Here is a 144,179-nt window from a genome sequence, read left to right as displayed (position 1 = left end):
CAGATGAATTGTCTTGGCCCCGAGATGTATTTTCACATCAGAACTCAGACAAGTGTGACAGTTTCTTCTTATAGGCTCCTCTTTTGAATAGTTTAGCATGACCCACGCCTTTACCACCTTCCCTCACCTTCAGGGTATTCTTCTCCAAGGCAATTTGCCATTAATAAACACCATCTCCTCACAGGACAGGGAGCAGCCTGCTGGCCTGGAAAAGGGAGGTGGTTTAACTTGGAAGAGCAAGCAACACACTCGGGAAAGCCGAATTCTCGTTCCAGTGCTATTCCTAATTTAACCATAAGGCCAAAGCCTACCCTCCCCCCAATTCCTCTCTAAGGAAAAGGAGAGGCTATCACCTCCTAAAAACCTCACTGTAATTTAACCAATCAAATCCCAAGGGAATAAACATTATGAAAATTTAAACAGAGGAAAATTATTTTGGTACTTCAGGAATTAAATCACTTTGGTTGGGATCTAAGACTAATCCAATTTATACTATATTCTACTTTAACTTATTAGTGTTAAAGTCAAGTTATTGAATTTAGGATTTATTTGACATAGTATTGGCTGATGCATTTGTTATGTTGCTTTGAGAATATAATATAGACTTATTTTTGTCAGCTTTGTACTTCCCCTAAATCTCAACTTCACTTGCTCACCAAGTTCACTAATTTGCTGTTTTTAAATTCATGCCTCACCCTAGGCCCAAACTGTTCTACCTGATCTCTAGTGACATTTGAACAGGGTAACTGGAGTAATTCTGTTGTGAGGAACAGTTCATGTATATAGTAGGATGCTTAGCAGCACCCCTGGTCTCTACCCACTAGATCAGCGGTTCTCAACCAGTGGGTCGCGACCCCGGCAGGGGTCGAACGACCAAAACACAGGGGTCGCCTAAAGCCATCAGAAAATACATATTGTAAGCCCAAGCACAAGATATTCTGAACATTATCTAAAGAAGATTCAGTTCCTTAAAAGCTTTATTTTTTCCTGAAAATACTGAACTAGGTATGCTTAAATAGATTTTGAGGTAGGGCTTAGAGATGAGGTATAGCTAAAAATCAAAACTGACTAGAAACATCCTCCACAACTCAAAGTGAATCTCGCCAAAATTCTTTTAGAAAACAAACAGGAAAAAGGAAACCAAGTTGTATAACCTTTTCAGAAACCATCACTCACTTCAAATTGTCTTAATCCAATTTCAGTGAAAATTAAAGAGCACAGAAATACTGCTTGTGTGTCAGATCCTATATCATAACCCTCTTGAACTTTTCTAGCAAAAAAAAAAAAAATGGATTCTTTATATAAACCATTCCCAACTCAGTGTGGCAAACTTGTCTAATTTCAGCCTGACTGGAAATATTTTCCACACACTTTCTTCCTGACCCCATCACCAGCTTCGTAAATCTCAGATGGTCCTTCAGAGACTACAATGCGATTTAAAATATTGGAAAACTTGAGATTTCAGGAAACTGATGTAACCTGTTTAATATTTACCCCTCACTTTCAAATCTCCCAGACTGTCTAATGAGCTTTTCAGGGTGTTGCTTCCCATTGATTGCCAAGGTAAATATGGCACATATGAGGGAGGGAAAGAGGAGACAGGTATTTCTATAATTCTGGGTACTTTCCACGTCAGCCACCTGATTAGGCCTGCAAAGGGAGAAATACCCATTTGGAGGAATATAAGGTAAATCTCTTAGTTTCAAATACCATTACTATATGATGTGAGGAAGTATAGTTTTTATTATACAAAAAATAAATTTTATAAATTCTTGTCATTAAGTAGCCATTGTGCTTTCCAAGGAAAGATGTAAGCAGACAAAAGTCCAGGAGCTAAAGTTTCAATTCTTTGGTCTCAACTACCTATCACAAGGCATTAGCGAACAGGAGCTGAAACTGTGTGCTTAAGCCCAGACATGTATTGTTAAATGTGACATGCTCAATTTATCATTAGTTATGAAGTGAAAACGGATGAATACACATTCAATTTAGTTCAGCTGCTTTCTTCATTTATCACACTCTTTCATCATCCATCATCTTCCCCCACCCTTTTGATTTAACAAATAACACACTTTCATAAGTTTAATCTAATTAATCATAATTGTAAGGTAATGTTCCCTTAATGAACCATACATCTGATTTTATAAAGTTTGTTGCAATTTTAATAAAATGTGTTCCAGATAGAATCTAAAAATGTTCTCTTTGAAGCCCAACCACCTAATCATTCCTCGGCCTAACTCACGTTTCTCAACTCCGCAAGGATGCGTGAGCACACACACACACACAACACACACGAGCACACTCTTCTTTCCAGGGTCGATGAAGATATAACAATACTGAGAGGCATTGGAGCATGCTGGTCTTCTATGGAACAACTGTTTCAGTAAATTGGAAAGTGTTCCTTGTTTTATGAGATGAGATAGAAAGTTAAGAAAATTAATTGCAGAGTAGAGAAAAAAGTAATGAGGAATAAAAAGGATTCCTCCTCCATTATTACTATTATGAATATGAAGTCAGACCTTGATGGTAACTACTAAGACCAGGAAAGAAATATAAAGAATAGTCATTTGTGGATATTAAATTATGTGACTAATCCCAGATCATCTCTTTCTCATATAACTCCAGAAGGAATCGCATAGGAGAGATGAGAGTCTAAACACTGTCATAATCACACATTATTGCCCATATTTGAGCAGGGGGAATAAGATAAGTTTCCAGTCTGAATCTGCACAAGCTTTGGTTTAGGTGGCAAAGTGTCACAGAACACTTAAAGCCAGAAGAAACATTAAAGCCATTTTGTTCAAATCCCTTGCCTTAAAATTGAGGCAACTGAAGCCATAAAAGGTTAACGGACCTGCCCTGGGTTATAATGGCAGGTGGCAGTAGAAAAGACTACAACACAAGCCCAATGACTGGCATTCCAGCATCTGTTCCCAGCTGGTCTTGCATTACCTCCCACATCACAGGAAATTCACAGGCCTCTTCCCTGTTTAATACCATTTGCTTTCTCTTTTGTATGGAAAAAAAAAATGGGCACATTTTAGGGGGAAAGCTCTTTAGAGCCTATACCATAATAACAATGTAAAGTAGCAATCTCATGGCACTTTCTAAGCCAAGTGTCACACGGAGGATGCTATCAGAGGGAACAAAACCCTCCCACTGCATCTCTCACTTTCCTTTTGCAAAAGATGAGGCCCCTGGTTTCATGTGGGAGTGTTGCCTTGAGCCACAATGCTTTGATTTTCTGCTGGCAAAAAGCTTTTCTTGACTAACTGCTCTTTGCAGTCCTTCTCACGGTTCCATGGTCTGCTTCTCCTCTGCAGTCTCATCAGTGGCACTGGCTCTCTCCCTGTGTTCCTAACATTCTAGTCCAGCACAGTTCTTAAATGCCCTTTCTCCTCAGGACAGTGAGACAATAGGCACACTCAAGAACCAATTAACACTAATATAAAAAATAAGACCTATAGTCATTTCCTCACTTGATGTTTTAAGGGCTGAAACCATCTAATAATGGTCCTGACATCCACCTTGGCAAAATGCTTCTCTCCCCTCACACTGATTACAAATTTCATTTATTATCTACGTTGAAGCCGATCTCATCAGTGATCAATGACAAGAAATGATCACACATTCATAAACAAAAACATGCAGTTAATTTGTTTTTAAATTTTAAAAATGCTTATAATAATCTTCTTATACATTGCTAGTAAAAGTATAAACAAGCAGGTATCAGGCAGAGTGAGAGGTAACACAATCATACTCATTTTTTTAAAAAAAATTAAAAAGCTTTAAATTTTTGCTGACCCACTGACAGAAAAACTCCAATCCCATGATTTATTCTAAGTAAATCAAGAATGCATTGCTGTTTGAAAGTTTTGAACATATTTAAAACAAAATAACAGTGGCTATTTAAAATGATATTATAGAATAATGTTAAAATGCCTAATAAAATATGCACAAAGTATTTTAGACAAAAAGGCCGATTTTTAAAAAAAGTTTTGCTGTATTACCTCATTTTTAAATTTTATATGGGTACATTGCTTATACAAATAGATTGGATAATCATATACTAAAATGTTAGATTTAACTATCTTCATGTATAAAGGTTATGAAAATGACAATTCATTAACTGACTGTGTAAGTTATAATCATCTGTTTAATTTCCCTCTCCTGTTAGGGCAGCACTTGGCCTATCTTATTTACTGCTCTATTCCCAATGAATTGCGTGTAGCTGGATAGTCATAACAGTTCAACAGTTATTTTTTAAGTGAATAAAAGTAAATTTCATTTTCTTGTTTATGCTTATTTATATGTTCTCAACTTTCTGTAGTGAGAATATATGCCTCTACAATGAGAAAACAAACAGCACGTGTATTTTTACTGTTGTTCTTGTTGTTCCCAATGCTTGTCCCTTCCAAAGCCTTAACTCTGGAATGCTTTCCTACGAAGCAGTCACAGTGATGTCCCAAGGAAACAAGTGAAAGCTAGAAAGCCAATGGAAATTAAATATAAAACTTACATATTGGCAAATCAGATATCAGCACCGATAAGCATGCTTTAAGGTGTCTTTCTTTCAATCAATAGTTAATTGAACAGCTACTGTGTACCAGTCATTCTAACAGTCCTCGGGATGGAGAGGAGATGAACACAGTGAAGAACAGAGTGAAAAACAACCTCCCCATCTCCAAGGAAATTACAAATTTTATTGAAAAAACTGAGCCTATAAGCATGTAATTCCATATAAGACAGAATGAAATGTGATACAACAGAGCTATAAATTAAATTGAAAGAAGAGAAAGGGGGGATTAAATGCAATTGTGTGGTGCAGAGGTCAGAGAAGGCTTCAAAGGGGGGCTGACACCCTTAAAAGATCCACAGTTAAATTTTGATAAATGGAGAAGAGGGAGGTCTTTTCTCCATTTAACCTTGAATTAGAATAAAACTAATTCCCAATAGCCTGGCATTTAATCACTGCAGAATCAGAAGGCCAAGCAGACTCACTAAACATTCAGGGACAGGTTTTTTTCTAACCCAGAGGGCATGCAGCAGCAACAACGAATTACAGACTTTGCCCCCGTGTTGGATGCTTGTCCAGCCCGCACCTGCCCAGCCTGCAGTGGAGCACAGACAGGTTCTGGGCATTTCATTTCTTTTTTTCCAAAGTATTTATCACCACCAGATTAGCATATTTTTATGTGCTTGTTGTTTGCCTCTCCCCACTAGAATGAAAGTTCCAAAAAGACAGGGATTTTTGTCTACTTTGCTCACCACTGTATCCCCAGCACCTAGAAAAGTGCCTAGGATATGGCAGGCGTTCAATAAATATCTGTTAAATCAATGACTGCCCTGTGGTGCGGTGTGGCACATGCAAAGTATGCTGCACGCTGGAGGAGCACAATCTGCATTATCACTATCACACCCAGTTGAAAGACAATTAGGATCCTGAATTCAAGATGTGTGAACCCTGTAAGTATGTGAATTTGGGTTCTCCCAAGTTTATTACCCTTGAAAAGACCTTGAAGAGCCCGGTTCATATCACTCAGAAAGCCTGTCATATTCATTCATTCCTCCATGCTTTCATTTAAGAAGCATTTACTGATTTTTGTTCTGCATACTGTTATAACAAAAATTTGTCTTTGTCCCATGTTCCTGGAAGAGAGTTTCTAAACTCTTGGAATTTCCCAGGTGTCTTTGTTAGGTGATCCTTGTATCACACCTGGGTTTATACTAAAGAAATGACTCAGGATGGAGATGGTCAGGCCAGGAAGATCAACCATGTGACTAGATTCTGGTTTGGGGCTTTGAGCTAGGTGACATAAGCCTAACCTCTACAGAGAAAAGAAGTGTTAGAAATTGAGTTCAACCACATGGCTAATAAGTTAATCAATGGAACTCCAATCAAAACCGTGGACCTTAAAGCTTGTATGAGCTTCCTGGTAATGAACATATCAATTGATTCCATGTCCCAAGGATATGCAAGCTCTGTGTTTGAAACCCTCCTAGACTTCATCCTTTATAATAAAACTGTAATCATAAGTATAGCACTTTCCTGAGTTCTGTGAGTTATTCTAGGGAATTATCAAAACTGAAGGGGTCACAAGAACCCCCCAAATATATAGTCAGTTGGTCAGAAGTGCAGGTGACCTGGAGACACCCCCCCAAACTTGTAACTGCCATCTTAAGTGATACAGTTTTGCTCTGTTCTGTGCCCTTAACCTCTAACCTTTGACCTAACTCAGACTTAAAGAGGTTAAGGTATTCCCTCTTTATCACCATTAAAAACCCAGGATAAAAGTAGAACTTGGTAATCAATTAGTTGTATTACAAAGTATGAGGATACCCCCTAGTAGAAGCATGCTTTCCCTTCCTGACATCACCATGGCAATAAGAGGACAGAGGCACCAGGAAGCCACTCCAAATTCACCCAAAGGCCAGCAACCCTAGATTTAGCTGCGAGCTGCAGCTCCAGCATTCCACTATATGTGTGTCTGCCTGCATGTGTGTACCTGCGTACGTATGTGTGTTTCATGAGATATAATTACACTGTAATTTTCTACAGAAGAACTGGTTATTGGAATTCTAAGGGAAATTCTAGAAACAGGTTTTCTCATTTCTAACTGAACTGTTTCTTCCCAACAAAATTTTCAAGTACTTTCTTCTAAGAAAAAACAGAAATGCTCTCAGAAAATCATATCTGACAATGAAGTCAGTGCAATATATCAAGCCCAGAAATTGATATGCTTATCTTAAACAATGATACATATAGTGTTGTAGATTATGAGATAAGAGAAGAATTCCAACATTAATATTCTAGATGAAACATTCGTTGCTTAAACTTTAGGAGCCCTAGTTTTCTTATCTGTACAATGAGGATGACAACCCATGTCCCACATGCTGTAAAAGATTGTTGTAAAAGGAGAGGAAGCTATTTGAAAAGTATGCTCACTGTCAGTTATGGGTTGTTACTATAATGTAGCCCAAGGACACCCCACCAACACCACCACCATCACCACCACCACCCCTAAAAAATATAGCTCAAGGAACTACTGAACTTGACTTTGCTGTTTTTTTAAAAAGTTATTGCATGCATACCTTATCCACTTATAAGCCATTTCTACTACATGATCAAAATTTATAATACATATTAAAGGTCAACAGAGAACATTGGAATTACATTTTTTAGAAACCTTAGCAAAAAGATATTTGGAAGATTTGAGATAGAAACAATTGAGTCCTTGAGCACTTGTCTTCTTTGCGAGAATATTTTGATAAAATTTTCAAGAAAAACTGGAAATGGGATTAATAACAAGAATATACTATATAATGAACAATTTAATATTAATCCTGTGTACTCATATAATACATCACTGTTGAGTTTCACACTGATTAATCTCTCTTCAGCCTTCTAACAATGCTATAAGGCTTTTAAAATATAATGCTGTAGACCCAGAAACACTAATAATATGCCCAAAGTCACAGAGATAGCAAGTAACTGATATCACCTGAAAGTAACTGACATTAGATGAAAATAGCTCATATTTACTGAGTGCTTATTATGATCAGACACTACTCTATGTGTTTCCCAGCATTTAACTTGTTTAATCTTCCCCAAAGCCTATAAGGTAATACTGCTGTGTAACTATGGAACTTGAGAGAGAGCTTGGAAACTTCTTCACAGTCACACAGCTAATAAAAGATAGAATTAGGATTCAAAGTCAGAAACCCCTATATCAACTATCCTCCAAAATGGGGACATCCATAAAGGAGACCCTTGTTTCATTTCTAGATCTTCAATAAGAGGAGATAGGTTTCTAGACATATTTTCCCCCACATAATCATTATAATTCATAATCATTAATTACTCTTTGTTTTATTATTTAGTATAAACTACATTGTCTTACACATATGTTAGGCTGAACCATATAAAAATGCCATTTTATAGGGCAAAAATTGTAAAACGTTAGCAATTTCATGTGGTTCAGCCTAATACATGTAGATTTTTGTAGTCTAGGTTGTTGGCCATATATAATATCATCTATGTAGTTCCAAACATTAATATAAAAAATAATTTCTGAAAAATATTTCTATATTAACTTGTAAAATACTTCAGAGTAGTCACAGTGTTTTATTCATCTTTGTACCCCTCACAGCACTTACCATAATACCTTACACATTGAGCTTCTGAATAAATGTCTGTTAAATAAAAGGAAAATGTGGTTATTTACTTATAAATATACCTTGTTCCTCAAAGGTTATAAGGTGTCAATTTAGAGACTAGCTTCACTCTAATAAGGACTAATACTCAAAAATTGTACACAAAAATTTCAAAAGAAATATTTAAAAGGGAGAGATTGACATGGGACTAGACCATTTAGAAAGATTTTAACATAATCAGTTCAAAATTCCAAGCTATCTTATCTACACAGAATGACCTGTTAAACACTTCTATTTGCTTAAGTGTCCCAAGTTTTGGGATAACCAAATCAGGTTGATATTCCCTTGTCTGTTCCTCTAGGGTTGGGGCCAACCTGGACCAGCCCAAGTCTGAGAAGTGGAAGACAAATAGATGGAAGGTATCATTCACCCAGACTGAATTAATTCACAGAGATGTTACAAAACAGTGAAAGACGGGCGGTAAATTCTAAGATGCACAGATAGTTAAAAGGATGGATGAATGGGTGGGTAGACAGACAGATGAATTATATGCTCAGTGATCAGAAAGATGAAGAACAGGAAAATATGGTATCTGTATCTTGTTTTCTACATCCTATTTTTTTTTTTTTTTTGTATTTTTCTGAAGCTGGAAATGGGGAGAGAGACAGTCAGACAGACTCCTGCATGCGCCCGACCAGGATCCACCCGGCACGCCCACCAGGGGCCATGCTCTGCCCACCAGGGGGCGATGCTCTGCCCCTCCGGGGCGTCGCTCTGCCGCGACCAGAGCCACTCTAGCGCCTGGGGCAGAGGCCAAGGAGCCATCCCCAGCGCCCGGGCCATCTTTGCTCCAATGGAGCCTTGGCTGCGGGAGGGGAAGAGAGAGACACAGAGGAAGGAGGGGGGGTGGAGAAGCAAATGGGCGCTTCTCCTATGTGCCCTGGCCGGGAATTGAACCCAGGTCCCCCGCACACCAGGCCGACGCTCTACCGCTGAGCCAACCGGCCAGGGCCTCTACATCCTATGTATATACATTGTTGTCTCTAACCTGCACAGAGATTTTAAAAAAATAATAATAATATTAATCATTATAATACTAGCTACTATGTGTGGTATCCATTTACCCATATAAAGTACCAAAATTAAAGCATCCTCACCTTAGTAAACTCCAATTTTGCTGAGCACATTCTCCTGCTAAGGAACAGGCTGAACACTGATGATTACTAAATAAGAACATAATTAATTATTTCTTCAACTGAATAGTCCTGAATTCTACCACAAATCAATCAGTTCTTCTAGCCTAAGAAGCTCTGACTCTATTTTAGCTCAATGAAAACAAAATCAATAAAGGCCAATTATAGCCCATCTCGTTAGAGTATGCAAATGGTATGCCATACAAATGCACAGCCATTGCCCTAGGAGTCTCAGAGAGGCTGTGGGAGCTAACTATGGGCTGCTGCTGTCCCCTAGCTGTTCAGCCTGTCGAGTTTGGCCACTGCTGAAATCTGCAAGTGAGAGATCAAGGGTAAACTTCTTTCATTCATTCCTTTAACAAATATGTATTCAGAGGCTCCTATACAAAGACATCATGTTAGGTCATCATGGTGCAGGGAGCAAGTCTAGGCAGATACTTGATGTTCAAAGGTATTGCTCTACATTCTAGTGTAACAACATTCTGAATCTGAAAGCTAGTTGCCTTATAATTCAAAAGTTTGCATCCTGATTATGTAATGTTCATAAATTTCCAAGCAAGGATAACATATTATGTCAAAGAGGGCCAGACAAGCCCTGTGTCAGAGACTGACACAGAGTTGATAAGCACACAACACTGTAAAAGGAGGTGTAAAATCAAGTTCACCTGCTCTCCAGGATTCCCTGGCACCCACCACAACCCAGCCACAGGGCTAAAATTTCTACTACAGCTATCACTCTTGGAGGCTAAGAATGTGCATCACTAGAGAGTTCCTAGTAAAATACAGAAACATCAGATCGAACGAGTAGGTCACCAAGCTACTGTTTCGGAAACCTCAGGTATTTGCACACCAAATCTCCATTATTTTCCATATCAGATTTACCATGTTTCATTGAATCTAAAATGCTCTGATTGTTGAACCTTCTTGATTTGACTACAAGTGTCAACTGCAGGTTTACACCACTGTGAGCGCACTGCCTGAGCTAGCCCATGGGCATCATACGGTGACACCAACTACATGATGCATGATTTCAGAGAAGTTAAAATACTGGGGGGAAAGGAAATCTTTAGAATCTTTGAAATAGAGTAATATTTTTCTCTTTCAACTCACTTTTTTTTACTTAATAAATTTCTCTTTAAAATAAAACTTCTTCAACACTGCCTTAGAAACTAGTGTCACTGACATAAATAAGAGGGCACTCTGTGTGCAATGAGAATTAAAAAATTAATTTTAAATTCTAGCTAATATAATTAATCAAGGAATATATTTTTTTTTATTTTTGTCCCTTTCTAGTGTATATATTCCAATACAAAAAAAGTCTAAGAAATAATTCTGTCTCCCAAGGCTTCAGCCTATACTTGCTTTGTTTAGGACATCAGCAATTGTTGAAGGGTTAAAGTCATGCTAAGCACCAAAATGAAACTTTCTCCTTGTCTTAATAAGAAAGATTTAAGAAACTGAAAGGGGGTAAATTTCCATTTATGTAATTCAATGTTATGTAACGCCACACTTATATGCCATGTAAAATATTCTCCCTCATACCACTAGTCAGTCTCACACTGCTATTCACTAAAAAACACTGAAAAACCATTAACCCCATTAGAAAGAGTTATCAGAATTCATAAACTGTCAATGTGGAAAGCCAAATAAAGAATGCCAGATGATGGGACAGAGAAAAGGCATTTTGACAAGTATGCAGAAAGAAGACCAAGACTGTCACAGAGGAAACAGTCCAAGGGAAAATATCAAAGTGAGGAAGGAGGAGGGCACTGAACTGCCAGGGAGAGGCAACATAAATGCTCTAAGTATCTGGGAAGATGTCCTGGGTGTGGCCATGGAAAAGGGAGACAACTAGAAATAATAAGAAAAAAATCTTGCCCATTTAGCAATTCCAGCATCCAACTGAAATAGGCACTTGTTTATCATTGACTCTTGTCTAAACATTGCTTCTCCACTGAATCAAGGAACAGAGGACTCTCGGACAATAAGACAGCAAGTTCAGTCAGCCCTTCACGTCTACGGATTCAACTAACCTTGGATTAAAGGCAGTATTTTCCATCCTCTATTGGGAATCCGATTTGGGAAACCACCATTGGGAATGCAAAAATACTGTTTTCATTCCTTGGTTGGATGAATCTGCAGATGCAAAAGCCAAGAATACAAAGAGCCCACTATGCAGCTGACCCTTGTCGAGCGCAGGTTGGAACTATGCAGGTCCACTAAACCCATAAATTTTTCATCTTGTAAACAGAGAATGTAAACTTATGGTATTGATAAATACCATGTAGTACTAGAAATGTATTTTCTCTTCCTTTTGATTTTGTTTTCTTTTCTCTAGCTTACTTTACTGTAAGAACACAGTATATAATATACAAAATACGTGTTAATTGACTGTTCATGTTGTTGGAAATGCTTTCGGTCAATGGTAAGCTATCAGTAGCTAAGTTTTGGGGAGTCAAAAAAGTTATATGTAGATTTTCAACTGTACAAGTTCAGTACCCCTAATACCTGAGTTGTTTGAGAGTCAAGTGTAAACACTTGAGTCTAGATTATTATGCTAAGTATTTGTGGGAAATTAAGCCCTTCATTTTGGTAATTAATCACTGTTATTTACTTCCTTTTTGGTCTAACTCTCTTAATACCAATAAATAACAACTCCCAAACCCCGTCATGTTCTTCTCTAGAAATCATGAAGAACAATGAGCCAGAATGGATTTCACAATAGGCCTTCTTATGCACTATTTTCTAAATAAAGCAACCCACTTCCTTTAAGTCAGTGAAATCTGAAAATTCGTATGCCTAACCAAACTGACATAACTTTTTACTCCCATCTTTAGTCATTCTCACTCATTTTTATCCCATTCATCATTTTGTGCTTCTTTCCTTAAACCTACTCTTTTAAATACAGTGATCAAAATTGGTAATTATATTCTAAATAATGGTGGATCAATGCCAAATGTATTCTTGCCCTTTTCATGTCATATCCCTGTTAATACAACTCTCAATCATGTTCTCTTTTTTAAAATAATTGCATTACAAATTGCTGACTCATATTTAATTTATGGTCCACAATACTTCAGCCAATTCTTTTAATACCCTTGGATGAAAATCACTAGGGTCTGCACATTTAGATACAAATCTCACTTATTTAAATTATCTTCCTGCAAGTCTTCTTTTCCCTTTCCATTCCTTTAAAGTATGCATTACCTTTTTCCAGAGCTTCATTCATTTGATCATGCAGAAATTTTTTTTTAAAAAAAGACAATAAATGCCCTGTGGCCTTTCTATGTCATCACTGAGTCTTTCTTTCCTATCTAATTAAAGGACAACACTCTGCCTTAGTCTTTTCTTGCTCCTGATAGAGTAAAAAAAGGATGTCCTATTTCAACTTTGAAAGTTGCATCTCATTTCCTGCTTTAGTAATTCTGACCTTACTTCTGTGAACTTTTCTGCAGATATTTATCCTTGAAGCATCAACTTTCTCTAGAATTTTTCTATTTCAGAAGCTTATGTGATTCTTTGATAAATCAGTTATATATTTTTCTGTCTTACCAACACTTTTAGACATGTGAATCTGTTTTCCCTCTTGCCCTTTACAAAGTTCTAATAATGCACTTTATGAAATCTAATCTCAACTTAAGTAATTAGTTGAAAAACGAGATGAAAGGAAGGAGTCCAAGTGAGTAGAAAGTTTCTTAAAAGAATGTAACATGGCCCTGGCCGGTTGGCTCAGCGGTAGAGCGTCGGCCTGGTGTGCGGGGGACCCGGGTTCGATTCCCGGCCAGGGCACATAGGAGAAGCGCCCATTTGCTTCTCCACCCCTCCCTCCTTCCTCTCTGTCTCTCTCTTCCCCTCCCGCAGCCAAGGCTCCATTGGAGCAAAGATGGCCCGGGCACTGGGGATGGCTCCTTGGCCTCTGCCCCAGGCGCTAGAGTGGCTCTTGTCGTGGCAGAGCGACACCCCAGAGGGGCAGAGCATTGCCCTCTGGTGGGCAGAGCGTCTGCCCCTGGTGGGCGTGCCAGGTGGATCCCGGTCGGGCGCATGCGGGAGTCTGTCTGACTGTCTCTCCTCGTTTCCAGCTTCAGAAAAAATACAAAAAAAAAAAAAAAAAAAAAAGAATGTAACATGTGTTGTTGGGATTTTTTTCAACACTGAGGATTATTTGGTCACTTTTATTTGGAACATTTTCTTCCATTCAATGCTTAATACTTCCCTCTTCTAAATTATCCCGGAGAAAGATATTCCACATTATGTCCATCTACCCAATCCAAAATTTGTCCTTGCCACTCTCTACTCTACACTTAAACTAAATTCTCTACTTGTCAACTGAGGCCATTTCCTCCTGTCATGTCCTCAAGCAGAGTAGGAATAAAAACTAGACTGTTACTATTCTTAATATAACCCCAAATTTTATTCGGTCCAAGCCACCTGGATAACTATAATAGCCCCCAATTGTTGGCTTGCTACCCTCCTTACTCCACCCGGAATCTATTCTCCATATAGTAACAGAGTGATCTTTAGAAAATATAAATGGCATCATGTTGATTCTTTACTCTTAGTCTTCAGTTGGCTTCCCTTCACACCCAAAATAAAATTCAAACTCTTTATCATGGTCTACAAGGCCTTCCATTATCTGACCCCTGCCCATCCACCTTCCTGCCCACTTCAATACTTGGACCTTTGGTACTTTCCTTTCACACACTATCTGCTTAATTATCTATACTCATTACATGCATCTTGACCTGCTTTATTTTTTCTTCATTCCCATGTCCACAACCTGGCTATCATATTTGCTATACTATGTGCATTTGTTTAACATGTCTTCTTACTAGAAGCTAAGTTCTGTGAAGGCAGGGATTTTGTCTGTTCTGTTCTCTGTTGTATTTCCAGCAACTGAGACAGTGCCTGGCATACAGAAAGTACTCAAAATATAATTATGAAATGGTTAAATGATGACATAATCCCTGATCTTTTTACCACATAATTTACTATATTTTTTTCAGGGACACAAATTAAAAACCATGATAAAAAAAATAAAATAAATAAAAAGACAGCTTGGAACTCATGTCTTTGCTCTATCAGAAGTCCTATAGAAAGAAAAGAATTTGACTTTATAATGATATTGCAGCTTGGAAATATCTGTTGTGAAACACTATTCTGAGTCTTTCATTGTAAACTCACGGAAAAAATAATTTGTAGATTATCTACATAAGAAAATTTGCTTTGCCCACTGTTCCTTGCAAAGGTCACAAAGGACAGCACTGATCAAAGTTCAAGAGGGGTAATAAATTCTGAGTAAATAGTCATTCTAGATTGAATTCTGAAATCTAGGAAAAAGCACGAGAGCATGCTAAATACTGAAAAGAAGACTAGAGCAAGGATGCTACTGGGAGAATGTGTTTCTTCTCTGTGTCCACAGCTATATCTTCTAGGGAATGAAAAACCCAAATTATAGTCACAATGTGAATTTCATTTGATATTGGGTTTGGTCTGGAATAAAAACCTGAGAGAGAAAAAATTGTCTATGACATCCATGGACTGCTTTCATAAACATTCTTGTTAAAAAATAAAAAGAGAAAACTTCAACTGTGAAATCAAAAATACTTTTTAATTTAATTTTTATTTAGAAAATTAAATTTAACAGGGTGACATTGATCAGTAAGAGTACATAAGTTTCAGGATAAATATTACTATAGCATTTGAACTGTTGATTATGCTATATACCCATCACCAAAAGTCAAATCATTTCCCATCCTTATATTTGTCCCTCTTTACACCCTTACCCCCTCCGCACATCTTCCTCCCCCAACCACTTCACTTTTATCTATGGCCATGAGTCTCTGGTGCTCTTGTTAAAAAGAGACGTGATTATGATCCAAGCATCCAGGAGCAGCTAAAAGATCTAAAATAGAGAAACAATTTGGACACTTACTTGACTATGACCACTGGAGAAGTGATGGTTTTCTAAGTGTATTACAAAGTAAACAGTTCCATTAAATTCATTGTTAATAAATATATTTCTCTATGCTTGTCTATGTCTAATTATTTGGACTCCAAATAATGCAAGTTCTGTGTTAGGGTTCATTGAAAATGGTCAGAGGATCACAATAAGGTGAATGTGTGGTTATGCTTACAAACACACATTTATTCCTTCCATAAACATACAAAAGCAAGCTTAACAGAGAAGAGAAAACTGAAGCATTCCCACTTTTACTACGTAAACCACTGCAGTAGTAATAGATGGTTTAACTCAACATTCACTCCAACTTCATGCACGGCAGAAGCTGGAAACATTGAAAAAAGTAAAAAAAAAATTTTTAATCTTGACTCCTTTGAAGATGTGCATGAGCAAGATCCAGATTAAACTTGTCAAATGAGGAGAGAGACATTTGTTTCGCTGGTACACACAGCCGGCAGATCATGACTCCAGAGCCTATTTTGGACGAGCTTCCTGATTTCCAGATTTTGGCCCAGGTGGTGTGCTTCTGAACCGACAGTGGAGGCAGTGCCTTCCTGATCCAGACTCACAATGAAGGGAATGTGCCTCTGGAATTAACAATAAGCCCAATGGCCTCCTGATTCCCCACTTCTTGATTATGCTGAAGTTCCAATTTCTTTGATAGGTGGGTTTGTCCTTCTGGCAGTAGTCCCTAGAGGGCTAGCTGGGGCCTGTTCCTCCAATCCTTCCAAAAATTTTATGAGCACACACCTGCCTTAAATCTCCTCTGCTTAAATTAGCTAAAGTGGATTCTCTTACATGGAGCCCAGTCCTGAAAGAAAGAACCCTGAACCACAACTTGACCCAGGAGGTAAATCATCAAAACCAGTAGCCTCTGCAGAAAACATTCTCTGAGTCTTATCTAAACACTACTTTGTGTGGTATTTTAAGGTTCTTATTTTTTTTTTACACTACTTTAATGACTCCTAAAAAAGGAACATAAAATTCCTTTTATGTCTCCTTGTCCTCTCTCCTCCTCCATTTTTAGTCAGCCTCCATTTCCTGGGTCATGGTAAGCTCCTTGAAGTAGATCTGTTAATGCAAGGGTCATAAAAACAAGACGTGCCTTGAAAACATTGTAAGGGTCCTGGGTGGAGCAGGTTGGATTCCAGAAATTCCACTTTTGCTTTATTAAAAATTATTTTGTTAGAAAACTTTGCATCTGAGAAACATCAAAATCTAGGATTCCATACTTAGAGTTAAGACAGAACACTTACAATAATATAGTCAGGCCTTCCAAAGATGGTTCAGAGAATGAGTCAGTTAGTTCTTTGCAATTTTTAATTCAACCACCATCTTTCACTATATGGAGCAAAATCATCATTGTCATCATAATAGCACCTACCTACTGAAAGCTTATGCTATGGAAAACTATATGCTAGATCAACAATTATTTCCAAACCTCACATCACCCCTGAAACATCATTTCCTTTCTCTGGATGACAAAATGGAGGCACAGAGAAAGTAAATTGCCCAGGGTTTTAACTCTGTTTAACACTAAATACAATCATCCCTCCAGTACATATATTCAATCCATCATTTAGTAAAACTTTTTTGAGCACTAACAAGGGGCCACGCTCCCCAGTGGGCCACGCAGCCCCTGAGCCCTGAGGTAACACAGAAGAGTAACAGTGAACAGGTTGGATACAGCTCCACAGCAAACTCCCTTCTCCAAACAGAAAAGGCGGCCCTGCCCACTGCCATCGCCCCGGAAATGTGACACAATCATTTCTGTTAAAGCACACCTTGCTCTGCTTCTGACCTTTTCATTGCTGCTTTTCATGCCTAAGATTGCAACCCAGCACCGCCTCTTATATGTAACCATGAGCAAGTGATTTAAATTCTCTAAGCCTCATTTCCCTCTTCCTTAAAATGAACATAATAAAACCACTTACCCAGTGGGGAGTATTATAAGGACTGAACATAAAACTGTAAACAGAACACTGCAGAAAGAGCTGGAAAACGCTGGAAGCTGCTAGTCACTCTGAAGAGGCAGACCGGCTGGTCTCAAGGACTGAGGGCGGCTCCCTGGATAAACTCACCCGGAAGTGAAAGGAAGCGAAAGCCCAGATATTGTGGCGAAGGCGCGGGCCATGGCAGCCGTGGAATTGGTGGTGTCCGCTCTCAAGATGGGATCCAAAATAGCCTTCTCACCTAGCCCGCTCGCACAGCCACCTTGTAGCAGAGGTTCAGCAGAAGATTGGCTTCTCAGATGACCGGGAAAAACTTTTACAGAAAGATGGCCGGTTCCAGATCCAAAGGAAAATGCATAATACCAGAGAAGTCGGCAAGCTGCTGAGCATGGCGCCCCAGGAGCCCTGCCAGGTGGCTGATGCTAGGGGAAGCTCACTTTGAAGCCAAGTTCCCCTGTTGCCTTCCGACCCCCCCCCCAAATTGGAATGGTGAGCCCAGAGCTGTAACTCACTAAAACCAGATGTCACAGCGAAAGTCCATGGCACCACTCTGTACGCCTGTGCTGAAATGAGGATCAGTGTCGTCAGTAACCATCAGGTAAAACAGATGGCCAAACAAATTTATGCCACCTTGATGAAGAGGATGACTAGTAGCTTCCATTCCTACCAAACAGATGAAATTCACAACCTCGCTTTCTCCACTGCCCGGTGGGGGCTGAACAGTCCCAAGCTTTCCATGTCCGAATCCCTCTCACCTAAGTGGTTCAGAATGAAGCATACACATACACAGAGAGGTGGATTAAGGTCGGTTCAGGCCCTGGGCGCAGAAGAAAATATTAGGCCACTTAAAAAGAGAGAGACAAAGAAAACAAAAATACATGTTAGACATATTACTAAATAAATAAAAAATTATTAATGTTAAAATTGCACATATGAAACCAAACTTAGTGTCATTAGAAAAAAGTGTAAAGTTGGGGTTTTGCAGGGCCCTTCAGAAGTCGTGGCCCTTCAGCGCACACCTGGTGTGCTGCCCTTAAATCCGCCTCTGCATACACAGTTCCTGCTTTCCCCTCCTCTGTCCAAACAAAAGCTTTACCAACATGTCCAGGACAAGGAGGAGCCCCCCAAAGAGCTGCTTCCTGCTGCCCCTGTCCTCAGCCCTTTGGAAGCACTAAGATGACAGTGCGTGCCCGAGTCACAGAAGAGGACATTGTTAAGCTTTTCTGTATGTGTTATGTGTGGGGCCCTGAAGTGAACTCAGCTGGTCCATCCTCTGGGGCACAGAGGTGGTCTTTGTGAAGAAGGACAATGCCATCACTGTATATAAGAAATATAACAACTGGTATCATCATGGGCATCCGCTGAAATGCAACCTTCACACAAATGGGAACGTTATCACCTCAGACCAGCCCATCCAGGTACAGATATGTGATAGCCCCTCAGTCAAAAGGAGAGTGAGCTACTTCTCAGGGTGAATTCTGCTACCTCATCTAACCCTCTTCCTGAAGTGAACCTTGACACCATCCCGAAGGGGCTCTCTGAGCCCTTAGAAGCCTCTTTGACCACATGGACCACAGCATTCAAAACCAAACTTTGGAGAGTGAGGCAGCCATAATGAGGGGCAGAGGAGGATGTCTCTCTTTCCCAATGCAAAGCTTGTGACCACTGGGCCATTAGACTGGAGGCCCCAAACATGGGAAGGGTGGCAGAAGAAGACAGCTTTTCTACTGTGTTCTACTGTGTGCTCTTCTGTTTGTCAACATTTTCTGCAGTGTGTTTCCCTCTACTTCATCACCAAAGAAGTAGAAGAAGAAAAGAAGAAGGAGAAGAAGAAGAACGCTGGCACGTAATAACAGTCAATATGTTAGTTATGGTTGTTATTACCATTGCTGCTATTATTACTTATCATCACACATAAGTACACAGAGTAATTACTCAAGAATGAGAAATCTCAAGGTATGCTATTCACAGTAAGGAAAGGCCACAGAAATGGCTCATTTGTTTTCATCTGTCTTGGTTAAAACTTTATTTTAAAGACACAAGTCAGTTCCTGACTCCCAGATTTGAGGTACTCTAGTTTGTTTTGATAATCCACACTGATTTCTATCTCCCCAAACTAGACATACTTCAGTACATTCCACTGGTCTTTCCAGAAGCAAGTCCTTTTGTAATAGAGGGCTTCTTTACGTCTACTGTGCCACTCAAATCCCAACTTCAGTACTGAAAGATTTAGTCCCTTACTGTTGCCCTCCAGGAACCTTCAGCTCTCAGCCCTTGGGACTTGCCCACAGCTGGATGAAGACAACCACCTCAACTGAAGTCTTACCTTTGTCCCAGTTCACCCTGCTTTCAGTGACTGGTTGATGCAGGGACATGAAAATCCAGCTTCCAAGACCTAACTGAGGACAACTCCAAAGGGTCATTCCTGCTGCAAGCTCCCCATGGGGTCAGCTACTCACAGTCCAGTTCTTCCACTGCTAACGCCTCTCTAGCAGGCATTAATCCCAGGAGCATGACCTAACAAGCTCCTTGCATGCTCATCTTTGATTTAGAGTCAACTCCCAAGAATCCCACCTGCAAAACCAAGTTGCTACATGTTGTAGATATAAACTCCCAGTTTGCTACATGTCAAAACAACACTCTTTACAGATACCAATCCCAACTCAATATTGTGGGCACCTCCCCAGCTTCTGTTTCTCCAACAGTAGTGTGGTCCTACTGGGTCCTATGCCTCAGGAGCCCTATCCTCTTCTATTTTATCATTGAAGGATTTCTAAAACAGTCTCACAAACTTGGTGTAAGAACTTGAGTACTGTCACTATGTCAGCTCCTTCCTTATTTCCCATTACTCAACCACAGGCTTGAGGTAGAACAGGTTCAAATAAAGTTCCTCCCAAAACCTTACCCTGGGCTCTTCTAAGGATTGGGCTTATGAAACCTGATTTCTACCTCACTTGGAGCGAGTCCTTCCTATGAGGCTCCTCAGCACTTTATGCAGATAGACCTCTGTGAGGCTCACAGAATCTCAGCTACCAACACAGCAGATGCTCAGATGGCTTGCCCAATCCCTGCATTTACCATTAACTGTTAATGTTGTTTTCTGGTAGGAGGGGAGCATAAATATTTGCCTTCTAAACAGAGAATAGTCAAATTCGCCCAGTTTGTAGCTGTGATTTTTAAGAGACTGAATGATTTCTAGTTCCCTTTGAATCCCAAAGAATCATCTCAGCAGCAGAATTCACCCATGTGAAGATTAATTCAGGCCTATGTACAGTTTCCAGCTTCCCAATAAGGAAGGCATGGCATAAATTTGCTTCACTATCCAGGGCAGGTACGACAAACATGTCTCTCTCCTCCTTGCACACACACACACCTGGCTTTAGTTGTGTCTGCTTCCTGCTCTCATCTCCGCCAGAAAACTTGAGGAAGATTAATCCACAACACTAGGATGACTTCCCCTCATTCAGAAAGTCAGTGGAACTGCCACCTGGAGAGGAGAAAAGCAGAACAAATCGGGCAGGGTGGGTTTGTATGGACAAGGTTGGTTTACGTTTCAGCTGTTTCCATGGTCAGTCACTTCCTTGCCGTGCTGACAGCCATCCGCAGGGCCCCCACTGGAGTAAGCAGGTCCTTCTACCTTCTATCGTGGTTCTCAGCCTAGGAGAGCAGGCATCGCATGGAGGAGAGTCTGAACCACATGCCAGGAAACTCCAGGCTCTCTCCCAGGAAGAAACTTATTACTTCTAAAGAAATCTTCCATCATATTTTTTTTTAAACATTGGTCAAATTTTAATTTAAAGGAATTTATCAAATGGATATTTTATGCTTTTAATAAGTGTATCAGCTAGAAAATGGTTCTCATAATTATAGTACATATCAATAAAAGATGGTTTTAGTTCAGAAAAAAAAGAAGATAAATTGACAAGAGAAAGAACTACCATGTATTAATGTATTTTAACAAATGAGTTAAATGGCTATCCTATTTTTTTTTCAGAGACAGAGAGAGAGTCAGAGAGAGAAATAGACAGGGACAGACAGACAGGAACAGAGAGATGAGAAGCACCAATCATTAGTTTTTCGTTGCGCATTGCGACACCTTAGTTGTTCATTGATTGCTTTCTCATATGTGCCTTGACCATGGGCCTTCAGCAAACCAAGTAACCCCTTGCTCGAGCCAGTGACCTTGGGTCCAAGCTGGTGAGCTTTTTGCTCAAACCAGATGAGCCCGCGCTCAAGCTGGCGACCTCGAGGTCTTGAACCTGGGTCCTTCAGCATCCCAGTCCAATGCTCTATCCACTGCGCCACCATCTGGTCAGGTCGCTATCCTATTATTAACAATGATAATAGTCATAGCTACTATTTATTGAGTACTATGTACCAGGGATTGTGCTAAATTGCTTACATGACCTTATTTAATCCTAATAACTAAACTAATGAAGGTGTTGTATGCCGGTTTATAGAAAAGGAAATGGAGCTTGTGGGGATGAAGTAGACTGCCCCAGTTTACACAGCTAGAAAGTAGTAGGAAAGGGTTCCAGTAAAAGATTGTCTGACTCTGCCTTTAACCTCCCTCCTTGGCCATTGGTTGCTTTTCACACCTTTGTGACAAAAAAACAAGATAGGCATCCTGCTCTCAGCCATGTTTTCTCCTTCCTCTGTCATTAACCATAATCTGTGCTAAGGCCTCCCAATCTCAGAACAGGGACTACTTGGCTCAATTCCCAAGGCCTCATCTGAAGACTCTCACCCTATGAGCCTGGCTTCTCCACAGGTAAGGCGCTGAGCTGGTCAAACGCACAGTTCCTTTTTCTTGCATTCAAGGCCTCTTCAACCTGGACACACTTCTCAGATGTTACAGGCCTAACAATAGTTTACAATAAAGCCCAATGCAGCTTTCAATAGAGCTGAGACCATCTTAAATTGAGGACAAACTCTAACTGAAGGGCTTACTTAAATGTTTTTATCTTCTTAGATACACAGTAAACACTGAGTGATTTGCACAGCATTTCTGAACAACTGCAGGTATTTTGCTCTTAATTGGAAAAGGACTGTCTAAGCACAGATCACCTCCATTCGGAAGTGACCGTTCCTTTCTTGTACCTCTGGTACAGGAGCTTGGCTCACCAGCTTCCCCAGGTAGAAAGCAAATTGAGAATAGATTTGCTTTGTTAATATTCTGTCCAGGCCCTGGCCGGTTGGCTCAGCAGTAGAACGTCGGCCTGGCGTGCAGGGGACTCGGGTTCGATTCCCGGCCAGGGCACATAGGAGAAGCGCCCATTTGCTTCTCCACCCCCCCCCCCCTCCTTCCTCTCTGTTTCTCTCTTCCCCTCCCGCAGCCAAGGCTCCATTGAAGCAAAGATGGCCCAGGCGTTGGGGATGGCTCCTTGGCCTCTGCCCCAGGCGCTAGAGTGGCTCTGGTCTCAGCAGAGTGACGCCCCGGAGGGGCAGAGCGTCGCCCCCTGGTGGGCAGAGCTTAGCCCCTGGTGGGCGTGCCGGGTGGATCCCAGTCCGGCGCATGCGGGAGTCTGTCTGACTATCTCCCCGTTTCCAGCTTCAGAAAAAAAAAAAAAAAAAAAAAAAAAATTCTGTCCAAGGAAGCCCTTTATACATAGGAAGTTCTCTAAAAAAAAATTGAGTTGGATTTTAGCTTTTTCTCATATGGAAATAAAGTATGGACAAAAACCTTCCTTCTAGAGTGACTTCCTTCAAGTCACCCTGGCTTGCCAGAGACTTTCGTGGTTTGGGCACTGAAAGTCTCATGTGTTTGGAACTCCCTCAGTTTGAAGTAAATCTGAACAGTTAGTCACCCTATCATCCTCTCTGGCACATGTACACCTACTTTAAGGGCAGCCCTCCACATCAGTCTGAGGGATTACTCTGAGGGAAAAAACAAGATTATCATCCATACACATTTGGACTTTTCCAAAACAGGAAATGGAATCTAACATGACAGGTATAGAAACATAATTAGCTACAAAATAAATTTGAAAAGATTTTTAGCCCAAAAGATATTTCTCTTCTTTTTCTTTTTTAAAGAGCCTGATTGTTAGATCAACACTACTGAAAGGTACAATGGGTGGGCTGAAATGATGGCATAGAGAAGTGAGGTCCTCCACATGTACTGTCGCCCCTTAGAACACCAATGTATGTGAACTACACTGCACCTGTGTCATTTTAGCAGCATACTGTGCACATGTTTAAAAAAAATCAATTTTTCTTAAGAGCCAAAGGGTTAAGGAGAGGTCGCAGGCACAATTGGAGAGCCTAAAAGCCAGATGTTATTTTTGAGAGACTATAATAGCCTGGTGATCAGTTCAAGAAAATCACAGTCATTCAAGATGATGTCTTACATGTACTAGCTTCTCTGTAAAATGAATTTACCTTTTCATTATTATTTACTGAGTGAGCCAGTATTTCATTTGTATGGATTTTATCCAGCAACTAGGGAGAAAAAAACACAGGGAATCTAATAAAAAGATGAAGCTGCTCTACAATATTTTGAGTCTGTATCCTGCCTTTTGAGGTCACGTTTCTGTCTTTTTTTATGATGTTCATTTTAGAAAATGAAAAAAATGTACACATATGGAGAGTTATGCATTCTATGTATTCCAATTGACAGCAAATTCAACCTGACAAGTATGGAGACGCACCTGCCAGGAATGACAGCGACAGAAGAGTGGCAAGAATGAAATCACAACCTCACCACACATTGGTTTCTTTGGTTTATTGTTTGGGTGATAATATAGAATCTTGTCTGCTTGGTACAAACATTTCGGTTCTAACATTTCAGGATGGTTGGTGGGAACATAATACCGTTAGATTTGACGTGTTGTGCCATTTTTGATGTGAAAAGCTGAAACTTTAGAAAGTATGTATATAATCATTAACAAGTCCACTCTTCTTGAAAGAGGCTTTCACTATACTCCTAACCTTTCCATTTCTCATTTTTCACTGTTAAGTCCTGGGATGTAGGGAGCTTCATAATTAAACATCTTCTTTATAATATCATTGCATTGTGCTGCCATCCAGGTCAGAGTTTGTTAAAAAGTCTTTAAAAGTTAAAATTTCTAATTCAATGATTTTTTTCAACCTGCGTGCCCCAACTGGTTACAGAGCCACTACAAAAGGTCTGTCAGTCTATTTTGGATTTTCCTAATTAATAAATACAAAAAAAAAAATCTAGTTATTGAAAGCAGCCCAAGTGTCTATTAGCAGGTGAATAGATAAGCAAAATGTGGTTTATACATTCAATGGAATATTATCCTGTCTTGAAAAGGAAAGAAATTCTGACACATGCTACAACATGAATAGACCTTGAGAACATTATACTAAGTGAAAGTGAAGTAAACCAATCACAAAATATGAATACCGTATGATTCCACAAAATGAGGTAATTAGAATAGTGAAATCCATAAAGACAAAAAGTAGAATGTTGGTTGTCAGAGACTAAGAGGAGGGAAAATAAGGAGTTTTGTTTTATGAGTATAGAGTTTTCTTTTTACAAGATGAAAAAAGTTATGGAGATGGATGATGGTTGCATTTATTATGACTATTTGAAAACACTGAATTGTACACTTAAAATGGTTAAGATGGTACATTTTATGTTATGTGTATTTCACTACAATTTAAAAACTGGAAGGAAAAAAATATATATAGCTACTACAATATAAGGGTTCTTAAATTTTTCAACACAAAAACAGAGTCCTCATATTCAAAAGTTTGGGAACCACCAATCTAGTGGGAAAAGTGTGGGTGGGAAATGTAGCACCTGGGGTTTTATCCCATCTCAGGCACTACTTATAGAAGCTTAAACAAATCATTTGTCTTCTCAGTGTCTCAGTCTCGACATCAAATAAATGAGGACAAGTGAAGGGAAGCTCACTAAGAGTTTAAAAGTAGCCTTCAAAGGAAACAGTTATGACTTATCCAGCTTCCTAATCCATGGCTACTAACCATGACCAAAGGTATCAAATTAACAATATTCTTTTGCTCAAATAAATACCAACTCCACCTAAAACCATAATTATGAATCCCAGATTCACTGATTAGGATTAGTTCTTTCAGTCCTATCTCTGATTGTCAATACTTGACACATTGTGGTTCCCTAATTCTTCAGCTGTTTTGTGAGCAGCGGAAAGCTTACTTGTCAAATGACATTGCTTACTGCATCCAAATACATGAAACGGTCTTCCTTTGTAATCCATGAACTATCTGAGCGTCTGTCTCACCCACATCTAGAGCCATGGAGGCAGTCCTGAACCTTATGGGTCCGTCAGGAAAAAGCCCACAACCAGTCAGCACTCGCAACCTGCTGCAGTAGAGATGAAATCTGGGTCATATGTCACTGGGGTGGGGAGATGGGACAGGTGTTGGCTTCTTTTCCAAACCAGCTATTACAAAATACCCAGGCTCATACACTTGTTTCTGATTTCCCCTAATTTTGAAAACACGGGGTGAATCCTAAATCTTAGCTTGAGCTAAAACTCAAAATTCAAACTAAAATCAATAGTAAAACCTGCAGTAATTCTGAACAATAGCAGTCTTTGCAGCAACATAGCACCTGTCTACTTTAATTTAAAGATAAGCTTCAGAAATTCAATACTAAAAACCTATTTGAAACCACAGTTCTGTGGCCCATCTTGATGGATATAAAATAACATTATTGTTTGTATGAAATAAAATTAAAGAGAAAAAATGGAATAGAAAGTTATATTTTTAAGACAAAGTGATTGATTATAACTACAAGGAATGCTTATATGCACACTAGTAAAGATAAATTATTTTAAATAAAAAATGGTGTAATATTATTTTGATAAATTTGTTTAAGTTTGGAAGGAAATTAGAATGGAAGAAAAGAGGTGCAGAAAGAGTCAATACAACTTAAATGGAACCAGTTTTAATCAAGGGACCTGGGACAGTGGCCTATAAAAAGCTCCCTTAGAAACCTCTGACATGCAGAAAAGGAAAAAAAGAAAGAAACCACTGACATCCTCAGGGTCAAATGTTCCTAATTCAGTGCCATCTCATTCTCTGAATCCAGTGGGTGCCATTCTAGTCCATGCTCCACCATCATCTTTATCTTTACTATTCCTCACTCTGACCAGATCAGAAGCTGCAAGTTTTTGGAGAAGTAAATGTGCATCTCCACTGGAACTCGATAACCCTCCCCTCACAAATGTTTGTACCAACAGTATTATCTATCAGAGACAGAGGGGCACAAAGCCAATCAAGACAGAAGGATCTCGGCTATATGGTAATGCTGACCTTCTTGGAGCAACGTGCTCTCTTTAGCTTCTACACATGTCTAATCACTAGGGAGTTGTCTAGCTACACGAATTTTTCACATTTGTCAGCTAAATCAGCTCTCCAAATGCACAATGCAGCACTTAGAAACATTATGTGAATTTATTAAATTCTCTGGAGGACTTTGGGTCCATAAAGCAGTAAATTGATTACAGGGAACCGAGGCCATAATATTTTCATCAGCAACAAAAGCAGTCATGCTCCCATATTGTCCATGGCATGTGAAGAGAAACTGTTTCTCACTTCACTTCAGCGGGCAGGCTGAGAATCACACAGCAGAAGAGGAGGGAGCTCTGGAACGCGCTAACGTAACCCATTGTTTAATCAGTTTCTTGCAGAATGCCAGCTTTCCAATGCACCAATTATAAGGAAACATGTGAAAATTATAAATGTCCTCTTTCTACTCTGGATTTGTCTATGAATGCTTCCAGAATTAACCTGTGAGGTCATCTGCTCACTGACTTTACCATGAAATTGCCTGTTGACACTGCTATCTAAATGAGGAGCATTAGTAGCAAGCCAAGAGGAGAGGATGGGCTGATGTGGATGACATGATTTTGAAACTAAAAATTGTTATTTATGATCTGTGACCATGTGACTGACTACTGATACCCCCTCCAAAGAAAGAAAGGACAAACATATTCTAGGGTGGCCAATATGCCAGGAATTAGGGGCTTTCCCATAAGTTATTCTACAATATTTCAAGCATCACAACAACCATATGAGCTAGGGATTTTAATTCCTGTTTTTAAGTGAGAAAACCAAAGCTTAAGGTAGTTTAAACAAATTACCTCAAATCACAGAGATAATACGCAGTTCATTTGGGATCTAAATCAGGACTGTATTTCCAAAGATACTCTTGTTCTGTGACTCCACTTCGAAATACTTGCTGCTCATTTCTTCTAAAAGCTTTGATGCTTGCACAAGGTAACTGGACATCTTTTCGCTGCTGCACCGGGCAACTTTCACCACCATCTTGAATTTTTCTGGATGATGAGGAGAGGGTGTACCTGGGGGTCAGTCTTGTTAGTGTCTCCGCACCAGAGGTGTTGTTTTAGAGCCTCCTCCTAGACTATGGCTTTGACATTTCTCTGTGTCTTTGAAACTTCTGCAGGCACCCTGGGAAAGAATGCAATTATAAAATTCAGGTATGATGGGTAGTAATATCTTTTAAATCCATCACTATATTTTAATAAACATCTAAAATGACTGTACTTCTTTCTTCTGTGTTAAAGGGTGGTAGTACAAGGGGCATAATCAGTGAGTCAGCAATTCTTACTTTTCTGTAGCCTCCAGACCGGACACGGTCTATGTAAGAGGGCAGCAGGGACCTTGCTGCAGAGCGAAACATGGATTTATAGAGTATTGACTCCTCCCTTCTCACCACAGCCCTTGCACCAAGACCCGTAGCTGTGATGGAGAAGTATCGGGGACTTCATGAGGCCTGAAAACAGCTGGGTTAAAGGTTAACATAGAAGGAAGCATTCTGTTTTATTCCCATGCTTGGCAGGCTGCCTGGTACACAGTAGACCCCAATAACTGTTTATTAAATTCAAATAAAATATTAAGACAGCTCAGCAGTTTGTCAAGTTATATGAATCAGAATATTAAAAGAATACCCTGGCTGGTTGGCTTAGCCATAGAGCATCGGCCCAGTGTGTGAAAATCCTGGATTCAATTCCCCGTCAGGGCACACAAGAGAAACACCTATCTGCTTCTCCACCCTTCCCCCTCTCTCTAGCCCCCTTCCTGTAACCATGGCTCATTAGAACAACTTGGCCCTGGGGGCTGAGGAAGGCACCATGGCCTCACCTTAGGTGCTGAAAATAGCTCGGTTGCCAAGCAATGGAGCAACCACCCCAGATGGGTAGAGCATCGTCCCATAGGGGGCTTGCCGGGTATATGCTAGTTGGGGCTCAGGTGGGAGTCTGTCTCTCTGCCTCCCTGCTTCTCACTTATTTAAAAAAATATATTTAATAAAAAAAGAATTACCCTATGAGTTATTTTTAATTGCAGTAATTTTCAAGCATAATTATATTTTATAGGTGGCAACTCACAAAGCTAAATCCAGCACTTCCCAGTTCATCAAGCAACTCTTGATCCTGCAGCAAAAACAAACAAACAAACAAAAAAAAAACTATCCATTTTTATCCCACTTTTTCTGAGATGTGCCCATCCAGAATAGTCTTTTAAAAATGGAATTATCTAGACCAAACCAGGGCATATAATCAAAAACGATTAGCCATTGGGGGTTTTTTTTTGTGTATTTCTTCCCCATACTATTGAGTGCAGTTGTCTGAATTGGAAAAATTGTATCTCCCTCTGACATTTTTACTTATGGGAAGGGGAAGAGTGGCTTATTTTTTCCCTATTGCTTCTCTGATGCTTAAAAAAAAAAAAATCCTATTAATTGTTCAGAAACTAATCTAATTCATTTCAAGATTAGTTTGTCTTCCTTTACACAGTTCCAACCCAAAAGCCTCAATTGCTATGTGAAATAGCACCATCTACTGGCAGAATTTTCACATTTCACCCTCATGTTTTCAGCCCTGAAATCCATTTAAAATTGCTGAACTCGCTCCCTTTGGGAAACTTTGACAAATAACCTCATAAGAGAACCAATTAGAAAAGACTTCAAACAATAAAGTTCTTACTCTATCTTATCCTTATGGAAACTACTACCTGCTCACAATATTTGTCTTTTAAAAAAAGGAAAATATCAGATCTCTACCTTATTCTTGGACCATAAAATTATAAAAGACGGAAGTTTCCTTCAAGTGCTTCACCGATATCAGATGGATGCAAACCAAGCATTTCATGTCTTTGTGTTAAATGAGTTCACAGTCCTAGTCCATGTGTAGTAAATTTATTTCTTACAAAACACCAAAACTAGCTTTAATGATAATTATGTTGTTGGGGGGGGGGTTTCACTGTAAAGTTTTACTTATTTCTGATCAAAGCAGTCATTCAACAAATATTTACTGATCACCTAGACACTTGGGGATACCACAGTGAACAACATGGATCTTGTTTCTGCCCACATAAAGATCATAGCCTAAAGGAAGGAGTAGACAACTCGCACATCATAAATTTTATAACGGGGAAAATTGGGGATTGTCCCACTACAGAGCAAGGGACCGTAACATAGTGAAGAAGGGTTCAAGGACAACCTTATAGCATGCACTGTTGTTGGTACTCAACCCAGATCTCTCAATCCACGCTGAAAGTCACTTGCAGCTTCAATAGATAGTTTCTAGTCACACTGATGGTTTTCCACATCAAGTACCTGTGTCTCCACAAAACAGGCCAGCTGGGAGTGCCTGGGAATTAACACCCTTAAAGCAACACTCAACCAGTGAGGGAAGAGAGTTGGTGGACAAATACCCCAGCTTCCTAGCCCCTCAATAGATCATTCTGAAGCCTATTCCACCCGGGCTCTTAAGAGGTCCCAATGGAACATATGTAATTAATATGTTGATAGCACTGTTGGGATTTCAATAGGTTCAATAAATAAATCCATCTTTCCCAAAAACGCTGTATGATATTAAGAAATAAGACCAAAGAATAAGACTAATATCAGATTGTTTATATTGAAGTATGTGGCTCATATCTTGAGGTAAATGGATTCTGTTATGCTCCATTTAAGAATTAAACTATAGTAGCCTCTCCCACCCCCATCCAGTTTCACTTTCTGTAGTTTTCAGTTACCAGGGTCAACCTTAGTCTAAAGATAATAAATGGAAAATCCCCAAAATAAACAATCCTGAAGTTTTAAATTGCACACCATTCTGAGTAGTATGATGAAATCTCATAGTCCTGATCCTTCCCACCCAAGACATGAACCATCCCTTAGTCTGATATATCCACACTGTACACCCACTCCTAAGTCATTTAAAAGCCATCTCTGTTATCAGATCAGTTATTAGAGACCACACTCACATAACTTTTTATTATACTATATTTGTTATAACTTCTATTTTACTATTATTACTTATTATATATACATATTATTATAATATGTATTATTATTTATTATTGTTAATCTCTTATTGTGTTTAATTTAGAAATTAAACTTTATCATAGGTATATATAGAAAAAAACATAATATATCTGTGTACTATCTGTGGTTTCAGACATTCACTGGGGGGTCTTGGAACATATCCTTAATGAATAAGGGGGGACTACTGTACTTATCTTCTGAGTCACAAGCACCACCAGAAGGGGGCAAACCTCTGAGAGACAGAGCCTGTCCCAGCTATCTTTATGGCAAGGAGGAGCAGAATAGAATGCAAGCTTCCTGCAGACAGCCTCATTCCCAAGAAAAAAGGGGAAAAGCTGAATCATATAGGAGCAGTTACTCCTTTCACATTTACCAATCAAATAAGTGACTTCTCCTTTGGAAAGAAACAAAAATGGCCAAAAGTATACTAGCAGAGCTCCCTTCTCATAGAACGAAACACCAACAAAGGGAAGAAGTGTCCCCACCACAACCACCAATGGTCCATCTCTTGTCAACAACACTTGAACATAGTTTAGCTCGTTCAGCGATTCCCCCACATCTCCGCTCAATACAGTAATAAAAACAAAAATCTGTTGGGTGGGAGGTAGAAGACAGTAAAGCAGGAATAAATGGTGATGGAAGGAGACTTGACTTGGGGTGGCAAACACACAGTGCAATGTACAGATGATGCGTTATAGAACTCCACAACTGAAACCTATATAATTACATTAACCAATGTCCCTCCAATAAATCCTATTTTTAAAAATCTTTTAATTTTCACACTTTCAGTACTCTTTTCAAGTGATTTAGGTCCCCAATTAAGGCCACAGTGACCAATTATATGAATAAACAATGATCACTAAATCAATGGTCTCCAAGAATTAATAAATGGATTTCAGTGAGGGGAGTACTAGTATTATCCCCACTACTCAGATCAAGAAACTGAGACTTGGGTTAAAATTTTTTCTGAAGGTCACATAGCTAGTAAGAGTGGAGCTAGGATTCAAACTTTGGTCAGTCTTATGAAAGAACCCATGCTCTTAAGCACTACCCTATGCTTCCCCCAAAATCATTAAGCTAACTGTATGTCTCAAATTAAGTCATTCACAGCCTGACTAGGCGGTGGTGCAGTGGATAGAGCGTCGGACTGGGATGCGGAGGACTCAGGTTCAAGACCCTGAGGTCGCCAGCTTGAACGTGGGCTCATCTGGCTTGAGCAAAAAGCTCACCAGCTTGGACCAAGGCCGCTGGCTCAAGCAAGGGGTTACTCGGTCTGCTGAAGGCCCGCGGTCAAGGCACATACAAACAAACTCATAGACATAACCAATAGTGTTGGTTACCAGAGGGTAGGGGCATGGAGGGAGGTTGTAGAGGGTAAAGGGGTGAAATATATGGTGATGGAAGGGAATTTGACTTTGGGTGTTAAGCACACAATGCATTATACAGATGATATATTATAAAATTGTACACTTGAAATTTAAATGATCTTATTAACCAACATCACCTCAATAAATTTAATAAAACAAAAAACATAGAAAAAATGTCATTCAATTAACTTTAAAATAGAAATGCCAACAGGGCAATGAGATCTGAAACTAATTGATGAATAATGTAAATCGATTCTACTTTCATTTTTTAGACAAACTATTGCCAAGTATCTTCCAATCTGAAATTAATCCCAGTAATACCTCTGACATTTTGAGGTTCTATTTATCTGACATTTTGAGGCTCTGTTATCAATGAGATTCTCTTATTTAAGCAGTTTTGATTCTCTATAAACACCACTTGTGTTTATAGAGAATCAAACTATATATAATTCAGGAAAATGCTACAAATGGAACATATACAAAATTCACACTGCAATTACAGCTCTTTTGTACTGAATGCTGTAATTATTTTTTTATGTCTTTAAGTTCAAAGACGTCAATAATACTATATTCCCAGCACCTAAAATAACTGAACTAGGGGTTCAAATAAGTGTTTATTTGAATGAATGAATGTCTCTGAAGTGTTTGACTTACTGAAATAAGTTTCTCACGGGATTTTTCTCTTTGGGATATTTTCAAAGTTATATGAAGTGAACCCAAAGTTGATCCACTCAAGCTAACTGACTTTCTTGTCAAGCTCTTTTTCTTAATGGAAACAGATTGTTGGACCAAGAGTAGCTCTAGCACCATATCTGAACCTATGAGGAACGTACATTATCCAGAACCCTTAAGCTTGATGTTTAATTCAACAACTCAGTGTGCCTTTGAGTTGTTTCTTCTTGAGGAGGGCTGGGGTCTGTACTGTTGCACTGTACTCAGAAACAAAATATTTTGGTACTTTCAGAATTACACACATGTGAAAAGGGTATGGATAAATGCTTGTGTCCAAGTGGTAGGATATAGTAGATTGTGGTTGTTCTTCTAGTTTGCTCATTTGCCCTACCAGCATTCCTACATGACCTGTCGCTAAGGTAACGTATCCATGTCACTAAGGTTTCTTCTCCTCTGCCCCTCAACCACAGGGAATGATCACTATAGTCAAACTGGCTGATCATGTGCCTCATTCCTCGTCTCAGCTGATTGGTGCAAGGATAGGCATGGCACCCACATCAGGCCAGTCCTCCATTGAGGTCTGACTTCTGGCAATGATCTTTCTTTAAACAAGAGAGAATAAAACCAAATGGAAATGAGAAAGACAGAAAGCAGGTCCTGGCAACGCTGGGTCCTGGAACTAGCTTCCACAGCCTTGGTTCTTACAGCAACTCCTCCAGTTCTGTGACATAATCCCTTTTCTTGCTTAAGCTACAGGGGGTCCTCAGGTTAAGACATAGTTCCATTCCTACAATGGTGACATAACCCAAATTTTGATGTAAGTCAAAACACACCCTACCCTAAGTCACTTACCTATCCTAACGTAATTGTAAAATCATAATCTAGACATAAAAACACAACTAAGCCACAGAAAAAGAAAAGGAACATAAATATACTGTACTGTAGTAACAGACAAAATGACAAAAAATTAGTGTAAAAAAATCCTTACTTTTATTCCTGTGGTTGGCTTGCACACTAGAAGGGGCATTGCAAGGTGGGAGAGAGTGACCTATTGGGAGGAAGCTGGAGAGGCAGGAGAACCCGCAGAAGGTGCTGGAGACACTGGGTCAGGGGAATCAGGATTGCCTAAGGATCATACAGGAGACACTGGAGATGATTCTACCTGTACTACAGGTGTTTTACCCAAGGAACAGCTGATGTAGAGGGTACAGGATCTGTAACAGGCCTCTCTACCTTCTTAAAGAATTATTCCAGGCTAGTCTGGAAGGTTGATGACTTCTTCTTTTCCAGAATCTGCCTATAGCATTGCAAGGCATTCATAACAGCTCTGTAGACCTTACAGAATCTGTCGTTGCTGGGGTCCTCAGCCTGAAATTTTGTCAACTCATCTTCTACCATAGAAAAACCTCTGCCAAAACCTTGGTAGTAAATCTCTTGAATTCTGGGGTTTCTAACTCTTCCTCTTCAACCAGCTTCTTCTCCAACTGAATGAGGTCCTCAGCAGACAGCTCCTTGCCAAACAAAATACTAGTGCTAGTATTCAAACAGAATACTAGCACTTTTAACAGTCCAAATGGCATAGAGGACGCCAATTCCCACACTTATATGTTGAGTTACTGCTCATTCTTCCACCGTGCGCAGCCAAACTAGTTTGCCCACATAGTTCATAAGTATGATGCTAATGGCATAAGCCAAAACAGTCATGTCTCAGTTTTTTAAGTTTTTATGGAAATGACTATCGTATACTTGAACTGTCATATGTCGAGATTGTCGTAACCCAAGGACTGACCCCCTGTACTTTGAAATAGGTTTCTGTTACCTGAGGCTAAAAGAGACCTAATGAACATACCAGGGCTTTGCCCTGGCCATATAAGGTAACCTCCCTTTATGACACTGATTCTATGGGGAAACATTTTCAAATCCAAACAGCCCAAAAAGCCCTCATAAAGTTTTTAAACACAATCTTTCTGACAAGTTGAAGATGAGTTGAACTCAATACATTCATAATGCTGACCACAAGATGGCACCTAAAGCATTCTTTCAAAGACTTCTCAACAAGACACTTGAGATCATTTTCAAATTCTAATGTCTTATTTGCACCCCACATAGATCCTGTTAGGTCGCAAAATTGTTCTCTTCTAGTGGTTCTGTATATGTTCTGGAAGTTACAGAGTGCCTCAAAGAGCATCTTGTACTTAATGATCTTCAGCAGAAATCAAATCACTAAAATGTTAGACAAATATTAAAATGTAAGGTTTGGTCATTTCTTTCAGAATAACATATCTCTGTGCAATGTGGTCAGAGAGTTTAGTCATATCAACATGCTATATGACCACTGAGACCACCAAACTCCTATTATCCTCCCATGATATTAGCCTGATTATCTGCCCTTTCTTCGTGGCCAAACACAGCTTTATATTATTTTTAAACTACTTTCCTTGTTGGCCACTTAGAATATGTTCCTGTCTTTTTTTTTTTTTTTTTTTTTTTTTTTTGTATTTTTTCTGAAACTGGAAACGGGGAGGCAGTCAGACAGACTCCCGCATGCGCCCAACCGGGATCCACCCGGCACGCCCACCAGGGGGCGATGCTCTGCCCATCCCGGGGTCACGACCAGAGCCACTCTAGCGCCTGGGGCAGAGGTCAAGGAGCCATCCCCAGCGCCCAGGCCATCTTTTGCTCCAATGGAGCCTCGGCTGCGGGAGGGGAAGAGAGAGACAGAGAGGAAGGAGAGGGGGAGGGGTGGAGAAGCAGATGGGCGCCTCTCCTGTGTGCCCTGGCTGGGAATTGAACCCGGGACTTCCGCACACCAGGCCGACGCTCTACTGCTGAGCCAACCGGCCAAGGCCTATGTTCCTGTCTTTAAACCAGATTTATGTGTGCCAATTGGTCCAAGAAGTCTTAAAGCCTGCCTTCAGTTTTCAGTTACAGCCTACTACACATAGGTCAACACAAAGATATACTACATCTTACAGATTCTATCTTTGAGTTGTGTTTTAATATGAGTTCATGAAAATGCAGGGACGAAGCCTCTTGAATAAAATACAAGCATTCTACCGCTAGAATAAATGTTTGCAAACCCTCTTTAGGGTGAAAAGTCCTTCTACATTGCCCCTCTTTTGACAGTGAAACAACACTGTAGTGTGCTATATCTTGATCACAGCTTCTAATTTTCCTTTTTAACACTTAGCACAATTTGTAATTATATATTTCTATTTAACTATTCGCTTAATATTTTTCTCTCTCTGTCTACAATTACTATCTCCAGGAGGAAGGACCATATCTGTTTTGCACCATTATGTATTTAGCACTTATAAGAATGACTAACACTCAATAAATATTTATTGAACGAATAAAGAAATGAGAGTGTCACAATTCTAAGTCAATTTCCTGAATACAGAGAGTTACTAAAAAACAGATGCAACTCTTTATCAGAATACGATTTATGTCCTGATAAACAATGGCAGGTACACAGTACAGTACAGTTCCAGAGTCCAACCCAATCCAAGCTGGGAGGAAAGCTCACTCAGGAAGCTGAGGATCTGACCGGTCAGTGGTATCCCACCCCTTTCCAGCACACACTCTCCTCTAGCTGAGGAAGAGGCTAAGTTTCTGGATCTGTCTCTGTCCCAGAGTTCTCCTTAAACTCTCTTGGTCATTGCTGGAACACATTTAACCTGATCCCCAGCCTTCCATAAAGCTCTTCATAAATTAACATCTTTCTAATCATCCTTTCTTTCCTGATTTTTTTCTCCTAGTAATCACTATTTTCAGTTGATCTGAGTAAGATTTCCTAAACTTTTATTAACTGTTTATCCTCACTCCAGCTTGTCTCCCAGCTAAAATGAACTTTTTCTTTACAAATATGCAGATGTGCAGAAGTATTTATATAGAATATGAAGACCGCCCACAAAAAAGGGAATACTGACAAAGGCCAGTACTGTCTCTATACCCGTTAGAGATATTCAGTTTTAGGCAGCAAAAATGAACTCTGGCTAACTTAAACTAGAAAGCAACGTATTAGAAGGACATGTGATAACTCAGAAATCAAAAGTAAAAGTGGCCTGACCTGTTGTGGCGCAGTGGATAAAGTATCAACCTGGAATGCTGAGGTCGCTGGTTTGGAGCCCTGGGTTTCCCCAGTCAAGGCACATATGAAAGTTGATGATTCCTGCTCCTCCCCCTTCTCCCTCCCTCTCTCTCTCTCTCTCTCTCTCTCTCTCTCTTTCTAATGAATAAATAAAATCTTTTTAAAAAAGTAAAAGTGTAGAATCAGTCCTCAAGGAGAAAATAGAGCAGATTTGAGGATCTGGGTAGCAGGAAATAAAAGGTTGTTGTCAAGATGCTTCAGTCAAAGTGAACCAGTCCAGTTCATGTTCAGTTCTTGGGGACTCCACTCCAGCTTCCAATTCCAAAGAGAGCATCTGATTGGCCTAGAGAGGGTCATGTGACCAACACTGATTCAGAGATGGGCACCTTGGTTGACAAGCCCATGGAGAACCCATTCATGGGAAATGCTTCAGCTACTAAAAAAAAAAATAAATAAGGAAATAGATTATGTCCAGATGTCCATCAGAGCCTCTAAACATAGTATACATCCCGCTGGGTATTAAAGTGCCATGTACCCTTGAGGAAAGTAAAGAAAATAGACTGTTCTTCCCCTGAAGTCTCCACAGTGGTGGGCTGGAGCGCTGCTCCTGAAGGTGTTCCTCCCAGGACATTTGGACCAAGTATAGGTAATTGATGATGTCAGAGGATATCAGAAGGAAAGTGGGAATTAAAATGGGTACAAGTCAAATATCCAAAGCCAGATGCAGGCAAACCCTGAAGCAAGTCACTCTCATTCATTCATGCCTTTGTTGAGGCACAATGGTTTGCCTTTTTTTTCTTTCTGTTTTAATTGTTTTTCTCTCTAGAATGATCTCCTTTCTCAGCCTGCTCTGATACACACACACACACTCACACACACACACACACACACACACACACCTAGGCACTGCCTTTTCCTGCTTAAAATAGTGAAAAGAGCTTCAATTGAGAAATCTTAGTCTCTCACCTATAACAGTCTAATTTACATGGATCAATTAAGATATATATGTAAAGTTGTTTAGTAAATTGCTACACACATAAAAAAATAAGATAGTGTGTTTATTGTTAATAAAGTGTTGCTTGTAAACCATTTCCCCCTTTCAGAGCTCTCTTCCCATCTCCACTCTCCCTCCCTCAAGTTCAGCAGCCTGATGACTAAAGGGCTTTTTGTGTATGTGTGTGACAGAGACAGAGAGAGGGACAGACAGGAAGGGAGAGAGATGAGAAGCATCAATTCTTCATTGTGTCACCTTAGTTGTTCATTGATTGCTTTCTCATACATGCCTTGACTGGGGGGCTACAGCAGACTGAGTGATCCTGTGCTCCAGCCAGCGACCTTGGACTCAAGCTGGAGAGCTTTGCTCAAACCAGATGAGCCCACGCTCAAGCTGGCAACCTCAGGGTCTCAAACCTGGGTTCTCCACATCCCAGTCTGATGCTCTATCTACTGCGCCACCACCTGGTCAGGCAACTAAAGGACTTTTTAATGATAGAACAGGGAGCCTGATGACCCAAATCCTGAGAGGAAGTTACAGGCTGAAAAGAGCTTACTATGTTAAACTTTTCTCAGGTGTTGGGAGACTAGCCTTCAATGCGTCTACCTGCCATTATTGAATCTTTGATGGGGTCCAAACACCCCTCTTCTCTGCCTGACCTCTGAATGAAGCCAAAAGTGAGATAAGTGAGACAGCAAACAGAGCCAAAATACTATCTTCATTCAGAAAGTCTGGGTTGATGAACGAGACCTACTGTGAGAGTCAAATGGGTTTTTTAAACCCAAAGTCTGGATCTCAGAACCTCATCTGAGGGAAAGATGAGTTGCGAAGTTGTCACACTCACAAACTGAGGTCACTGCCCAGTCAGGAAAGGGCAAAATGGCCAACCCCCATTTTCCAGACTTTTAGTCAGTTAGTTCCCACCACTCAGAAGTATGTCTGCCATACACTTGGCATCTTTATTTTCACTAACCACTAACTTAACTGTTTCCTTCCATTCAAAATATAAGCAACATAGAGGTTCCCTCTTTGCCACAACTACTTCAAGGATGAAGACCAGTCTCAGCAATGGTCTGAGAAAATGTGGACGTCACTCTGAAGAAATGCATAGTTATTGTTCCCCAGAGGCACACTGCGGAGGGACTTCAATCACATCAATGTAGAACTCTGTCCTCAGAAAGAAAAAGAAGAGGCTGCGGTTGACAAGAGGTGGGGAAATAGAAAGGAACTGGCCACCGTTCGCACTGTCCGCAGTCCTGTACAGAACATACTCAAGGGTGTTGCACTGGGCTTCTGTTACAGGATGCGGTCTCTGCATGCTCACTTCCCCATCAATGTCGTTATTCAGGAGAGTAGTTCCCTTGTTGAAGTCAGAAATTTCTTGGGTAAAAAATACATCCTCAGGGTTTGGATGAGGTCAGGGGTTACTTGTTCAGTGTCTCAAGGCCAGAAAGATGAGCTAATTCTTGAAGGAAATGACATTGAATGCATATCAAATTCAGCTGCTTTGATTCAGCAAGCCATAACAGTTAAAAAAAAATTTTTTTTTGGATGGTGTCTGAGTTTCTAAAAATAGAACCATTCAGGAAGACAAGATGGTGCTGGAGTAGGTGGACGTACCAACTCCCACCTCCCAGAACCAAAGTGGATTACAAACAAATTTTAAGAACTCTCATCTGGAAAAACCAACTTTGGACTAAACTAAGAGGACTCCTCAACCAAGGAACACTGAAGAAGCCACACCAAGACTGGTAGGAAAAGTAGAAAAAAGGAGAGGGCTGCCCAGCTCCCCGGAGCGAACAGCAGCTGGGAGAGACTCGCGTGGCAGGAAGTGAGTTTAGCAGAGAGGGGAGGGTCCTGAGTCCCAAGAACAAAGCCCCAGCCTGCAGCCCCAGAGCCTAGAAGAGGTATATGGACAGTATTTAGCTGGAAACAAGACAGGATACTGTTTGTGAGAAAAAGACTGATTTCTCAGACCCAGGATTCTTCTTAAAGGGACCACGCAGAACACCTCTCTCACAACCACTCACCTGGGGCTCCAAGGGATGGGGAGAGAGGAGAGGACTGGAGTAACAGGAAGAGAATGTAATCTAGGAGGCACAGGGAGAAACATTTTGGGAGACAGCCACCCTAACCCCTGGAACGAGTCACTCCCCAAATCTGAAGTGAATATTTCCCCTGGAAACAGCAATACCAGCAAAGGGAAGCAGGACACCAGCCAAACAAGGTCTCCCGCGGCACTCAGAGCAGAGTTGCTTAGAAGGAGGGAGCTTTTGGGGCTACAGTAGTGAGTCTTAGGGTCTGAGCTGCAGCGCCCCCACCCACACGGCTGAGGGCTCACCTCAGGGCAGGCAGCAGCGGGACGCGGAAGCGTGGTTCTCTCGGCAAGGGCGAAAGCTGGCTGGCCACCACTGAGGCCCAGGTGTGAGCTCAGTCTTGCCTGGCTGGGGAGGAGGGGGCATGCAAAAGCGGTCAAGCCCAGCTGTGGGCTGCCTGTAATCCAGCCTGTGGGGGAAGGGCAGGAACCCCGGAAGGGGTGAAGATCAGCCCTTGAGCAAGGGCACAGGAGCACAGCCTTGCCCTGCCCACCGAACCAAAGCTTGTGGCCTGACTTGGGAGCCGGCTCCTCCAGCGGGGGTGGAGCCAAAAGCCCAGAACAGGTGAGTCCCGCTACTGAGTGCGGGCACGCAGTCCCGCCTGGCCTGTGGAGCCAAGGCTTGCAGCCCTCCCATGAGCGGGCTCCTCCTGCAAGGGTGAGGCGGAAGCCCGGAAACAGGCAGAGACCTGCAACTGAGCAAAGGTGCTACCACTGATGTCAGGGCCCAGCATAACGCCACCCACGGGGGTGGGGCAACAGCCAAGGCCACCAAGGCTTGTACACCTGAGCACGTGATCACAGCCACCCCGTGAAGGAAAGGCAGAAACCACAGCAACAGCCCCAGTGGGCAGGCACCGGCAACATCCATACCCAAATGCCCTATGCAGCAACAGCAGAGGGGGTGGCAGGCCTGCAGACAGACCATACCTAGGGAACAGAGGCCACACCCAGTGGACTCCAGTGGCCAAGACCTTCTTTTACACAGAGAAGATGAGAAGGCAGAGAAATGCAACACAAATGAGTCAGGAGAAATCCCCAGAAAAGGACCTGAATGAAACAGATATAACCAAATTACCAAATGCAGAGTTTAAAATAACAATTATTAGGATGCTCAAAGATATTAGAACAACAATAGATGGTCATTACAAACACCTAAATAATGAGATAGCAGATATAAAAATGGACATTGAAATAATAAAAAAGAATCAGTCAGAAATGACAAATACAATATCAGAAATGAAGAATACAATGGAAAGAATTAAAAGCAGGATGGATGAAAATGAGAATCAAATGGCTTCCTGAAGAAGAAGAGAAAGAACAAGGGATAGAGACTTTGTTCAATCATATCATAGCTGAAAACTTCCCTCAATTAAGGCAGGAAAACATCTCACATGTTCAGAAAGCACAGAGAACTCCATTAAAGAGAAACCCAAAGAAATCAACATCAAGACACATCATAATTAAAATACCAAAGCTAAGCAATAAAGAGAAAATATTAAAAGCTGCTAGAGAAAAAAAGACTATCACCTACAAAGGAGCTCCCATAAGAATGACTTCCGACCTCTCAACAGAAACATTTGAGGCCAGAAGGGAATGGCAAGAAATATTCAAAGTAATGCAGAACAAGAGCCTACAACCAAGACTACTTTATCCAGCAAGGCTATCATTTAAAATTGAAAGAGAAATAAAAAGCTTTACAGACAAAAAAAAACTCAAGGAATTCACTACAACCAAACCAAGGCTGCAAGAAATGCTAAGGGGCCTGTTGTAAACTGATCAAAGGAAAAAAAGAATATAGCAAAAGAGGAATACAATTTTAAAGAATAAAATGGCAATAAATAATTACATGTCAATAATAACCTTAAATGTAAATGGATTAAATGATCTGATCAAAAGACATAGGGTAGCTGCGTGGATAAGAAAACAGGACCCATATATATGCTGTCTTCAAGAGACACACCTTAAAAAAAAGATGCACATAGACTGAAGATAAATGGATGGAAAAAAATATTTTATGCAAATGGAAATGAAAAAAGCTGGGGTAGCAATACTTATATCAGACAAATTGGACTTTAAAACAAAGACTATAGTAAGAGATAAAGAAGGTCATTACATGATGATAAAGGGAGCAATCTAACAGGAAAATATAACTATTATAAATATCTACGCACCTGATATATGAGCACCTAAATATATAAAGCAGACTTTGTTGGATTTAAAGGGCGAGATCAACAGCAATACTATAATAGTAGGGGATTTCAAGACCCCACTACCATCACTAGATAGATCCTCAAGAAAGAAAATTAACAAAGAAACAGCAGACTTAAAGGACATACTAGATCAACTCGATTTAATAGATATCTTCAGAACCTTTCACACTAAAGAAGCAGAATATACATTCCTTTCAAGTGCTCATAGTACATTCTCTAGAATAGACCACATGTTAGAGCACAAAAGCAGTCTCAACAAATTTAAGAAGATTGAAATCATATTGAGCACTTTCTCTGATCACAATGTTTATGGCAGCATTGTTAACAATAGCGAAGATCTGGAAACAACCCAAGTGTCCGTCAGAGGATAGTGGATTAAAAAGCTGTGGTACATATATACTATGGAATACTACTCAGCCATAAGAAATGATGACATTGGATCATTTACAACAACATGGATGAACCTTAATAACATTATACTGAGCGAAATAAGTAAATCAGAAAAAACTAAGAACTATATGATTCCATACATAGGTGGGACATAAAAATGAGACTCAGAGACATGGACAAGAGGGTGGGGGTTACAGGGTGGGAGGGAGGAGAGGGAGGGGGATGGGGGAGGGGAGGGGCACAAAGAAAACCAGTTAGAAGGTGACGAAAGACAATTGGACTTTGGGTGATGGGAATGCAGCATAAGCAAATGTCAAAATAACCTAGAGCTGTTTTCTCTGAACATATGTACCCTGATTTATCAATGTCACCCCATTTAAATTAATTTAAAAAAGAAAAAGAAAAAAAAGTCAGGGCAGGGTGATTCTTTAATTCTTGGATTTTTGTATCATGAAATTCCATCTCAATGTAATTAAACATATCATATTAAAATCTGTCCTAAGAATAATAATAGAACTTTCCAGAATTGGGAAAAAGCATGAGCAAAGATGACAAAAGATGTGTGTATATATACACACACTCACACACATATACATGTATATATAAATATACATTTATATACATATACATTTATATATACATACATATGTGTATATATATTGATACATATATTTAGTGGCAATGCTTAACATGTGAAACATTGAGTATGAAATTAAACCTGGCTAATAAATGAAAAAAAAAATAGAACCATTCAGTAAGCTGATGAGTAAGATCTAAGTTGCCCAGCTATAGAAAGAGCAAGATGCTGGATGATTCCTCAGGCTTATTTGCATATTTTTAAAATGTAATAAAAGTCATATATGGCAGGGAAGGAAGAATATAAGCAAAAAACCACATAGTGTTAGCAGTAATCTGTGACTTAGTCAACTAATCAATATCACAAATATTTTCAATACACTTTACAGTTGTTGCAGATATCATGAAGTATTATACTATATAAACTCATCACTACTTTCAAATTTACAGTAGTTATTAGGCCAACTTACAAATCTACTAAAGATGTGCATGTATTATAATAAACTATTTTAGGCTGGTGATCTCTTGGGGATTTGAACCTGGGTTCTTTGTTATCACAGTCAGACACTTTATCCATTGTGTCACCACTGGCCCTGCTATAATAAACTATTTTAATAACTATTTCAATATAACTAGTTTTCTTTGTGATCCTATTTATTTTATGCATTGAAAAATATTTTTCTGAGTTTTTATCAAAAAAGCATATGTTAAGAATCCCTGTCCTAATGGGAGCCAATATAAGATTTGTAAGTCAAATGACATAATCAGATTTGTCTTTCATTAAAAACAAACAAACAAAAAAACACCTCTGGAAACCTTTATAGAATGATCTAGGGTTAGGGGAAATGAACATATCAAAGAGAGTCCTTTAAAATCTGGCATTCCTGCCCTACCCAGCCTCTTGTCCTGCCTTTCTGCCACATCCATCTGACTTTCTGCAAACCTGATTTTTTACTACCTCCCACACATTCCATGCTCCTTACTTCTCTGGGACTCTTGACGAGTTCCCTCTCTTCTGCAAGACTGCTAATCTCTTTTCCACATCACAAGCACGTACAAATTCTTTACAAGCCAGTTCACATTGCCCTTCACCTCGGAGCCACCCTCTGTTGTATTCCCAAAGCCACAGTACCCTGGACATAATGTAGCATAATACATAACACATGGCATTCCTAGTAACCATGTCTACCTGTCTGCCAGACTAAGCTGTAACATCTAGTATCCTGGTTTCTGCAGGAATGCTGTTGGCCAGCCCTTCCTGTCTCCTCTCATCTTGGTTTTGTTGCTTACATAGTTCATCTTGTCTGTGGCCCCCACTGAAGCATGTAGAAGTGTCTTGTGCATCCTTTCTTCCCTTTGGCCACCATGCCCAAGCAAGTCTTCCCTGGTCCTTCTCATTCTCACTCCAAGGGCTCTTCAAGTTCCTAGCTGCCTCCCAGTTGATCCAGTCCCCTTTGGTGACTGTTCTGTGCAACTGCATGCGTGCGTGTGGGTGAGCAGGGGGCTGAGGGCTGTGGACTCATGCAGCCTCCACTTCTGCTCTTCTTCAGCTGCACCGCGTTAGCATGGTGGTTGGGCAGGTCCTCTCTGCCCTGACACCTTCTAAAACTTATTGAAAGTGCTGTCTTTTGTCATCCTCCACCTCCCCACATGGCTCTATGTAGGAGTCCCCTCTCTGACACTCACCAACATCAAAGCCTCGGTCATATTTCCTCTCGGTCTTGGCTTCCCACCAGTCACACAGACTTCAATGCTTGTCGCATGGGGAACTACTCCCACACCATTGTGTATCTTTTCCAGACTACAGTTAGAAAACAAACTCAGTGCCTAAGGACTCTTTTGCTCTCCCTAAAATCTGACCCTTCCCTGGTTTTCAATATAATAATGACTGCTGTCATGTATTTGCTCAGTCGATTCAGAATCTCATTTTCTACATTTCTCAAGGCCAAACTATTGAATGCTGCCAACAGGCAGAAGCCTAAGAGGCAATAAGAAAACTGCAAGGAAGAAAAGTATTTGCAACTTTATCTTGCCACACTAATCTGTGTGTTACATGAAGACAAAAAATAGACAATAAAGGCATTTGGACTTGGTTTTATCAAGTCAAATAATGAGTTGAACTGTGTCAGCAGAAGTCCTAGGAACTCAGTCTAGCAGCAGTGAATGTCAGAGTCAGAAAGACCTGAAGAATTCTTTTTCTAATCCCCTCACTACAAAGATAAGGCGCTGAAGCTTTGAGAAGGGAGAAATGGGGGAATTAAATGGGTCACCTAAAAACACAGAGACCTACATTATCTTTTTACTTTTAACTCACATCGACTCAATACTTGCTCTCTGCCAAGCACTCTCTGCCATCACTACATAGTTGTCTCATTTACTCTTCCAACATCCCTACAAACTGGTGTAATTAGGCTCATTTTACAAAGGAGGAACTGGGGCTTACAGAGGTGGATATACTTGCCCAATGTCATAGAGCTACTAAGTGGAGGAGCAGTTAGTAGCTGCCATGAGGTTTGACCTCAACCCCATGATATTTGAGGTCAAAGCCCAGGCTGCTAACCAGGACCTACTTAGTGCCCACTTTCCCCATATGAGTAGTAGAAGACCACCTCCTCTCTCAAGAAAGAACTCTCATCTGCTTTGGAGAGATAACGCATTTGTCATTACCATAAATTTACTTGGAAGAACAACTGGGCTTTACACGGGCCATCTGGAGAAGACAAATGTTTCATGTAAGCATGTGGGAAATTTTACCGACAACATATGTAGCTAAATGAGCTGTCTCCCACACTGCCACAAGGAGAAAATTCCATTACACACAAGGAAGGTATTTCAACAATCACTTCAAAATAAATACACATCAATCTCTTGATTTAACTGAAACATATGTAAGGTGTGGCTATGCTTCTTCTCAATGTATTGACAGCTGAATATACAGCCTCTGCAGAGAAATGTCCTGGGTTCAGCTCCACAAGGACAGCCTTGAGGTTACTGCATTCATCCCTCTGCTCATGTTTGCCTGCAACCTCCCCTGCTCTGTACCCCCTCCACTCCTTTTGACGTGATGTCGTGGAAGAGAATGAGACAGGAAATCAAAAGTTCTTGTCCTACCCCTACACCAACTCATGGAACGACCTCACACAAGTCACCCCTTTGTTTTATTTTTATCTCCTCTAAAATGAGAAAATAATTTTTTTCTTATACATATCTCAGAGTTTTTGTGAAAAAAACTACTAATGCTCCACGTTAGAATATTTTATAGTGCAATGTGTTTCAAACTGATTGTTTTATTCAATCATAATTTTATCCCCTTGTTATAGATCAGAATATGTATACTGTATAAGGGGAAACTTAGAGCCATAATAAACCCCAAAAAGTCGGGAACTTAACCCAGCAATAATCCCCAATAATAGTGTAGGTGTTCCTGGTGTCTGAGTGGCTTTCCTGCTTGAGGTGACTGAAGAGCTCAGTCTCCTTCTGCCTGCGACTCCACCAGTCCCTAAGACCTAGTGTCCCCTAGCGTCCCCTAGCATTCTTCGTCTTCAGCTGGCAGACAGGCAAAAAGAGATTGGAGAAAGCACGCCTACTTCTTAGCCACCTTATCTTAGCAGTGACCCCAATGACTTCCATTTACATATCATTGGTGAGAACCAGTTAATGGCTTCACCTAGATGCAAGGGGAAATGTAATCCCTGGCTAGCCAGCCACTTCATAGTGATAATGTTCTTCTGTGGAAGAGAAAGCATAACTTTATGGTGACCAAGTTAATCATTTCTGCCACAGCACAGTGGTTTTGTAATACCTTAATGTTACACAACTACTAGATAACTGTATCGCTTTCTATTTCTGTATAACATACTACCACAAACTCTTAAAGCAACGCATAATTGTTTTCACACAATTAATCTGAGTCCGGGGTCTGAACTGTATATATGGTCTCTGCTTCAGAGTAGCACAGCACTGCAGTAGAGGTGTTGACTGGGCAGAGGTCTCATCTGAAGGCTCAACTACTTTCCCACTTCCCTGGCTTATGGCAGCATTTGGTTCCTTACAGCTGTAGTATTGATGGAAGCTTCCTTCCTCAAAGCCAGTGATGGAGAGAAAAAGACTCTACAGAGAGTAAGCTAACAAAACAGTGAATATACAATGCAATGTAATTATGAGAGTAACAACTTATAACCTTTGTTATATTCTACTGGTTAGAAGCAAGTCACAGGTCTACATACACTCAAGGGGAAAGGATTACACAAAAATATAAATACCAGAAAATGGATCATAAGGCCACATCTAAAGTTTGTTTATCATAATAAGAAACTCAAACTCAGCTTTTCTGACTACAAATTCAGTGTTTCTTCGATTTAATCATTTTCCAGCCGTGGACTTTATAGTTCTTATCTGTAATATGGGGATAATACAGTATTTGCATATAATATACTCAATTGTTACATGGAGAACAGATGAAATAGTGGATATAAATGCACTCTATAAGCTGTAAGGTGCAATATAAATTTAATGGGGATTATTATTATTGTATCCCCTTGCTTCTGGTGTTTCTTTACTTTTCTTGCCCATCTAAATCTTTCTCTTTCACCAAGAATCCTTTTATTGTTACCTCCTCCATGAAGCATATATATCAGTTGGGATTAGGTTCAGCTTCATATAATAAGAAAACAAAATGATAGTTTAAATAATATTGAAGGTAAAGCTGATAAGATAGGTCCACAAGGTCACTGGGACCCAGACTCCTTCCAGACCTCTGGTCTGCCTTGCCTAGAGTGTGGTCCTTGTCCTCAAGGTTCAAGATGGCTATTGGACCTCCAGCCATCAAACTGCCAAACCACCATCTTCAAAGAAAAAAAAAATTTATAGATACTTCCCAGAAGTCCCACACAATATTTGGATTCATGTCCTTTTGACAAGAACCTAGTTCCATAGCTCTACCTGGTTGCAACAGGACCTGGGGGATGTGTTTTTCAACTGAGTATGCTAATAGCTTGAATAAACGTGGGGTTCTGTTACTAAGAAGGAGGAAGAGCCTGACCATGTGATGGCACAGTGGATAGAGCATCGGACTGGGGTGCCGAGGACCCAGGTTCGAGACCCCGAGGTCGCCAGCTTGAGCGCGGGCTCATCTGGTTTGAGCAAAAGCTCACCAGCTTGGACACAAGGTCGCTGATTCCAGTAAGGGGTTACTCGGTCTTCCGAAGGCCCACAGTCAAGGCACATATGAAAGAGCAATCAATGAACAACTAAGGTGTCGCAATGCGCAACAAAAAACTAATAATTGATGCTTCTCATCTCTCTCCATTCCTGTCTGTCTGTCTCTGTCTATCTCTCTCTCTCTGTCTCTGTAAAAAAAAAAAAAAGGAGGAAGAGAATAAATGTAAGAACAATAATAGTTTCTGTCATAGGATGTTTTGAAAGCATTAAGTATATACATCTACTTAGAAGAAAGGGGATAAATAGGAATTTCAGTAATCTAGAACCAGACTGTGGAATGCCTAGAATTCCAAGCAAAGGAGTTGAACTTTATTTGGTATCTAATAAGGAACTATTATATGATGAAAGGGGTATTCTATGAAGCTCAATCTAATGGTAGCTTCAGACTTGGAGAATGTTAGTTCTAAACAAGAGATTTACAAACCTGGATTCTGATTGAATAGTGATGACAGAGAAGAAAATGAGAGAGATATTTTAAAGGAAGATTCCAGTTATGTGGAGAAAGATCAACACTAGTGGACAAGCAAAGAACTCCTAGTAAAATCAGAGTTCTTGAAATGACAACCACCATTACTAGTCAGATACAAATCTGCCGATACAGCAGTTACTACATGCAGCCCCTCCAAAAGAAGCACATCAGCCAACATCAGGACCCAGAACTTTGAAGCCTAACTCACCAGGAATGGTCCTTTCACCTCAAGAAGCTGTGGACACCTAGCTCAAGATGAAAGAAAGATTTGTAGTAACCTTTGGTCTTGCCCTGAGGTCACAGCAACAGACCACCTGAGGTTGCCCAAGACGAGTGACCAAACAGGAGAGGTACCCAACATGGAAAAATAAGGTTTGTCCCTGCCTAGCCAGAAGGTTGTTAAGAAAGGTTCTATTTCAGTAACCAATGAATGAATGAATGAATGAATGAATGAATGTCTCTAAAGTTTCTGCTCAAAAGTTGAGCTCTAGAACAGTTGATTAATCAGCAAAGTATTCTAAATTGATGCCAGCAGATCCACTTGCTTAATTTTATTCATAAATATGACATGACACTAGCAGAACAAAATAACCTGAATTGGAATTTATTCAGAAGTTTAGAGAGAAAGGAAAAGTTTAAACCCTCTAGCCACATAGCAATTTACCACTATAAAAAAAAGGAAAACGAAAAAGAGAGCTGCTAATATGACATTACTTACTTTCTTAGTAGAAGATAAAGTTGAACTTTTGGTCTCAGATTTTGACTTATGTCTATGAATTTTCTTTTAACGATGTAAGCAATTATTTGATGAGACCACTTTAGAAGGAAATGAGATCAGTACTAGGAAATAAATGTTTCTTGCTACAAAGCAAATAAATCTCTAAAGAATTCACATATCCACTTAGAAATGCTTTTATAAAAACTGAACATTTAAAAAAATCTGATTTGGTCATCACTTCAGTGATTACTATGCCTTTGTTAGCTGAATGACTTGTGCTGCCAATACACATGATTCTGTTCCAAAACTACCTCAAGAACGTGCTAAAAATAGCAAACCAAAAATGAACTGAGCACAGGCAACCAAAACCAGCCCGGTGCTGAGAGTCACACTATAAATAGAAGAAAAGAGAAAATAGAGAGAAAACAAGGTAAAAAAAAATCAAAATGTTTTCTTTAATAGAGACTAAGATTCCCAGGGCATGGTTAGAAAGTGGGTTACTTCTTACATTGTTCTGGTGAAAGCTGCGTGGTTTATTCATTCTGAAAGTCTGAGAGTTGTTATTCTGGGAAGCGGCATTCTCTCCAAAGGACAGGGTGTGTTTACAGAAGAAACGCACTACTACCTGTCTTCTCCTGCTCCCCCCAGAAGTGAAACCACAGCATTGTGGAACCTCTAATTCCTTATTGAGAGTCTGTCAAATTATGTCTTTTAGGTCTAGGTGTTAGAAATGTGTGTTCTATGCTGAAATTGACCACTCTGCAGAGTTACACAAGTTTGTGTGTTTAGTCTTGTGTACGCAGACTTGCCGTGGACTGCAGAAGATAGAATCAAGCATAGATGAACAATGAGAGATATTCAGGGCCTCAAATGCTTTTTTTCTCCAGCTCGCCCCAAAATGGGGTGGAGACTTCTGGAAAGTCTCCCTCCAGGTCCCATGAGTCTGCCATAACTCTGTCCTGCTTCAGACTGCCTGGCTATCTGTCCTGGCACTGACCAGAGATTTTGTGCTCTACAGCTGTGGAAAAATTCATGTCTCTGCCAGCCCCATTGTCTGGGGCAACACCCCACACTGGCTTGTCTGCCTCAGAGAGGAGTTCTGCACCAGGTAGGGAGCTTCCAGAAGCTCCTGGGTACAATTACCTGTCTCAGCTAGACTCAGGTTTAATTATTATACATAAATATAAATTAAGTTTAATGGTTGATGCTGTCCAAAAACTTACTTGCTCTGTGTGACACACTGGATTCTTTAAACATTCAATAAGGTCTGTTGTAGATATTTTGTATTTAAACCATTAATATTAGATCTTAACAATTGAGGGAAAGGAAATTCCTTAAAATCGCATATTCTTTGCTGTAAGGATGTGCTTTAACTTTTGTCTTGCATTGCTTCTTGGACTTTTGGCTAAAATCAAGTGTGATTTTTGTCTTGCAGAGACTTAGGGTTCCATGGATTGTCTTAGGGAATATCCTCAGAGACAAAGGGAGGTCAAGTGAGTGGAGCTCTGACCTTCAGAACCGCATCCCTAGTTCAATATCATGCTTTATGTACAATGCTTTAGAGTTCTAGAGAAATTTTCATTTGGAACAGAAAATGTTACTGAGCTTAAAAAAAAGTGCTTATGTATATGTGCATGATGTATACATATATATAGTATATATACTGTACACACATATTTATAAAACCATTTGTTTTAGGATGGTTTCATCTGCAACACTGTATAAGCTGTAAACTTAATTTACTCTAAATGCAAACCCATTATAGCTTAAGTGGGAGGATTTTATGACTATTGTATCTAGAAAGTCAAAGGAGGGTTTTCTAATTTTAGGCATGGGTGAATGAAAAGTATCAAACTATATTATAAGATGGTTCTCAGCTCTGGTGGGTTTGCTCAGTGGATAGAGCATAATCTCGGCATATGGACTCCCACATTCTTTTTTTTTTTTTTTTTTTTTTTTTGTATTTTTCTGAAGCTGGAAACGGGGAGAGACAGTCAGACAGACTCCCGCATGCGCCCGACCAGGATCCACCCACCAGGGGCGAAGCTCTGCCCACCAGGGGGCAATGCTCTGCCCCTCCAGGGCGTCGCTCTGCCGCGACCAGAGCCACTCTAGCGCCTGGGGCAAGGCCAAGGAGCCATCCCCAGCGCCTAGGCCATCTTTGCTCCAATGGAGCCTTGGCTGCAGGAGGGGAAGAGAGAGACAGAAAGGAAGGAGGGTAGGGGTGGAGAAGCAAATGGGCGCTTCTCCTATGTGCCCTGGCCGAGAATCGAACCCGGTCCCCCGCACACCAGGCCGACGCTCTACCACTGAGCAAACCGGCCAGGGCTGGACTCCCACATTCAATTCCTGGTCAGGGCACACAAGAGAAGCAACTATCTGCTTATCTCCCGCTTCCTCTCTCCCTTCTCTCTCTCTTCCCCTCTCTCAGCCAGTGGCTTGATTGGTTCGAGTGTCAGCCCAGGGCACTGAGGATAGCTTGGGGTTGGTCCAAGCGTGTCAGCCTCACATGCTAAAAAATGGTTCGGTTGTTCTGAGCATCAGCCCCAGATGGGGGTTACTGGGTGGATCCTGGCCAGAGTGCATGTGGGACTCTGTCTTATTATCTCTCCTCCTCTCACTTTAAAAAGAGAAATGGGCCCCTCTTTTCCTCTTTGCTTTCCTCTGTTCTCACTTCCTTCTCAGAAGGTACTTTCCATGTAGCAGCAAAGATGACCCTCAGGATATTTAGAGTCCTTTCTATATCAGGAAAAATAAGAACCTCTTTCTTCTCTGTGACTCTGTCGTCCTTTCAAAAAGACTACTTGACATTCCTAGGTCATGTGTCCACCACTGGACCAGAAGTCCCCTAACTAGTCAGCATGTGGCAGAACTCACTTGGTCAAAACTAGATCGTGACAATAAAAATAAAGATTATGGGAATAAGGAAAGATAAATATTTACTCCCTTCATCAGAGTAATAGCAGATCTTAATTTGTTTTATAGTAGTATCAGTAATATAGCAATATCAAAATGAAACTTGAAAACATAGGCCTAAAATATTTTAATATTCTTCATTTATTAAAGCTAAATTAGAATTTATCCTAGAAAGTGACCTGGTTCTCAAAAACCTATATCTTAAATATGTATACAGTCATTCCTCAGCGTCCATGGGGGATTCCTCTGAGGACCCCCATGGCTACCAAAATCCAAGGATGCTCAAGTCCTTTAGTTGATCCTTCATATCCATGAGTTCCACATCTGCAGATCCAACCAACCTACAGCCCAGTGTATTTTCCATCCAAAGTTGGTTCATCTGAAGATGTAGAACCCACAGGTACAAGGAAGGGCCAACTGTACTTATCTATATGTAATATAAATGTAAAATTTGAAAAAAAGGATATAATCTGCAACCACTAAAAAAAAATAAAAAATAAAAAATAAATTTTAAAAAAAGGAATAGCTCTTCCCCTTTCTCTTCCTCCTCTCCTTCTCCCTTCCTACACAATTCAGTTCTAAAGCCACAGGTGGGGGGTGCGGCAGAGTAATCTGGGCCTCGACACTGGTGGTGGGAAGTCTGTAGAGGACCAGAACGGGAGGGAGTCTGAGCCTGCGTAGGGTGAGCCTGCATGGAAGACGGCTGCCCAGTGCAGGGCATTGGAGTCCTAGTAGAATGAGGTGACAGAGCCTGTGCAGGGTCATGAGTACTTCCATATTGAGAAGGGACAGTCTGGCGTGGGAAGTCAAGTCTCACAAGGTGAAGGGGCATCCACGTTATGGAGTGGCCCCACCTGAGCAGATTGAGAAAAGTATTGGTAGGAGGGGATGGTCCAGTATGAGCTGACAGAAACTGACTGGAAAGAGAAAGCACTCATGTGAGAGAGTGATGACAAAGGCAATGAGAGATTGTTTCCAAATAAGGAAATATATCAAAGATAGGGAGCCAGATTTCTCACTGTCTAAGAAGGGACTTTTAACAAATATAGGAAGGGAGAAAACTAAAATGAACCCTGTGGCATTGGATGGAAACAGAGGTATTGGAGAGAATTCAGTTTTTTAGATAGATGACAATGATGGTGATGGTGATAATAATGATGATATATAGACAGACAAAAACAAATAAAGATGTGTGTGTGTGTGTGTGTGTGTGTGTGTGTGTGTGCATACATATATTCTCCAGCTCTGTCCACTGGGAAGACCTGGGAGCTGCAGTACCCCAGGAATAGTATGCACAGCTAGCACCCAGATCTTGGCTTCTAAATACCATTCTCCACTGAAAGAAACCAGGACTCCCCTGAGGAATGTTAATTTTAGGGCTAGGGCAGGGAAAGTAAAAGATGAGTCTGGAACATCTTGTGCTAAAAGCAAGGACCTAAAATGATAAGGATATGTAAAAAGAACATGGTAGCCAGCCAGAGGGGTTCCCACGGACCAGATCTGGAATGAATTCACAATCAAAATAAATAACAACAGTAATAGATTTTAATTCATTAAATGAAATGGGAAACCATGAGTCCATACTATTATAAATAAACAAATGAATAAAAGTTTGATGAGCAATGGGATACCTAGATAGTTTCAAAGTATCTTCCTCCAAATGACTCATTAACCAACAGAGGAGAAAGAGTAAAGTTACAGTGGAAAAGCCTGGGAGACACCATCTGTTATGAGCTGAATTGTGTCCTCTCAAAATTTGTGTGTTGAAGTCCTAACACCCAGTACTTCAAAATGAGACTGTACTTGGAGATAGGGCTCTTACAGAGGTGATTAAGGTAAAATGAAGTTATCTGGGTCCTTGTAAGGCTGGTGTTCTTATAAGAAGAGATTAGAACACAGAAAACAGACAGAGAGACAACAATGTGAGGACACGGAAGATGGCCATCTGAAAGCCAAGGAGAGAGGCCTCAGAAGAAACCAATCCTGCCGACACCTTCAGTTTGGACTTCTAGCTTCCAGTGCTGTGAGGGAATAAATTTCTGTAGTTTCAGCAGCACCATCAATGGGATTTTGTTATAGCACCCCTCATATAGCAATAATATATACCACCTTAAGTCCCCAACTGAAGACCCTTTGTGGCAGGAGAAATCAAAAGAATGTGCCACCTAATAGGATGCAATGGAAGGGGCACAGCACATCATGTCTTATTCCTGCTAAAAATGCAGAACCTGGACCTAATCATGAAAAAACATCAGACCCATCCACACCCCAATTAAGTGGCCTGTAATTTTCAAAATTGTCAATGTCAGCGCCTGACCTTTGGTGGCACAGTGGATAAAGCGTCGACCTGGAAATGCTGAGGTCGCTGGTTCAAAACCCTGGGTTTGCCTGGTCAAGGCACATATGGGAGTTGATGCTTCTAGCTCCTCCCCCTTCTCTCTCTCTGTCTCTCTCTCCTCTCTCTCTCTGTCTCTCTTTCCTCTCTAAAATGAATAAATAAAAAAAATTGTCAATGTCATGAACATCAAGAAAGAATTGAGGAATGATCAAAAATTTACCCATTCATTTGGCATATATTAATCAAGTTTATGGTGGGGTGGAGAGTGAATAAAACAAAAAAGTATATAACGTTTGGAAATAACTGCTAATAAAAAAAAGTACGGTAACAAGGTTGCTGTGCTAGCTAGGCTATCCAAGGAAAGCTTTAAAGGAGGGGGTATTTGAGCCAACAGAAGAAATGGGAAGGGAATCTCACAAATATCTAGATCATTCTAAGCTTAAGTAACAAATGTCAGGGCTCTGCAGCAGGAATATTCTTGCTGGTTTCGAAAAAGAACAAAAAAGGCCAGAGTGTTAGCAGTGGTTGAGGAAAGGAAGAAATGAAAGAAATTAGGCTAAAGGAGTGAGCAAGTAGCTAGATCCTAGCAAGGCCTTGCACATCAAGGTAAGGAAGGATTAGGATTTAATTCTCAGTGTGATGGAGAATTTTGAAGGTGGAAGCGACATGATTTAATTATGATTTAAAATAATCACAGAGGCAGAAAGAACAGTTTGAAGATTCTGACAGTAGCCCATGTAAGCGATGATGATGGCTTGGGCTTAGGTAGTAATGGCAGAAAAAAGAGTCAAGGGCTAAGAAAATAAGAACAGGGAAATTTCAGAAGCAAATATTTCTGTGATAATAAACAACCCTCTCTTGTTTGAGTTTCTGTTGTTTACTTTGGGGTGGGGGCGAGGGTTTCGGGAGTGGGGGCTGGTGCAGGTACAAGGAATTCATTCGCCTGCATCCATCCTCCACAGTTCATTCAAATGTGCTGCCTTCCACACACCCTTCCACCCCCAGCATTAATCGCTTCTCCAGACTCCCACAGCACATTGATCCTGGGTGCAAAAACAAAACAAAACAAAAAAAAACCCTTGCTACTTCCTCTTGTGGTTAATGGTGTCCATTTCACTTCCAGATCCTAAGCTCCTACAGTGCTGAATGGGCAGCATAGAGCCTCAGAACCATCATAAGCATTTCATAAAATGTGTTAAATGGGCCCTGACCAGTTGGCTCAGTGGTAGGGCGTGGGCCCCAGCGTGTGGAAGTCCCAGGTTAGATTCCCCAACAGGGGACACATGAGAAGCGCTCATCTGCTTCTTCCCCTTTGCCCCTCCCCCCTCTTTTCTCTCTATCTCTCTCTTCTCCTCCCACAGCCAGGGCTCCATTGGAGTGAAATTGGCCCGGGCGCTGAGGACGGTTCCATAGCCTCCGCCTCAGGCGCTAGAATAGCTCCCATTGCAAAGGAGCAATGCCCTAAGTAGTCAGAGCATCGCCCCCTAGTGGGCATGCCGGGTGGATCCTGGTCAGCCCATGCTCCCGGAGTCTGTCTCTCTGCCTCCCAGCTTCTCACTTCAGAAAAATCTAAAAAAAATAAATTTAATAGATTAACCATTGGTTAATGAAATTACTATAGAAACTGTTGAATAGAAATTCATTCCTCTGTCCCATCCCAAATGAAATTATGGCTTTTCAGAACAATTTCAGAACCTGCCTTACAAACAACCAGCATTGAAAATTTTTTCCAGTTAAGAAATTTGGAGCCCTTTCACTTGTGCCTGATTTAGCAACAACCAGACATCAGGGCTGCCTGTATCAAAAGGCGGTTGCTATAATAAACTGGCCTAACCAAGGTCAAACCCTCGGGCAACTCAGCAATAAACAAGGTCAGGTGTGCATTCCGCGGGGCTTGGAGCCTCCCTTCTCCCAATCACAGAGCTCAATTCCATTGCAAGCGGAGTGAGCTTCCCTGTAAACTCTTCTCTAAAGAATGGGTAAGTATTTACTACCCCAGGCTTTATGAAAAAATTAAAGGCCATTCTGAATCCCTTGCGATGGTTCTGTCCTAACATAGTTCTTGATTTTTTTTTCCCCACCTGCTTCAGAGGGTTTCCATTAGTGCAGCTGCTGTGTCATTTCCATGTCCCCAGATTCGGAACAGTAATGGACACATAGCAGTCACCGAATATATACATTTGGCTTCATAAACCTAGAGAAACAGTACTTTGAAAACGTACCCAGCTCTAACCTGTATTCTCAAGTGGTGTTTATAATTGGTGAGATGTGTTTTAATTGTGTTAAAGGATACAATTTTCAAAACTTCTCAAAGAAATTAAATTTACTTATTTTTTTTAAATACATATTTCACTTTGAGAAGAGATTGATTCTTTGGTCCCTCTTTTCTAGGCACCCCCACTCCCTAATTATAGCTTAGAGCTCAAAAGTATCCAAAATATTTTAGTTCCCCAAGACAGAGCATACGTACTGTTTCAAAGCTATCCTGGGCATCTTTTCCAGAAATAAAACCAAGAGGCCAGCAAGTAGTCAGAATTGCTGCATGCTTCTTACAGCTGCACGAGGTACCCATCGCAGGGACTTTGGATCCCCATGAAGCACCATCAGAAGCCTTAAAGGGACTTCAGCCCAGGGTAACACAAGGGCAGTCGGAGGACTTGCTGCTTTCGTACCATGTGAGTACGACTGACCTTGCAGCTGCCTTCAACGGCCCTCCCTCCGCTAGGTCATTGTATTCTGTACGGACACCAAGAATTTCATAGCTTTTCCAGAGTCAGCAGATATCTTCCTGTATATCACTTTTCTTATTAAAAAAAAAAATTCAGCAGGGTATTTGGTTTGCAAATTAACACTTATGATTCTAAGAGAGTTTTTGCTCTTTGCATTAAAATGGCTCAGAGAAACCTTATTTAAACATAAAGTTGTTTAAACAACCCTCCCCCCTCTTTTTTTTAGTGAGAGAGACAGTAAGGGAGAGAGATGAGAAGCATCAACTCATAGCTATGTCACTTTTTAGTTACTTATTGGTTGCCTTGACCAGGGGGCTCAAGCCAACCAGTGACCCCCTAGCTCAAGTCAGCGACCTTGAGCTCAAGCTGGTGAGCCCATGCTCAAGCTGGCGACCTTGGGGGTTTCAAACCTGGAACCTGAGTCCCAGGTTGACACCCTCTTTCTACCTGATGAAAAAATATTATTTTGAATGCTTCCATTTAATAGCAAGGAGGTTATGACTATTCAGACCAGACCGAGGGAGGCTAGGTTATCCTGGAGATATGAGCAGAGGCCAGCTATGGGCTTTCACCTTGAGGGCACTGGTTGAACCAAATTTGAGCAGTTTCCAGAGCCTCAGGGGCCAGTAGATAAAGTTAAAGGCTGAACCAAGGTGGGAAGTCTAACTACCAAATCTTCCATTGAAGGTGAGATCACAAAGGGAAACATCTTCTTTAGGAGAAAGTGGGAATCATTCATCCCCCACTCCCAGATACAAGCCTGGTAAATTGTCTGTGTATTACCTTAAAAAGTGAAAGGTAAAAACAACTTTCCCTTAAGGACTTAAAATCACTAGGCAATTTAAAGGAAGAAACTACTTATAAACACAACATTGATAAATTTCAAAAACATTATGCAGAGAATTCAGAACTATAAGATGGCCTTCATTGGGGTTTACAAGCTAAATTCTATATTTACATGGTTCAATAAACCTCAAGTCAATAAATTAATTTAAAGTGGTTCTAGATAGACAGTGCCCTAGAGCAGTGGTCCCCAACCTTTTTTGGGCCACGGACCGGTTTAATGTCGGAAAATATTTTCATGGATGGGCCTTTAGGTGGGATGGATAAATGTATCACATGACCGAGACAAACATCAAGAGTGAGTCTTAAGACGGATGTAACAGAGGGAATCTGGTCATTTTTTAAAAATAAAACATCGTTCAGACTTAAATATAAATAAAATGGAAATAATGTAAGTTATTTATTCTTTCTCTGTGGACCAGTACCAAATGGCCCACGGACCGGTACCAGTCCATGGCCCCGGGGGTTGGGGACCACTGCCCTAGAGCAAAGGTAGGCAAACTATTTTGGGTGAAAGGTCAGAGTAAACATTTTAGGGTCTGTGGGCATCCAGTCATTGTTAAAACTACTCAGCCATGCTGCTGTGATTCAAAACCAAACAGACCATGTACAACAAAGCCATCTGGCTGTCTTCCAACACAGTTTTACTCACAAAAACAGGCAGAGGATAGGAGTCAGTTTGCTGATTTCTGATCTAAAGGCATGGATAAAGATAAAATTCTTTGGAAGACAGATTATTATGAAAATTCTCTAACATGCAAGGAAATAAGACTCCATCAATGAAGAAGCCACAGAAAAAAAGAGGCTGAGGCCCTCAAAAGATGTAAGATTTTGGAACTGATGGTAAAAAATACAGCATCAATAAGCATAAGATAGTTCAAAACTTATTTAAGAGTAAGCACATTTAAAAAGGAATCAAATGTAACTCATATAAATGAGAAATATAAAATTGAAATTGAAAACTCAATAGAGGTGTAACAGCATATTAAGTAGAACTAAAGAGAGAAACAGTGAAACAATAAAACTGAAGCTTATCTAGAAAGAAGTCTAGAGAAGCAAAGAAATGGAAAAGATAGAGGTTAAGAGACATGTAAAACAGAGTGAGAAAGTCTAATAGTTGTTTAATCAGACTTCTAAAGACAGGAAAAAATGGGGCAAACATATTATCTAAAGAAATATCAGAACTTTCAACAATTGAATCTACAGATAAGAAGCAAACAAGTAACAAGCAAGATAAATAAAAAGAAATCCACACCTAGATGCAGCATATTGAAGTGATAAAAAGACAAAAACAAAGAAATGATCTTAAATACACTTGAAACATTACTTTCAGAGAAGTACTAATTTGGCTAGAAGCTGACTTCTCAATACCAGCTGTAGAACAATCTTTAATGTGCTTACAGAAAAGTTAACTATTGATCTGAGCATAAACTTCTATATTGAGTAAAAACTTTATAAGAATTAGTACAAAATATACTTTCAGAGAAAACCGGAATTTGCCACAGGCAGATTCTCAGTAAGGAAAGTGACCTCAGATGGAAGAATCAGAGCAAAGAGGTGAGGAATTATAAAGTCGTAGAAGTGTGAGTAAACATTGACTGTATAAACAAGGATGATGATGATGATTTGTGGGATTATATTATTAAAATACATAACATCATATAAACTGGTGAGAGGGATGAATAACTGGAATTCAAGTTCTCGGGTCCTTATACTATTCAGGAGTGTAAGCGTAGTGATCAGTTTTGTACTTTCATATGTGTACAAGTTGAAACTTATAAGGTGACCACAGAATAAAAATAACACCGTAAACCTCCAATTTGATAAAATGGATTAATATAAAGTAGTAAATCCAGAAGAAGGCAAGAAGAGAGAAGCTTTAAAAATGGAAGAGAAAGCATAAAATAAGATTAAAAATAAATCCAAATATGTTATTACACTAAATATAAATGTTGTTCTCATACATTGCAGATGAGTTGTGTAAAATGAAACAATCTTTTTGAAAAGTTGGATCATTTCTACACTAAAGCTGAATATGCTCACACCCTACCTGGAGCAATCCTAATTCCTACTAAATGTACCAACCAGAGAAACTCCTGAGCACGTATATCAAGAGACCTATACCAGCATGTTTACAATAAAGCTGAAAATACCCCTACTGTTCATTGATTGTAATGGAATAACAATTTGCATTTTCCATACCTTCCAGGATATGGATATAGTCATGTTCTATTCATTAGCCTGGGTGACAAACAAGTATGCAGGTATCTGCTTTTATCATTGCCCTTAAAGTGTATCTACACAACTTCATACACAATTGTGTGCATTCTATAACTTTACAATAAACAAAAAGACAAGTAAGAACCAGAGAAGTAAACTGTCAAAGCCTATGAGTGCTAGAGCCACAATAAGAAAATGTCTTCAGGCCCTAACCAGTTGGTTCAGTGATAGAGCGTCAGCCCGGTGTGTAGATATTCCAGGTTCAATTCCCAGTCAGGGCACATAGGAGAAGCGCCCATCTTCTTCTCCACCCCTCCCCCTCTCGCTTCTCTCTCTCTCTCTCTCTCCCCTTCCTGCAGCCATGGCTTGACTGGAGCGAGTTGGCCCTGAGCGCTGCCTCAGGTGCTAAGAAGAACTCAGTTGTTGAGCAATGAAGCAATGCCCAGATAGGCAGAGCATCACCCCCTAGTGGGTAATGGGCTTGCTGGGTAGAACCCGTTCAAGGCACATGCAGGAGTCTGTCTCTGCCTCCCCTCCTCTCACTGAATAAAAAAAAAATGTCTTTGACTCTTTATCCCTCATATTAACCATTATTCAAAAAAAAATATCACCAAATAGTATCAATCCTAGAAACCAGTGTTCAAAAACAAAAAAGCACAGTTTTTGTCAAGATGCTTACTTACTAGGGCCTCTAGTTTTTAGAACCAATCCAGATCCCAGCCTCACCCCACCTCCCAGCACAACCTGCTTAGACCTCACAGGAAACCATTTAGGTCAGTAATACTACATTTGAGATAAGTGACTGAGAGTTGCTCTAGTCATGACCTCATGACCACAACATATTATGTGTAGTCATGAGAAACCAACAGTCAGAAACAGCATTCTGTGGTTTAAGATATCAACCGAGTGACCAAAGTACATGTGCACTGAAGGGAAAATGGCAGATCACCAAGTTGAATATGCTTTGGCAGTCTGCTTAGAGGGGAAAACTTTCAAGACTGTTCTTTGCACCAGACTACGATCCAGAAATATTTCCCTAAGTGCTGAGTATATTTACTGTTTCATATAGGACTATTCATCTGCTCTCAGAATGGGCCAGGGATATTTCAGAAGTCCTGGAAATCCCTAAAACCAGATGTCTGTAAACAGCACCAGGACAAAGAACTGAAATTTTAAAAGGGCAACCTCAAGGCTCAATAAATGTATCTGTGCAAAGGGTTGGATGAAAGGTCTTATCTAATGGGATTTTTCTACCAAATTCTGCCTTCCCTTGACATCCCATTACAGTTACAAAAGGCTCAGGAATACCAAATTCTAGGTACAATATTTCTAAAGTGGGTATAAAATAATATTAGGAAGAGTAAATTTAAAAAAAAATGTTCTAGGAAGCATAGGCTAAATCTGAGCAGTATTTATTTTCTAAAAACATGTTCTCAGTAACATGGCAATTCTTCAAACTTGAAAATCAGCTGTGTAAGTCAAAGATCTACAAAAGTCCTGATCGAAATAGCATGAGATTTTCTATACATGACAGCATTACTGCCTTCACAATGCTTTTGGGAAGATCCATTTTATCGGTGTCCAAACAAAATAGCTGTTAGTCTTTCGATCTGCTTTCTTGAAAGTGGGTTAATTAATAAAATGGATTTATTAATTCAATCTGTATTGAATATGAAAACTAAAAAGAAAAAGGAAATATTCTTTCTGGAAAAAAAAAAAAAAAGACAGCCTGACCTGGTGGTGGCACAGTGGATAGAGCGTCGGACTGGGATGCGGAAGGACCCAGGTTCGAGACCCCGAGGTCGCCAGCTTGAGTGCGGGCTCATCTGGTTTGAGCGAGGCTCACCAGCTTGGACCCAAGGTCGCTGGCTCCAGCAAGGGGTTGCTCAGCCTGCTGAAGGCCCACGGTCAAGGCACATGTGAGAAAGCAATCAATGAACAACTAAGGTGTTGCAACGCGTAATGAAAAACTAATGATTGATGCTTCTCATCTCTCTCTGTTACTGTCTGTCTGTCCCTGTCTATCCTTCTCTCTGACTCACTCTCTGTCTCTGTAAAAAATTAATTAATTAATTAATTAATAATTAAAAAAAAAAGACAAAGTGTTATTACCCCACAATACATTTTTGGATTTGCTAATTTTTAGTCAAGATTATCCCAAGTACAGTTTGGAAGGCAAAACTTACAAGAAGAAAGGGAAAGATGGGGATGAGAACAGCAGCATAACTAACCAGGAAGAAAACCGCTTTGCATATTTTCCTTTCCGATGGGATCCATCTAAGTATAAGAATCTATACTGACTGAGCTATGCCGAGCCAACCTAGAGTCAATCAAGAGACAGCTAGCTGCCTGAGTTCACCTGTGAAATAACTGAAGCCTGTGACTCCGCTCAAGGCAGAGTCTGATGTTCAGAGTCCAGAAAACTGGAATAAAAATAAAAAAGAAAACAACATAAAACCAGAAGTCTATGCTCTCATTTCCAAGATGTTCCAGTCCAATAAAATCTATGTCCTTGAAATGAAAAACAATCACTGTGTAATAAAAAAGAAATACGCCTGACCAGGCAGTGGTGCAGTGGATAGAGAATCGAACTGCAACGCCGAGGACCCAGGTTTGAAACCCCAAAGTCGTCAGCTTGAGTGCAGGCTCACCAGCTTGAGTGCAGGATTGCTGGCTTGAGTGTGGGATCATAGACATGACCCCCTGGTCACTGGCTTGAGCAAGGGGTCACTCACTCTGCTGGAGCACCCACAACCAAGGCACATGAGAAAGCAATCAATGAACAACTAAGGAGCCACAACGAAGACTTGATGCTTCTCATCTCTCCCTTCCTGTCTGTCTGTCCCAATTTGTCCCTCTCTCTGTTGCAAAAAAAAGAAATTAACTTACTCCTTACCAAAACATAGTAGAGGTAAAGGGAAAATATGCAAAAACACATTTAGAAATATAGAATTTATTTATATTCACCGTGAGATAGTTTCACATTCTGTACATGGTTACCAGAAGAGATACAATACTCTCAGAGTTTAAGATGGCATTATATTGCTATCCAACATTGCTTATGCTGTGTGAGTCGGAAAACATTTTCCCCTGTAAAAAATTTAAGGCTCAGTTTCCAAAAGGTAATTTTACCACTTATTTTTCTGCTTAAGAAACCGGAAAAATTCTGAAATAAACTACAAAGCGGTGGAGGGTGAAAGGCAGTGTCACACACATCAATCATTCATACTCCCGCTGAAGACACAAAATGTGATATTTTTTCATTGTTGTTGTAAAAGGCTCTTCCTATCTGAAATGTGTTTGGTTACAGTAGAGGGGAGAGGCACTAGATACAGATCTTTAGCATATAAAGAAGGAAAACTAAAAGTTCTACCAGTTGCTGGCTAAATATTTATTCACAACTTGCCTACATATAAATAAATGCACTTACAAGTACCTTGGACTCACTTCTTTTTGGTAAAGCTCACTAAATGGCATTTCTCTCCTAACACACTAGTACAAACTATTAACATTTACTTTCAGCTTTCGGATCAGATGGCCACAAAGTCCTTTCTCCTAAACACTGTCCTCCATTTCTCAGCTTTGTAGGAGAACATAACCGCGATGGTCACCTCATTCCACTGTTTAAGTGACTGAAGGGGAGGAAAGGTCATAAAAAGTTTCTCACGATAAAAAGAGTTTGGGGTATTCTTTGAGAATTACCATATCAATTATTCCAAACACAAAGAGTTCCAAAAGTGTTTCAATGCACTTTTTCCTGTACAAATATTTCATTCAATCAACAATGGCATAATCATCTTACAAAAGGCAGAACCTGTTTCAACTCAGTCAACTACCTTGCAATTAAGGAGGCTAATACTCCAACAACAACGAAAGGGCACCAATGGATTCTGCCTCTGGTTTATAAAGAGGTAGAGACAATCATCCTGTAGAAAAGATTAACAATAAAAAAACCAAAGAATAAAATAAAACACACACTCACACACTCACACACACACACACACACACACACACACACTCCATTTCTAAGAGCTAGTTCTGGGAAGCCAAGCTTTATCTCCATGGTGGCAATCAGTCTGATTCCGAGTTGAGAGCTCCATTGCCAACGATCATCTTGCTGTAGTTCTTCTGCTGTTCTTCCTTAAAAGTGTTCTTCACCATTGCTCTCTTCAGCCCACCATCCCTGCGAATAAAAGGCAAATAATTAAAAGATACTCCTAGCAAGGATTTCAAAGAGCTACCACATGCTTCATGGTGCCACTATGCTTCAGCAGCTGGTCAGTAATGGGAATAAAAAACTGGAAGGTGAAAGCAGAATGACCCAGATTCCAATCTCTGCTCTACCACTTACAGAGCCATGTCACTGTGAAGAAGGAACAATCACTTTGAGGCGTGATTAAACTAAAGAACAATGTCTCTGCACAATCTCTTCTTTAGGGCTGCTGTATTGACTGCATAGACTCTACATTAAAACTAGAATTTATTTACCTATCTTTCCCCCCAAGGAGAGAAAAATATCATTGGGGCTCTCTATTTATTTAATTGACCTCTCTCTTAACTAGAAAACCAGATAATCAATTTAAACACATAAGAAATGGCGAGTGTACTGAACTTGCATGAGTAAGTTTCCTTAATGAAAAACGGGTTAATCATTACTCAAATCTAATCCTACATCTACCAAGCTGTATCTTCACTCACAGCACTACATTTTAAGTATTTATAATCTCAATATTCCAAAACAGCTTCAGGATAAAACAAAAAAAAAACAATAATAAGTTGCATTCAACTTGTAGTTAGTGCCTTTGTAAGCAGCATTCCCTAACTCAGAGACTGTGAGTCTTTGAACTATCTCCGGGGTGGTAAAAATGCAGGCCTGCCTGGGATATAAGGACACTGGACATAACTCTCCTTCTTTGGAGAACACAAAGAAACAACAGATTGTAAGAGCTGAGAGGAGACTGGACTACCAGGGGCCACTCTCTCTCCTAATCAAATGTTTTTCATTTTAACTCCTGAGAGAGTGTCAACTGAGAACTTGCTTACTTTATACCATGCCTGTTTAATTTTAACCCAATTAAGCATGAATGCTTATCAAGCGCTCTCTGGTAATGATGAAGAAATCACAAGTTAGCCAGTGAACTCAATGCCATGAGTACACTGAGAATCTGACCTACAAAAGATGTTTATCTGTGTCCACTACAATGTTCTAACCACTGGAGTCAAACCTAAGACAGTACACCAGTAAGTCCTCAACTAAAAGATATACAATGGCCCACAAATCTTCCAGGGGGTCAGTTGTAGAAAATCTCCATGAAATAATGCTATATCATGTCTTCAGGTCTCCACAGTTGTCTACAAAAGTCTCTTTTATCCAAATGAGCTACCTCGAACCATAGCATTTATGTGAATTCTGAATAGTAAGAGCTAAGGAAGGAAAGAACAGAAAGAAGAAAGGCCATTCCTTCTTTCCTCAGGTGCAGATCAAAAGTGGCAAAAAAATAAATAAAATTAGCAGTGTTTGTGCTGGCATTATTTTATGCAATTCTCCTTCCCAAGCAAACAGTAAACCTCACACTGCTCTAAGCACCCCAGCTGTGACTTGCCAACCTATAAAGTTCTACCCAGTTCCCCTTTGCAGTGGCAGCCAACCTTAGTTCTCAAGGCAGGCGACAGCCATATAAAAAAGCCAGTTTAAGATGACATAATTAAGTTTTCATTTAACTTAAGAGAAAACTGATCCAGACGTGTAAATTCAGACCTAACAGGTAAATGACAAATACATCCAGAAAGGTGGTGAATCTATTTTCTTTTTACAAAAAAGGCTAGGTAATTAAAAGTAACCTTTTATTATAAAATGGCATATGACCTGATAAAAGGAAATAGAAAAATTCTGAGAATCATGTATAATAGATTATGTTCAAGTCAATTTGTTTGAAGTCTGGTCTGCTGCTGACTCCCCGGGCTGTTTCTGTCTCTCAGAGCTTTCTTTCTTCCCTCCCTTTCGAAGGCTACAGAGCCAAAGCTCCAAGTTTATCACAATGGTTTCAAGAGAGAAGCAGGGCTGGAATGTCAGGTAAGAGGAAAGAACTAATGCAGGGGTCGAGAACTTTTGGCTGAGAGAGCCATGAACGCCACATATTTTAAAATGTAATTCCATGAGAGCCATACAATGACCCGTGTACTTTAGGCATTATCCAATAAAAATTTGTTGTTGTCCCGGAGGACAGCTGTGATTGGCTCCAGCCACCGCAACCATGAACATGAGCGGTAGGAAATGAATGAATTGTAATACATGAGAATGTTTTATATTTTTAGCGTTATTATTTTTTTTTATTAAAGATTTGTCTGCGTACCAGATGCAGCCATAAAAAGAGCCACATCTGGCTCGTGAGCCATAGGTTCCCAACCCCTGAACTAAAGCATAGAAAACAACGAACAAGGAAGAGGAAGCCAGTTATACAATGAACATGAACCACTGGGGCATTTGTAAAGTAGGCATTGTAAATTACTAGGACAGTGGGAAGCCTGTCATTTCATGATGTGTCATATATTCTAGCTTAGATAGTACAATACAAGTGTTAGTCTTAACCTGTCTTAACCTAGTCTTGACCTTCAGGCCAGTCAGTTGCCTTTAATCAAAAATGCATACTCTGTGGCCTGACCAGGCGGTGGCACAGTGGATGGAGCGTCGGACTGGGATGCAGAGGACCCGGGTTCAAGACCCCGAGGTCGCCAGCTTGAGTGCGGGCTCATCTGGTTTGAGGAAAAGCCCACCAGCGTGGACCCAAGGTCGCTGGCTCAAGCAAGGGGTTACTCGGTCTGCTGAAGGCCCACGGTCAAGGCACATATGAGAGAGCAATCAATGAACAACTAAGGTGTTGCAATGTGCAATGAAAAACTAATGATTGATGCTTCTCATCTCTCCGTTCCTGTCTATCTGTCCCTGTCTATCCCTCTCTCTGACTCACTCTCTGTCTCTATTAAAAAAAAAAAAAAATGCATACTCTGTGGAGGTCAGCCTGACATTTAATCAGAAGCCACCATAAGACTTCAGCTGTCTTGATCTCCCATTAATATCCCAAACTGTTAATTAGCATAATGGGTTTTCACTGTAGAAATTAGTGGCTTGTTAATTAGCATAATTAGTGGCATGTCCAACTTCTAGTCTGTGCCCTTAAGGACATGGATGTGTCCTTCTTGCTTTAACTCTTCCCTTCTAGCCATCTGCTGAACACACTGAGTAGAATTGAGGCAGCCAACTCAGACCATAAAGACAAGTTCACTGAGGATGGGAGAACCATACAGAATGAGCTGTTACACCAACCTGGACTGCCTATGTTTAAGGAAAAGGGTTTATCTTATTTAAGCCATCGTTATGTTGGATAAACCCCTGTCATTGTCAGCTAAACCTCCAGCTAACTAGCATAATAAATAACATCATTAAAAGTTTATTTTTTTTTAATCAAAAGAGCGATAGTACGATAGTACTTCTGAAAAATTTCTTACCAGGAAAGCTCAGTCAATCCTCCTTGTCTAGCAATAGCAGACTTAACCCTATTAGCAAACTGGACTGCATCTTCTCCTTCCTGGGGAAAAAAAATGGTAAGTATATCCTGAGTACAGAGTTTTCAAATAAGGCCTTAAACATCTAAAAATCACTGAGTTTTATTTTAAAATAGAGGATTCACATTTTAGCTCAAACATGTTTGTGTTTCATAAATGATAGCAAATATCACTTATTCTACAAAAAAAATGCAGTGCTGTGTTGTTTCATATTTTTTAACCAGGTGTACATATTTATTATGCTTTCTGTTAGTCTTATCCAAAATAAAACATTCCAAAATATCTGTAGCCCTAATAAACTAACAGCAATTATAAAATTATGGAAAAGAGTGTCTGACTATAAAATGGCCTAATTTGAAGAGAATTACATTTTTTTTAAAATGACTCATTTGCTGAGAAAGCAGAAAGGAAGTTCAGCTCTAGGTGATGTGAGGAAAGGAGACAGCGAGGTTTTCAGGTAGGGATTTTCTCGCCTTTATCTGATTAAAGCCCCAAAGACCAGCTATGATTATCTACGGCATACCTCTCTCGTCATAGGAGGCATGTACCACACATCACAGACAATGGCCCAGCTGGTCATCATTCGAAGCAGGTAGCTCACCATGTTGTATTTACTACTGTTCCAAAATGCATCACCAAACTGAGGGTTATACTGAAAAAAGAGAAAGAAAATAGATCCCAGTTATGAATTATGTGGTGATTTCTCTTATCCAAGTCAATGTTTAAAAGGTGGCTGGCCAAACCTCCCTCTCGGACCCCAAGAAAAGAGAAGCTTCCTCACTTAACAAAAATGATCAAAAAAGTAAACCAGTCCAACAAACTCCTGGTTACAGCCCCAGAGCACTGCAACAATGGGCTGACTTACATGATTCTTTCTGGGGTTTTAAAAAAATTTTTATACAAGTTTCTGTGAGCCAGACTGGTGACATAAGTCCATGACTCATAAATGTCTGTCTCCCCATATAACTGGAAGGCAGGTGAAGTTAGGAACAGTATCTGTTTTGCTCATCATTGATTGTGTCCTCAGTACTCAGGCTTTGACTGGCTGGAGTGCCCTGGTATGCAGCCATATACACATCAATAGAGAGAATGACCAAGCAGATGGACAAAATGTAAACAACTGGTGAATCTGAGTACAGTATATACAACTGCCCTTTAGCCTCACACACTTTTTACTTGAAAGTATTGTATATCAGAATAAAATTACCAACTAACTGCCATTTTCTGAGGGGCAGAGGGGGACTTGTTTTACCTTAATTGCAACTGGATATATTGTTCCTCCAATTTCAAAGCTTCCCTTTTTAAACATCATGACTGAAGTATTGTTGATGCAAGTTCCTGGCAGGGAAATGGGAGTTGGGGAGAGGGGCGAATAATTTTAATAGCAGTCATTTTAAAACAAAGTTTTAAGTTATTTTGATATATAAAATAATTTAAATTATTCAAATCATGTCAAAATACAAACATGATTTCACATGTTTTCACAAATCAGTTTCTAATTAAGTAATAATTTGACAGTTCTAAACAGGTTTAATAACAAACTTTTATTTTATTATTGAATATTCTAGAGATGTAATTCTTCAAAACATGTAATAATTTCAATATACTTAAAATAAGAAAAGAATACTTAAAATACAGGCCTTGAACACTTTATGGACAATACTTTTGTAAGTTCATGACCCAGAAATAAGAAAGTAGGGAAGTACTGGTTCCAAAGGCCATCCCATTCTCATGAGACAGAGGACGTGGGCTAAAAATGCCAATTTCTCATATATTTTTGGTGCTTGTTAACTATATTTTGGTACGCAGTATCCCTCTTACCTTCTGGAAAGATTAATATAGGTAATTTTTTCTTATCAGCAATGTGTTCTTTTAGTCTGTGAAGAAAAGTAAAGGATCAAAATTCTACCTTAAAAAGAAATGAAATTTGCCCTGGCCGGTTGGCTCAATGGTAGAGCATCGGCCTGGCGTGTAGGAGTCCATGGTTCGATTCCCGGCCAGGGCACACAGGAAAAGCACCCATCTGCTTCTCCACCCCTCCCCCTCTCCTTCCTCTCTGTCTCTCTCTTCCCCTCCCACAGCCAAACCTCCACTGGAGCAAAGTTGGCCCGGGCGCTGAGGATGGCTCTGTGGCCTCTGCTTCAGGCGCTAGAATGGCTCTGGTTGCAACAGAGCAACGCCCCAGATGGGCAGAGCATTGGCCCCTGGTGGGCGTGCCAGGTGGATCCCGGTTGGGCGCATGCGGGAGTCTGTCTGACTGCCTAACCATTTCCAACTTCAGAAAAATACAAAAAAAAAAAAAAAAAAGAAAGAAAGAAAAAGAAATGGGAATCTTCTTTGGTATTCTTTACACTCTACTAACACAAATATAAAGGTAAAGCAATAAGAGAAAAGAAAGAAGATATAAGTAAAGGAAAGAAGCTCAAGTGGGTCCCTTTCTTAAAATGTGTAAGGATAGTACTGGACAGTTGGCTCTGAGGTAGAGTGTCAGCCCTGCATGTGAAAGTCTCAAGTTCGATTCCCAGGAGAAGCACCCATCTGCTTCTACACCCCTTCCCCTTCTCGCTTTTCTCTCTCTCTCTCTCTCTATTTCCCTCCTGCAGTCATGGCTTGATTGGAGCAAGTTGGCTCTGGGTTTTGAGAATGGCTCCATGGCCTCTGCCTTAGGCACTAAAAAATGGCTCCAGTTGCAACGAAGCAAGGGCCCCAGATGGGCAGAGCATCGCCCCCTAGTTGGCTTGCCAGGTGGATCCTGGTGGGAGCACATGTAGAAGTCTGTCTCTGTCTCCCCTCCTCTCACTGAATAGGAAAAAAAAATATATATATATATATGTGTGTGTGTGTGTGTGTGTGTGTGTAAAGTGTAAGGACTGCTGCTGCACTATTTTAATTTGGTCTCAGAATAAGTGATTTTCAGTGCCTTTTCTTTCTTTTTTTTTGCAAGAAAGAGCAAAAAAGAGAGGAAGGGAGAGAGATGAAAAGTATCACTTCACAGTTGCATCACTTTAATTGTTCATTGATTGTTTCTCATCTGACCCTGTTATTCAAGCTGGTGATTTTGGACTTCAAGCCAGTGATTAAGGTATCATTTCAATGGTCCCATGCTCAAGCCATTGACCCATGCTTAAGCTGGAGACCCTACACTCAAACTGGTGAGCCTGAGCTCAAGCCAGATGAGCCTGCATTCAAGCTGGAGACCTTGGGGTTTTGAACCTGGGGTCTCAGCATCTCAGGTCAACACTTGATCCACTGTGCCACCTGATCAGTCAGGTGCCATTTGCCCACTCTTTCAAAAAGAATGCTAGGCAGTCATGTGACAGGAGCTCTGGAACCCCAGTGTCATGAGCTTTCTGCTTTTCCTCCTGTGCCTTTATTACCCATCCAAAAACTGAGAATATTGATTGTTGGACTCGTCTGCCTATGGCCATTAGTGTAAGACTCCTTAAATGGGTCAGGCTGAACATTCCTAGGAAATATGCACCATAATGTAAATTCCAGGCTTACGTCTTCTCCTCCCTGCATCCAGCCCCATATTCCTAACTGCTTACCAAGCTGGTAAGGCTAAGACAGAGATATTACAGCTGCCAGAGTGTCTCATTGCTAAATAACCTCAAAATGAGGGATAGTTTTCTAATCCTCAACAGACATCAACAAGTACTTCTTATTTTACTCTTAAGAGCACGGCTCACTTTCATGCTTATAGAATCAATGACCAGCCTGACCTGTGGTGGCGCAGTGGATAACGCGTTGACCTGGAACACTGGGGTTGCCAATTCAAACCCCTGGGCTTGCCTGGTCAAGGCACATATGGGAAGCAATTATTACAAGTTGATGCTTCCCACTCGCCTCTCCTCCTCGCTTCTTTCTCTCTCTCTCTCTCTCTCTCTCTCTCTCTCTCTTTCCTCCCTCTAAAATCAATAAATAAAATCTTTAAAAAAATTTTTTTAAATAAAAAAACTTCTTAGAAGCAATGACCAGAGTGCCTTCAGGTAAAGGCCTCAGGCAAAAAGGCAGTTCCCTGCTCAGGTTTCTGGTAGGTCATCTCTATCCCAAGTCCCAGAGGTTCCGTATTCTGTTTCATCAAGCACTCAGCTATCTGTCTCTAGATAGATTTTAAGTGAGCACAGTCTTTCAGCACTCTACCAATTAACTGAATGATTGATATAAGCTATTAATTCACCAGTTATAAACTATTTAATTTTCTAGGTAGTAATTTTTTACATTGAAAATTCAGTAACTGGATTGTACCTAAATCATCACAAGATAAACTGATGGGCCTTTTAATCTCATCATATATCCCACTATTAGTAGAGTTAAAACTTTTAAAGCTCTAGCTAAGAGAGGTGATATACCAGAAAGAGCCTACCACAAATAGAACTCCATGTTTTAGCTTTAATCCTTAGCATTGCTCTGTCCTCCTGGGCAGGAAAGCCAAGATTCATCAAATTTTATGCTACGCTGATGGATACTGAGTAATGTCACTGCTTACCTCTTAGTAACCAGGTGTCGATCTTTCATTTCTGAGCGTTCAAACCAGACGTGTGGACAAGCCTTGACCATAGCTCTCTGAATAATTCCCATCAATCCACCATGAACTTGGCCAACCTAGAAATGCCATCAGAAAAAGAGGAAAATGTAAAGGCACAACTGTCCAAAGAAAGCTTTCGTGTGTGTGTGTGTGTGTGTGTGTGTGTGTGTGTGTGTGCGCGTGTGTGTATGTTTATTACATGCTCAGAAAAAAGATCAACCTTCTACTGACTAAAGTTTGTCTATACAAAGGACATGGTGGCTAAATATAGCAAAAGGTATTCTTTAGTAGCACCTTTGAATTTTAAGCTAATTTACTATAGTAGTTATAATTCTAGCTTTAAAAAGTAATCAAAATAAGAGAAATTCATATTAAAACAACTGAAATACCATTCCTCACCTATCAAGACTGAAAAAAAATCCAAGATATTTATAAAGACAGCATTTGACACACACACACACAAAATTGGACCACACACCCTTCATCTTGGGGGCGGGGGTACCAAGAAAAACTGAAAAATACTTGAATTTTTCTTAACTTTTTTTTTAGCAAGAGAGAGACAGATAGACAGACAGGAAGGGAGACAGATGAGAAGCATCAACTCATAGTTCTTTACTTTAGTTGTTCACTGGTTGCTTCTCACATGTCCCTTGACTAGCTTCAGTTGAGCTAGTGACCCCTTGCTCAAGCTAGCAACCCTATGTTCAAGCCAGTGACCATGGGATCACGTTGATGATCCGACACTCAAGCCGATGACCCCGCACTTAAGCCGGATAACCCCATGCTCAATCCAGCAATCTCAGGGTTTTGAAACTGGAATCTTAGCATCCCAGATTGATGCTCTATACACTGTGCCACCACCTGTCAAGGCCTTACATTTATATATTCATTTTATTGCTTCATATTCATTTTGAAATATCTTCTAATTCTTATGAGCAGTATATTTTTTGAAATAAAATACGTGAAGCAATTCTGAAACAATTTTGGATGTATGACAGAATTGAGAACATGAGTTGATATTGTTGGGAAACAGGATATTCACTCTGAACAAAGGAAGATACAAATATGGATCGGGGGAAAGCAAGAAAGAACCTTATGAATTGGATAAATTTTTATGAACTCAGATTTCCAATATCATATTAATATTAGAAATGTTAAATATAAATACATTAAAATATAAATATTTTAATGCATTTTTATGCAGAGAGACAGAGAAAGCCAGCATATGAGAATACAAACAATAAAGTAAATGAGGCCAAACGTTACCAATAGGTAAATGTGGATAAAGGGCACGTGGATGCTCTAATGTAACATTCTTATAATTCCAACTTCCTTTAGAGTTAGACAATACTTCTAAATTAAAAAAAAAAAAATGGGAGAGCCCTGGATGGGTAGCTCAGTTGGTTAAGTTGGTTAGAGTGTCATCCTGATATGCCAAGGTTGCAGGTTTGATACCCGGTCAGGGCAAAGACAAGAATCAACCAATAAAAGCATAAATAAGTGGAACAATAAATCGATGGTTTTTTTTCTTTCTTTCTTTCTCTCTCACTTTTTCTCCCTCTAAAATCAATAAGTTTGAAATTTATTGTTTAGAAGAGAAAAAAAGCTTTGAAAAGCCACTGAGATGGAATCTTGAACATTCAGATATATAGTTTATATTTAGCCCAAAGAGGCCAAATGTGACCTCTGGAGGGTAGCAGTACAGTTTTCTCCCACTTCTGTCCTCCTGCCTCTGATTTAAATCCAAATAGCTTTAGGTTTCTATCATTCAACCCATTGGAGAGGCGCTATGCATTTCTAAACCTTGGCTAATACTGTAATTGCAATTATATATGATCAAAAGGAATAGACAATGCCAACATAATCCTGAGGCCCTCAGTCACACATGAGTTATGCTCAACTCTTTGTTGACCAGGACACTGAATGGATATGGTCTCAGAAACACAAAACCATGAGTAGGTAAGCTGGTTAAAAACGGCTGATCCTCTGTCTGCTCTCTCATCTATAACGAAATCTCAGCCGTAACTTCACTGAATTACGAAGAAGGTCAAATATAATGGATGTGAAAGTCCTTGTCCACATAAATGCAAGGAATTATTATACACACCCAGAACTACGCTCAGGGGTCTAGCAAGGGTTGTTAAAATGAGGAAACTTAGAAGGGACTTCTGGAGAAGAATAAATATCTGGAAATTAGATATAAAATTGTGTTTGCATGATGAACATGTTGTTGTGGTGATGAACATGTGTTGTTTGTTTTCTTAAAACTAAAAGAAAAAGGGTATGTAACCATTAACAGATTCTTAACTAGAAAGGTTAAGAAGTACCAATTCCCAAAACTCTGCATCTCTGTTCATTAAAGCTTCCTTAGATTCAGAAAGAGCTCAACAACTTAAGAGAAATTTAACAATTTGTTAAAATATGTTGTATCAAATATATCTGAATTTATGTTTTAGACAGATGAAATACCTGGCAATGAGTTAGGAGTTTTTAAAAAAGCTTTCCAAACCCCCTCAGTGATTGTATAACCCGTGGATGGGCAAATACTTGCACATGTGCCAAAACTCCCTACTCTCCTACCTATGGCAGACACTTAATAATGGCTCCTTCGAATGCCTCCCTAGAAAAACACCAACCATGACTATCAATCACTGGAGCTGACGAAAAAAAATCCACCTGTTCTCCGTGAAGCCCAAGCCACCACCATGAGATATGAGAAGAAGCTTCTCCAGGACCCCTCTCCCTTTACTCCATTCCACACTCCAGCTCAGGGCACACCCACCACTATGCAGGAAAGGACATCTGATGTTAGCCTCCGAACTTTATCTGACACAGATACAAAGGAAATGAAGGAAACTCTGACAAGTTCGTAACAGCTATTGAAAACACATATCTGAAAAAGTGCCAGGATGTGCTTTGCCCCATGAAAAGGTCTTTTGAGGTGTTTGATTTCACTGTGGGCCTTGTAGTTTGTTATAGGGGTGTGTTTTCTTTTTCTTTTTCCTGTTGGGGCTATAGACAAGAAGTGAGAAAGGCAATGTGGTATAAATATTTGCCCTTCTTGTTTGATCTTCATTAAAGGGCTAGTTTGTTTGTTTTTTAATTGCATATGACTCCCTGAAGGAAGACAGAACTAACTGGCTGGGAAGGGGTTTTCACAGCTTTAAGGAGGAAGGCTTTAATCTCTGAAAGGATTTTTAAACATCGCAGGCATTTTAGAAGCAAGATGGAATCAATTTTATAAAGTCCTATCAAGCTCAAATATGTCTGCATTTCAATAAGTTAAATTTTTATTGCCTTAAATATAATGGCTATTTTCTTTCTTTTTCTTGCATTATATATTCCTCCTATAAATATATATATATATATATATATATATATATATATATATATATATATATATATATATTTTTTTTTTTTTTTTTAAATTAAGTGAGAGGTGGGGAGGCAGAGACAGACTCCCACATACATTCTAACTGGGATCCACCTGGCAAACTCCTACCAGGCGATACTCTGCTCAGCTGGGCCACAGCTCCATTGCTCAGCAACCAAGCTATTTTAGCACCTGTGGCTGAGGCCATGGAGCTATCCTCAGTGCCCGGGCCAACTCTGCTCAGTCATGGCTTCAAGAGGGGAAGTGGGGGAGTGGAGAAACAGATGGTCACTTCTCCTGTGTGCCCTGACCAGGAATCAAACCCAGGGCTTCCACACGCCAGCTGACGCTCTACCACTGAGCCAATCAGCCAGGTCCCTATAAATATATTATATAACATATAGCTATAGTCATATAACCCAGTCACTTTATAATATAAAACAAACTTTCTAATTTGTGCCAAAATAAATTTAAAATTTGAGCAAGCCACAAAACATGTAACTACTTGAAATCTCATACGCCCTTACCATAGCATAGCATCCATCCGTTGTCAGGATCAAAACATCTATCGGGGAGGTATGATTGGCAACACAAATGCCTCCCTTCTGGGGTCTGTACTCCCTGAAATTACAAACCATGGTAAATACTAAACCTTGAAAAATGGCCACTATTTTGAAAAGTGTAAAAAATCCATCCTATTTTGTTTTTAAAAGTCCATTAAAAAAATCAAGTTCGAAGTATATGGGCCCATCTTAAAAGGTTATCTATAGGCTATCATGATGAGATTGTGATAAGTGTATAAGAGAAGAGGCCTTTGACTTCCTCTTTACATGTATTTTTGTGGGTTTTTTTTTGTAATGACCACACTTTCTTTTTATGATGAAAAATGGCTTTAAAATATTAGACTGAATTATAATGATTCCAGAACTTTAATAAATTTTGTTTCATTTATTTTATCATAACATTTTCTTATTACAATTATCATAAATATCACTTTGAGAAGCTACATGGTGATCCATAGAGTAAGTCTACTATTATTCCTCCCTCCCTCCTAACCTCCTAGAGCAGAAATTGGCAAACTTTTTCTATCATAGGCTAAACAGTAAATACTTTAAGCTTTGTAAGCCAATCCCTGTCAAAACTACAGGACTTTGCTATTTTGGCACAAAGGCAGCCACAGATAATATATGTAAATAGATGAGCATGGCTGTGTTCCAATAAAACTTTATTTACAGAAAACAGATGGCAGGCCACATTTGATCTACGGGCCCATAGTTGAGTTTGCTGACCTCTGTCCTGAAGTTCAACCAGTAATGGACACTAACGAAGCCAAGTAGTTTTCTTTGGGTCTATACAGACATAGAGAGGAGCCAAATGCATAACAACTTTAGCATGTTTTCCTTAATTAGAAGCAACTCTATAAAAAGTTATGAACTCTTCTCTATGCAATTAAAGCACCTGTTCTGTAGAAGGTATCTCCTCTACTCACACATCTCCCAAAGCATTTTCTTTTACTCCTCACCCCAAAACGTGTAGCCCAATCACAAAATCATACAATTTTATAAATTTAAGAGGCCTTTTAATTTGATGCAGTATTTTGGTATTTATTTGGTAAATGTTTCCCTTCTACAAGCGAAACAGAAAGATCCAGTAAGTAAAGAACTAGAGGCTTATCCTAGAACTTTTAAAAATAATGATGCTAAATGTAAGAAAAAATAAGATTGAGTTAACAGAAAAGTTAATAATCATTTAGTTACTTTCATTTAGTTCATAACTTCACTTAGCTGTCTTTACCCTCTATGACTAGGAGTAAGGGGAACAGAATGCCATGTTCTGTTTTAAGGCTCGATTATGGAATTTTAGAAGTGGCAGGACTGAGAACAGAAACTAAACCTCCAAACCTCAAGTCTAGTCCTCGTTTTACCACACTACAGGCCTGTCACCTTCCTCACTGCTTAAATCAGACAGACTTTGTTCAAAATCTGACTGCCGCTTACTCTGTGACCCTGGAGACAACCAATCCCAGAGCCTCCTTTCCCTCACCTGCAGAACAGGGTAACAACGCCTGTCATAGGGATGAGCTATGGGAAGCACAGGTCTGGCCTGCACACCACAAGTGCTCGATGACCAAGTATCATTACCTGTTTATTAGCTTGTTCCTGCTGCAAACAGACTGCTTTTTAAAAGTGTTTTTGTGTACTGTTATGTCTGTGACACTGGAAGAAGTAGGGCTGACACACAGGAAGTGCTCTCCTTTCACCTGTCAAGTGCACACTGACCTGAGGGAGAGAAAGGCAGGCAAGAAGCCAGCAGACACTCACTTGTTATGATAGTGAATGGTACCAGAGAGGGCTCGCACACAGATCCGGCAGCAAGTCAGGTGGACCAGTTCACTCAGCCTGTTCTTGAAGCTGAAGGAAAGAAAAAAACACTTGATTGTGCAGGTCTGGGCATTCCTCAGAAACAATACAATAGAAGCTTTAATGGGCTCCTTCAGAGCAGCATCCTGGGCCCTGATACACAAGCACAGTTCCATTCGTACAGTCCCAGTGAGGCATTTAAGACAAAACTCCCAAGGGAAAACAGCTCCCACCCGCTCGGCTCTCATGATCAATTCCTGATCAAGACAAGCTGAAGCGTCTTTGGTCTCAGTCTGAGGAGTGTAACACTACTATAGAACTCTCTTGTTTTCTTTAAGTTCCTCAGTCCTTTTCTTCCTTTTCCTTTGGAAAAAAAAAAAAAAAAAAAACCCAGCTTCTTACGACTTACATGAAAGTAGAATGGAAAATCAAATCAAGACTATGAATATGAAGTAAGCAGGATTTTAACCGGGGTGTTACACCATAAATTTGATGCAGAATATAGGAATTCAATAAATATTCTCTTTGTGGACGTAGCTAAGAAAGGGACAATCCTATTTACGGCTGAGTGGAAGGAAATCTGTCACCTGCTGTCTGGCAGCTGCCCAACCAGTGTAGTTCCAATAACCAACAAACTGATCCCAATGAAAGCCAAGGTGACCCTGGAAAAAAAGGTAATGCACAAGCTTAGTTGAATAGTAAGGGTAAAGGAAAATAACCTGAAAGTTCACAAATATTGAAATTATACATAAGCTGTGGGGCATCTGCGCTGTGGCACATGGTGCAGCCAGTAAGAGAACCGGATGAATCTGCAGCTTCGACCCGGAAGAATGGCCTTTGGTACATTTTGAGCCAGAAAGCAAAACTTCAAAATAATATACAAAGAATGATGCCATTTTCCATTTAACAGCAGGCATACAGTCTACAGACGAATGGAGAAGGCTGGAAGTCAAGTCACAGACCGACAAGTTCGATCTACATCATCATGAGAGGATTAAGTGGGCTCGTGAAGGGACTAAATTAAAAGTCTTGCCCTCTGCTTTTCTGATTTGTTTTATTTTTTCAGTTATTCTGATTTATTATAAATAAATACATATTAAGTTCTATAAGAAACAGGTTTTATAAAAAAAAGTTTTTTTAAAAAAAAAAGAATAAAAAGGTTTTATGTTGTATAAAGGAGTCATTTCAGGTTGAAAGGAACCATCGTTTCTCATTCGAGACACTTTGATATGGTATAATATGGTTGTAAAAAAATATCTCGCAGCCCTGGCCGGTTGGCTCGGTGGTAGAGCGTCGGCCTGGCGTGCAGGAGTCCCGGGTTCAATTCCCGCCCAGGGCACACAGGAGAAGCACCCATCTGCTTCTCCACCCCACCCCCTCTCCTTCCTCTCTCTCTCTCTCTCTCTCTTCCCCTCCCGCAGCCAAGGCTCCACTGGAGCAAAGTTGGCCTGGGCACTGAGGATGGCTCTGTGGCCTCTGCCTCAGGCGCTAGAATGGCTCTGGTTGCAACAAAGCGACGCCCCAGACAGGCAGAGCATCGCCCCCTGGTGGGCATGCCAGGTGGATCCCAGTTCGGCGCATGTGGGAGTCTGTCTGTCTCCCCATTTCCAACTTCAGAAAAATAAAAAATAAAATAAAAAATAAAATCTCGCAATGTTCTAAAAATAACTTGTTTTTCCTGTGTTTTTTAATGACAAGGGAGCAAAACAGTACAATTCAAATTTTTCTTAAAGGAATTTAAAATGTACAGCAAAGAGCAAAAGAGTTCAACTTAAAGTCTCTTTCATAATAAGAACTCCAAATTGTATTCCTCAATGCAAACATAACTGTTGTTCCTTTGTATGGCTCAAGATATATCGGAAATTAGTAAACAAGATGACTGACAATACCTCTAATCTACCCATAGATACTTTCTTATTTTTGAAAAGTGCTTTTAATATGTTTCAATAACTTCAAAAAGAAACATTTTTAACAATGTAAACAGAATTACTCAAAAAGAAAAAGTTGAGATTTATAATTTTTCAAAATAAATGGGGTTTGATTATAAACACCTAATTAAGGTAGTAAAGTCTTGGTTTAACACTTTTTGACATAGCAATCTGAAGGTCAAATTTAGTTTTATTTAACTGTCATATTTTCTTATCAGTCACTGACGCTATAACTAAATCACTGTTTTAATCTCATCCATCAATTATGCAAAAGTTATAAAATGTTTTGCCATTTTGCCCTAATGAGAATCTCTTGTTCCTACACACTAAATCAGGAGTGACATTTTAACATACTTAACAATTATGTCCACAACTATTGAAAGATTTTTGTTTGCTGGATTAACAAGCCAGAAAATTTTGTTTTCCACTTTAAGTGAGCAAACAGGAGATTCTCTTAGATAACACAAGGTTTCAGTCACAATCTTCCTTTTTTTTAAGAGCTACCATTTTCTTTCTACCGAGCTACCATTCACATATCATAAAATTCACCCATTTAACATGTACAAATCAATGGTTTTTGGCATATTCACAGAGTTGTGCAACCACCAACACAATCATTTTTAGCACAATCTGTTTTTTTAAATCCTTACCATGTAGCAACCTCCTTTCTTATTTTTTGTTAACTCCTTCAAACACCATTTACAAAGCAATTCTTTAATAATGAAGCGTATTTACTAAGAGTAGAAATTTTAAGTCTGTCCTTTCTTCTTGTTCGTGGGTGTTTACATTACAGGATTATGTTAAATCTGGTTTATTTGCAAGAATCTTTTGCCACTTATCTAGTTTGTGAGCACTATTTTAGTTTAAACTAGAAATAAAATCTTAACACCATTTGCTGGACACCCACAGCAGGTGAAAGCTGACCAGCAAGTGAAGGCGTCTCAAGTACTCTGTTATAAAACCCTCGCTGTTCCCTCGGGTTGCCGTGGACACGGTGCCTGACTCACGCACCAAGGGAAGATGGAAGAGCTAATCCATATACACAGCTTCACTGAGGTTTCATATTTTACTTTGATTTTTATTGATTTTAAAGAGAGAAAAGGAGAGAGCAAGAGAGAGAGAGAGAGAGAGGAATATTAGCTGTTCCCGTATGTGCCCTGACCAGGGCCCAAACCGGCAACCTCTGCACTCCAGGACAATGCTCGGACCACCCAACCCACTTGACCAGGGCTCATTTCTTTCTTTTTTTTAAATAAAAACAATACATGTAAATTTTAATTATAATAAACTAGAAACTTCTAATAAATAAAGCTCAAATGTTTCCTTCCTGCCTGCCAGTGGGGGGTCTTGGGCACCCCAAGGGTACAGGAACCCACCTTGGGAACACTGGCTTAAGGTTCAAGCAAAAGTGTATGTGAAACCTTGAATTTCACTTTGTTATCACAGCTGAAATGATTCCCAAAAGACGCACCCTGCCCCAATATCTAGACACTGTCAACAAGAGCACGAGAAAAGAGTTTCTTAGAAATGCGCCTTTGCTTATATTTAAGTAATCTCTTCCCCTGTGCTACATCTGAATGAGGCAAGCATAGGCCACCCTAGGGACAGTAAAGTGCTTTCATTCATGTACCAATTTTGTTGGCTGGTAGCAACTACCTGGAAAGCCCTATTGAGAGGATGCCAAGTCCATGACCAAGAGAAATGAAGCAAGACAATCAACAGCAATGCTGTAACTGACTACACACATGCTTATTACCTGCCCCCCCCCCATGCTAAACAAACCTTGGTCACTTGTGCCTCATCCCAATGCCCAGTGTTAGCTCTTCTACTCCTATGCTCCACACTGTGGTTCCAGTCAACTGGACTTAAGGGCACCTCCTCATCGGGTGCCGCTAAAACTTACAACCAGAAGGAGACCCAGGTATGGGACTTTTAATAAGAAAAGTGAGTGACCATACATGGGTGTGGATGGAACAAATTCACTCTTCTGAATGGCTCTCTCCCATGCGGTAGCCACTCACAGGAATTTCTTCTTTCCAGCGAAGAAAGACAGTTACAGTTGGTTGACACACAGCGAGTGTGAAACTGTAAATCCTCTTCTTTTTTCTTCCTTCCCTTTCTATCCACCAAGCTATTTATGAGTGAAAGAGTAATGTCAGTCCAAGACTGATATATACTGGATTCTGAATACACACCTCCACTTGGGAGGAAAAATGTGAAAGGAGAATAGATACTTAATACATTCCTGTGGGGGTCACATTTGGTGTGACGAGTGAGACTAGTACCATAATACTCACATGTGACCATGGCATACACCATTTTAAAAGAAAGATGAACCAATTATACCATCAAATACTGCACAGGAGACATACCTCAGGGGCAGTAGGAAACAGTAGCGTATTATGACGCCCAGCACCCACACCATGGTGAGTCGCAGACTGATGTACTGGAAATTGATATTGGTCCTTGTGAGGAGATTCCATGACACTAGCTCCTCTGAGGAGAACCTCTGGGTCACTTCATCTTCCACGATGGCTTCCAATCCCTTCTTGGTGAAATAAAACGCGTCAGACAGCTCAAATTCCCTTCCTCGAAGGCCAGAGAGCCCTTTTTCCATGGGTGACTCATCTCTTTGGATAATACCTTAAAGGAAAGCATCAGGACATGAATAAATGCCATAGGACATAAGAGCAACTGACCAAAGGGCCAACTGTGCATATGACAAGTACATTTAATGGGTAACATGACGGATTTCAGAAATAAAAGACAAGTCACTTCTGTGGAAAAGAGGTGAAATCACTGCATCTGTATGAAATGGCCTTTATCCAAGAATTTCAATTCAGCACAGAGGAATTTGAGGCCCCAATAACCCTCTTGCTTGCATTTCCTTCCTTCCTAACATTAGTAAAAGAACTTGGAGAAACAAACTCCCAAGTACAGATCTAGACTGTGTAAAAATTAAGACTTCTCCCCAACAGAAAGCATAAAGCAAAAAAAAAAAAAAAAAGGCAAAATGGCAAAAGGTATTTACCACAAATGGCACAAGGTTGATATATTTAATATATAAAAATTATTTTATTTTATAAGAAAAACACAGGTACCTGACCAGGCAGTGGTGCAGTGGATAAAGCATCAGACTGGGATGTGGAGGACCCAGGTTTGAGACCCCGAGGTCGCCAGCTTGAGCTCAGGCTCAACTGGTTTGAGCAAAGCTCACCTCACCAGCTTGAGCCCAAGGTTGCTATCTTGAGTAAAGGGTCACTCGGTCTGCTGTAGCCGCGGTCAAGGCACATATGAGAAATCAATCAATGAACAACTAAGGAACCTCAACAAAAAATTGATATTTCTCATCTCTCTCTGTTCCTGTCTGTCTGTCCCTATCTATCCCTCTCTCTGACTCTCTCTGTCTCTGCCACACAAAAAAAAAAGAAAAAAAAAGGAAATAACACAGGCTTCTACAGAAAAGTAAGCAAAGTTCATGAACTAAAGTCACAGAAACAACACACATAGTTAAATACATAAAAACCTTTTTACTAGTAATCAAAGAAATGGGAACTAGACAGATGGGCCTATTTATATGATCAAATCAGCAACACTTTTAGTGATAAATTTCAATGACAGAAATAATACAGCTACTCTCATATTCAATTTGTATGAATATGGAAATGGTAGCAACTTTTGTCAAAATCTGTTTGGCATGAAGACACTAAAAACAGTTTTGTTGATGATTCAATAATTACAATTCTAGGAACTTTTCATAAGAAAACGATCAGAATTATAGGCAAAAGTGTTTGCTGTAGCATTTGCCATTATAATTGATCCAGATAATAAGATATAATGCATCCATTAATAAATTAATGTTAAGTGGAACAAGGCAGGATCTAAAACTACAGTTTAACTCTATGAAATATATAAACATTGAAAAAATGTCAAGAAGGACACATGAAGTAATTACCTCTGGACAATAAGTTAGATTTTTCCTCTTTCTACTGTTACTGCATTTTTCATAAAGAAAATAATTCAAAGATTTTTCAAGTAGCAAAAGTTTGTAAATTAGAAAATGACAACTACCACCCAGTTCTGATTACTAAAAAAAGAAAAATTGTTGAGGTCTTTGAAGAATAAGGAGTAGCTGTATATACAGTGCTGGGACTATCCATTTGTCCCTGTGAAGTGTGTCAAAGAAAAAAAGTGTATTTCCCACAGTAGAAAAGTCTTTTCTTTTAAATGAGGTGTTAAATTCCCTGAAAGATACCCCTCCTTTGATCTCACGTTCCAGTTCTTAAAGAAATCAATGAGGAAAGTGGAGGGCACTATATTATCTATCCTCTGGAGAACTTATATATAGATCAATAGAAGGAGCTGGCATATACCAGGGTTTTGACGAATAGCAGCATAACGCACTGGAAGAGAAAGGAATGAGTACCTATAGTTGAAAGTCAAGTGCTGTTTAGGATAATGACCAGCTCTGTGACTGTGAGTGATAGGTAAGTCGCCTAACTTGGTACATTCCTTTATAAACTGGGGGCAGGGCAAGGGCATAGAGTGGGAGAGTAAGGTGGAAATTTTTAGTTTCCTTACAGAGTTAAAGTTTTATGATTTTCATTTTGGGGTTTATTTTGGTGGATTTTGTTTTTGTCCACATGTAAAGCTAATACCTTCACCTTAAGAATTAGCACAACAAACTAGGTTCTTAAATGATTATTAGATCCTCTTTTTTTTTTCAGCAGTCAAATCTAAGTGGTTTAACCTTTCTCCACCACCTCTGAAAATTAGTATTAGAGGATAAACCAAGATAGTGTCCCTACTGAATTACCCTTTTGCTCTCAGGCACTGCAATACAAAGCAGTTTACTCAATCCCACTACTGGCCAAAATTTAGTAGCTCAAGAGTCTCGTTATTTGGCAATATATAGATTTTTAAAGAACAAGTTATACAGCAAATCTCTGAATGAAATACACTAGAGACAATAAACAACCCTTCTAAAAATAACCTTTTTCTTTTTTTTCTTTTCTTTTTTTACAGAGACAGAGAGAGAGTCAGAGAGAGGGATAGATAGAGACAGACAGACAAGAATGGAGAGAGATGAGAAGCATCAATCATCAGTTTTTTGTTGCGACCCCTTAGTTGTTCATTGATTGCTTTCTCATATGTGCCTTGACCGTGGGCCTTCAGCAGACCAAATAACCCCTTGCTCGAACCAGCAACTTTGGGTCCAAGCTAGTGAGCCTCGCTCAAATCAGATGAGCCCGCACTCAAGCTGGCGACCTCGGGGCTCTCAAACCTGGGTCCGCTGCATCCTAGTCCGACACTCTATCCACTGTGCCGCTGCCTGGTCAGGCTAAAAATAACCTTTTTCAAAGGGACCAGAGATAAGAATGCAAGTTCAGGGTGCCTCATATTGTGTGGCTGAGCCAGGAAAGAAAACCTGTAAACAGAAGCGAGGCCTCTAGCCCCTACATCCCTAATGTACAATATCTTCTCTGCCCCCTGACGTACTTTATTCTGTCTAAATCAAAATTAACTCAATTTTCTATTTTCATTAAGTCTCTTTCAAAAGTATGTGAATAACTGTAATGTACCTTATTGATAAAGAATTAATTTCTAAAATATACAGGTGGGGGCAAAAGGTTTACAGTTGTCAGTATGGAGAATAATACAATTAATAAATAATACCAAAGTAAATTCTCTGTTCTGTGTACTCACAACTGTAAACCTGCTTTTACACCACCCTGTATTAAGACATACAAAAAATTAATAAGAAAAATCAAAGAACAAAAAAAAATTAGCTAATATGGCAAGTAAGTCACAAAAAGAGTAAGCCTTAATGACTAAACATTTAAAAGATGTTCAACTTTGCCTGACCAGGCAGTGGCACAGTAGATAGAGCATCAGCCTGGGATACTGAAGACCCAGATTAAAAACCCTGAGGTCACAAGTTTGAGCATGGGATTACAGACATGACCTCATGGTCACTGGTTTGATCAAGGGGTCACTGGCTCAGCTGGAGCCCCCTTACCCTGTCAAGGCACATATGAGAAAGCAACCAATGAACAACTAAAGTGCCACAACCGTGAGTTGATGCTTGTCATCTTTATCTGTCTGTCTTTTTCTCTCATTAAATAAATAAATAAGCAAACAAACAAACTTAAAGGGCCTTGGCATGTTGGCTCAGCACTGGAGCATCAACCCAGCATGTGGAAGTCCCAGGTTTGATTACCAGTCAGGACACACAGGAGAGGCAACCATCTGCTTCTCCCCTCTCCCCTTCCTCCTTCTCTCTCTCTCTCTCAATTCTCCTCCCACAGCCATGAAGTGCATCAGCCCTGGGCACCGAGGATGGCTCCATGGAGCCTCCACCTCCAGCGCTATTATAGCTTAGTTGCAAGCAGCCCCAGATTGGCCTGGATGGGGGTTGCCAGGTGGATCCCGGTTGGGGTGCATACAGGAGTCTGTCTCTCTCCCCTACTCTTACATACATACATACATACATACATACATACATACATACATTCATACATACATACATACATAAAGTGAGATGTGTTCAACTTCACGATAATTAGAGAAATGCAAACTAAAACAATTTCATGCCCATAAAGACTGATAACAAATATTAAATTGAATAATAGCAAGTGTTGGTGAAGACTTGGCACAATGGGAATATAATTAGCCCAACCACATTGAAAAATGATTTAGCATTGTCTGGTAAATATAAAGATATATATGCCCAGGTATACTTCAGTAAAATTTTTGTTTAATAATTTCAAATATACAGAAGAGTTATAACAATAGTTTACTTCACCCAGAATTACTAATCACCAACATTTTGACACATTTACCTTATTGTTCTATCTCTATAAGTATAAAAAGATACTGTTTTCTGAATGATTTGAGGATAAACTGCTCAAAAGTGGAGCAACAATCTTCAAAACACAAATACATATCGAATTTAACAAGCACAGATACAATTTTGATATTGGTTTTTACTATCATTAAAGAAATCCAACAGTTCTTAAACTGGTAAAACCCTGAGTCTAGGAAATATTTCCTTCTGTTTCACAAGTCAGCTTGAAAAAAAGTAAAACTATAAACATTTGAACTTTGTCCTCATACCAAATGCTTTGGCCAAGGTCCATGCCTGGATGGAAATAAAATTAGAACAACTATCTCTATCTAATGCAAGAGATTAATTGCACAAGTTGCCCTGTGCCCCTGTGCCTTCACCAAGCCACTGGTACATAAATAATACCAGCTGTGAAAGTCCTCTTAGAAGAAATGGAGGCTGAAGTTAAAATCATCTCAAATATAATTAACTCTAAATTAGCTGAGTGGACTCCTAGAATAACTGCCCATTTATAAATCATACTAGTTTTTTCATCCTCCATAGTTGTACACCAGGCTCTCTAGGTTAGCAATTAGGGAAAATCAGACCAAAAGTGGATATAAGAGGCTTATATACGGAAATTGATCCTTAAGTTACCAATGGGCTATATTCCAAAAGTCCAAAGCTCAGAGTTCAAAACACACTCTCTTGTGGAAACTACTTAAGTCAGTCTGTTTGAGCTAGAATCCTACCCACTCATAAGCCTAAGTAACCCAAAAACAGGTGATTATATTGTAGCAGTACTGTGAACTTGAAATCTCCTTCAGCACTGTTTCTATAAAGAATTTTTAAATTAAATCTAATTTGGAATTAGCAAAAATATACTTCCTCATCCTGCATTGACTTACAGGGGCCTTAGGAAACTTTTTGGGGTACTGGTATTTTCTACTTCTTGATTTAGATAAGAAGTCCATGAGTACTTTGGGAAATTAATCTGGTTATAGTCATAATTGTATACTCTTATCTATCTCTATTATGCCTCAAAAGGAAAAACGTTTTTCAAGTTTTATTTGAGATCTCTTGTACAATGTTACCCACAGCTGACAATACTGTAGTGTGGGTAGAATTCATGTTAAGTGTTATTAAAAAAATTATTGTTTGATTTTAGAGAGAGAGGAAAGGAGAGACAGAAACATCGATCTGTTCTTACATGTGTCCTGACAGGGGATGACTCTCTAACCAACCACACTATCCAGCCAGAGCATGTTAAATGTTCTTACCATGGTTTTTTAAAAAACAATTGAAGTAGGTCTCACCAGCAGTGCCGGGGACATGAGTGACGCACACTGTGCCCGCCCATCGGCCTGTCCTTAACCCTGCCCCAGTAAAAAGCTGCCGAAACTGGATGGTCATGGGGGAGTCTGGTAAAAGTTCAGTCTGTTGATGCAGAGACCCAACAGCTGCTGAAGACAGCACTCCAAGATCCAGATGCCATGGACTTGGAGGAAATGGTCAATGTGATTGTGGACCAGGCTCTGCAGGACTGTGTCTTCAACAAGGAAGCAGGATGCATATACCATGCCATTACTCAAGCAGAGAGCAAGTAAGCAGGCCAGAGGGTCTTCCAGCGTGGACTTCTCAGCAGGCTGCAGCAGGAGTACCAGGCTTGGAAACAGCTACAAGCCTACTCCCTGCAGAGCTGGGTCTGCCATGTCACCTTTATCTGCAACATCTTTGACTACTTAAGGGTGTACAACATGCCCATGGTGGCCCTGGTGAGCCCCGTCTATGACTGCCTCTTGTGGCTGGCCTAGCGCAACCGTCTAGGCCAGGAGGAGCAGGCCGGCCGGCCGCACTGCCTCAGGGAGGGGAGCAGCTCCACTGGAGAAGATGAACAGGCAGTGCGTGGATGAGCTCTGTCCTAACCGGGAATGTCTTCCTGCTCCCCACCAGCCTCAGCCCACTGGCCCAGCTGCTGCTGCAGATCATTGAGTTCCGCAAGCTGGCTGCAAGGTGACATTCGCTGCCCACAAGAATTACCGTAGCGAGGTCTCTGACTAGGCCTCCAGGCCTGGCTTCCTCACCAGCAACACTGGCCTTTCTTCTACCCACCTCCCACCCTGCCAAGGCAGCCTTTGCCCCTCCCAAAGACATCTCCCTTCCAGAACTTCCAACAGTTCCTGAGAGGTTTCCTACTTACTGCCTACCCTGATCACCTTCCCTCCTCCTTTAGAGATTGAGGAAGACACCATACAGACTTCTCCCATTCACTCAGTCTCTCTCCCATCACCTTCCACCTGGGCCGAGCAGGAAGGGCAACTCTTAACTACTGTGTAACCACTGGTATAACAGCTTCTTGGTGCCTCAGCTTCCCACCTTTAAAATGGGTACCCATAGCCATTATTGGGATGTTTTGGAATGTCAAGGGGCAGAGATGCGGACCACAAGTCACACCAGATACGGCTTTTTATACATTTTGTACAAGGACAAAAAGAAATGGAAGTAGGCATTATCTGTGAATCCTATTTCAGTGATTTACTCATTACAGGATTTAATAACTACTACAGTGTGTTCGTAAAGTCATGGTGCACTTTTGACCAGTCACAGGAAAGCAACAAAAGATGACAGAAATTGGAAATCTGCACTAAATAAAAGGAAAACTCTCCCAGTTTCACCCCTATTCAGTGCTGTTCGATGTGGGCTCACGCACAGAATTTTTAGGGCTCCTTAGGTAGCTATCCCGTATAGCCTCTACAGACTCGTCACTGACTGATGGCCTACCAGAACGGGGTTTCTCCACCAAACTGCCGGTTTCCTTCAACTGCTTATCCCACAGAGTAATGTTATTCCTATGTGGTGGCACTTCGTTATAAACGCGCCGATATTCACATTGCACTTTGGTCACAGATTTGAATTTAGCGAGCCACAGAATACATTGAACTTTCCTCTGTACCGTCCACATCTCGACTGGCATGGCCGTGGGCTGCTGTGTTGTATACACTGTTATGTCATCATCTGTGCATGCGCACATGCTGCCACATCATCCTACAGAAACTGGGAGGGTTTTCCTTTTATTTGGTGCAGATTTCACATTTCTATCGTCCTTTGTTGCTTTCCTGTGACTGGTCAAAAGTGCACCATGACTTTACGGACACACTGTATTTCTCCTTTTTAACAAAAGTTTACATTATATCCCTTACCCAATTATTAAGCAATTGATCAGGGAGGAAGTCACCTGTCCCAGAACCTATGATTGGTACCAGGTCCCCTTCCTGCCATGAGGAGCTCTTGCGAGGGACTCTGGTCCTGGACAAGGAAGCCAGGCCCACATTCTCCTCCACCAGGCCCCGGTTGCCTTTCTAATTCACAAATGTGATTGGCCAGATGAAAGAAGAGAAAGGCTGTCAAGATGACTTTTATACGGTTGGAGTTGGGGAGTGAAACATACCAGTGCTGCTGGGATGAAAGAACAGAGATATTCAACGCCAGACTCTGGAGAGACAAGACCCATATTTAAGTAATCACTTAGATGTAGTTAAAGATCAAAAGGTTTTCATGCAGTTCTAACAACAGATCCCTAAGACATAACACCAATCCCTGTCCTCACTCTTCTCCAGTTCATTAATCACCACACACGTTAATATATTAATCAGTACATCAACTACAATAGTCACCTACTACAGAGGGGTCTAGTCTACTTTTTGCTACCTTTTTTCTCCAATAAGTTAGCTGTAACACTGCAAGGCTAAACTCTAGATACACCCTGTCCAAAAACTTTCCTGGGCCATTAGTCAAGTTACAATTTCCAGCACATATATTAGGCAACTTGACTATACTTATCTCATGCTGAATCCTTTGTGTTCTTGACAACCACTGTTTTCTCTCCTAAGTACATTTTTTAAAACCCATTGTATTGTTAGTAACATAGTTAAGTGTGATAATGCATCAGAGTTATGTTTTGTTGTTGTTTTTAGAAAGATTAGAGGGAAAGACAGAGGGAGAAGAGAGATAAAAAGCACCAACTCATAGTTGTTTTACTTTAGTTGTTCATTGATTGCTTCTTATACGTGCCTTGATGGGGGTGGGGGGGCTCGATCTAAGTCAGTGACCCCTTGCTCAGCCAGCAACCTTGGCTCAAGCTGGCAATCTTGGGGTTTTGAACCAGAAACCTCAGTGCTCCAGGTCGATGTTCTATCCACTGTACCACCACTAGTTATGCAGGGTTATGCTTTTTTAAAAAGTCCAATTTTTAGCCCTGGCCGGTTAACTCAATTGGTTAGAGCAGGGGTCGTGAACCTATGGCTTATGAGTCAGATGTGGCTCTTTTGATGGCTGCATCTGGCTCGCAGACAAATCTTTAATAAAAATAATAGTAACATTAAAAATATAAAACATTCTTGCCTGACTAGGTGGTGGCGCAGTGGATAGAGCGTTGGACTGGGATGCGGAAGACGCAGGTTCAAGACCCCAAGGTTGCCAGCTTGAGTGTAAGCTCATCTGGTTTGAGCAAAAAAAGCTCACCAGCTTGGACCCAAGGTCGCTGGCTCAAGTGAGGGGTTACTCGGTCTGCTGAAAGCCCGCGGTCAAGACACATGTGAGAGAGCAATCAATGAACAACTAAGGTGTCACAATGAAAAACTGATGATTGATGCTTCTCATCTCTCTCTGTTCCTGTCTGTCTGTCCCTATCTATCCCTCTCTTTGACTCTGTCTCTGAAAAACAAACAAAAAAAAAAAACACTTCACCTTCAAAATACTTCCACAGCCTGATCTGTGGTGGCGCAGTGGATAAAGCGTCGACCTGGAAATGCTGAGGTTGCTGGTTCGAAACCCTGGGCTTGCCTGGTCAAGGCACATATGGGAGTTGATGCTTCCAGCTCCTCCCCACCTTCTCTCTTTGTCTCTCTCTCCTCTCTCTCTCCCTCTCTGTCTCTCTCTCTCCTCTCTAAAATGAATAAATAAAATTAAAAACAAAACAAAACAAAAAAGAAAAAAAATACTTCCACAAACTGACTGATAAAAAGAACGCATGAAGCTAATTCTTGTTGAATTAGGATGACAGGTATAAGGGGATTAATTGTACTATTCTCTTTACTTTTTAAAAATCATTCCTATTTCTTAAAAATCCCTTCAAGAAATCCATTTGAAAAGTTCATTTAGCTGGGAATCAATTTCCTCATCTAAATCAAAACCTTTCATTCAGTCATTGAGTCCATCAGTCACTCAGTCACCGGGCCAGGCACTAAAGTAGGGAGAGGGGAGAAAAGGGGTTGAAATCCTCAGCAGTTCTCAAGTATGGCTGCATATCTTTAGAATCTATGAAAATACAGGTCAGGGCCCAACTACTAAACTAAAATATCAACTACATTTTAAAATGTGTATATAAGAAAGGGGAAAATACATCACATGGATTATTTTTAGTTTTCTTCTTTATACTTCTGCAAAGCCTAATTTTTCAATCAAGTATATGCATTATATTATATAGCAAGAAAATAGTGAATGAGATACTACTACTTACCCACCAGAATGGCTAAAATTAAAAATGCCAAAAACAGCACGTGTTGAAAAGCCTACAGAGCGACTGGAGGGAACTCGCATACTTTGCTCTGTGAGTGTGCAACCATTTTGGAATAATATTATTTAGCACGGTCTAATAAAGTATACTTGCTTAGCCTATAACCTGGCAATTCCACCCAAAGGTATGGACCGCAGAAAAACAAGCAAGTAGAGGTTTACAAGAATCTGTTCAACAATGGCCATAGCAGCTTTACTCTTAATGGCTAAAAACTAAAAATAACCCAAAAGTCAATCAATATAATAATGGATAAACAAATTATGATGTATTTATAAAAGTAGTATTCCAGCAATTTTTAAAAACTTATTGATTCATTTAACAGCATGGAGGAATCTCATAAACATTATACTGAGTGGGGGGGAAAAAAACAGATACAAAAGAGCGCATATTGTATGATTTCATTGGTGTAAATGTCAAAAATAGGAAAAATTGATCATGACAGAAATCAGACAAGAAGTTATAATGGACTGAGGGATGCATGATATATACTGGGCAGGGGCTTGAAGGCACTTTGAGATCTTGGATATGTTCACATAGGTCTAAAAATATGCAACAACTCATCTAGCTGGACACTTGATATCTGTGCATCTTAATGGATGTAAATTATGCCTCCATTTTTTTAATCAGAAAAATGATTTTTTCAGCGTCCCCAATTTCTAGTTAAAAATCTCAATTAGAGGGTCTAGCTAATCATACCTATCCTTCCATGAATATTTTTAAGTCTTCATTCCTAAACCAGAAGGTAGATGACATTTACTGAATGTTTCCTAATGCCAGACTATGTGCTAAGCCCTTGACAAATATGCTTATATAATCCCCATTATCATGAGGTATTAGTTATTCTCCCATTGTACAGATAAGCAAGCTGACGCACAGAGGAGCTGAGTAATTTGTCTGGGGCCACAAAGGGAATAAACAACAGAGCCAGGATTTGAAACCAAGTCTGTCTGTGACTCCAAAATTAAATTCTTCCTCATGCAAGCTCCATGGTACTATGTCTAACTCTTGCCCTTGACAGACTCCAAATATGCTGCTCACAAAGATTAAGGGATATTTCAAAATAAATATGAAGCTATAAAATACCCTCCAGTTTTTGTGAGCAGTATGTAAGATCTTTCCCATTAAATACACATCAGCCCCCATTCTTCCTTGCAAAACGGAAAACCCTGCCTAGTAGTTCTTTCTAGTATTTCTCCTACTTTTGAGGGAAAAACCAGAACTTCAATTGATACAGGACAATCTATAAGTAGCCTCTATCTATCATTTATCTGAGTATGTAACTCAAGTCATTTTATATATATTTAAACTGGGGCAGGAATCTTTTTCTCCCCAGTTTTATTGAGATATAATTGACACATCAAATACTGTATTAGTTTCAGGTGTACAGCATGATTTGATATATGTACATATATACTGCCAAATGATCAGCACAGTAACATTAGTTAACAACCATCACCTCACATTTCTCTTGCGTTAAGAACTTTTAAGATCTACTTGCTTAGCAACTTCCATATATACAAAACAGTATAGTTAACTGTAATCATCATGCTGTATAGCAGTGATCCCCAACCCTTTTTAGGGCCACGAACTGGTTTAATGTCAGAAAATATTTTCACGGACCGGCCTTTAGGGTGGGACGGATAAATGTATCACGTGACCAAGACAAGCATCAAGAGTGAGTCTTAGACGGATGTAACAAAGGGAATCTGGTCATTTTTAAAAAATAAAACATCGTTCAGACTTAAATATAAATAAAACAGAAATAATGTAAGTTATTTATTCTTTTTCTGCGGATCAGTACCAAATGGCCCATGGACCGGTACCGGTCCGCGGCCTGAGGGTTGGGGACCACTGCTGTACAGGACTTATTTATAACTGGAAGTTTGTATCTCTTAATCACCTGCGCCCGTTTCTCCCACCCCACCCCCATCCCCAGCCTCTGGCAATCACCAATCTCTTTTCTGTTTCTATGATTTGGCTTTTTTTAGAGTCTACATAGTATAATAAAATCATATAACATTTGTCTTTCTTTCTTTATTTATTTATTTTTTTGTATTTTTCCGAAGCTGGAAACTGGGAGAGACAGTCAGACAGACTCCCGCATGTGCCCGACCGGGATCCACCCGGCACGCCCACCAGGGGCGATGCTCTGCCCACCAGGGGGCGATGCTCTGCTCCTCTGGGGCGTCACTCTGTCACGACCAGAGCCACTCTAGTGCCTGGGGCAGAGGCCAAGGAGCCATCCCCAGCGCCCGGGCCATCTTTGCTCCAATGGAGCCTTGGCTGCGGGAGGGGAAGAGAGAGACAGAGAGGAAGGAGAGGGGGAGGGGTGGAGAAGCAGATGGGCGCTTCTCCTGTGTGCCCTGGCCGGGAATCGAACCCAGGACCCCATTGCACGCCAGGCCAACGCTCTACCACTGAGCCAACTGGCCAGGGCCAACATTTGTCTTTCTCTACCTGACTTATTTCACTTAATATAATGTGGGGCAGAAATCTCCTTTTTCAGCCAAAACACATCTGATTTCTATTTGGTTAGATCTCTGGGTCTTCTCATGATAAGCTCAACAAAAAACAGCCCCTGGGCAAGTGGTCCACTTCATGCTCCCCCAGTTCCGTATTTCAGCCACATTCAAGGTGTCCAAAGATGCTGTTCTGTCCAATTTATGATGCTATAACCTCATGACACACACAGATGTTCTGCCAGTACCCTTACTCTCCACATGCTCTCCAAGACATAAGCAGCTTCTTCATGCATCTTGCAGGTTAGTTAAGGTTTAGAAAGAATAATCACCTTGATGCTTTGCTGTGATTACTGTTCAGATATATTCTAAAACCTTTCATTCATTTTCATTTACCTGGACCTTCAACCAGCCAAGGTTTGTAGAAAACAGAGCTTATTTCTTTTGGACCTAACAGCTGAATAACCCTGCTACATCCTCACCATGACCCTAGGTTGACTGTTAAGCTAATAAGGTTAAGTAAGCTTCGGTCTCCTCACCAGCATAAGCATAGTTCCTTCTTCCAAGGTCCTGCACTAATTTCGTGTATTCTTTCTCTTAAAGAGAGCCACCAAGTTGTTTAAACTTCAGGCTCCCACAATACCTGGATTTGCCCCCATTGAGATAAGCAGGTTACTCCCTGGGCTCAGCTAGCCAGAAGCCAGGACTTGCTTAATTGCCCCTAGTGCCTTCTCTACTGCTTAGGACAAACAGACCATCAGCGACCAGACTGAAGGACACTGCTATCTACCAGATTTACTTCAGGGGGTTAGGGTCTTTCCCTTCACACATGCATGCGTGCTAGCAAGAAAGACTGTCCCTTTGGTAACTTTCCTTCTTTTAAATGCTAAAAAAGAGACCCCTGGGTGGAAACTTGACATGCTAAATGAGACATGCCACCCATGAAGAAGCTCAAGTGCCCCCAAAAAACCCCACCTCTACATAGACGTCATTTTTCTCACTAAGCCTTTTTGAAATTTTCCCCAGCCTTTCTTGGAAAAGTAGCCACTTCCTTTCCCTTCACAATGCTGGTTTCCTTGTGCACAAGCTTAAATAAATCTTCTCTGTATAGGCTTTGGGTGATCTCACTTGATTTCTATCCTGGGAGATCACAAGAACCCAGGGGCCAGTAACACCACCTCTGAATCACATTAACATCTGTTGCTACAAGGAACAGATCTATGTTAAACCATTCACCTTACAAATTAAAATGATTTTGAAGGAGAAATAGGATGTTATTACCATAAGTATTAGAACACTGGGAGTTCACAGACACCATTAACACCTCTCTGCTTAATTTCACGTACCATTAATAATATTTTATCTATTCCATGGCCAAATTAGCAATGTACTTGTAAAGTAGGTTATTTATGGTTAGGTTGTTTTTGTTGTTGTTTTAAGGTTTCAAGTTTCTCTGTTGTTGGAAGTGGAGGAATTGAAGACAATGAAAAACAAAAAATGTGAGCACAATGAAAAATTTAAAAACTCACTACATAAAAGTTTCATGAGTGTCCCTGTAGCAGCAAAACTGCTTAAGAAGAACTAGATTTTTATATATCATATAACAGGTTCATGAAAGGAAAAGGGCAAAACCAGCACAATGATCATGACCTGTGTATGAGTGAACTGTGCTCAAAATAAACACTGACTTAGCTCTCCCTTGGTTTTCCTAAGAGCTGCTCCATCGTGATTGCCTAGTTTTTAAAGAAGCACTAGAGTTATGAAACTGCTCCTGCTTCCCACCTCACCAGTAATACTTCCCCATTTGGGACATTTTAAGAGTTACAATCAACCTTTTAATTTTTTTTCCAGAAAAAGGGTAAAGTTTACTTTAAACACCTATATACCCCACTAGAGTTGACCCCCCATATCAGCTGTTCCTTATCTACATATTCAACCAACCTCGGATCAAAAATATTTGGGAGAAAAATATATTACATTATTGCTGACATATACTATGCAGTTAGGTCTACAATGTTCCTTCTATGGAACATGTACTGACTTTTTCCTTGTCATTATTCCCTAAATAATACAGTACAACAACTATTTATATTGTGTTAAGTATTATAAGTATTCTAGAGGATTTAAAGTATATAGGAGTATGGGCAAATACTATGCCATTTTATGTAAGGAACTTGAACATCTGAGGATTTTAGTATCTGTGGGAGTTTCTGGAACCCATCCCCCAGGGATAATGAGAGGTTACTTAATCCAATTAAGAAAATAAGGGCAGGCCCTGGCCGGTTGGCTCAGTGGTAGAGCGTTGGCCTGGCGTGCAGAAGTCCTGGGTTCAATTCCCGGCCAGGGCACACAGGAGAAGCGCCCATCTGCTTCTCCACCCCTCCCCCTCTCCTTCCTCTCTGTCTCTCTCTTCCCCTCCCGCAGCCGAGGCTTCATTGGAGCAAAGGTGGCCCAGGCGCTGGGGATGGCTCCTTGGCCTCTGCCCCAGGCACTAGAGTGGCTCTGGTCGCAACAGAGCGACGCCCCAGAGGGGCAGAGCATCGCCCCCTAGTGGGCAGAGCATCGCCCCTGGTGGGTGTGCCGGGTGGATCCCGGTTGGGTGCATGCGGGAGTCTGTCTGACTGTCTCTCCCCGTTTCCAGCTTCAGAAAAATACAAAAAAAAATAAAAAAATAAAAAAAATAAAAAATAAGGGCAGTGAGCCACATATAATATACATAAGAATTTATAGTGAGAAATGAGCAGTGGTAATTAATTTTGGAAAGTATTTGGAGTTATTATAATATATAAATTATAATATATTATTAAACTTCCATGTACCTGCCTTGAAGAATGAATAAATGTTAACATGTGAAATTTAGAATTTACAAAAAAGAAATAACATATATAGAAAATTATAAAAATCATCTAAGAAACAAGTTTGGCCCTGGCCAGTTGGCTCAGTGGTAGAGCGTCAGTCTGGCATATGGATGTCCTGGGTTCAATTCCTGGCCAGAGCACACAGGAAAAGTAACCATCTGCTTCTCCACTCTTCCCCCTCTCACTTCTCTCTCTCTGTCTCTCTGTCTCTTTCTCTCTCTCTTCTCCTTCCCCTCCTGCAGCCATGGCTTGATTGGAGCAAGTTGGCCCTGGGCACTGAGGATGGCTCCATGGCCTCTGCCTCAGGAGCTAAAGAATGGCTCCAGTTGCAGGGGAGCAAAGGCCCCAGATGGGCAGAGCATCACCCCCTAGTGGGTTTGCTGGGTGGATCCTGGTCCGGGATCCAGGAGTCTGTCTCTGCCTCCCCTACTCTCACTTTAAAAAAAAAGAAGAAACAAGTTGTGCAAAGTCCTGCACAAATAAATTTAATGAGGAAAATAGTTTTCTACTAAAATAATTTTACTAATACTGTCACCAAGACATGATGCTATAAAGAGATACATTTGCACAAATGAAGTAATGTTGTGGAGAATAAAAAAATTTACCCACCCCAAAAAAGCACCAGACTCAGACTAATTTACAAGGAACTCCACCAAACTTTTAAGTCTGAGAACAAGGAAAGAAAGGGAAGGAGGGAAGAAAGTAGGTAGTTGGGTAAAATACACTAATCTCAAGTAAAAGCATCAATTAGAAAAATTCTAACTCCAATTTTGGCAAACAGTTTCCAGCCCTATATTACAACCAGCTAATGTTTAGTCTGTAAATGCAGAGATGACTCAAAGAGCAAGTGCTTTATGTACTTGACCATAATGTGCCTAAAAGGAAAATATATATTCACTTCCAAAGATGCTGAAAAAAATTCAATATTCATTCTTGGTTTAAAATAACAAAACAAGGAGCAATAATTATTTAATATATGATGGAGTCCTAGAGCAACATAAACATGATGCTTACTGGGAAGAGAGTTAGGGCACCATAGTCTGTCCCCAACGGAAATGACAACTAACATCAACACTGAACCAGGGTAGCAGTCAAAGCAATTAAACAAGTGAGAGACATAAAGTACAAACTAGAAAAGAAATAAAATACATACAAAAATTGAATAAGAAGTGGTAAGACTGGGCCCTGGCTGGATGGCTCAGTGGGTTAGAGCATCATCTCGAAACGCAGAGGCTGCCAGTTCAATTCCAGTCAGAGCACATATAGGAACAGGCTGAAGTTCCTATGTCTCTCTCTCTAAAATCAATAAACATTTTTTAAAATGGTAAAACTATCACTATTTGAAATACAGAAACTGCATACCTGAAAAAACCAAGCATATCTGAACACATACATGCAGTATGAGAATTCTTAATTTTTTATCCTTCTACCATACAAAAATCAAGAGCTTTCCAATATATAAACAACAATCAGCTGGATGATATGATGGAAGAAGCCACTCCATTTATAATAGAAACCAGAAATACAAACTTAAAAGGAAGTGAACAAAACCTATCTGAGGAAAAGTCTGAAACATCTTTAGAGGTTACAAAAGAACAATTAAACAATAGAAAGAGAGAGTGACCTTGAAGAGAAAGACTCAACAGAAATAATGTCAAGGCTTCTGTAATATGTTTACAAATTTAATACAACTCCTATAAAAATAGATAGTTCTATTTCTTTTGGATCATAAACAAGCTGAATCTCATGATCACACAGAAAAATAATCAAGCGAGAATAAATGAGAATATTCTGTAAAAAAAAAAAAAAAGAACTATCCCTACCAGATAGAAAAACAATGTATTAAAATATTATAGAAAGTTCAGAAATAAAGCCAAACACACACCAGAATTCATAAGTGGTTAAAGATGCATCTCAAATAAGTCTGGTGGAGATGGACATTTTAATAGAGAGTGTTGCGTTATCTGGATAGCTGGACGTGTACACCAGAATAAACGAATAAAGACTTAAATATAAAACATGCGACCATAAAAGTAAGCAAAGAAAACACTGGCAAATTCTCTTAAAACTTGGTAGAAGGGAAATCTTTCCACTAAAAAACTCAAAACCCCCCGGGGTTCGATTCCCGGCCAGGGCACACAGGAGAAGCGCCCATTTGCTTCTCCACCCCTCCGCCGCGCTTTCCTCTCTGTCTCTCTCTTCCCCTCCCGCAGCCAAGGCTCCATTGGAGCAAAGATGGCCCGGGCGCTGGGGATGGCTCTGTGGCCTCTGCCTCAGGCGCTAGAGTGGCTCTGGTCGCAACAGGGCGACGCCCAGGATGGGCAGAGCATCGCCCCCTGGTGGGCAGAGCGTCCCTGGTGGGCGTGCCGGGTGGATCCCGGTCGGGCGCATGCGGGAATCTGTCTGACTGTCTCTCCGTTTCCAGCTTCAGAAAAATGAAAAAAAAAAACAAACCTCAAAACCCGGAAGCTATAAAAAGAAAATATTGACATATTTGACAACACAAAAAAAGAAAGATATCTGCATAGTAAGAAGCATGACAAGCAAAGGAAAACATACAAATCACAAACTAAAAGAAGTATTTGTATCTCAGTACAGACGAAAGCTAATTAATTTAATGTAGAAAAAAGTCTTAGACAAGAGAGTGGTGGTTACCAGGGGTGGGGGGAGGGAGGACGCAGGAGGGAGGGAGGGAGAGAGTTAGGGGGAGGGGGAGGGGCACAGAGAAAACTAGACAGAGGGTGACGGAGGACAATCTGACTCTGGGTGAGGGGTATGCAACATAATTTAATGACAAGATAACCTAGACATGTTTTCTTTGAATATATGTACCCTGAATTATTAATGTCATCCCATTAACATTAATTAAAATTTATAAAAAAAAAAAAAGAAAAAAAAAGAAAAAAGTCTTAGAAATCAAAGAAAAATACAAAAATGGTCAAAAAACATAAGTAGACAATTCCTAAAGGAGAAAAATACAAATGGCCCTTAAACATTAAATGTATACAAAGTCCCACTCTTTTTAAGAAAACATAAATTAGGACTAAACTGAGTTTCCATGTCTCACCTTTCAGAAAGACTGGTACAAATCCAAAGGTTAGATATATATATATTTACACCATTGGTGGAGCTGTGGGAACTTGCAAACTCTGCTAATGGAAGTACAAACAGTACAACCATTAATGAAGGGCCATTTGGCAACATCAACCAAATTATAAATGGTCTTTTGACAGAGTGATCCCAGGTTCACGGTACATGTAAACCACGTTACAGGTATATACATTACAGTTTTATTTTTAATAGCAAAAGATTGAGAATTACAGGTAAAAAGAACCATTTGCATTTAGATAATGAAATTTCTTATTAGCTGTTAAGAAAGAAGAAACTTTCTGAGTAATTAATTTGGAAAGAACTATAGGCTAAAAAGTGAAAACCGCAAAGCTCAGATTAGTGTTAATCATCTTTGGTTAACACAAAAAAAATAATAAACATTTGCATTATAATAGCGTGGTTGTGATAGAGAAACACTGGAAAAAATCCATGAGCAACTAACATGTGAAGAGGTGGACAGTAACAGGAGTGAAAGCTATACTTGTCAAAGCCTTTGTTTTTCTTGTTTTTTTGGGGGGGGAGGGATTTTATCTATTGAATTTTAGGGAGAGTAGAGAGAGAGAAAGACAGAGTGTGGAAAAGTGGAAAGCATCAACTCATAGTAGTTGCTTCCTGCAGGTGCCTTGACGGGCAAGCCCAGGGTTTTGAACTGGTGACCTCAGCGTTCCAGGTTGACGCTTTATCCGCGGCACAACCACAGGTCAGGCAAAGCCTATGTTTTTACATTACTATAATTTTTGAATCATGTAAATTCAGCACTTACGCAAAAATATATATATATATTTTAAAAGATGTGTGAACCCAAATTTAAAATGTTTACACAAAAACTTTCACACACTTTTTTTGTGTGTTCATCTGCTGGTTCTCCCAGAATCACATCAATCTGATGGCTCAGTATGTCCTCAGAATTATAAAGATGAAACAAGGTAACATTCCACATCACCAGCATTTCAAATCTTACTTGCATTTCAAATCTTACTCAAAATATTTAATTTTGGGGTTAGCTTTAGAAGTCCCCCAAAATCCCTACTAACACATGTATTGCAAAAGCACAGTTTACAGATAAGACATTCAATGTTTTTATTTCTTTTTAAAATTTTTTTTACGAGAGTCAGAGAGAGGGATAGATAGGAACAGACAGGGACGGAGAGAGATGAGAAGCATCAATCATCAGTTTTTTGTTGCGACACCTTAGTTGTTCATTGATTGCTTTCTCATATGTGCCTTGATCGCGGGCCTTCAGCAGACCGAGTAACCCCTTGCTCGAGCCAGCGACCTTGGGTCCAAGCTGGTGAGCTTTGCTCAAACCAGATGAGCCCGCGTTCAAGCTGGCGACCTTGGGGTCTCGAACATGGGTCTTCCACATCCCAGTCTGATGCTCTATCCACTGCACCACTGCCTGGTCAGGCAACATCTATTATTCTTGGGAGAAAAAAAATGTAGCACAAAAGAATATCATCGTGCAGAGGAATAAGGGGAAAGAATATAAAGTTAGAATTCTCTGCACTCTTCGTCTCCATTCCCTCTGCTCTTGTTCTCTTTCCTGGCTGACCTTTGCCTGGTTCACTTATCTCTTCCTGCCTCTTTAATCTGTTGTCTTTTCTCTAGGCTTTCACTCTTTGTGAGTTCACTAAACCCACCATTTCAACTTTCACCTTCTACAAATAACTCCCAAACGTGCACTTACTGCCCTGATTTCTTCCCCAAGGCTCACATTTTTATGTGACTGCCTGGACATTCCACCTGTTCACCCACCCCAGTGCTCTGGTTCAAGGCCCCATTCCCTTCCAGGATGGCTTCCTGTCTACCATCTCTCCTTTTTCCATCCCCTTACCCTTTCTGATCAATCCCATTTCCACAAAGCTACCAGATTTGTCTTCCCAAAACTTTGAGATCCCTTGATCTTAAGAAACTATTTCTTAGCCTGTTTTTTGTTTGTTTGTTTTTTACAGAGACAGAGCAAGAGTCAGAGAGAGGGATAGATAGGGACAGACAGACAGGAACAGAGAGAGATGAGAAGCATCAATCATCAGTTTTTCGTTGTGGCACTTTAGTTGTTCATTGATTGCTTTCTCATATGTGCCTTGACCGTGGGGCTACAGCAGACCGAGTAACCCACTGCTCAAGCCAGCGACCTTGGGTCCAAGCTGCTGAGCTTTGCTCAAACCAGATGAGCCCACGCTCAAGCTGGCGACCTCAGGGTCTCAAACCTGGGTCCTCCGCATCGCAGTCCGATGCTCTATCCACAGCGCCACCGCCCAGTCAGGCCAAGGCCTTTTAGGATTTGACTGAAGACTAAATACTTCATCTCTACTCCTTCCAACTCCAATTCAGCTCCACTCATCCCAGCTCCAGCCACACTAAATCAGTTCTTGGGTCCCTAACACCTCCTAGGCTCTTCTACCCTCCTGCTTTTGCTTACAGTTTCTTCCACTTGATATCCCTTTTCCTGAAATCCTTCACAATTTTTCACATCAGCAAAACTCCATGATTTCTTGTTTTGTTTTCCTTCAGCCCATGAACTACCAACTCCATTCATTATATGGTAAAAGGGTTGTCTTAATGAATTATAAGCATAGATCAAAGAAAGACCGGCCCTGGCCAGTTGGCTCAGCGGTAGAGCATCAGCCTGGCGTGCGGGGGACCCGGTTCGATTTCCGGCCAGGGCACATAGGGGAGGTGCCCATTTGCTTCTCCGCCCCCCCCCCTTCCTCTCTGTCTCTCTCTTCCCCTCCCGCAGCCAAGGCTCCATTGAAGCAAAGTTGACCCCGGCGCTGGGGATGGCTCCTTGGCCTCTGCCCCAGGCGCTGGAGTGGCTCTGGTCCTGGCAGAGCATCGCCCCTGGTGGGCGTGCCGGGTGGATCCCGGAAGGGCGCATGCGGGAGTCTGTCTGACTGTCTCTCCCCGTTTCCAGCTTCAGGAAAAAAAAAAAAAAAAGAAAGAAAGACCAAGTTACATCAAACTTACGATATTCTAAGTTGCTAAAATTAATCACACTTGTACTAAAGGGCACAATGGGTGGCTTTCCCTAAAAAGGAAAAAGGGGACTCATGAATGTTAGTTCTTTTGTTGATTAAAAAATGTCTTGCTTTCTCTCTTATTCTTGCATACATACAAATGCTTAATTGATTAGCACATCCTTGGGCACATGCTTATCATTTAGAATGTAGGATAAACATCAAGGCTGGACACTAGCACATACCGGGATTTCACAATGCCTGTGACATCTCACAGTTGGTATCTGTTGTGGAGGAGTCATGGGGTTACCCAATGACTGGCAGGTAAAGTTCATTTAAACACATGAGTCATTGAAAATGAGGATGTTTATTTATTTGACTACATTTGTGTCAACGTCATTGCAGAAGCAGAAAGAGGAAGGGATATGTCTGCATGGTACACCACAGAAACCAACTTAAACCAAAAGCTTACCACACATGGAAGAATGAAACATACTCTTACCCTGTGCAAAGACTTTAAGTACTTTACATAGTCTACCAAGCAGGTAAATGTTATTAATTACACATAACCGGAGGGATGGTCTCTGGAATTCATTATAAGTTTTTCCCCTGCTCAAGACAAGAAAAATGCTACTGGCTGCAAAGTGGTACCACCCAGAATCCACCTTTTTCTAAATTGAAGAAAGGTGTTATTTCTAAGTATATGCACTGTCTCCAAAGTACTTAAACTTTTTGAAAAGACCTGGAGCAAATGTTTCTCCAAGTTGCTATCTTCTGCATACAGTACATTTCCGAAGAGAATCAAAGGTAAAAGGGTGAAATTATCCCACCCACAAAGGATACAATGTTCTGGCATCCTCCGTCTCTAGGGTCCAAGCTTACTTCCCAGGTGAAACGGGCAATGGGCAGGTGCGGGCTGCCCAGCTCACAGCACCCCAAACATGGAGACAGGGCCAATCAACCCAGAGAGAAACGTCGAGGCCAGACAGGGCGAAGACTCTAACAGAAGAGCACGCCACGTCCCATTCTTTCCTCTTGGTCACGAGGTGTCCCCCAGAAGTTACAGGAGCTTTATGCGATCTATGTGTTCTGCTCCCTGAGCAACTTTCAGAAAACTACAGGATTTCTTAGGGAATTAAAGTTCTTCTCTAGCCAAGCAACACTTCAGGGAAAACAGAGCTTTGAGGGAGAGAAACAAGGAAGCCAAATCCTGACCTAGAAAAGTTAGTGCAGGGGTCCAGAGTAGAGCTTCCATCTTCCCAGCTCTGAGGTTGGCACACAAAGGGCTAAGTCCCTGCCTAAGGGTCTTGCCCACTCTCAGGGCATCCAGACACCACTAGCTTCTTCCCACCCCAACCCACGAAAAGGACTCTAATCACAAGTCCTATTTTCACCAAACAGAACCACCACTATCTGCCCTCATCGCCCAGCCTTCTGTGTAGAAAGCACACTTTGGTGTCCGGGCCCCTCACCTTCTTGTTCTTCGGAAAACAGGCTGCCCTGACAGCATCAGCAAGACTAGGGAGAAAATTGGGAAATGCCATTACAAAACTTCTCAAAGAAAGGAGAAACCGTAAAGAGGCCTTGAAAGTTGTTGTCACTTGCTGGCAGAATAAAAAAAAACTAATGAGCAAAAGAGCATTCTTGCTTTGTCTGCCCACAGAGCCACTAGCCTGCTACATAAAGACAGATTAAACACTAACACAGACAGAGTTTTTATAGGGAATTTATCACAATCAAGATGACAAGGTACTGCTAAAAATGAAAAGAACTATTGTATGATCCATACCTCTCCCAAAATTCTCACCTGTCTATCCTTTTTGTAAAAACTCTCTATGTAATGTACCTACAAGCCTGGTCTGGTTTTTGGATCAGTTTTGCTAACAAGTTCTTTCTTACATACAACTTAATTCTTTTACTTCAGTTTAAGCCAATCTTTTTTGTCCCATCTTTTATAGATATGGAGGAAAAACTTTCTTCTTCTAATAACTAACCAGCTTCAATATGAGTCATCCTTTGGTATTTTTCTAAATTCAATAATTAACTTTCTCAGATCTATTTATCACTATATTAACCCTTTTTGCAGGCTTCACAATTACAGTAAAGACATTGGGCTTACTGTAGATGAGCCCTGCTCACTGCTTCACTTTTGAGGCCTAATCTTGCCTTCTTAGTCAACCTCATGTCCGTGTTTTATCCCCTCTATAAACTAAGCCCATTGCTAATTAAGCTATCCCCTCACTTTCTGTTTAAAAACCAGTCACCAGAGTTAATCCCATCTAACTCCACCAGGCCGGCAAAACACTAACACATCCACAAAAAGCCCTATCTGATGTCCTCCATCTAAAAAGATCTCCTCTCATACTACACTGCTGAATTTTCTTTCCAAATTAATTAAATGTATATGTTTGTGGAATCCAAAAACATTAACACTGTCTACTTTTTATTTCCTTAAGTGAGAGGCAGAAAAGTAGGGAGGCAGAGACAGACTCTTGCATGCACCCCAACTGAGATCCACAGAAAAGCCCTTTACAGGGCGATGCTCTGCCTATCTGGGGATGCTGCTTCGTTGCTCGCCAACCGAGCTATTTCAACACCTGAGGCAAGGCCATGGAGCCATCCTAAATGTCCAGCGCCAAACCACTCGAACCATTCAAGCCATGGCTGTGGGAGGAGGGGCGGGGAGAGAGAGAGAGAGAGAGGGGTAGGAGATGGAGAAGCAAATGGTTGCTTCTTCTGCGTGCCCTGACTGGGAATCAAACCTGGGACTTCCACACACCTGGCCAGTGGTTCTCAAACATTTGAAGTCAGGGTGCATTTAAAATCCTACAAATAATTGTATATACAAATTTCTGAGAAATATGTTATAATAATTAAGTTAAATATTAAAGAAGAAAATATAAAGTTCAAGCGCGCTTTTATGGTAATTAAACAAAATAAATACGACAAAATTAAATTTATTCTGACATTAAAAAACATTTTTTGCCTAACCAGGTGGTGGCGCAGTGGATAGAACATTGGAATGGGATGTGGAGAACACAGGTTCGAGACCCTGAGGTCGCCAGCTTGAGCACAGGCTCATCTGGTCTGAGCAAGGCTCACTAGCTTGAGCACAAGGTTGCTGGCTCGAGCAAGGGGTCACTCGGTCTGCTGTAGCCCACCGGTCAAGGCACATATGAGAAATCAATCAATGAACAACTAAGGAGCCACAACAAAGAATTGATGTTTCTCATCTCTCTCCCTTCCTGTCTGTCTGTCACTCTCTCTGACTCTCTGTCTCTGTCACAAAAAACAAACAAACAAAAAAAAAACAACCCAAACATTTTTATGTTACATTTTTTGAGTTAGGCTTTTTAGAAGTCATAAAAAAAGAGGGGTTAAAAAATAAAAAAAATGACAAAAAAAGTTATCTTTTTATATATAGAGATACATTCTTAGTAAGATTTAGTAAATTCAGCAGGTCCTGGCATGAATGTGTTAAGTTTTTTCATTCTTGTGTTTATGAGAAACATGAGTCTGATGTGTCCTAGCGATTTCTTCAATGTTTGGGCATAAATTTGAAAGGCAAACTCTCATTTCCTCATCAATACATTGAAGAATTCTTCTCTCTTTACTCTTAATTGTGTTGAGGGTAGAAAACCTTAAATCACATAAACCTACTGTTGAAAATTGTAGTAAAATGTTCAAAGCTTTTTTAGATATTGCCACATATTCTTCTGGTTTTATTTTTTTTGTTGTTTTTTGTTTTGGTTTTTTTTGTATTTTTCTGAAGCTGGAAATGGGGAGAGACAGTCAGACAGACTCCCGCATGCGCCCAACCGGGATCCACCCGGCACGCCCACCAGGGGCGACGCTCTGCCCACCAGGGGGTGATGCTCTGCCCATCAGGGGCGTCGCTCTGTTGCGACCAGAGCCACTCTAGCGCATGGGGCAGAGGCCAAAGAGCCATCCCCAGCACCCGGGCCATCTTTGCTCCAATGGAGCCTCGGCTGCGGGAGGAGGAGAGACAGAGAGGAAGGAGAGGGGGAGGGGTGGAGAAGCAGATGGAGGCCACTCCTGTGTGCCCTGGCCAGGAATCGAACCCGGTACTTCTGCACGCCAGGCCAACGCTCTACCACTGAGCCAACCGGCCAGGGCCTGTTGTTGTTTTTTACAGAGACAGAGAGAGAGTCAGAGAGAGGGATAGATAGGGACAGACAAACAGGAACAGAGAGAGATGAGAAGCATCAATTATCATTTTTTTGTTGCGACACCTTAGTTGTTCATTGATTGCTTTCTCATATGTGCCGTGACCATGGGCCTTCAGCAGACCAAGTGATCCCTTGCTTAAGCCAGTGACCTTGGGTCAAAGCTGGTGAGCTTTGCTCAAACCAGATGAGCCCGCGCTCAAGCTGGCAACCTCGGGGTCTCGAACCTGGGTCCTCTGCATCCCAGTCCGATGCTCTATCCACTGTGCCACCACCTGGTCAGGCTATATTCTTCTTTTATAGAAATCCAAAAGGCTTCAAGAGACAATTACTTATGTTTAATCATCAATCCAATCATACATATCATCTTAAATTTACACCAAACAAAGGATAGAAGAAACTTGCCTCCAGTCTTTCCGGGGAGCATGGGGGGTAGTGTAAACAGTCCAGCACCACAGCTTAACAGCCTTTTGCAACCTAATCAGGCAAGTGAGGTGGACGGTTGGGCAGACTGTCAGCTTACAGCTAATTCTCCACACCTCTCTGTCCCCCAAAAATCTAAACTCCAAAAATCCTGCTGGTTTTTTGGTCCCCACAGGCACATATTTCTCTGGAATACCATAGGACGCACCTGGAAATCTTCTAGGATGCACCAGTGCGCCCTGGTGCACACTTTGGGAACCACTGCACTAGGCTGATGCTCTACCACTGAGCAAACCGGCCAGGGCACACCACCTACTTCTCAATTGCCTCATAGATATATGAATATTGGTGACAGCTCCTTAACTAGGCTGAGTTATACAGTATGCACAGTTCAGCATGTAACCTAAGCACACAGAAGATACTCAGTAAGTAACCCATGGCAGAGACCAAAATTAGTGATTCAAAGCAGCTCATCACTGTGCAATGAACATACTGGTTCTGCTATGCACTGCAGCGTTGTTTTAGGTTCTATGCTTTGCCTTGCTTTCTATTGCCTAATTGTCTAAAACTCCTGACATGAGAAGCCCATCTATTCTCCAGGTCAGGGGTGGTGACAAGTTTTCATCAGGAAGACCAACTCCAAATCAGTTTATAGAGCTGCTCTCTGCAGAACTGTGAAGGAGAACTTCTGAACTCACTTATCAGTTCAGTGACAAAGACTGCATCAACCAATGGTGTCTGCCAGGGTCATGGAATGGGTAATATAGGCACAATGGATTTATTGACCCTGTTATTTACGATTAGGATTAAATCAAAAGCTTTACTGTAGTAAAGATACCTTCTATTTTCCAGTTTTCTACATGGTTTAGATATCTGTAATAGAATAATTTGTCCCTTTTTAAATTCTGAGTAACTGTCTACTAATGTCTCTTTCCGTTATCAAGACTAGAAATACTAAGCTAGAAGTACTGGAAATATATGTTTATTCTCTTAAGAAAGTAAATGAGAAAATCTACCCCTTTTTCAAATCACCTCACTTATTGAATCTATTCCCAGTAGTTCCCCAGAAATTTACAAAATATTCAATGCTGATTATAAAACAAGAAATTTTTAACCCCAGATATAAATACTAATCATGGAATTAACCATGTGTTTATGCTTATTTTGAACCATAAGTGGGGTAGAAGTGTGGACACTGTAATCAGTAGTCAGTTAACATTTCAGAGAAACCAGTAGGTATTTAGAATAACAGGCAGAGTTTCATTTTTCAACAAATAATATTTTAATACCCCATTCAATATCCTGTTGACCCATATCTTGACTGAGCCTACATTAACTTTGTTGATTTAGACGTAACCAATTTGATTAAACAAGAAATTGCACAACACAGAAGTATCCATAAAACTCCATCATCAAATAAGCCATCAATTCCATTAAAATGTTAACCTTACGGTTAGACATTTATATATGGTATCTTTGATGACAATGCTAAATGTTATTACTAGATTTGTTTATTCAAATATTTTGCTGGTGATTTGCAATTGAAATGTGTTGTGTTTGAAATGTTTGCAATTGAAATGTTATGTGTTTCCTAGTATGTGACAAAGCCAACATTCAGGAGAAATGGTTGTATTTGTGGAAGAGGCATCTCAATCTTCAAAGGGAGAATTAGAAAGCATTGACCAGAGGAGCTGATAAAGAAGGTATGGCTTAGGGTAGGGAGGGTTGGCATAGGATTTTGAGTAAAAAAGACAAATTGGAATTCCTTTTCAGGCTGCCTTTGACTGGTGAGATGATCTGAAGCAAGTTACTTAAGCTTCACCTGCAGTTTCCTTATGAGTAAAATAAGGATTAACAAGATCTTCCTCATGTAAACAATTTTGCACAGTGGAGTCAGTGTTTAACAAATGCTGCTGATGATTATTATTATTGATAGTTTCTTGTCTATAAGGAAGAAATAAAATAAAGAAGGTTTGGAGTTTTGATTGGTGTTTTCTCTGGGTGTAGGGTGACCAGAAGGGGTGGGTGGCTGAAGAGGTTGGTTTGGGGAACACTTCTAAAATGACAAGCTGGACTATAAATTTGATGGATACCACCTGACCAGGCAGTGGCGCAGTGGATAGAGCGTCAGATTGGGATGCTGAGGACCCAGGTTCGAGACCCCGAGATCGCCAGCTTGAGTACAGGCTCATCTGGTTTGAGCAAAAGCTCAGCAGCTTGGACCCAAAGTCGCTGGTTTGAGCAAGGGGTCACTTGGTCTGCTGAGGCCCCCAGTCAAGGCATATATGAGAAAGCAATCAATGAACAACTAAGGTGTTGCAACAAAAAACTAATGATTGATGCTTCTCATCTCTCCAATCCTGTCTGTCTGTCCCTGTCTCTGTAAAAAAAAATAAATAAAAAAAATAAAAATAAAAAAAAATGATGGGTACCTGGAGAGATGTCATCATCTTCCCAACAGCAAGTAGAACTTCTCTAAGCAAGTAGAGGACATATTCTTGAATTGACTATCTTTTCGTCTGATCCTGTTACCCGTAAATCTTAATTCTCATTCAGTTTTTTCAAATCTCCTCAATTCTGGGATACAGGTACTGTATCTTCTAAACTGCTGAGGGGTTTGGGACAAAGAAAGCTAAATCACAAGATCTCCAACAGCTAGTTAGTGCTGGGGACAGAGTTTAAGGCTGTTTATATTGTTATGTTTAAAAAAAAAAACTAATTTCACAGAAAACAGGGCTAGGGCACAGGGCATATCATTGACTTTGTTACTGCTCCACAAAAAGAACAACCATCTGAAAAATAATAGAAACTACATTTTATGAACTTCCTAACTGGTTTCTTAGGATGAGGGACGAAGGTGATTTGGAGCGTAAATCACTCCTTTCCCAGCCATCACTTCCCAATGCAGTTAAGACTGTTAGTCTGTCTGACCTACCATCTCCTTCCTTGCCAGAACCACTGTCCTGCTTACTCATAGTTGGCCAGAATTTAATGCTAAGTCATCTACTTTTAGAAGTCAGAGCACATAGTGACATGCAGGTCTCAATCCACTTTAAAGTAAAGACCCCTCTAAAACAGTATATTTATTGGATTATGAGGTGAAATTTGAAGGAAGATGCCCTTGTCTTGCCTCTATCTTTCCTTAAAAAATCAGGCTTCCTCTCCCACCATCTAAGGTTCTCTGCTAACACTACTGTTCACATGCCTTACCTTACATGTCACACTTCTCCAAACCAGCCATCAAAAATTATAGAAATCAAGTTCTGCTATTTCGAGGGCTTGTTAGAAAACTAAAATAAATTATGCTAATGATAGTGGGTACCAATCGATTAATGCATTATTCTCCAAGAGCAGTGGTTCACAAAGAACTGGAAGGAGGGAGGGGAGAAGTGAGAGGAGGATTTTTACCCCTTCCAGGGGACATTTGGCAATGTCTAGGGACACTGTTGGTAGTCACATTCGCAGTGTGCTTCTGTATTCTAGTAGGCAGAGGCCATGGATGCTGCCAGACATCTTAAAATGCATAGGACTGCGCCCCATGACAAAGAATTATTCAGCACAAAATGCCAGTAAAGCTGAGGCTGAAAAGCCAGTACGAAGAGGTAATATATTTAGATTAATGACTCCTTTGTTCCATAGGTTTAAGTTTAAATTCTTGGCATTGGTCAGGCAGAATGAAGATGTGTTTTAGAGCAAGTAATCATCAATCACACCCCCAAGACAGGAACCTATTTTCTATTCATATAAAACTAGTAGCATTTGTCATGCTAAATACTCTAGCTGAATGATTATTGATATTTATTTGGTTCTTTTTAAAATTTTTCATGTTTAGACTGACCAGGCAGTAGCACAGTGGTTAGAGCATCGGACTGGGATGCCAAGAACCAGATTCGAGACCCCAAGGTCACCAGCTTGAGCGCGGGCTCATCTGGTTTGAGCAAAGCTCACCAGCTTGGACCCAAGGTCGCTGGCTCGAGCAAGGGGTTACTCGGTCTGCTGTAGCCCTATGGTCAAGGCACATATGAGAAAGTAATCAATGAACAACTAAGTTGTTGCAATGGAAAAACTGATGATTGATGCTTCTCATCTCTCTCCATTCCTGCCTGTCTGTCCCTGTCTATCCCTCTCTCTGACTCTCTCTCTGTCTCTATAAAAAATAAAAAAAAAAAGGAAAAGGAAAAAAGAAAAAGAAACCCCAAGGTCAGCGGCTTGAATACAGGCTCATCTGGTTTGAGCAAAGCTCACCAACTTGAACCCAAGGTTGCTGGCTTGAGTAAGGGGCCACTTGGTCTGCTGTAGCCACCTGGTCAAGGCACATATGAGAAAACAATCAATGCACAACTAAGGTGCCGCAATGAAGAATTGATGCTTCTCATCTCTCTCCCTTCTTGTCTGTCTGTCATTATATGTCCCTCTCTCTGTCACAAAAAAATATAAATTCATTAAATAAAATTTTCTTTTTATTTATTTATTTTATTTTATTTATTTATTTTTGTATTTTTTCTGAAGTTGGAAATGGGGAGGCAGTCAGACAGACTCCCGCATGCGCCCGACTGGAATCCACCTGGCATGCCCACTAGGGGCCGATGCTCTGCCCATCTGAGGCGTCGCTCTGTTGCAACCAGAGCCATTCTAGTGCCTGAGGCAGAAGCCATAGAGCCATCCTCTGCGCCCAGGCCAACTTTGCTCCAATGGAGCCTTGGCTGAGGGAAGGAAAGAGAGAGAGACATAGAGGAAAGAGAGGGAGAGGGGTAGAGAAGCAGATGGATGCTTCTCCTGTATGCCCTGCCGGGAATCAAACCCAGACTCCTGCACTCCAGGCCAATGCTCTATCACTGAGCCAACCGGCCAGGGCTAAATAACATTTTCATGTTTCAAATATAAGGTTAACAAGTGAGTTTAACAAAGAAAAGATACTCATTGTTATATTTGCTTCAGATATTTTTTAAAGAAAAAAAATGTACACAATTAATTTATCTCCTCACCTTTTCTCCTCCCTTCTAGAAGATAAACTACTATATAGTAGTATGTCATTTCCATATATATTTTATACTTACCTATATATATCCACATAAATATATAACATCTGTTTATGAAACTAAATGTAATTGTATTATATATTCTCTTTTCTCTCAACATTGTTTGAGATTTGTCTACTCTGTTCTCTTCATGTAAATCCAGTTAATTCATTTTGACAGCTGCATAATATAAATAAACCAGCTTACACATTAACACTCCTCCTGATGAGTGACTGAATTGTCCCCACACAGTCACTGTTTGTATACACTTATAACATGTTTCCTGTATGCTGAGAGTTTGGGTAGGTTCAAGATCTTAGAAGTGGAATTGTGGGGTTATAGTGAAATAGGTCTTCAACTTTGTTACAAATTGCCAGACTGTTCTCCACAGTAGTTAAACTAAGTTTTCACAATAATGCACTTAAAAATACAGGTGACTAATCTGTGGCTTTCAAACAAACAAGCAAAATAATCAAATCTGTGTCTTCTACTGAGTTATTTTAGGATGTGAGGATAAAAATGTATGGTATGCTTATAAATTTTTCTAGAATCACCTGTTTGCTATTAATTTTTGTTCAAAGAACAAAAATTGTACTTCATATGTCCAATAAAACAGTGTCAATAAATAAATAAACATATTTGTGGACCATGAGTGAACCTTGATTCATACAAAGCAATTATAAAAAGATTTTGACACTGTTAGGAAAATTTATATATGGCTGTGTATTAGAAAATATTAAGAAATTATTGTTTGTTAAAGGGATAATAGCATTGTTGTTATTTCTAAAGTCTTTTTTTAATGCATGGAACAACATGAAATCTTTTATCTTCATTGAAAACTTTAGCAAAAAATAAGGAGTGAAAGATGAAGCAAGTGTAGCAAAATCTTGACAAAAATTGGCTATATGGAGCTCATTACACTATTCTGTTTTTCTGTATGTTTAAAAATTGTCATTATCATCATCATCATCACTGCCCTCATTAAGCATGAGATTTACCAGCAGAAACAGACTAATAAAAGCAGAGGTAGATAAATGGCCATGTAGATAAACGGCCATGAAAAAGAAACCTCAACCTATAACCCTTCCATATCCCATAACCAGATTATTTTTCTCTCTACAAGTAGCAAGGCAAGTCCCAGTATTTTAAAAGTGAGATAACCCTGTTAAATGTATCACGCTCCTTATCCTGGAGGACAGCAAATACTGATTTGTATTCAGAGCATTGACACCCAAACAACAAACAATACTAAATCAACTTAGCAGATTTAAGCAGACTACCAAAAACGGCCTGCCCAAGACAAAATGTGTGTAGAAAAATGATAGTCTTCAAATGTCTGTCACAAACTATTCTCCCACTTTTCTATGAATGCAATAGATTTGATTAATGTTGATGGTATCAATACTATAACTCAATACAATAATACAATACTATAATACAATGTTGTACAGGTATCAATACTATAACTCAAGTCTCACAGAAAGAATTCCAAGAATAAAATTAGAGGGAAATGTTAGGCCTCTGTTTTCTGTCTGAACAGGTATAACGTCAGAAGCTTCACCATAACATTGTGTCCTTTGTGTGTAACTGCGTAGGGAGAAAGCAGTAACTGGGGGCAAGACATACAGAGCAAAAGAGAAATTTAGCACAGGGGCTTAACTAACAGTGGGCCACATGACCTGAAACCTGGAAGGTGTGGTGCCCGCTGGAGTAAGGCGCCCGTGGAGGACCCCAGGAGGTGGCGTGCATGTCCCACTGCCCTCAGCACTGAGTCAGACCAGCAGCACACCCCAGGGAACGCTGCCAAAATGACTAAGTCACAGGCTCTATTTATTCGTATTGTTTGTGACTCACGCACCCCTGACAAGGGCAAAAGGAGGCCTTTGGTCGGTAATAATTCAAAATGTCTTAGTATCATAATGCAATGTCTTAGTACCAAATGCAATCATTGCATTGATAGTGGAATTAATCTTGGGCATGAAAATGACATAATTAATTACATTTATTACAAGTATAATGAAAATTACTAACCGATTCAAGTTTGAAAGCATAATAAGTCATAGAAATCAGTCAAGTACCCAAAGAGCAAGGCTGGTGGCTTTTAATAGTCAAATGGTCCCTGGCATTATTTACAACAGAGTAAAATAAAAGGCACTAAAATCTCTGTCAGACCACATCTCAGGGCCAGAATGGGAAAAATTCAACTGATGAAGAAAGCAAAAAGGAGCTCTCTCTTTGCTTGACTTACCCTTCCAGCACATAAGCTCTCTGGGAACAAAAACGAGGGCACAGGATAACTCCGTATTTCCTACTGAAGCTGAGTGATACTTGAAGCGGTAAAGAAGACTGGGCCTTTGGCCCTGACTGGTTGGCTCAGTGGTAGAGCATCGGCCTGGCATGCGGAAGTCCCAGGTTCGATTCCCGGCCAGGGCACACAGGAGAAGCGCCCATCTGCTTCTCAACACCCCCTCCTTCCTCTCTGTCTCTCTCTTCCCCTCCCACAGCCAAGGCTCCATTGGAGCAAAAAGATGGCCCGGGTGCTGGGGATGGCTCCTTGGCCTCTGCCCCTGGCGCTAGAGTGGCTCTGCTCTCGACAGAGCAGATGCCTGGGAGGGACAGAGCATCGCCCCCTGGTGGGCAGAGCGTCGCCCCTGGTGGGCGTGCAGGGTGGATCCCGGTCGGGCGCATGCGAGAGTCTGTCTGACTGCCTCCCTGTTTCCAGCTTCAGAAAAATACAAAAAAATTAAAAATAAATAAAATAAAATAAAATAAACATGGAAAAAAAAAAAAGAAGAAGACTGGTCTTCGTCACTGTATTAACAGTGAGGACAAGGCCCTGGCTGGACAGCTCGGTTGGTTAGTGTCAGTCCAAAGCACAGAGGTTGCCAGTTCCATCCCCAGTAAGTGCACACACAGGAACAACAGATCAATGTTCCCATCTCTCTTTCTCTCTCTCTCTTTCTCTTTTTCTCTCTCTCTCCCTCTTTGGCTAAAATCAATTAAAAAACAAACAAACAAATAAACAAAAAAAAATGAGGACACAGCCTAAACCTGAAAGGCAGAAACCAAGGGGGACAAACCAAAAACACAGGGCCAGAGTGTTCCAAAAGGAAAGTTTCTTTTAAAAGCGCTTGGGTGCAGAGAGGGGGCTGGGGGAGGGGAGGGGCACAAAGAAAACCAGAGAGAAGGTGACAGAAGACAATTTGACTTTGGGTGAGGGGTATGCAGCATAATCAAATGTCAAAATAATCTGGAGATGTTTTCTCTGAACATATGTACCCTGATTTATCAATGTAACAACATTAAAATTAATAATAAAAAAATACAAAAATAAAAAAATTAATGATGTTGAAATGACAATATTTTTGGGAAAACTTAAAACTCTTCACATTATACACAAGAATAAACAAACAAATGGATCAAAAGAAAAGAAAAAGTGCTTGGGTGAAAATGGGCTGAGACCAGCGAAAAGGTGTCAGCCCTGAGTGCGGGACAGAGCACTGGGTATAGATAGGGGTTACTGCAGGCACTTGGACATACTTAGATTAGCATATCGGGGTTGGTTGTCTTGGTTACAGACAGTCTCCCTTTCCTAACCCTCAGGTCCCTCATGATGGCCTTGTCTCAAGGATATTTTTCAGAACCTTCCCAGGGCAGGGGAAGTTGCTTAAGGGGAGGGGGAGGTTGGGAGAAAGAAATGTTTACTGAAGAAATTGCCTTAGTGGAAGTTGGGTGAGGAAAATTTGAGTTTTAAAGGAGCCAATTGAACCCTAACAAAACCTAGAAGAGGAAGGTGTAATAATAGAGCTTCTAAGAGATCTTACAATCATATCTGAAGCTCAATAACAGAGTTTTTAAATACAAGACAGAGAAAAAAAATAAAAATAAATAAATACAAGACAGAGTAGATATGGCTAAAGACAGAAGAGGATGATTTAATCACAAAGATAATATCTCCTTAGGTTTACCTTGCAGTGGGCTTCTTCAATAAAAGCAGAGAAGAAATATAATGCAAGAGGGGACGACTTGAAAAGTGGTTCCAAAAATATGCCTCACCAAGTAAAAGAGCCACATAGGAATGTGTTGGTGCAGAAAATCAACATAACTCTTTTCCCTGTCTAGCTAATCTCTCCCTCTCAGCTCTACAAACTTAACATCGGTACTGCCTCACCAACAGACATCTCAAAATCACTCCCTTACTCCTGGGAGCCCTGGCCTGCCTGTGACCCCGGCCTAAACTTTGACCAGCTTGACCAGCCTTGTGCTGTTGTTGGCTGCAGTTACAGAGCCATGATGCTCCGAAGGCAGATGATTGCAGCAGCCAGGCCGGCGCTCAGTGTGTTTCATCACGCTCCGCCAGTCATCTAGGGTGGAAATACCTCTCTGCTGACCCCCAACACTAGGCTGCATTAACAGGGCACACGCCCTGCAGCAAGGCTACCTGAACAGGATGGGAGCGGAGGGGCAGACCACACACAGTGGTGGGACAGAGAGGAAAGCAGCACATGTCGGAGCCTAAATTAGACCTCACGTTGTCCTTTGCCTATGCATTTATCACAATGGCCTGCTGGATGCCTGTCTCCCCACAGGATCCATGTCTTGGTCAGCTTTGGATCCCCAGACAATCCCGTTAGGATCCCCCCTTACGGGTGGCAAATACTCAATAACTACCACCCTTTCCCTTCCACTTCTACTCTTTCCTGGAGATGTCACAGGAAAGACAAAGACCAAAATAAAAAAGATAAATGCATGACAAAATAAAAATCTAACGTGTGGAAATACTCGCTTCCATATAAGCTAAAAAAACTCAACCAGTGCTACTGGCCACCCTCACCTAGTGATTTTTGAATCCTCTCAACCTACCAAATCAAAATACTCTGTGCCCTTTGAAATTCATAATCCGGGACATGCAACACCACCCAATATACAGGGGCCCATAAACAGTCACTCAAGGTCAATTAAAGCCCAAATTGTCACCAGATACAACAGAAAACCAGCAATAAAGTTTGTTCTCTCTTTAAAACATAAGGACACATGAAAAAATGTACTGAACTCAGAAAAACAAAATATTAGATCTGCAGAATCTGAGACAAAGGTATATTTCTGTGTTTAAGTGGACACCGCAAAACTCTTATCAGTTGCTCTAATCATTTGAACATAACAATAAACTATACAAAAATGCACAGATGAATATGCTATTTTTTTTCAAATGCACTAGAGCCTGACCAAGCAGTGGCAGAGTAGATGGAGCATCAACCTGGGATGCAGAAGACCCAGGTTAGAAACCATAAGGTTGCCAGCTTGAGCACAGGCTCACCAACTTGAATGCAGGGTCGCAGGCTTAAGCATGGGATTATACATGACCCCATGGTCACTAGTTTGAGCAAGGGGTCAATGGCTAGGCTGAAGACCCCCCACCCCCCGATCAAGGCACATATGAGAAAGCAATCAAGAACAACTAAAGTGCCACAATGAAGAATTGATGCTTCTCATCTCTCTCCCTTCCTGTCTGTCTGTCCCTCTCTCTGTCTCTGTTGTTAATAAAAAAAATGCACTAGAGTATAAAATTTCTATAATTCCTCTTAGACAAGACTCTAGATGATAAATTTCTCCTAAATAAGTATATATTTACCATGTTGACCTTTCTTAATCCCAAATTAGATAGGCACAAAATTGTTTCAACAATTATTTTTGAAGAACGCATAAAGACTTCAAATTTTAACTAAATCTAGATATTCATTTCTTCCTAATGTTATAGCCACTACTCCTATAGAATTCTATTCCCCTATGAACCTGCTATCTTAAACAATTCTTAAAATTCTTTAAAAAAAAAAAAGAAATTTTTGAGGGGATAAAAGCAAAACATACAAATAGAAGCAGAAACTGATTAAATCAGTTGATTTGTTAGCTCACTTTTAACAAAAATTAAACAAGTTTTTTAACAATAGAACTTTTCTGCGCCTTTGTTACTGTGAAATACTACCCTTCAAAACAAAGGTCTAATATATGGAGATTCCCCAAGTTTGTTTCCTGGGAGAGTTATTTTATTTCACGTATTATCAGTTAGCTTTTAGTAGGAAAGAGTATTCCGAAGAAATTACTTTGAGAACAGCAAATTAGAATAAAGTGTTAATAAAACCTCAAATATGAGTTTAACTCCCAGGTAGTCCAGTTACTTTTTTCTTTTAAGCCACTGACAACATCTTTAAAACCATGAACAACCTTTAAACGCATGTCTTTACAAATAACCTGTAAGAACACACAGGTAAACCAGCAAATATTACCTCCTTTCCAGTAACAACTCATTCAACACCCAGGCAGCTGCTATTTTGAAAAGAAGTCTAAACAGTTGAAAACCTACAGAATGTACTACTCGACGCATATTTCAAGTTCAAATTAAGTAGATGCAAGTTGGATACTTTACATAATCATATTTTGGAAACTTTAACCATCATAATGAAAAGGAAGACTCACCAACAGAAGCCGAGTTTTTAAGAACCAACTCCTTCTGGGCTCCTCTTTCAATTCGTAATGTGGCCCACTGTACAAAAATAAGAAGCATTCAATTAAACTGTCCCAGAGACATAGTGTGGCATAACTAAACCATGTTTATTCCAAAATGAAATGAATCATTAAACCCTGGTGCTACCTGAATTAAAGAAAGCTCCCAGTGAACTTCTGATGTAGCACTATTCTGAGTCCCACACACACTCTTATATTAGTTATTGATCATGTTCACTCCCATTTAAACCCCTCACACACACCTGTTAGCCCAATAAATGACTCCTGGAAAAGGTCGTGAAGTATGTTGGGCAAGAGCACAGGTTATGGCATCTAGACTACCTGGGTTTACTTAATCCCTCTACACCTCAGTTTCTTCATCTATAAAGTGAAGATAATACTTCCTATACCATAGGGTGTGCTAGGAGGATTAACTAATATTAACACATGTAAAAACCCAGGGCCCAACCTGACCAGGCGGTGGCGCAGTGGATAGAGCGTCGGACTGGGATGTGGAGGACCCAGGTTCAGGACCCCAAGGTCGCCAGCTTGAGTGCGGGCTCATCTGGCTTGAGAAAAAAAAAAAAAAGCTCGCCAGCTTGGACCCAAGGTCGCTGGCTCGAGCAAGGGGTTACTCAGTCTGCTGTGGCCCCACGGTCAAGGCACATGTGAGAAAGCAATCGGCGGGCAGCTAAGGTGTCACAACGAAAAACTGATGATGCTTCTCGTCTCTCTCTGTCCCTGTCTATTCCTCTCTCTGACTCTCTGTCTCTGTAAAAAAAATAAATAAATAAAAAAAAAAAAATATATATATATATATATATATATAAAATAAAAATTTTTTTAAAAAAAACAAAAACCCAGGGCTCAAAGAATAACCTGTTACTTTCATAGCAAATTAAGCATTCAAGGGTGAGACACACTCAAAGAGGCCTAGTTGCCCACATCAAAGATGGGCTTGAAAAGGAGACAGGGTGAGACCCGGAAAGGTGAACAGGAATCGGTGAAGTCGGTAACTAAAGAAATCATATGCCCAAATGATCACTTATGTTTTCAGATGCGTAAGAAAAATGTTATGATTATGAGGAACCGAAGGTTTGAGAGAAGTTAAGAACAGAAACAAAATTAACTCTCATTTTCTTTTGAATATACCCAGGAGTGTAAAGAAAAATACCAAGTTAACTTTGTTGACAGCATTCCAGGAAATCCCAATGACTGTTTTTCTAGTTCAGAGAAAGAGCCACTAAAACATTTTTTGAAAATTACAATTACAGAAGCTAACACTGGCTTAACTGACTGATTTAGGGTGGGAAGCAGGGAGAGAGCAAAATAAAACACATTAGAACTTAAGCACCCTCAAAGGAAAAGAAAAAGAATTGACTATATATGTCAAGACAAAAATCTTAGTTATTGCTAGGTTCAGAGATAAAACAACCAATTCAATAAAGAAAATAAACTGATAAGAGAATAAATTATTTGAAACACATAAATAAGGCATGATCTATCTGACTACGTGAGGACCCCTGCACAACATTCCAAAGAGCCAAGTAGGAACATATCATTTGTGCTTAGAGAACAGCCTATAAATAGAAGCCTAATCTTCCCGGCTTCAAGTGTCAAATCACAAATGATAATAAGGCTCAGTGTTAATCTGCTTGCGTCCTTTTTCCTTCCTTGCTAATTTAAACTCTAGACCTCCATCATTTTCTCAATAGAGATAAAGGTTTATTTCTACAGTTTTTAATTTAAAGTTTTGGTACCTATTATCATTTGTAAGTAGACCAAAAATATGATTAAAATATAATCTTGTAAACAATCAATCATTAATAATTTTGGAGATCAGTTTTTCTTTTTTTTATTGTAGGCAACTGATTTTATATTGTATATAAATAGTAATTACCTTCAAGTAGGACAATTATTTCATGCTCATATGATGGAAAATATCGATATTTTGTGGTTATTAAGGGCTGAATTGTGTGTCCCCCAAATTCATATGTTGAAGCCCTAATCCCCCAGCACATCAGAATATAACTGTATTTGGAGATATATCTTTAAAAAGTTGACTACATGAAAGTGAGATCCTCAGGGTGAACACTAACACAATCTACCCGGTGTCCTCCTGAGAAGAGGAAATTTGGACCAACAAAGAGGTAAGATACCAGGAATGCACACACACAGAGGAAAGGCCATGCGCAAGCCAGGAAGACAGGCCTCAGAAGACACCAACCTGCCAACACCTTCATCTTGGACTTCTAGCCTTCAAAACTGTAGAGAAATAATTTTCTGTTGTTTAAGCCACCCAGCCTGTGGTACTTTGTTATGTCAGCCCTAACCAACACAGGGACATTGCTCAAACAGCATGATTTGCTACAAAGAACTCCATGTTCTGTCACCAGACAAGTTTCCAAACACATTACCTTCTCCAAAAATGGTAACTCCAAAGGTCCATCCTACAAAATGCAGTTACAGTGTTCGAGATCAGCAAATTTTAAGGTTGGAGTGGAAGTCATTTAATGCAAAAAGGGATTTATACTGGAAAACCGTGTTCTTGTTTGGGCTTCCTCTCCAGTGAAAGTGGAAAGGTGCTTATGCTCGCCAGGGCAGCCCGACAGACAGGCAGAGGCAATGCAATTCTACCACTTCCAGGCTGTAATCATCTGCGGCAAACACTTTAACCTGGAGGCCTCATTTTCATCATCTCTAAACTTGGAACAATTAACAAGTGTTGCTGTAAAGATTGAAAAAGATAACCTATCCAATGACAACTTCAAGAATAGGCCAAAGTAGAAAAATATTGGCTTCTCCCTCTCTCCCCACACCTCACACTTTAGGGACTGAAATGATCAGCTTTTTTTAGACCATCCCATGCATCTCAATAAATAGCTATCCCTCTTTTATCATTCTGTACCCTCAAATACAGAGAAAAAATATCTCTACAAAGGTTCTAAATCTCTTCCACGAGTATCTCAGAACACATCCGCCTCAAGGGAACACAAAAGGTGTAGCTCTGACCGCAAGACGGCCCTCAAGCACAGTAGTGGCCTCTAACCACCTCCGTTACTACTCCCCATCTCATATCTCCCTACCAAGGAACACTGAAAGACACTTTCAGGCAGGTTCTCACTCCACTTAATTTCAAAATCCTCTTGAGGGGAAAAAAAGTAGCTGACCACAATTCACCAAGAAAACGGAATTAAGTCTAATTTTTAAAGCTTAGCCAAAAGCTTGTGAAAATGTGACACTGTCACCTAGACAATTACAACTTTCAATTATTATATTTAAAAAAGACATTTAAGAATTAAAAGGGAGCCTGACCAGGCGGTGGCACAGTGGATAGAGCGTCGGATTGGGATGCGGAGGACTCAGGTTCAAGACCCCGAAGTCGTCGGCTTGAGCGCGGGCTCATCTGGTTTGAGCAAAGGTTCACAAGCTTGGACCCAGGGTCACTGGCTCAAGCAAGGGGTTACTCAGTCTGCTGAAGGCCCGCGGTCAAGGCACATATGAGAAAGCAGTCAATGAACAACTAAGGTGTCGCAATGCGCAACGAAAAACTAATGATTGATGCTTCTCATCTCTCCGTTCCTGTCTGTCTGTCCCTGTCTATCCTTCTCTCTCTCACTCTCTCTGTCTCTGTAAAAAAAAAAAAAAAAAAAAAAAAAAAAAAAAAAGATCTGAAGGTAATTTAAATTTTAGCCACATAGAAGGAACAAAAAGACCATAGAGTTTTTGAATTCACACTCTACCAAGAGGTGAGCACTTACTATGCATCAAAATCAATGCTTTTATTCACCTCTCCTCATTAAATCTGTATAAACTCTATGCCAGATCTTACACACACATGTAGAAATTGAGGTTGAGATGGCAGGTAACTTGCCCAAGATTACAAGGCCAAAAATTTGAAGGCACTTGTGTTCGTTCATCTTATTCCTCTGAAGCTGAGGGAAAAGTTAGTCCATTAACATTAGATAATTTAATTATATTCCCTTACCTTCTTCTTCTCCATCAATCCTGTATTCTCTTCCTATTCTTTTTTTTTTTTTTTCAGAGACAGAGAGAGAATCAGAGAGAGAATCAGAGAGAGGGATAGATAGGGACAGACAGACAGGAATGGAGAGATGAGAAGCATCAATCATCAGTTTTTCATTGTGACACCTTAGTTGTTCATTGATTGCTTTCTCATATGTGCCTTGACCGTGGGGCTACAGCAGCCCGAGTAACCCCTTGTTAGAGCCAGCAACCTTGGGTCCAAGCTGCTGAGCTTTGCTCAAACCAGATGAGCCCATGCTCAAGCTGGCGACCTCGGGGTCTCGAACCTGGGTCCTCCGCATCCCAGTCCGACACTCTATCCACTGCGCCACTGCTTGGTCAGGCCACTTCCCATTCTTTATTTCCCTCTAATCTTAGACCAATGAATAGCCATCCTTCACCTCGCTTACCCTCATCTTTCACCTTACAATGAACTAACTTTCATGGTTGACAACAGCATCTTTCAACATTTAACCCATGCTCTTCTGATAAACATAAAAACTTCACGCATATCCTCCTAGAGATTCAGATACATACACCCCACCATCCGGATAGATCACTCTCTACACATCCCTCAGTCAAAAGTTTTAGTTTTCATACTTTGCATTCTTAGAATAATTTTCCCACTAGAATTATAATATTCTTTAGAAATTAGTATATAGCTCTTGAAAATCACTAGTTTAGAGAATCACTACACTTATTTTAAGAATTCAAACCTTGTCTTCAAGTAGCTTGCCATACCAGGGGCTTCTGCACACACCTAGAAATATTCAGCAATGCAGCAGGCAGCACACAGTAGGTGCTCATAAATAATTATTACCTGAAATAATGAGTAGCTAAGGAGTCAGAGAAGAGCATATAGCTGGGTCAGTTATCTGACAAATAGCAATGTCCACCATCAACTGTTTAGAAGGCACCCCACACATATTTCAAAGCCCAAAACTTGAGTTTATGGTGATGAAAATACCACCCACTGTCAATAAAACTTATAAAAGTAAACACATAGTGTACAAGACTAAATGACCATTTAGATGGTATGTAGATTACAACCAGAGAAATGTGAGAAATTTCTAATTCCAATCAAAGAGCCCATAGAATGTTCTTCAGGTTGGAATGCAAAAGAAACTACCAAATAAGTTGAGAACATACTAAGGAATAATGAGTAAAAAGACGGGCTGGGCCTACACTGGAATTTCCAAAAAGGCAGGGTATTTGTCTAAAATTAAAGATGTTCTAATACTAAACAACCAGCACAATTTTTAAAGGAACTATCTCTATAGTTAAAAAACAACAACAACAATCCACTGTACTAACTTCTGCCTAACAGAAATGTCTTGGAAACACCTACTGCTGTTCTAGTGGAAGGATTAAAAGACCTGGGTTGCCATTTTCTTCTTCTTCTGTGCCAAAAGCAGATATCACCGTAGGATCACAACTCTCTCCTGATGAGTTCAGCTTCTTCCCAAACACAGGCACTCCAGCCAGCTACAACCGACAAGTCAGAGTTGGCTCACAAAATGAATCCCCATACTAATTTCATATATGCCAAGGATGTCTCTGATGTAATAACTTAGTCTTGGCAAAGAGGATGGTGCCTTATGCCATCACTACCTGCTTTCCAAGCTAAGCGGTATATCTCCCAGTATAATTCGATAATTTGTCTTCTGGAAAGTATGATTAACAATGGCCATGTCTCTGAAAGTCTCTTCAAGTCTAGATGGACAAAAATGAAAACTCAGGCCCTGTCAAACTGAAGACCAGATCCTGGCTGGCCTCTCTCCTGGACACATCTTTAGCTGTGCCTTGAATTACTAAAGCAGGAAATACAGGAGTCAGCTCCTGAAAGCAAGTCTGTGCAATTTACCTCCATTCCATCCTTGCTTGGGGTATGAATTCCAAAAGACCTTGCTGTATGGGAGAATAGTTCAATCAATTCAGAGTTCTGACAAAGAGTGAACACCAGCTGAAGAGAATAATGTGCTATGAGAATATTCTGAAGAAGTCTAACAGTAAGAGACAGCTAAAATAAAATGTTCAGATAGTGTGACCATGTTCAGTGTGAAGTCAGTAAGAAGGGTTCAAACTGCAAAATATCTCCCAAGTAGAAACAACAGAATTTTCAAAACGTGAGGCCTGAGGATGAAGAATCAAATATAACTTCAAAGACCTGACAGAAAAATAGCCACAATAATCTGTAGTAAAACAGGAGATTATCAGCAGGCAGAAGAGCTTTGCAGGAGATTAGGAGGTGGAAGATTAGCAGGTCATCTCCAGGTCTGAGGTTAGCGAGTTGGATATATATATGCAAGCCACCCTGCAGGCTGAGGGAGGAATCAAGTCCTGGACAGACAGAAAATAAGGGCAGAAAAATGAGAACGCACATTTGAAGTTAGAGAAATGAGGATGCTAGACTCTAAATCAGGGGTCCCCAAACTATGGGCCCAGGAGCCGCATGCGGCCCCCTGAGGCCATTTATCCGGCCCCCGCCGCACTTCCAGAAGGGGCACCTCTTTCATTGGTGGTCAGTGAGAGGAGCATAGTTCCCATTGAAATACTGGTCAGTTTGTTGATTTAAATTTACTTGTTCTTTAATTTAAATATTGTATTTGTTCCCGTTTTGTTTTTTTAATTTAAAATAAGATATGTGCAGTGTGCACAGGGATTTGTTCATAGTTTTTTTTATAGTCTGGCCCTCCAACGGTCTGAGGGACAGTGAACTGGTCTCCTGTGTAAAAAGTTTGGGGACCCCTGCTCTAAATAATATTAGTATTCTCTTAATAGCAGCCAACACTTATATAAAACCCAACATGTCTCAGCACCCTTCTAAAATGCTTGACATATTTTAACATACTTAAACAATCCCATGGGGGGGGGGGAACCTATGGAAATGTTATTGTTACTCATACTTAACAGATGAGAAAAATGAGACACAAGATGTAGGCGACTTCCCTAAGGTCACATATTGAGAAGCCAAGCTTAGATTTTGGTGTTAATTCTAAGCAAATCTGTGCCCATTGTTTGTACTCCTGACCACTAGGCAAATACACCCTCTCCTCAGTTAAGACCACTTCCTTCAAGCAAACCACTGAACTTGGAGTCTCAATTTCCTTGTCCGTACAAAAGGGGGACAGTGCCAGACCAGGTGGTGGCGCAGTGGATAGAGCGTCGGACTGTGATGCAGAAGGACCCAGGTTCAAGACCCCGAGGCCAGCTTGAGCTCGGGCTCATTGGCTTGAGCAAAAAAAAAAAAAAAAAAAAAAAAGCTCACCAGCTTGGACCCAAGGTCGCTGGCTCGAGCAGGGGGTTATTCGGTCTGCTGAAGCCCCGGGGTCAAGGCACATATGAGACTGATAATTGATGCTTCTCATCTCTCTCCGTTCCTGTCTGTCTATCCCTCTCTCTGTCCCTGTAAAAAAAAAAAAAAAAAAGGGGGGGGACAGTACTGCCCCCCCTACCTCCCAAGGCTTTGGGGAGCAGATGGTGAGAAGCCTTTGTATTTTAATAAAGCCCTGTGTAAGAAGAAGCTCCCCACCAGGCCTTCCTGCATCAATACCTTTCTTTGCAGAATTTGGAAAGAGGAGTGTAGGCAGAGCTGATGTTAAGAAGACACATTTTCAACGACATTTCAAGTGCCATCGATTAGATAAAATTTCCATGACTTCATTAAAATATAATCAGATTTTTTTTTCTAACATTCAGCAATTGGTTTCTTATCTTGAGCATAAAAATGATGCCTTAGTACATGAAAGGACCTCTAAACCCGGGGCTGTAAACTCTTCGGAGAGTCCAGTACCGGCTGTACTGCATGAGCGGTAAAAAAAAATCCAATGATAAAAAAGGCGGCCTCGCTGTTAATCTAGTCAGTAAAATTAGTAACAGAACAGGGGGATGGGGTAGTTTTGCCTTCAGGAAGACGAACAATAGGGTGGTCGGTGGTCCTGGCCCGGATCTCTCCAGCTCTGCAGAAGCTGTCTTCGCGCTACTGCGGAGGATACCCCGGAACGCACACCTTTGCAGCCCACTGACCTTCAGACTGGTCCGCCCTCCACTGGGCTCTCCCTCAAGCCCTCTGAAGTGCGGGTACGCCGCCTCCCTGCAGGCACTCACCTCTAAAGTTTTCACCAGGATCTTCATGTAGATCTCGGAGATGCCCAAAGACACCCCGAAGGCCGAAGGCAGGAGGATGAAGCCGAGCACCAGCGTCAGCCAGGTGGAAAGGATCTTCCCGACCAGCTCTGCGCCCTCCATGGCTCAGCGCACCCTTTCGGAAGGAGTCCCGGAGGAGGTCCAAGCGCGACAGCACTCCCTGTCCTCAAACAGTCGGGCGGCAGCTCCGGGAGCAGAAGCGCGTGCCCCGGCTCGGGAGAAATCAGTGCCGCCGCCTCCCGGCACTCACCTCTGCAGGGGAAAAAAGAGAGGAAGGAAAAACTTTCAGAACGATGCCAATTTCCTTCCTTCCTTCTCGGGCTCCTCCTCGCGCCCGCCGATTAACTCTCTCCGCGCCGGAGGCCCAGACCGGCGCTGAAGCCCCCGCAGCGCCGGCAGAGCGGGTAGCACCAGCCAGAAGATGCGAGCCGGGTAACACTGCGGCGCCCGGGACGCGCCCCACCCTGGGCCTGACTTTCTCTGGGTGACGATCGCGACAGCTCAGCGGTGACTCACGCAGGCCCCTCAGGGGTAAGGATCCCTGCGGGCGCGCGGCACGACCGCACACGGGCCGTCGGCGGAGTTGGCGCGGGGCCGAGGGCTGTGCCGGTGGCTGGCGGCGCTCGAGCACACTGCACCCTATTTCAGCGCGCCGCCCAGGCCCCACCTCCTCCGCCACCCAACCCGGAGTCTCCAGGCTGGGCTTGCACCTAGAGCTCCGCAGCCGCTGGGCGTCCTCTGCTGGTCTCCTTGCCCCGCCTCCCCCACCACTCGCAGCGAGAGTCCCTTAGAGAGCAGTTTTCATCTACAAAATGTTAGCATTTACTTCACCCTCCCAAAACGAACTACTGACGTGCCCGGGACGCTTGAAAAGGTTGTTTGTATGGGTGTAAAACGACCTCTTGCGAGCACTCTGGGCACAGAGCGCTGCCCAGCTGCCGTTTACGGCGCTCCCAGGTCGCCCACACTGCCCCCTCCCTCCGCTGCGGAGCGAAGCTAACCCGGGCGGGGTGAGAAGCTCTCTCCTTGAGTCGCCTACGCTACTCAGCCGCGGTCTCCCTGGCACACTCATCCTTCGGCTGAAGGTCGCTCTCTTCCACGGGTGAGAATCCAACCACAGGTTCCCCTGTCGTTCACCCAACACGCATAGCCTGCACTGAAGCTGCAGGAAACGGCAGGCCCTCGCAAACCTTCACCAACCTGACAGCGCCTCCGGAATATTATCCGCGCACTGCTGCCTCTGAGCACTGAAGGACAAAACCCTATATGGGAATTTACTTCACTGCAGTTCAAGGCTCACAGAGAAGGGATTACCAAGAGAATCGGAATTCTGGGACTGCAGTAGATAAGAAAATTAGCTGCCCAGGTTTTCCCAATTGTCACTAAATGGGACCAAAAGCTCCTTGGGAAGGCCACCAAACTGAAAGGAAATTGTTGATAGCAAATACTGCAAGGTAAGCGGCCCAGCCCAGGGTGTGGAGGAAGTGGGAAGCAGAAGGGAGGAGAGAAACCCAACAGCAAAGAATGTATAATAAAAGTTTGCCCTCTGCACCTCCCTCCCGGTAGGAATCGCAAACTCCCTCTCCTACTGAGAAGGGGAAAAATAGCAACTTGGTCATAAAATCCAAATTATGAATGAAGAATTTCAAGGGCTTGGTTTCTTAAAATTAAATCTCTGTATGGGGCCCTGGCCAGTTGGCTCAGTGGTAGAGCGTCGGCCTGGTGTGCAGGAGTCCCAGGTTCGATTCCCGGCCAGGGCACACAGGAGAAGCACCCATCAGCTTCTCCACCCCTCCCTCTCTCCTTCCTCTCTGTCTCTCTCTTCCCCTCCCGCAGCCAAGGCTCCATTGGAGCAAAGTTGGCCCGGCCGCTGAGGATGGCTCCGTGGCCTCTGCCTCAGGCGCTAGAATGGCTCTGGCTGCAACAGAGCGATGCCCCAGATGGGCAGAGCATCGCCCCTGGTGGGCGTGCCCCGGATGGATCCCGGTCTGGTGCATGCGGGAGTCTGTCTGCTTCCCCGTTTCCAACTTAAGAAAAATACAAAAAAAAAAAAAAAAAAAGAAATCTCTGTATGGTCTGCCAGTTTACAAAAACAAGGACAACACAATTGCCAGAATGTTTCCAAAGTCCTTGCTGAAAACAGATTTAGTGCAAAACCTCAACAATTATACTGACTGGTTTAACACTATAGTTCAAGCCCTCCTTTTATCTCCTAAGGAATGCTGAATGATTTTATATTCATCACCCAAAGAAGTCCCAGTACAGGCAACCTCCTTTAAGGGCAGCCTCTTCCTGCCCATCCATACACAGGTGATGAATACTCACAATCTCCAACTAATAGGGTGCATTCAAGAGTTAAAATTTTAGCTTGAGTAAGGGTAGCTTTGGTTGTTGCCAGTGGACATATAGTTAATGCAAGTAAAAGCTTTGTTCCAGAAACCAGGATACCTGAACAGACCTACAGGACTTAAGAAGATGTGCAAGTGCTCCACCCTTTGTCCCAGGGGACTGCAAGTAATACACTTTTGTGCCCCAGGAGAGCTGCGAGCACCCACCTTTGTGCCCCAATGAACTGCAAGCAAAGCCTTTGTGCTCCAAGGATAGACCAACTTTAGTCCAATTAACTTTATGATGCAATTAACTGACTGTTGTAGGGTGGTGGGCAAGGGGAAATGTCACATGAAACACCAGACCCCGAGAACTTGGGTAGAACCACCCACATCCATATGCGCCAAAAGAAACTTCCCAGGAATCCTTTGGAAAAAAGTGACTGTCCATCAGCCAGTGAGATTTCACCATGTCATATTAGCTATACCACCCTAGAGACCCTTTAAATATCCCCCACGGGTCACCCCATGCAACTTCTCTGGCCTCTGTCCCCAGGACCAGAGAACCTCTTTGGGCAGGAAGCGCTGTACAAAATAAAGCTTTTTTATTATTCCACACTTCGTGGTTCCAGCCCCTTCCTTCTTCCTCGGCGGGGAAAAATCCCTTACAACTTTGATCCAATTAACTTTGTGATCTGATTAACTCTCCCTTGAAATTCCAACACTATTACTTACACTTTTCTTCCCCTATAAAAAGGCTGGGACTGGCCCTGGCCGGTTGGCTCAGTGGTAGAGCGTCGGCCTGGCGTGCGGGGGACCCTGGTTCGATTCCCGGCCAGGGCACATAGGAAAAGCGCCCCTTTGCTTCTCCACCCCCCCCCCTTCCTCTCTGTCTCTCTCTTCCCCTCCCGCAGCCAAGGCTCCATTGGAGCAAAGATGGCCCAGGCGCTGGGGATGGTTCCTTGGCCTCTGCCCCAGGCGCTAGAGTGGCGGCAGAGCAACACCCCGGAGGGGCAGAGCATCGCCCCCTGGTGGGCAGAGCATCGCCCCCTGGTGGGCGTGCCGGGTGGATCCTGGTCAGGCGCATGCAGGAGTCTGTGTGACTGTCTCTCCCCGTTTGCAGCTTCAGGAAAAAAAAATAGAAAAGCCCACCAGCTTGAACCCAAGGTCTCTGGCTCCAGCAAGGCGTTACTCAGTCTGCTGAAGGCCCACGGTCAAGGCACATATGCGAAGGCAGTCAATGAACAACTAAGGTGTTGCAACGCGAAATGAAAAACTAATGATTGATGCTTCTCATCTCTCTCAGCTCCTGTTTGTCTGTCCCTGTCTATCCCTCTCTCTGACCCACTCTCTGTCTCTGCAAAAAATAAATAAATAAAATTAAAAAAAAAAAAAAAGGCTGGGGATAGGAGATTGAGACAATTTTGGAATGTAACCCCCATCCCCCCAGATTGCTGGCCATCTGAATAAAATGCCCATAAAGATTCAATCCTGCCTGACCAGGCGATGGCGCAGTGGATAGAGCGTTGGACTGGGATGTGGAAGACCCAGGTTTGAGACCCCGAGGTCGCCAGCTTGAGCGTGGGCTCATCTGGTTTGAGCAAAAGCTCACCAGCTTGGACCTCAGGTCACTGGCTCCAACAAGGGGTTACTCCGTCTGCTGAAGGCCCGCGGTCAAGGCACGTATGAGAAAGCAATCAATGAACAACTAAGGTGTCGCAACGCGCAACAAAAAACTAATGATTGATGCTTCTCATCTCTCCGTTCCTGTCTGTCTGTCCCTGTCTATTCCTCTCTCTGACTCTCTCTCTGTCTCTGTAAAAAAAAAAAAAAAAAGGAGGCACACAAAACTAGACTATGTTATAAGTGAGATAATTGGCTATTCAGCCACCATCTTTCTTAAGAACAATGCAAGCCTAAAGATGATTGGATTAGGGTGCGTCCAATTTTGAGGAGCTGTGGCTCCACTCCCAACCATGAACAAAAGAAGAGATTTTGCAGCCACCTTTGCCCAAGGCCCTTTGACCAATCCATATACAGCTAGTGTTCAACTTACAACCATGATTGGTTCTGACAGACCGATCATAACATGATTTGGTCGTAAGTTGAGTAGGCTATATGTACAGTACTGTGAAATGATGTTATAAAAATCTTTAAGTCAGGCCCTAGCTGGTTGGCTCAGTGGTCAAGTGTCGGCCTGGCATGCAGGAGTCCCGGGTTCGATTCCCGGCCAGGGCACACAGGAGTAAGCACCCATCTGCTTCTCCTTCCTCTCTGTCTCTCTCTTCCCCTCCCACAGCCAAGGCTCCATTGAAGCAGCGATTGCCCGACGCTGAGGATGGCTCTGTGGCCTCTGCCTCAGGTGCTAGAATGGCTCTGATTGCGGCAGAGCGACGCCCCAAGATAGGCAGAGCATTGCCCCCTGGTGGGCGTGCCGGGTGGATCCCGGTCAGGCGCATGCGGGAGTCTGACTGCCTCCCTGTTTCCAACTTCAGAGAAATACAAAAAAAGAAAAAAAAATCTTTAAGTCATATTTTATCATAATTTTCTTTCATTATTGTTATATATCATAATTTTCTTTGTTCATTTTATGCCATTTGTACCATCTCTACACCATTTTGTTTCTTATTTTTACATTTGTCAGGTTTAAGTAAAACACTGCATTACCAGTACAACTGGTTTAATATTTGCAAAACAAACAAAATTACAAAATACAGTGCAGACAAAAATACAAAATACAGGTGTAAAAAATATCATAGGAAACATTTTCCCAATTGCAAAACATATCAAAATATATAAACATGTATGAAACATTTTATTGGCCACTGGTGCTTGGCTGTGGATTGTTGATGTCATCATCTGAGGCAGCAGTTGGGGTTACCGGAGTTGGGGTTTTTTGGGGTTTTTTTATTATTTATTTATTAAATTTAATGCAGTGACATTGATATATCAGGGTACATATGTTGAGAGAAAACATCTCCAGATTATTTTGACATTTGATTGTGCTGTATGCCCCTCCCAAATTGTCTTCTGTCACCTTCTATCTGGTTTTCTTTGTGCCCCTCCCCTCCCCCCACCCCTCTCTTCTTCCTCGCCCCATCCCCCCTCCCCCCAACCCCCCACCCCTGGAGTTGGTTTTTTCATGAACATGTGCAATCACATTCACTTTCTTTCCTCCTTCGTATTTGTTCATTGATTGCTTTCCCATATGTGCCTTGACCAGGGGGTTACAGCAGAGCGAGTGGCCCCTTGCTCAAGCCAGTGACCTTGGGCTCAAACCAGCGACCATGGGGTCGTGTCTATGATTCCATGCTCAAGCCAGCACCCCTGCACTCAAGCTGGTGAACCCATGCTCAAGTTGAATGAGCCTGCGCTCATTTTCGTGTCGAGATCGATGGCCTTTCTTTCCTGCTTGGCAGGCTGAGGCGTAGACAAAGATAATTTCCTCTTGGTAGACATATTAATCTCAGGAACCAAGAGAGCAAGCTCCCGTTCTGCCCCCATTTTATAGTGTAGAAATCAAAACCTTTAATCCAATATACAAATAGGGAAGTCTCTAATACAAAGTCACTTATCTGGGGCATGATGGGATTGTACCACCCCACATCAAAAAGGGTGGGAGCCTGACCTGTGGTGGCACAGTGGATAAAGCGTCGACCTGGAAATGCTGAGGTTGCCGGTTCGAAACCCTGGGCTTGCCTGGTCAAGGTACATATGGGAGTTGATGCTTCCTGCTCCTCCTCCTCCTTCTTTCTCTCTGTCTCTCTCTCTTTTCTCTCTCTCTCCTTTCTAAAAAATTAAAATTAAATTAAAAGAAAAAAGGGTGGGAAAGGCTTAGTCCTAAAACCAAGCCCCAGGCTACAAGGATCCTGCCTGCCTACAGCCCGCCCCCAACACACATTAATATCACCTGTGCGACAGGCCTCCATGTGGGCAGCACCATCTTTAACAAAGTGAGCATAATATATTTTATCTGCCCAACACTGATACAAAGTCACTTATCTGAGGCATAATGGGATTCCTCATAAGAGTGCACCACTGGTGCTTGGCTGCATCAACAATCCACAGCCAAGCACCAGTGGCCAATAAAATGTTTCATACATGTTTATATATTTTGATATGTTTTGCAATTGGGAAAATGTTTCCTATGATATTTTTTACACCTGTATTTTGTATTTTTGTCTGCACCTGTATTTTGTAATTTTGTATGTTTTGCAAATATTAAATCAGTTGTACTGGTAATGCAGTGTTTTACTTAAACCTGACAAATGTAAAAATAAGAAACAAAATGGTGTAGAGATGGTACAAATGGCATAAAATGAACAAAGAAAATTATGATATATAACAATAATGAAAGAAAATTATGATAAAATTTGATAAAAAAATATCAAGACACAAAACACAAGTTGCTGTACCGAGTCTGTGATAACAGTTGAAATGGTGCACACGGAGATGGTAGTGCTGCCGGAAGCTGGTCTGCACTGTCGTACACCCAGCTGGGCAACGCTTGTGCTGCCAGACGCGGAGCAGTCATGGCTAGCAATTGTGGTCCTAAAGTCTAATGGTCGTAAGTTGCATAGGTCGTAAGTCAATCAATATCTGTAACCCCTGCCCCATCCCTCCCTTGGGGCTGACACCCTTTACTGGTCTCAGCTCATCTGCATCCAGGGTTTTTTAAAATAAATTTCCTTCTGGAACACATTAACCTCTGTTTTTGGTTCAGCCCACAGTTGCTGCCTTTCAATAAGAATTTTAAAATATTAATGAAAAAATATTAAATAATACCTGATGTTGTTCAAATAAGTTTGTAAATATGATATATATGTTTGCTCGCTTATAGTTTGCATTGGGTGTGGGGGACAGGCTATAAGCAGGCAGGGTCATTATAGCCTAAGGCTTAGTTTTAAGACTAAGCTTTTCCCCACACCCTTGACTGTTGCATGATGTGGGGTGGTGCACTCTTATGAGGAATCCCATTATGCCTCAGATAAGTGACTTTGTATCAGTGTTGGGCAGATAAAATATATTATGCTCACTTTGTTAAAGATGGTGCTGCCCACATGGAGGCCTGTCGCACAGGTGATATTAATGTGTGTTGGGGGCGGGCTGTAGGCAGGCAGGATCCTTGTAGCCTGGGGCTTGGTTTTAGGACTAAGCCTTTCCCACCCTTTTTTCTTTTAATTTAATTTTAATTTTTTAGAAAGGAGAGAGAGAGAAAAGAGAGAGAGACAGAGAGAGAGAAGGAGGAGGAGGAGCAGGAAGCATCAACTCCCATATGTACCTTGACCAGGCAAGCCCAGGGTTTCGAACCGGCAACCTCAGCATTTCCAGGTCGACGCTTTATCCACTGTGCCACCACAGGTCAGGCTCCCACCCTTTTTGATGTGGGGTGGTACAATCCCATCATGCCCCAGATAAGTGACTTTGTATTAGAGACTTCCCTATTTTGTATATTGGATTAAAGATTTTGATTTCTACACTATAAAATGGGGGCAGAACGGGAGCTTGCTCTCTTGGTTCTTGAGATTAATATTAGAGGAGAGAGCAGAGAGGAGAGCAGAGAGAGGCCATGTGGAGGAGGCCTGGAGAAGCAGCCAAGATGGCAGAGTGTTGAGTGAGAAGCCAGTTTGTGCAGAGTTTGTGCAGGGAGAAGGAAGGAGATGGGGAACAGAGGTGAATAAAGTCTGGTGAGCTAGAAACCTTTGATTCTAGGTAACTCGGATAAGTCAGTAGCTTTGTGAGCACTGAATGAGTGGGTTTTGGAGCCCAGTGTGTGTTTTTACTTGCCCGCTGGGTGCAAGCTAGGATTAAAGATGATGGCCCATCAGTTTTTGGCTCTGTTGTTTTATTACCATCTATCCGAATCAAATGCGAACCTGCACGGGTCAGGCGGCTGTGATGGTGGCCGTAGCTACTGGCTTTACACCTGACAAAAAACAAAACTTATTTAAGATATTTCAATGACAGTTGTCTAAAGTGTCATACCAGCAGATGAGCAAGCAGGCAGAGAAGACTGCTTCCCTCTCATTCAGAGCTCCCAAAGCCCTGATATATTCTCCAGTTCCACAACCCAGAAAATCTGCTCTGGTTCCTCCTGGAATCAAAGGCCCCCACCAGCCTCAGCAGACCTCCCAAAGCCCCTCAGCTCCGGTTCCACATCTCCACTCTTTCTTCTCTTCCTGCAAAACCCATGGGGGAAAAATTCCTTCTCCAGAAAACATTAGCAATACAATGGCCCCTCCCAAGCAGGAAGATAATCCATAATTTGCAATCCACCACAAATTGAGGGCAAGCACAGCAGCCTTTCACAGACTACATACACAGGTCGCTGCACAGGCCAATGCAAAATATAAGTGAGCAAACCTAAAAATCCTATTTTACAAACTTATTTGCCCAACACACTTTTTCTCTTTATGTTATATGTTTGTTTACTGAAGTAATAAACACAAGGGAATTAAAATGTAGTATTTCATCAAAGGTATAATGAGTTTTATGAAATAAATAAACATTACAAGCATAGTTCCATCAAATTTTTTTCACCTGTGGATGGAATGAACATTACTAGGGTGCTTAGAATATACTGTTGCACAGATGAACATTAAAAAAGAGTAAGGAATGTAAATTTGTGATTTCACATTGGGCAGCTGCCCAGGTGCCCACCTTAGAGAGAACCCTGATTACAAGTGCCATTTTAACAACTAGTTCCCCGAACTCAACAAAAAATTAGGTACTGGTTCTGACAAACTGGTGCATACTGACTGTTGGGCAGATAAAATGTATTATGCTCCCTTTGTTAAAGAGGCCATTGCCCAGGTGATATTAATGTGTGTTGGGGTGGGCTAAAGGCAGGCAGAATCCTTGTAGCCTGGGGCTTGGTTTTGGGATTAAGCCTTTCCTACCCTTTTTGGTGTAAGGTGGTACAATCCTATCATGCCTCAGAGAAGTGACTTTGTATTAAGAGACTTCCCTATTATGTATATTGGATTAAGGGTTTGGATTTCTATACTATAAAATGGGAACGGAGCGGGAGTTTGGCTCTTGGTTCCTGAGATTATCATTAGAAGAGAGAGGAGAGGAGAGCAGAGAAAGGCCACGTGGAGGAGGCCAGGAGAAGCAGCCAAGATGGTGGAGTGCTGAGTGAGATGCCAGTTTGTGTAGAGTTTGTATTTGGGATAAGGAAGGAGATGGGGAACTGAGGAGAATAAGTCTGGTGAGCTAGAAACCTTTGATTCTAGGAAACTCGGATAAGTCAGTGGCTTTGTGAGCACTGAATGTGATTGGGTTTTGGAGCCCAGTGTGTATTTTTACTTGCCCGCCGGGTGCAAGCTAGGATTAAAGACTATGGCCCACCAGTTTGTGGCTCCGTTGTTTCTTTACCAACTGTCCGAATCCAATGCGAACCTGCATGGGCCGGGCGGCTGTGATGGTAGCCCCGGCCCTGCCTGCTGGCTTTACACTGACTGAATCCCACCACTGCTCCCAGCATTCCTTGGCTTGGGCCTGTATAATTCCACTCACTGCCTCAATCTTCACATGGCCTTCTTCCTACATCTTTTCTTCCCTTCTCTCTCTCTCTTTATTCTAATTTTTATTGATTGATTTGAGAGAGAAACATTGATTTGTTGTTCCACTTCTTTATACAGTCATTGGTTATTATATGCCTAATCTGGGATCAAACCTACAACTTTGGTGAGTACCAGATAGATGCTCTAACTTACTGAGCTATCCAGCCAGGGTGAGAGGCACATCATTTATGGTAGATTGCCTCATATCTCATCCCTCATTTAACTTACATGAATTAATTTAGATGACTAGAAAATAAAAAAGAGCAAAATGAAATGGTGGCCATTCTACTCATGTAGCATTTGAGATAGGGAACATAAATCTGCTTTTTCTTTCTTTTTTCTTTTTTTTTTTACAGAGCCAGAGAGAGAGTCAGAGAGAGGGATAGATAGGGACAGACAGACAGGAATGGAGAGAAATGAGAAGCATCAATCATCAGTTTTTTGTTGCGACACCTTAGTTGTTCATTGATTGCTTTATCATATGTGCCTTGACCGTGGGACTATAGCAGACCAAGTAACCCCTTGTTCAAGCCAGCGACCTTGGGTCCAAGCTGGTGAGCTTTGCTCAAACCAGATGAGCCCACGCTCAAGCTGGCGACCTCGGGGTCTCAAATCTGGGTCTTCCATATCCCAGTCTAACGTTCTATCCACTGCACCGCCTGGTCAGGCAAATCTGCTTTTTCTTGAGACATCGCAGTTCTTGGGAGGACAGGGGAGATCTTTCAAGGTGTGAATATATCCCCTGCTGAGTGTGATGCTAGTGTTTAAAGCTAGAGTGCATATTTTCAAACTGTTTAACCTTTAAAGTCAAGCAACTGTATCACCTGTGCTCAGTTCAAGAAGCAATAAATCTATTCCAATACTGGAGGAAAAATTGATAAGGTAAGTAAGAGGTAGTCTATTGGTTTCCCTGATGGAAAGTTACGAGGGAGCTTTTTAAGAATGATATTGAGCCTGACCAGGCAGTGACGCAGTGGATGGGGCGTAGGACTGGGATGCAGAGGACCCAGGTTTGATACCTCGAGGTCGCCAGCTTGAGCGCAAGCTCATCTGGTTTAGGCAAAGCTCATCAGCTTGGACTCAAGGTCGCTGATTTGAGCAAGAGGTTACTCGGTCTGCTGAAGGCCCATGGTCAAGGTACATATGAGAAAGCAATCAATGAACAACTAAAGTGTCGACGAAAAACTGATGATTGATGCTTCTCATCTCTCTCTGTCCCTGTCTGTCTGTCCCTATCTATCTCTGTCTCTGTGAAAATAAAAAAATTAAAAAAAAAAAAAATTATGTGACTATGGCCTCTTCCTAAAAAAAAAAAAAGAAAGATGTTGACATACCCAAGTTTTTCTTTCTGGATGGGCTCAGATCCTGTTGTATGTAAGATGTGACCCCACAGATTTTCATCTACAGTCTGTCATAGGACCATGTATGGCCAGGGGCTGCCACCATGGCTATTCACATGCAGGTTCTCATTGAATTCAGGCAGACTGTAAAGAAACAGTGGAGTTGGAGGATGGTGGGCCATTCTGTTTATTTGGTATCTCACCAAGACAGGCAAGCCACAAGAATAGGCAAGGGAAAAGCAGAAAACCTGCTTTTCTCATGGAGGGCAAGGGATCCAGGAGGCATCTGCAATGCTGATTGCAGGAACAGAGCAAGAAAGGCTGTGGTCTGCTTTATTTTATAGTGTAGAAATTAAAGCCCTTAAACCAATACACAAATAAGGACATCTCTGATACAAAGCCACTTATCTGAGGCATAAATGGGATTCCTCCTAAGAGTGCACCACCCCCCATCATGCAACAGTCAAGGGTGTGGGGAAAAGCTTAGTTTTGAGAAGATTTTAGTATTAGAAGGATGTTGAAAAGATCTTAGTATTAAAAGGGTGGAAAAGGCTTAGTCTTAAAACTAAGCCTTAGTCTATAAGGACTTTGCCAGTTTACAGCCTATCTCCCACACCCAATGCAAACTATAGGTGAGCAAACATATACATCATATTTACAAATTTATTTGACCAACAGACCAGATAACTGAACTTACTCTATGAAATTCCCAAAAGTAGAAGTGAGAACTAATAGTGAAAATTTTTCATCACCAGGAGAACTGTTACGATATAGTGATATATTCAATGCACACTTGCGGAATTGAACAGACTGTCCCGTAAGGGCAAGGATGCATCTTCAAGAAAAGTGTACACAGGGGGAAGGGCAGCCTCTGACCAAAAAGCCTACACTTTCCTCTTCCCAATTTATTTATTCACTGATCATATGTAAATCAGCAGTCAGAAATGAGAGGGTCTTTATAAGGACCCATACAATATTTTTTAGAAATCTTGAATAGATTGCCCACATATTAAAATATTCACACTAAAATTAGAATTTCTGGATTCTCTTGTAATCAGGCAGCCCTGAACTCACATTCCTACAGGACATGACCTCTCCATTGTACTCCATCTCCATTCCTCTTGAGGTCTTTTGTCATCACCATGGCATTTATCCCTTTCTTTCTTTCCTTCTTTCTTTCTTTCTTTCTTTCTTTCTTTCTTTCTTTCTTTCTTTCTTTCTTTCTTTCTTTCTTTTTTTCTTTCTTCTCTTTCTTTCTTTAGATGCGAGAAGGCAGACTCCTGCATGTGCCCTATCCCTTTCTTTCTTTCTTTCCTTCTTTCTTTCCTTCCTTCTTTCTTTCCTTCCTTCCTTCTTTCCTTCTTTCTTTCTTTCTTTCTTTCTTTCTTTCTTTCTTTCTTTCTTTCTTTCTTTCTTTCTTTCTTTCTTTCTTTCTTTCTTTCTTTCTTTCTCTTTCTTTCTTTAGATGCAAGAAGGCAGACTCCTGCATGTGCCCCAACTGGGATCTACCTGGCCACCCCATTTGGGGCTGATGACCCAGTACCAAGCTATTTTTAGTGTGTGAGGCTGTCACGCTCTGATAGAGCTATCCTCAGTACCCTGGGCCATGCTCAAACCACTCAAGTCACTGGCTGCAGGAGTGGAAGGAGAGAAGGGTGGGGGAGAAATAGCCACTTCTCCTGTATGCTCTGACTGGGAATCAAACCTCAGACATCCGTATGCTGGGCTGGCACTCTACCCACTGAGCCACCAGCTAGGGCCTTGGTGTATTTTTTATAGTAAAATAGAGTTGATAGAAAAATAACATGTACTTTGTACTTAAGTACTTACCAAAATTTTTCTGAATCCCTATTTACTTGTTCATTTTTATTACGTCCCCAGACTCTCAGTATGTTTTAATTTGAATGTAGATAAACTTCAACTAGCCCTGGTTAGTGAGAATTTCTTCTATCAGGAATTCTATTACCCCATCAGTACCAAAGCTTTAGATTCTCAGTATTCCTAAGAACTGGATTTTATGAAGAAGTAAGTTTTCATTTTTTTCTTTTCTCTTCTTCCTTCTTTCCTTCCTTCCTTTTATTTTTTAATTTTTGTTGAAAAGATTAGAGGAGGCCCTGGCCGGTTGGCTCAGTGGTGGAGCGTCGGCCTGGCGTGCGGAGGTCCCGGGTTCGATTCCCGGCCAGGGCACACAGGAGAAGCGCCCATCTGCTTCTCCATCCCTCCCCCTCTCCTTCCTCTCTGTCTCTCTCTTCCCCTCCCGCAGCCGAGGCTCCATTGGAGCAGGGATGGCCCGGGCACTGGGGATGGCTCCTTGGCCTCTGCCCCAGGCGCTAGAGTGGCTCTGGTCACAACGGAGCGACACCCCGGAGGGGCAGAGCATCGCCCCCTGGTGGGCAGAGCGTCACCCCTAGTGGGCATGCTGGGTGGATCCCAGTCCGGCGTATGCAGGAGTCTGTCTGACTGTCTCTCCCCGTTTCCAGCTTCATAAAAATACAAAAAAAATTAAAAAAAAGATTAGAGGAGTTTGCTGGCCAAGTGCCCTGAATCCCTAGGACAATACTAAGACACAAGAGCCTACCATCGAGTTTGGCACCTCTAGGGAAAGAGAAATGATGACAAAAGGGAATCAACTGGAAATAATAAAAATGTTGGCAAAAATTTTCATTAAGAAACCACTCACTGGCCTGGCCAGATGGAGTGTCATGCCTACACATCAAGGTTGTATGTTTGATCCCCCATCAGGGCACATTCAAAAATCAACCAATGAGTGCGTAAATAAGTGGAACAACAAATCAATATTTCTCTCTCTCTTTTTCTTCCTCTCTCTCTCTAAAAATTAATCAATAATAAATAAATAAATATATAGCCATGGTGGGATAGCTCGGTTGGTTAGAGAATTGTCCTGAAGCACAGAAGTTGCCAGTTCAATCCTTGGCACATACAGGATGGATTGATGTTCCTGTCTTTCTCTTCCTTTCTTTTCTCTCTAAAATCAATCAATCAATTTTTTTTTTAGAAGTTCTTTATAAAGAAAAGAAAGAAAGAAAAAGAAACTACTCACTTAAGGAGGGTCTTCCTCAGGCTGTTTTAATCACTTTATTCCCGGTAATGGGGATCTAATATTACATAACTTACAAATCTTCCCAAAATATTTCTCTAGTTTTGAGAGAATCTTTACATTATTATAATAACCACTAAATCCTTTAACAGATCATTTAAATTGACATACACACACACACACACACACACACACGGTCTTGGTGTTTGGTGATTTCAGGCATGATTTAATGATTTATAATTGTCTAATGGTATAATCAATCGCACACCAAAATTCACTCATGATTGAAAACCGTCATAGCGATTGATTTTCTGCCCTTAAAGTATTCACATTTCAAGGAAAATAAAAACTTTTTAAAAATAAAAAATTGTAAAAACTAAATGCAACTCTGACATATATTAGGACATGTGGTAATAAGTGAAAACTGAGATTTTAAATAGTATTTCAAGATATATCTTCTCTTCACTAAAGCAGAATAAAAATAAGTAAATTAATAATTAAAGAGAACAGTTAAACTTATCCCAGGATTAGTCTTGGAGTCTTTCTTTTTTTTTTTTTTAAGGTATATCTTTTTTAAATTTTTTATTTATTTATTTATTTTTTTACAGAGACGGAGAGTGAGTCAGAGAGAGGGATAGACAGGGACAGACAGACAGGAATGGAGAGAGATGAGAAGCATCAATCATCAGTTTTTCATTGCGCGTTGCAACACTTTAGTTGTTCATTGATTGCTCTCTCACATGTGCCTTGACCACGGGCCTTCAGCAGACCGAGTAACCCCTTGCTGGAGCCAGCGACCTTGGGTTCAAGCTGGTGGGCTTTTCCTCAAACCAGATGAGCCTGCACTCATGCTGGCGACCACGGGGTCTCGAACCCGGGTCCTCTGCATCCCAGTCCAATGCTCCATCCACTGCGCCATCACCTGGTCAGGCTTGGAGTCTTTCATTCTGCAAGTTCATGAATTTAAAACTTTCCCAAATCATGAGAGTTGCCTTTAATGAATGGATTGCTGTCACCACCCTGTAATATATAAGTGCTGAAGTTCACTTCTGCATTTTGAGCAGAGAGCAACTAGCTGACAAGAACAATTAAAAAGAAAACAACCTGATGACTAATCAGTAGCTTCAATGTACTCTGGCCTCTGTTAACAATAAAATCTCTTCGATTACTATGATGACCATTGTAACACACACCCATTATTTATATTGCTTCACCCAATTATTCTCATTTGTGCCCTCCTGGTCTCTCCTCCCTAGAGTCCTGAGGGAAAACACTCCCCTCATCAAACCAGAGATTAGCTGAGCAAAGCTTGAACTAGGTAATGATGTCAAGCACTTCCCAACATGATTTCTCTGCTTCAGTTATTTCCACTGTCATTTTTGGGTGTTTTTTTTTAACAAACAAAAATGTGTTTGTTTTACTTACATTTAAATCCACCAGGTATTGTTCTCAGTAGAAGACTAACAACATTTGGGGCATGTCCTCAACACAAATGCGAAAAAAACTGGTAATCCAGCCGTGTCCATGAGTCAACAGTCAGGTGAAGGCAATCTCCTCCCCAGTGCTTCTCAAAATGGAGTCCCTGGAACCACGGAGGAAACAGACATATTTTGAGGGTCCACAAGTCCTCCAAGAGTGA

At 41.0% G+C, this 144,179-nt stretch overlaps 1 protein-coding gene and 3 pseudogenes across 2 annotated transcripts; 3 read left to right on the top strand and 1 right to left on the bottom strand.

The window, feature by feature from the left end:
- Positions 1 to 15,767: 15,767 nt before the first annotated feature.
- Positions 15,768 to 19,576, top strand: LOC136406501 (polymerase delta-interacting protein 3-like; annotated as a pseudogene).
- Positions 19,577 to 38,619: 19,043 nt separating this feature from the next.
- On the top strand, positions 38,620 to 39,294 carry LOC136406500 (large ribosomal subunit protein uL6 pseudogene; annotated as a pseudogene).
- A 24,054-nt stretch (positions 39,295 to 63,348) lies between these two features.
- On the bottom strand, positions 63,349 to 129,579 carry GPAT3 (glycerol-3-phosphate acyltransferase 3). Of its 2 annotated transcripts, none has more exons than XM_066384730.1 (13): positions 129,451 to 129,579; positions 128,212 to 128,502; positions 120,052 to 120,118; positions 82,536 to 82,806; positions 78,823 to 78,897; positions 78,197 to 78,286; positions 76,403 to 76,496; positions 72,464 to 72,579; positions 69,796 to 69,851; positions 69,227 to 69,312; positions 68,498 to 68,626; positions 67,918 to 67,997; positions 63,349 to 64,594 (listed from the first exon to the last, which is right to left on the bottom strand). In XM_066384730.1, exons 2-13 carry the CDS (start codon positions 128,350 to 128,352, stop codon positions 64,483 to 64,485), a joined length of 1,317 nt encoding a protein of 438 aa, XP_066240827.1. In that variant the 5' UTR covers positions 128,353 to 128,502; positions 129,451 to 129,579; the 3' UTR covers positions 63,349 to 64,482. The 2 variants fall into 2 exon arrangements, with proteins under 2 accessions (XP_066240827.1, XP_066240826.1); XM_066384729.1 differs by lacking the exon at positions 129,451 to 129,579 and adding an exon at positions 128,767 to 128,914.
- LOC136406302 (MIF4G domain-containing protein-like) lies at positions 88,395 to 89,050 on the top strand (annotated as a pseudogene).
- Positions 129,580 to 144,179: the final 14,600 nt, after the last annotated feature.

The sequence above is a fragment of the Saccopteryx leptura genome, chromosome 5, assembly GCF_036850995.1.
Source record: "Saccopteryx leptura isolate mSacLep1 chromosome 5, mSacLep1_pri_phased_curated, whole genome shotgun sequence".
In the NCBI taxonomy this organism is placed as follows: domain Eukaryota; kingdom Metazoa; phylum Chordata; class Mammalia; order Chiroptera; family Emballonuridae; genus Saccopteryx; species Saccopteryx leptura.
Note: the sequence above shows the minus strand (reverse complement) of the source record. Positions and strands in the feature narration are given on the sequence as shown.

Excerpts from the sequence above, each read along its gene's own strand:
- GPAT3 (XM_066384730.1), bottom strand. The coding sequence starts at position 128,352 with ATGGAGGGCGCAGAGCTGGTCGGGAAGATCCTTTCCACCTGGCTGACG. Across the intron at positions 78,898-82,535 it reads TGTTTCCTACTGCCCCTGAG|GGTCACCTTGGCTTTCATTG; the intron begins GTATGTCTCCTG and ends CTTTTTTTCCAG. Across the intron at positions 64,595-67,917 it reads GGATTGACTGAGCTTTCCTG|GGATGGTGGGCTGAAGAGAG; the intron begins GTAAGAAATTTT and ends TTTTATTCGCAG.